This window comes from Mytilus galloprovincialis, chromosome 13, assembly GCF_965363235.1.
Source record: "Mytilus galloprovincialis chromosome 13, xbMytGall1.hap1.1, whole genome shotgun sequence".
NCBI classification, from domain to species: domain Eukaryota; kingdom Metazoa; phylum Mollusca; class Bivalvia; order Mytilida; family Mytilidae; genus Mytilus; species Mytilus galloprovincialis.
Window position 1 is genome coordinate 7800760 of NC_134850.1, and position 104042 is coordinate 7904801.

At 32.4% G+C, this 104042-nt stretch overlaps 2 protein-coding genes and 1 long non-coding RNA gene across 7 annotated transcripts; 1 reads left to right on the forward strand and 2 right to left on the reverse strand.

Moving 5' to 3' along the window:
- Positions 1 to 29414: 29414 nt before the first annotated feature.
- On the forward strand, positions 29415 to 32461 carry LOC143056572 (uncharacterized). Its single transcript, XR_012972408.1, has 2 exons — positions 29415 to 29536; positions 31791 to 32461. It is a non-coding gene; the product is annotated as an uncharacterized LOC143056572 (long non-coding RNA).
- A 10027-nt stretch (positions 32462 to 42488) lies between these two features.
- Positions 42489 to 58310, reverse strand: LOC143057631 (endoglucanase G-like). Its single transcript, XM_076230975.1, has 12 exons — positions 58227 to 58310; positions 57197 to 57386; positions 56142 to 56343; positions 55309 to 55479; positions 54059 to 54243; positions 53186 to 53345; positions 51498 to 51609; positions 46898 to 47048; positions 45663 to 45819; positions 44070 to 44235; positions 43454 to 43644; positions 42489 to 42583 (listed from the first exon to the last, which is right to left on the reverse strand). The coding sequence occupies exons 2-12, from the start codon at positions 57380 to 57382 to the stop codon at positions 42543 to 42545; spliced, it is 1722 nt and encodes a 573-aa protein (XP_076087090.1). The 5' UTR covers positions 57383 to 57386; positions 58227 to 58310; the 3' UTR covers positions 42489 to 42542.
- A 4668-nt stretch (positions 58311 to 62978) lies between these two features.
- LOC143057831 (lisH domain-containing protein ARMC9-like) lies at positions 62979 to 101298 on the reverse strand. Of its 5 annotated transcripts, none has more exons than XR_012972828.1 (23): positions 101165 to 101298; positions 99294 to 99366; positions 96639 to 96764; positions 95379 to 95546; positions 93686 to 93835; positions 92659 to 92751; positions 92496 to 92523; positions 91418 to 91509; positions 88510 to 88584; positions 87581 to 87705; positions 84679 to 84726; positions 82535 to 82649; positions 81933 to 82028; positions 79711 to 79801; positions 79136 to 79259; positions 75728 to 76163; positions 73988 to 74125; positions 72276 to 72364; positions 71399 to 71511; positions 70794 to 70878; positions 68897 to 69108; positions 63664 to 63915; positions 62979 to 63593 (listed from the first exon to the last, which is right to left on the reverse strand). XR_012972828.1 is itself a non-coding variant. In XM_076231260.1 (23 exons), exons 2-22 carry the CDS (start codon positions 99351 to 99353, stop codon positions 66246 to 66248), a joined length of 2502 nt encoding a protein of 833 aa, XP_076087375.1. In that variant the 5' UTR covers positions 99354 to 99366; positions 101165 to 101298; the 3' UTR covers positions 62979 to 63915. The 5 variants fall into 5 exon arrangements, 4 of the variants coding, with proteins under 4 accessions (XP_076087375.1, XP_076087377.1, XP_076087374.1 ...); XM_076231260.1 differs by adding an exon at positions 66246 to 66283 and having other exon boundaries at positions 62979 to 63915; XM_076231262.1 differs by adding an exon at positions 66302 to 66314 and having other exon boundaries at positions 62979 to 63915.
- Between the last annotated feature and the right edge of the window lie 2744 nt (positions 101299 to 104042).

Consider the following 104042-nt stretch of genomic DNA (forward strand, 5'->3'; position numbering starts at 1 on the left):
GGTGACTACCAAGAATTTTCACGATCTAATTTGCCTCCTTCAATAAATGTAACTTTGCATAATCCCAACAATTATGTTTACAGGGAAACAGGTACAACCAAATTTGGAATACCTTTTTAAAAAGGTCGTTATGTACATCACATACAATTCGATATAATAACTGTCACCCTATCGTTTAATATTATTCCGTGAATCCTCGCAATACCGTTTACTATTGTATATGTACAAACGTTAAAGACTGATATTTGGAAATTTCTTACATTTGGAAATATCGGATATGTTCCTTACGTCGTAACTACAATCCCCTGAGATCACCCCTAGTTTTTTGGTGGGGTTCGTGTTGTTTATTCTTTAGTTTTCTATGTTGTGTCGTGTGTGCTGTTGTTTATTTGTCCTTTTCATTTTTAGCCATGGCGTTGTCAGTTTGTTTTAGATTTATGAGTTTGACTGTCCCTTTGGTATCTTTCGTCCCTCTTTTACACCCTCTCATCAATAACTATGGGATGTAAAACTCACTTATTTATTTAAAAAGTATAGAGCTTGCGTCAATCTGACGATTTTTAGTGTTATTTTGCCAATAAAATAATACTGATTTCATAATGAATTGCACCCAAATCGTATTTGTTGTTTCTGATTTTTTTCCTTACCTAAAACAGCCAAGTAACAGCTTTTACGTGCTTTCTGTACATATGTTTACTCATTTTTACAGAATTCATTCAGCAATATGTCCGAATATAAAAGAGATAAACATGATAAATGCATCATTGTTTTTAATTTCTACTCAAATTTAGAATACCACACACAAAGTTAATTTTGACCAAAATCTTTGACATCACCGATTTATGGTAAATAAAGGCAACAGTAGTATACCGCTGTTCAAAACTCATAAATACAGGGACAAAAAACAAAATCGGGGTAACAAACTAAAACCGAGGGAAACGCATTAAATATAAGAGGAGAACAACGACATAACACCGAAACGTAACACACACAGAAACGTAACACACACAGAAACGGACCAAGCATCAGACAAAACACCACGAGAACAACAAATATAACATGAAAACCAAATACATGAATTAGGGATAGACAAGTACCGTGCCACGTCTGATCTCAATATCTCAAAAATAAGAGAAAACACAAACGACTCAACGTTAAAATGCAACACACACAGAAACGAACAATAATATAACTATGGCCATCTTCCTGACTTGGTACAGGACACTTTTAAAGGGGAATAAAAGTGGTGGGTTGAACCTGGTTTTGTGGCATGCCAAACCTCGAACTTTAATGGCAAAGTTAAATATAACATTGAAATGACAACATAATATTACAGGACTACAATACAAATAAATAGGAGAACATATTAGACAAAGAAAAACATGATTAATAGATAACAAAAAGCATCAGGTTTAAAATTCAATACGCCAAAAACGTGTGACCTAAAGACTTGTATCATATCTAACAAAACTATGGTTGTTAAATTGTACAGATAAAAAAAGATAAAATGTCTTGTTTTAGCGTATAAAAGATAAAAAGAAATGTGTTCAGTAGATAAAAGAAAGATAATTAAATGATTTTATATCGAAAAGACAAATATGAAATACACAAGTAAGACAAGCGTTGTCACAAGGGAATTCAAAGTTCGAATAAAAGGATACACACTTCGCCCTTTTTTGTGTTTTTTTTTAGGTAAGATTAAATTTAATTCAGATAGAAATGGTCAAGATACGGAAGTTTATTGCACAATAAAGTCTGATCAGACCTTGTTTTAAAAGAGTGAAATAAATTATGTTAGGAGTGAAGGGGCGGTTTCAAATCGAGTGTCTCGATATTAGAGAGGCTGTACATATTTATTTTAAAAAAACTTACTTGAATCAAAGTGATTTTTCATTTCTAATATAGATCTGTTTTGCCTGGAACGTCTACAAGAATTAATAATTATAATATTTTACGTTAATTAACCAATGGTTATCTGTTCGAAAACGCCTGTCGTAAATTTGTCACAAATTTAGAGATATTTTTTGAAACAAGACTAAGACTTTTATCGATAAAAGAGTCTTTTGAAAACAACTAGCCATAAAACAAGATATATTAGATGAGAAATTACGGATGGTAAATATAACAGCAGTTTCGACAAACAATTAAGGCTAGATCTCTTAACCACATGATGCAAACATAAACTTTAAAATAAAATTGAGACTACATGAATTTTTTAATACTATGTTAATGGTATAGTATACAACAACGGTTTAATATTTGCATAGTAATGTTACGTTTTTGAACGTGTTTCCAATATACTATCGGCATTTTTATAAGAACCAACTTTATTCATATGAGACATACTTCATATCGTAGTTATTCAGAAAGAATGAAAAACTAGCATTATCTTTGAACTTCAAAGTCATATAAAACGGTGATAAATAATGTTTATCCAATTCTTGAACCAATGCATGTATATATTATAAACTTAGTCTCCTGTCCATGATTTTATCATTTTTTACGCAAAAATATCGTATAATGGTCATTTTTTCTCTCTGTCTGTTGTTTTAACATATAAGGCAGCTCAATAAATGCCGTTTTTTGAAGCCGAAGTTTACGGATTGTCACCTTATAGTAAACAATCAACAAAAACATGGGTATTGAGCACGTGGTTAACATGTACAATAAGATATTTGTTTATTTTATGACAGATCCATGCGTATTGCGATCAACGGATTTTTACAAAGAGGGTCACGCTAAGGTCACAATGCATAAGGAAAATATATGTCGGCGAATTACTTCCTAGAAGCAAGCAATAAAAAAAGTAAACTCCTTCTAAATATGGAAAAATTTAAGAATGTTCTTCGGAAAAAGTATATGTACATAAGCTATATAATGAAAACAACCCATCTTTCTAAATCAATAAGTGTGGTGACAATTTTTAAAGAATTTATTGATCCCATACTGACAGTTAAATCTGTCTTATATCTTGACTAAATCCTAGAAATTGATAAAAAAAAAGAATCGGTTGAGAACGAAACAAAAGCAATGATTTCAGCTTCTTAATTATGCACAATCCATCTATATTTTGCAACAAACCAGTAGTTCTTGAAATTTTATCGTAATTTTCTCAATTCGACTTATTGGTATTGGATATCTCTGTCGCAGACGACTACGGTTATGTTCATTTGGTCGTAATTACAATTCTATCATGTTCTCCTAAATTTTGGCATAATCGAAGTAAACATATTCCCAAATCTGAACTTTTCCGATGATCTTGGAGTGCAAATTACACAATTGAAACTTTGGTGGGCATATTATTTCTGAAACGACGCACATCGTCAACGTTCTTTGTGAAGGAAAACGTCGGCATGATCATGAGCATAGTATATCGTAAAAAACATATTTAGCTGATGTATGAAAGTACTGGTACAATGTCTCAGTATAGTTATTCATCTATCAATATTTGTGTCTAGTTGAGTACATTATTTGCAGTCACTTTATATTGTTTTCTGATCTTTTAATTGAATAGTTTTCATGTCAATAATGTATTTGTCAATTGATTTGATGATCTCCGTATTGCAGCACACAATGACATGGAGAAAACCTGTTACAGTGTATAATGCAAGTAACACTTATGTACTTGCAAGAATGTCATCAGATAGTATCACAGAGAATCACAGAAAAATTGCTCTTGGAAAATTTTGTAAAGACACAATGGACAAATTTGACCAAAGTACAAAGACTGGGTTTTCAGTCGTACAAAGGTTTTCTCGGGTAGAATTTTTACCCGAAAAAGCTAAAGACATAGCATATGTTTCCATAAAGCCTAATGATACCGGTAAAGGCAAGTATATGTACTTGTGCCAAGACCATCCAGTTAAAAATGAAGGAGGTGGTGTAATAGTAACAAAAAACTTTTATATACGAAACGCTAAAGATGAATGGAAAGATATTGATGGAATCGATCACAAGCCACCAAAAAATGCAAGTAAAACAGGACCGGAACCGACAGGACTAAATTTTTTGGCAACAAATAATAACGACCTTGAAATCACTTGTTCTACTACTGCAAATGGAAATGATAATACGGGAAATGAGGAAAATTCTTCCGCAGAATAGAAAATGAAAATAACATTTCTATAATTGTAGATTAGATGTTCTAAATCTTAGAAATTGAAAAATGAAACTGACATTCTCGCAAGGATTTACCAACTATTGGAACATAACTAATATGTTGTTCTTTCTATGAAATAATAAATATTGCTTTGATAACACACTTTATTTTATATATTTCACATGTATTGAAAACTTCTACGTATTCCAACGTAAATTTTCTATAAAGAGGAGGTATAAGTAGGGAAATACATTAAACACAATTGAGAAAGCCACGAAGCGTGATCAGGTGCAAATATAATTGGTACCCGTCTCCTGCTATAGATATAGGAAGATGTGGTGTGAGTGCCAACTCCCCATCCAAATAACAATTTATAAAAGTAAACCATTATAGGCAAGGTACAGCCTTCAACACGGAGCCTTGGCTCAAACCAAACAGCAAGCTATGAAGGGCCCCAAAATTACTAGTGTAAAACCATTCAAACGGGAAAACCAACGTTCTTATCTCTATAAAAAACTAGAAACACGTAAACATTACATAAACAAACGACAACTACTAAACATCAGATTCCTGATTTAGGACAGGTGCAAACATTTGCATGCATCACCCCGTAATGCAAAACTTAATCAAACTTCACAGTCAAGATTTGAACACACAATTGGTAAATTTACAGATATAACGAATATTCTTGTATCTTAACATTCAGAACCGCGAATGTATGACACTAGTAAGTTGAGAAACAGACACAGGCTGGAACACAAACATGTTAATACAGTATGTATAATATGAACATGCAAAGCATAATGTATAATTTGAGTAATGCAAATGATTAGGCAGAGGGTGAGTCACTCTCTGTTGATAAAAGTATATGGTACATAAAAACGTAAAACCGGTACATTTGTCATACATTAAGTTGAAAAGTCGTCTGTATATGTCCATACCGAGAGAAAGATCAAGGTATGAAGCAGAAGTAAGAGTTTCGATAATATCTTTCAACTTAAGTTCACTGAGATGTGTATCAGGTACAAACACTTACTGAAATGTTGTTTATTTGTATGGAAAACTTACGAACTTTACAAGATGTGTGTTCTTTGTGTTCTTTATGAGAAGGATTGGAATATTAGTAAAAATGGTAGGAAAATAAAAGATTTGTTATCAATGAAAAATTGTTAAGCTTTGGATTAAAGATCTTCAGAAGTTTTAAGAGTCTATCACTGGATGCATATATGCATACATCATCACAATATTTTCGATGTCCATATTTTTATTTAAGAAGAATGTCAGTGAGAAATAATTTGTTTTCATAATGATCGTGTCACACAATCTGCTTGTGTAAATACACAAAAACGTGTCTACGCTGTAAGCTGTGTGCTGTTTGAGTCTCAGTTAGACCTGTACCTTCAAAAGATCTCTTATAAGCTTTTTCGAGAATCTTTTTCAAATGTTTGGCTTTGAGCGTTCCTAATGAAGTTAAATCCAGAAAAGCGCTTCGGACGCAAGTATTATTAAATGTGTTGTTTTCAAATTTTTTCCTATGACTAAAGCTTTTCTGGTCAATTAAGATGGGCTCGTCAACCCTGCTGAGTAAACTGATAGCTTTAAAATGTCATTCTAACATTGTAAGACATAAAAGAATAGACTATCATACCACAACTTTTATAAATATAAAACCAGTTCTCGATTTTTTCAGATTAGAAGTTCGATAATTTGAACCAATTCGCCGTTTCAGAATCTAATGCATAATGGGTAATATTCTTTGATCTTTGGTGTACGCTACGACGCCATGTTGTTTCTAAAGACGCCGTAACGTTTACCGTAGCTGGTGCACAAAAAAAACGTCAATAATAATGGGTCGAACATGTGCCTTGTGCACAAATACATCTAGAAACACACAAAAATTTAGCTTTTTCAGAATTCAAAAAAACAATTTATGGAAAAAGTGGTTACATGCCTTAAACGTAGATGATGAAGACATAAAGAAAGGCAACAGTAGTATACCGATGTTCAAAACTCATAAATCGAAAAACGGGAACAAGATTTTGTTATGAAAATTTTTCGCTGGTGAAAAGGTTCTGAGTAACGTTATCCCCGACCTTTCAATTGGCAAGCAAATAGGTAAAAAATGTGAACGCAAAACTCAAAAGACAGAAAAGAAATCAAGAGTAAATCTAAATAGCCTAGTAGCAGAAGAAATTCAACTTACTTTGACAATGAAGCTCGGACCCAATTACCTTCAATGCCTTCTGGTGACGCTTGTCAACCAAAATCCATGGCCACGGAAAATGAAATAGAACATTATAAACTAAAAGAGAAAATCCGAGATATAGAAAAGGCGCTAGAACAAGAAAAGAACATAAATACTAACTTATTAAATGACAAAAATATGCTCCGTAATAAACTTTTCAGATACATTAATTTCAAGAACAGTGATACAAAGATACAAGGTTTAACCGGATTACCTGATAACCACACATTTGAGATTCTGTTTACATTATTCGACAAACCTAAACAATACTGGTCTTATGACAAGAAGATTTTAGATGGAAATTTTGGTAGACACAGAGCTTTATCAGCACAAGACGAGTTGTTTTTATGTATTTATTGAGGCTACGGCAAGACATTAGCGAAACCGTTTTTGCCTCTAAATGCTTCAAGTTAAATGTTTCAATATTTACTGTTTCATGTATTTTGTCAACATGGGCCTGTCCATCAAATCAATATTTTTAAAAATTAATATGATGGACGAATTACAGAGATTATGTTCCCCTGATATACTTTAAAAATTCCCAAACTGTGTTATGATTTTGGACTGTCGAGGTCGATGAGCCCAGTGAGCTTGATAAACAGTCAGTATTTTGGTCCGAATATTGGGGTCGTCATACAGCAAAGGTATTAGTTGGTTGCACTTTATGGGGATCATTATCTTACATCTCCGACTTGTTCCCTGCAGTACAACAGATGTTGAAATGTGCAAAAAGTCAGGTTTATTGGATAACATTAAAAAAGGCGAGGTAAACATGGACGACAAAGGTTTCACTCTTCAGAGGCAGTTTCAAGAAAAGGGTGCACAACTTCTTGAAACACACAAAACTTGAGTTTTTTTCAAGAATTTTTTATGATTATGTTTTCGCTGGTGAAAAAGTCCTGAGCAACGGTATCCCCGACCTCTCAATTGGCAAGCAAATTGGTAAAAAATGTGAACGCAAAACTCAAAAAATTGAAAAGAAATCTAAAGTAAAGCTTAATTGCATATATTAGTAGAAGAAACTCAACTTACTTTGACAATGAAGCTCGGTCCCAATTACCTTCAATGCCTTCTGGTGACGCTTGTCAACCAAAATCCACAGACACGGAAAATGAAATAGAACATAATAAACCGAAAGAGAAAATCCGAGATCTAGAAAAAGCGCTAAAACAAGAAAAGAATTAAATACTAACTTATTAAATGACAAAAATATGCTCAGTAATAAACTCTTCAGTTATAACAATTTCAAGAACAGTGATACAAAGATACAAGATTTAACCGGATTACCTGATAACCACACATTTGAGATTCTGTTTACATTATTTGACAATCTAAACAATACTGGTCTGATGACAAGAAGATGTTAGATGGAAATTTTGGTAGACACAGAGCTTTATCAGCACAAGACGAGTTGTTTTTATGTATTTATTGAGGCTACGACAAGACATTAGCGAAACCGTTCTTGCCTCTATGTTCAATGTTTCAATAGTTACTGTTTCATGTATTTTGTCAACATGGGCCTGTCACATCAAATCAATATTTTCAAAAATTAATATGAACCCTACAATGGACGAATTACAGACATTATGTCCCCCTGATATATTAAAAAATTCCAAAACTGCGTTATGATTTTGGACTGTACAAAATTTGAGGTCAATGAGCCCAGTGAGCTTGATAAACAGTCAGTATTTTGGTTCGAATATTGGAGTCGTCATACAGCAAAGGTATTAGTTGGTTGCACTTTATGGGGATCATTATCTTTCATCTCCGACTTGTTCCCTGGCAGTACAACAGATGTTGAAATGTGCAAAAAGTCAGGTTTATTGGATAACATTAAAAAAGTCGAGGTAAACATGGACGACAAAGGTTTCACTCTTCAGAGGCAGTTTCAAGAAAAGGATGCGCAACTTCTTGTTCCTCATTTTGCCAATAAAAATAAGAAACAATTCAATCCACAGCAACTCGAAAAAACAAAACACATAGCCGCTATCCGCATATTTGTAGAATATGCGATAGGTAGAATAAAATCGTATAGATTCTTAACTAGGAGAATTCCTATTTCATCTTTTCAATTGGCTTAAATACACATACAAAACATCGCTTCATTAGTCACTGCTGCAGATCCAATACTTGTCTCTCGCCGTAAAGTGTTCATTAAAAAAATTTGCAAACAGCTTTTACTACTAGATGAAAGCAAAGAAAACACAGAAAAAAACATAGTGTAATTCTACATTGCGTAACTCATTGCAAAACAAAACGTCGGTGACGGTGACCCTGACATTCCTGATATTGACGTCGGAGAATATGACGAAGAGCTGGTGCTTGGGTTGGTCGAATTGTTAATTGAAGGGGAGATTGAAACCGAGGAAGTGTACAGCATTTGTTAGTCTGCAGATCTAAAATCCAAAACATTAAAAAGATATATAGCTCTAAATCTTTGTCTATAATTAGCTAATATTAAGAATGCAGTATATAAACGTTGGTCATAAGAAATAATAACTTGCAATACAGTTAAAGTAAAACCTGAATAGCAAATAATATATCAAGGTCAAATAAACAACAACAAACAAATAAATAAACCACATACATACAAACACTAACGAAAATATATAAACAAAAACAAGAATCCCTCCCAAGTACACGGATGCCCCACTCGCACGATCATTTTCTGTGTTCAGTGGACCGTGAAATTGGTTTAAAAATTTTAATTTGGCATAAAAAAACTACCTTGACCAAAAACATCAACCTGAAGCGGGACAAACGAACGAACGAACGGACGAAAGGACGAACGAACAGACCCACAGACCAGAAAACATAATGCCTTTTACTGTCGTAGGTTGGGCATAAAAATCAGAAAAGAAAAATAAAGAAACAGATACGAAGCAAAACAATACATATATTATAGCAATCAGCAACAGCAAAAGAAAATAATGGAACAGATAAGTTTGCATTCGATTAAAGAATATCTTTAGTCATTTACCGGATGATTTAATTTAGAACTTGAGTGAAATTTAATTATAGACTGTACTATGCATGATACCGAGTCAACGGTCCGCATTAGCATCATTTGAAAGCATGTTTTTCTCTTTATAAATATTTGATATATAAAATCAGTCTCTTGTGTTTCCATTAAAGGGATTAGGAGTGAAAAAAAATATTGCAATACATGTAAGGAAAAAAAGATCAGAACCCTCCCTACATTATACACAAGCATTGGTTGGTCAGAATAAATATCTGTTTCTTGGTTAGCAGGAGAACATATTTATAGTCACATGCAATTAAAATACACAAAAACATAATGTGAAACAGAATCGTGTTGTTAAAAATAAATTTATTCCTTCTTGGCATATTTAAGCTGCAATATTGTTTGTACACGGCAAACTCTGTCTGACAGTTGTAATTTATTAATTGCATTCTGTACACGACTTGTTATTTTGTCTTCAGTTAATGAAGGGTCTAAATTGAATGTTTTGTTATCCCGCTTTTGTCTGCGTTTTGTTGGATGTTCCTCCCATATAGATTTTATAAAATGTGTAGTGACTAAGTCAGCTATACATGATTTAGGCAACAGCGATTTCTTTTTGTGTGGTTTCTATGTGTTTTATTTTGAAGTGCAAGGAGTATTGTCATCGATATCAATCTTCTTTTCACAACGTAATGAGTTGTCTTTCTGTTTGTACCTCTGAGACCATTCTATAAGTTGATGCAGGACAGCGGATACATGACCGCATGTACCAGACAACCTGAAAGCAAACCAAAACATCATCAGGGACTCTGAGCATATCTTTTTGAAACATTAGGCGGATGTCGGTAAGAAACCCTATAAATGCATTGACATTTTTCAAGTTTAACTCCAAAAGTCGACTCCCACATAAAATTTTCAAAATCCTTGGTGCTATGTTAATTGTTTTGGTAAAAGTCAGCAGAAGGGGTAATACAGTTATTTTCCCCTATATCTGATTCATAGAATGTGTCTATTTGTCTGATATATATAAGCAGTTTTGTGCATTACTAGAAAGAAAAAAATATATGTCACCGGGACGTGTCCCTGCTATCAGAAGGGTTATATATCGGACATGAAGAAAAAGATGCGGATCCAGTCTTTTGAAAAAAGAGGACCCAAACTAGGAAACGTCAATAGTTTGTCCTCTACCTTAAATATGACTTTGGTCATATATGCGATGAACCGTGCTGTCTACGTACAGTTTTTTTCACCTAGAGTGAGAACAGTTTGATAGCAATGTTCCTCATAAAATTCCGCGACGAGTGAAAAAAACATAACATTAATTCATATACGTTTGCCACTTTGTGAGTTTTCAAGTTGTCTTACTTCAAGATCATAAATTCGTTGTAATTTTGTTCACGATGCTTTTGTTGGTAAATTAATTTATCCGACATGTCTGCTTGACATTATTTTGAAAACTTTAATAAACACCTTCTAATATGTAGACTCGTCCAAAGAGCTTTTGTAGGATAGTATAGAAATAATTGATGTTCCGTAAGTACATTATCGTGATTGCCGTATTATTGAGGGATGATGACCATCCTTTTAGATTTTAATTTCCCAAATATTTTGTGCAGTATAAAATAAAACATTTTCACTCGTTTGCTCAACATGTATTGGAAATTTCTATGCATACATTTTTGTCACGTGGTGATGGAAGTCACATGACAGATTCATCTGAAAACCGTATCCCGTAACTGGCCTATTACACTTACCCTGCATTGCACAAGCAAACAGAAAATATAATCTTGACTTTGTTTTGATTATGCGGGTCATATTTCTTTATCTGAATGCGGACCTCATGTGTTTCTTTTCTCATGGAGGCATATACAAAAGCTTTAATATGAAGTCCGTGGATGACACAGCTTGTTGTAGGTGGAGCATTTTGAAGAGAAATGACAATGTATTTTAAAAGGCTGCGTGGAATATTTTGGCACCACGACTCTAAGTTCTGAAACTCAGTTCTGTTCCTCAATTTTTCGCCATTATTTCAAAATATTTGTACAGTTCAGAGGATGTAAAATGACTAAGAAATTCATTTATTTCGTCCGTTAAATTTTCTAATTGTTTCCAGTCGTTAACAGGAAAGACAGGAGGTTTTTTAAATGAAAAGTAGGAAATTTCTCTATTATTTCGTCAGTTAGTTTAGATGTCGTTAACTGCTGATTTTTTTTGTCAGTATAGTATGGGTAGTCTGGTTGACTTCGTTTGGACTGGCAGTATACTTTGCACTGTTGAAACCAACTGTGACTTATTGAGTCCCGCAACTGAAATACCATGACAGCGTAGCCAAAACTGCAAATCGGGAACATTCAACAAATGTGGCAATTTTTCTTGCAGTGATGCTCCCGGTATATCATCTTCCATGAGCACCCACGGGAAATGGTCTGGGTTATCTAGTACCGGGAGTGGCGCATCAAACTTAAGTTCTTGCTCAACAACTACCACTAACTCATTATCATTCATAATGATTAAAACTAACGCGATCAATTTTTAACTTTCGTGGCTTTAAATTCAAGATAGCGTCAAAGTGTACACCAAGAATATTACCCATGATGCATTAGATTCTAAAACGACGAATTCATGATAGCGTCAGTAAAATAGACAGGTTGAAATGCAATCAGATATCAAATGAAAAACCATCTATAAAATTTGTGAATCTGACGTGCTTTTATTTCATTAACCATTGGCATGAATGCAATCACTTTATTATCAAAATCATATTATAGAAGTTCTCGGCCTGAAACTACATTGCAAGAAACTCTCTTCTTAGTGTGCAGGATGTATAAAGTTGCAGTCATATGCATTTATAATGGTGACATTACATTAGTTGCCTGTGCATGAAAGTCATGCGGTCTAACCACAGATAACCCTATCATATTATCACGGAACACAAGATTAACATATTTTTGATCTCTAATGACGCACAACTTTATTCAACAGAGCTATTTGGGGGAGAGATTAAAAGGGACACTCCGTAATTTTAAATTAAACTATCATAAATTGGTTGATCTATAATGTGTCCGTGTTTCGTGCCTTACTCAAATATGAATGGTTTGCCGAATTCCCTAACGACGTGTCTCTGTATTAACATAGATGTAATACCCATGGTACTAATAATTCTAACATTCATTTATTTAGTTATGATGTGTCTTTTGTAAGTCCGGTAGTATATTTTGTTTTGTCTCCTGTTCGATGTGTGAGACGACTAATTTCAGTATATATAACTCGCATTCGGACATTTAAGGTGGCTCGGGCCTATTCGAACACAATAGAACCAGTCTACGATTGAGAAAGGGAAGTAATTTGTTTAAAAGTGTGTAAAAACAGAATCAAATTGGTAATTGGCAAATGGACTATTTAGATTGAAAATAAGTACACACATAGCTTAATACTTCCGGGTCACACAAGGTAATTTCTGGTTTGGATTTTCAATGTCATACGGCTTGCAACATAATGCTAATAGTTCCATGGCTCGATCATGCATAAGCATCAAGTCAAAGCAAATGTAAATATCTAGAACTCCAAATTTACCTTTTGCCTTGACCTAAATTAAATATCAAGTAAATAAAGAAAGGACCTTATACCAAATGATTTCAGGTCTCTACTACTCATAGTTAATGAATTATATCACCTTACAGCCTTACCAAATTCATGTAACGGACATTTAACTGGTCTGGTTTTAAATGAAATTAGATAACTGTCAATCTTGGTTTAACTGTTTATTCATCATATTAAAGGAGGATTAATGCAAGCAAATGCTTTTCCCCTACTTTTAAAATATTTTATCAGGTCTTGAGTAATCACCTGTCTAAAATTCTCACTGGGATAGTTTGTGAGGACGTTTTTTAATGTCAATATTAACTTATTTTTGAACTTTCGCTATTACTAACAAAATATTCATTCGTTGTAAGATCTAAAACGTCGGGTAACAAAATAAGTATTTAGATAAAACTATTGATTTCCAATAATGTTTTATCAAAAGACGCATATGAAACGTACCAATATTAAAGAACGGGGTAACAAAATAATTCAAAATTAAAAGAGAAGTAGGTGAAGAAGATTTTTCTTTGTTTTCACGTGTATATTAAGGTAAGTTTTTATGTAATTTAAAACGCAAACTGAACAGTTAAACAAGTGAACAATACTGTATAATGATTGAATGATTTGTAGTTTTTATGACTTTCTCAACACTGTTTGCCATTTCATGGCGGTTAGTTTTTATTGGTGGATGAAGCGAGATGCACGGAGACCACCTTCGAAAGCAAAACTAACAATTCTTGTTATTAAGATTAGGATTTAAGGAAACCATCTATACATGTATACAAATTTTCCTTTGATAGAAGTAAAAATATGAAATAAGGAATGATGCCCGTTTATTTAATTTGAGGAGTATTAGATTTGACACGATGCAATACATGTATGTCCTAACGTCATTTGAATATAAACTGTACAAAATAAATTAGGCAGGTTAATATACAGCTGTTATTAGCTAGGCATGTTTATTTGTTGTTTATAAAGACGTTTTAATTTCCTAGTTACCTTTTTCAAGTCAGGCTAGGGTTAAATATCAAATTAATGAGTTTTAACGAGTTATAGGTGGCAATTGCATTGTCAGTTTTGTAAATCTAAAAAATAATTCATTTAGAAATGCCTCGCCCAAGAAAGGGCTTTATTAAAATCATCTTGTACATTCATGTGTTAGGCCGTCCGTTTGTCTACAGATAATTTACTCACACTTCACTAAGAAGGCACTTAATTTCAGATTCAGATTGGCAGTGATGAGATGAAAAATGTATTTGTGCTTCTCTTGTATTTAGAGAAAACACTAAAACATTGATAGGTCTATGATTGTTTTATTTAATCAGGATTGATGTAAATATTCTAAGTAAAAAATGACCCTGAAATGATCACAAATATAATTCTTATACAATTCAACCAGTAGTAATTATCAATTACTGGAAAGTCAATATCTCTATATGCATACAAGAAAACTAGAAATCTTGTCCCATGTTGATCTGTCAATTACTCCATGATTGGTTTAAGAGTGTTAGTTTCAAGAAGGAATGGTATATGAGTGTTATAGTTGCTATCCAGTATCACTAACAGCAAGCATGGATAAGCGTTGTTCTGATGTGGTAGTGTAATTTCAGTTTCTAGATATCCTTCGTATGGTAATTGTTTTCCAACAGCCCATTTAATATCAAGTAGCTCGGTGATATGTAAGGTATATCTGTAAGGTTGCTGTGGTAATATGAATGACTGATAGTAGACAACATATAGCTCAACATGCAGACTTCTTATACGTTCAGGTATTTCAAATCCAAATTTTTATGGAAATATTTGTCATAAAGCATAAAAATGTCAGTATTTACCTCATAAACTAACAAAACATTTAAATAGACTTATTAAGAAGGGATATAGTTACGATACTGTTGTCGGGTCATTAAAGATCGCATATTTTGGCGTTAATATTGATTCACTTATAGGGTATTTGCATCGGAACTAAACACATTTATTTAAAAACCAGTTGTTGGCATGACATGGGTTATGTTCTTCTCATATATGTTATGATGGTATGATACTAAACCCCTAACGGGACGGATTGTGCCTGATATTTATATGATGAAATCATAATCATTCAATCAGTTAAATTGAAGTCTGGAGCTGGCATGTCAGTTAATTGCTAATAGTGTGTTGTTATTTATGTATTATTGTCATTTTGTTTATTTTCTTTGGTTACATCTTCTGACATCAGACTCGGACTACTCTTGAACTGAATTTTAAATGTGCGTATTGTTATGCGTTTACTTTTCTACATTGGTTAGAGGTATAGGGGGAGGGTTGAGATCTCATAAACATGTTTAACCCCGCCGCAATTTTGCGCCTGTCCCAAGTCAGGAGCCTCTGGCCTTTGTTAGTCTTGTATTATTTTAATTTTAGTTTCTTGTGTACTATTTGAAAATACGTATGGCGTTCATTATCACTGAACTAGTATATATTTGTTTAGAGGCCAGCTGAAGGACGCCCTTGGGTGCGGGAATTCTCGCTACATTGAAGACCTGTTGGTGACCTTCTGCTGTTGTTTTTTCTATGGTCAGGTTGTTGTCTCTTTGACACATTTACCATTTCCATTCTCAATTTTACTGTAAATCCTGTGTCAAGTATAAAGTCTTCACTGTTTTTTCATAAATTACAACTTCAGTTTCTGTTGGCTTTTCATACAAACCTGGTGGTAAACTATGTTCCTGATGTACATTATAGTCTATTGCGGCTTACTTCCTTTTCTCTAAGTGTGATGGATCGAAAAATCAAGTACTAAGGTGTTGTTAAGTTGTATGACTGTAAAGTTTGGTCAGTTATATATATTGAACATATCTATGTCGTCAAGCATGCTACCATTGATACAGTTTCGTCTACTCAAATCAAGACTTAAATTAAGCAATGTGCACACATTGTCGTTGTGAACAGACCTTTCTGACTTAAGAGATAATCTAAAGTTTCCGAATTACATAATTAAATTTCTATATATGTAGCAACGTAACAGTAGAACATTATACGGAGTATATATCTTCCAGCTTTTGCTACGATGTTCCAAAGGTTGTGTTTTCTATATTCTTTTGCTTGATAGAACATTTCCTATAATAAGAAGGCTATTAAAAAAGGGGCGAAAGATACCAGAGGAACAGTCAAACTCATAAATCGAAGATAAACTGACAGAGCCATGGCTTAAATTGAAAAAGACAAATAATAGTACACAAGAAATAACATAAAAAACTTAAGACTGAGCAACACGAAACCCACCAAAAACTGGGGGTGATCTCAAGTGCTTCGAAAGGGGAAGCATGTCATGCTCTGCATGTGGCACCCGTCGTGTTGCTCATGTTATTACAAAACTGGTAAATAGCCTGATTCGATAGATCACATTCATGAAAAGGAAAAGGGATTGTATTTACGACGTCAGAAACATATCCGATATCATCTGTGAAACGGTTATTCCATCTAGTGATGGCGACCGTAACGTTCATGAGGGGGTAATTTCAACTTCACCATTTAGAACTCTTGGTTTAATAGCTTCCTTGTGGGCAGACACCCTCTATCAAGGAAATCATTAAAGGAAATACAAACACGGAAATATCGTGTCAATTGGGAGATATTACTCCGTATTCTGGCAGTGCTAGAATGTTACTACATGGAAATGAAAAGTTCACAATTTGGAAGCTGAAATCATCTCGTTTGTCGAAAAGTTTAGTTTGCAACCAACCCTAAATGATAATGTTTAGATTTAAGTCAAGATATGAGGCAGACTTAACTGTATCTGGTGTATCCTTTACCTAAAATTACCTTAAAATAAAGTTAAAGGATATTGCTTACTTCTTATTTTTCATTCTAAGAAGTTCTTGTATCAAGTCAGTCTCATAATAATAAAGAAACAAGTCAACAAGAAGAGGGGCACACTTGCCTCCCATTGGAATGTCGATAGTCTGTTGAAAAACACGTCATCCAAACGTAACAAACATATTGTCAATGAAGAAATCAAGCATCTTGATTATGTCAGTTTCAGAATTTTTTGCTTGAATCAGTGTGATCACAAAGTAGGATTTATCCATCACTAAGACAAGATACTTGTATCTACGTTGGTCATTCGTTTTTATGAAACAAAGCAATACCAACTCTTTCAATTTGTCTTTTATGTATATCTATTATATAGTCATTTTATAAAATTTACTGTTTGCAAAACTATGTATTATTCTTGATAATAATGTTTTGTCCCAGGCGGATAACCTTGGCCTCACAACTTTTTTGAACTTTGTGTCCTCAGCGATCTTCAACTTGGTAGTTGTTATGGCTTTCAAACTTTTTACATCCGAGCATAGTTTTGTGTGGTGGATAAAAATATTTTTTAACCTGTTACCTTTGGATGGCTTTTATTCGTTTGTTTCTCTGTCCTATATTTTCTCCCATTTATCTGTTTATTTATTTTAACGTTGTTATTTTAATGGTATAATTAACACTGCCATTAAAGCAGGAGGTTTGGCATGCCACAAAACCAGGTTCAACCCACCATTTTTTTATAAAATGCCCTGTACCAAGTCAGGAAAATGGCCATTGTTACATTATAGTTCGTTTCTCTGTGTGTTACGTTTCGGTGTTGTGTCTCTGTTGTGTCGTAGCTCTCTTATATTTGATACGTTTCCCTCAGCTTTAGTTTATAATCCGGATTTTTTTTTTCTCCATCAATTTTTGAATTTAGAACAGCGGTATACTACTGTTGCCTTTATTTAGATTGGAATACTTGTGTCAAGTGTAGAAAAATCAAATGTTTTGATACTATTGCAAGATGAAAGAGAGTTAGATTGTATGTACTCTAAAAGATCTTCGGAATGTTTTAGTATACACAACTGATTCGCGCCACCTCTAGAATAGGCAGTTTCACAATAACTTTGAAGCCCGGCTTTGATTGCAGATAAAATAGATGCTAATAATTTAGACAGAGGTTTCGTGGAGCACTTGGAAAACCCAGCAATATACCGTTGTTGGTAAGGACACTTATGTAGTTTAGGTTTCTAATACAGTGATGGAAGATCCAGTTCTTCATATTTGGTTAAAATTCCAAAGTAACATAGAACAGACCTATGATTCTCAAGCATTTCCTCTTTTGTAAGTGTCGTGTGGGTTGATGTCGTATTTCCAAGTGAATGGCCAATACCTAATCCATTTATGAAGGATTTTATGTAATGAGTTTTGCCACGTAAATTACCCCAGTTTTTTATAACGAGCTGTTCGTTTTGTTCAAGCATCGTTGTCAATATAATTGAATTTTGATGCGACTGTCATACAAATGAGAGGATAAGCTAGCTATAAACCCAGTTTCAATCCACCATTGTCAACAAAAGAAAAATCAGAAATATGACAGTTGTTATCTATACGTTTGATGTGTTTGAGCTTTTGATTTTGCCATTTGATAAGGAACTTTTCGTCTTGATTTTTTCCTCAAAGCTCTGTATTTTTGTGATTTTACTTTTTGCTGGGATTTAGTTTTGTAAATAGTGGGTATTTTTAACTTGTTTGTTCTTTCTTTTGTTTATGATGAAATCTTCCATTTGTTCAACTCATTTGTTTTAAACCGACCCTAATGGCAAGTTCTTTTTTTAGTTTCTTGAAGCTTAAGTTTTATAAACATCTTTTAATAGTATTTTTATTCTTATAAGTGTATCAAAAACTTCCTCTAGACAATAGCAAATGTCCAACTTGTAAAACCTTAAAAGACGAAAATTACTTTCTCCTCTACTGTCAAATTAATAATGGTTTACGTATAAAACTTTTTAATGACACGGTAATAGATAATCCTATGTTTCCAAATCTATCTGATACTGAAAAACTAGTAGTCCTACTAAATCCTTCTGATATAAACCAAGTGAAAAAACAGGTTCCTTTATAAAACAGTCTTTAGAGCTGAGGACAGGAGACTCTTAGTTAGTTTTACTTGTATATATATAGATATGTGTGTGTTCAACTCAATCATTTTATTGTTGTTGTTACTTTTGTTTATGTCACAAGTATAATGTTACTTATATGACAAATAAGGATTATTATTATTATAAGTTTAAAGATTTAGTGATACTTTTATCTAAAAATATTTTTCTGATCTTAAAATTTTAATTGAATATTTCTAATACCACAATATATATTTCACTTGGTTTAACGATGCACTTTTTGTCCTTGTTGTAGTACACCATGGCCATGGCATGGAGGAAACCTGTAACAGTATATAATGCAAGTAATATTGACGTTCTTGCAAGAGTTTCATCATATAGTGTCACAGAGTTGTTTAGAGATATTGCCCTGGGTAATTTTTCTAAACAATTTGCGGATAGTTTTGAGCAAATTTCAAAGTCTGGCTTTTCAGTTGTAGAAAAGAATTCTCGGGTTGATTTTTTTTCTGAAAAAGCGAAAGAAACGGCATATGTGTCCATTAAAACTAGTCATAATGGTAAAGGCAAGTATATGTACTTGTGTCAAGACCATCCAGTCCAAAGTCAAGGATATGGTTTGATAGTAACTGCAAATTTTTATATACGAAACGCTAAAGATGAATGGAAAGATATTGACGGGATTAATCATAAGCCACTACCAAATCCAAATAGACCAGGACCGAAACTAACAGGACTTATATTTTTGGAAACAAATAACAACAACATTACTTGTACTACGGAAAATGATGAAAATTCTTCAGTAGAATGATAGAGGCATTTTCCCTTCATGTTCCTGTATTGTCTTTTGATGTAGATTTAATGTTCTAAATTTTAGAAATAGGGAATTGTTCGAGACTGTGCTTCAATTGCATTATAGCATAAACACACTGGCGTTATCGCATGGATTTACAAAACATTTGAATATAGCTAGATTGTAGCTCTTTTTATAAAATAATAAAGATTGCTTTAATTACATGCTCATGTATTGCAAACTCCTGTAGGGTTTTTACTTATTTCAACATAAAATGTTCTATAAAGAGGATGCATAAGTAGGGAACTGATCTCTTAAATACATTATACATAATTGAGGTGCATATATAATTGATAAAAAGTAAAACAACAAAAATAGCGAACTCCGTGAATATTCCAAACGGAAAGTCCGTACTCAAATGGCAAAATCCAAAGCTCAACCATCAAACGAATAGATAGCAATTCCTGACTTACTACAGGCAATGTCTTTTGCAGACAATAGTTGATTAAACCTGGCCATGCAAAACAACACTTTAAATTTTGCAGTCAAGATTTGGACACGATAGGTAAATTTTCAAATATAACGTATACCCTAGTATCTAAACATTAAAAACCGCGAATGTGTGCCACTAGTGAGTTGATACAGACAATTACACAACGTATCAATCAACTGTAATGCTGATTAATGTCAGTCGTTCTTCCTTGTATCTATTTTGAGACTGGAGCACAATCCTGTTCATACACAATCTATTTGTAAAATGTACTGTAATGTTTCCTTGGAAGCAGTTTTTTCTTAATAAAGTATTGATCAGATGTGAAATGCCCGTAAAATCTTATTTAAGATAGTTTGTTTAGTTAAATAAATAAATGTAATAATTGTAAAATGACAATATAATAGCAACTAAGAGATATAATTCTAAAATAAAAGTATGCTTTCAGTGCCTAAAACACATTTCTGTACTTTTACTATCAATTCAGCTCAAATCAGAAATACTAAGTATTGGAAACACAGACTGTTTTTTTTAAAAGCAGTTCTTCTTTTAATTTTAACTAGCCGCCTGGAATATGGTCACACTTTCCGACTTGAAAATATTTGAATAGGAGGAGATAACTGTAAAAACAATATATGGTAAGGTACATATAAATAGATGTTACGGTTGTGATTTTATCCACAAATTCTCCTATTTTGACACTTCACCAGCACAACACCCACTTAACCCAACCAATTGGTTAAGGTTACATTTTTACCTACGCAATATATGGAAATTTATACATTTTTAGAATTTGAATTGTGGAGAGAATAGGGTACAGAACCCCAGCGATACCCCTATCAATTAGGTATTGATGTGCCCCCAAGATAATACCTAGTAATCGAAATGCAGTATCTCAGAGATAATGTAATGGTTGAGCACAAACTAACTTTAAATCCTTGTTAATTAACTTACTATTAACATAATAAAGGTTAGATACATTACGTGGAAAATCTCAGAAACAAAAATGGCAAAAATACATATATATATATATATATACATATATAACTCGCCTAAACATCAACCCAACAATGTTAGATCTGTAAATTTGCTTTCGCAAATTTTTGGTTCTTCCCTCACCGGGATTCGAACCCATGCTACTGTCATATCGTGACACCAAATCGCCTGCACTGCAGCCGTCCCGCTAGACCACACGACCACCTGGGCTCTCAATAAAAGAGCTTTCGCTGGCCGTGTGTTACCTTTCCTCGTCAGTTTTAATCTAGCGGCGTACTACAGTACATGATATATAAGGCATATATATAAATATAAATCGAATAGTCATAAATCACACATTTGAATTGAATAATACGCATGGTAATTGTTAAAATTTGTAAGACAAAATTAATTCATAATAAGTACAGTATCGTAAATTCTTGTAATAATGCGTTCTTGTAGTCTTCTTAAACACAAAGGTTCCAACTTCCATTACAAACAAAGCTCCAGATGATTTTGATTTTAAACAAATTACTTTTCATTGTAGTATTGATAGGCCCAATTTTTATTAAAAAAAAAGCTTAATTCAATCACATTTGAAGGTTTTTACATTTCTTATAGCTCCGTTTGCCCTGAATGTCCACAAGAATTAAACTCATAATAATTTACGCCACTTGACCAATGGTTTATCTGTTCGAAAACGCCAGTCGTAAAATTGTCACATATTTAGAAATATTTGTTTAAACAGGCCTTACACTACAATTGATATGCAATTTTTTTGACATATATAATAGTCTATAGAAACAACCTGCCAGCAAACAAATAGCTTTTGCTTGTCTTTAAAACATATCAGATGAGAAATTACTGACGGTTAATATATACATGTATCAGTTTCTATAAACAATTAAAGCTTGGATCTCTAAACCACATCTTGCTTACATAAACTTTGAAATAGAGTGAATGGTACAGTATTCAACAACGGTTTAATGATTGCATGGTAATGTAACTTTTTACGTGGTTTTCGATAAATTATCGGCATCTTTATAAAAATTAACTTTATTCATAAAAAGTAAAAACACAAAAATACTGAACTCCGCGGAAAATTCAAAAAGGAAAATCCAAAATCAAAAGGCAAAATCAAAAGTCCAATCACATCAAACGAAGGGATAACAACTGTCATATTCCTGACTTGGTACAGGCATTCTCTAATGTGGAAAATGGTGGATTGAACCTGGTTTTATAGCTAGCTAAACCTCTCACTTGTATGACAGTCGTATCAAATTCCATTACATTGTCAACGATGCATGAACAAAACAAACATACTCAAAGAGTAAAAAATGTCAAAAATAGGGGTACAGCAGTCAATATTGTGTTATCATCTTAATATCACTATAAAAACAACATATGAGACATACTTCATATAGTAGTTATTCAGAAAGGATGAAAAGAAGCTAGCATTATCTTTGAAATTTAAGTTTCGTTATATGAATGTCATTTTTCTAACTCATAAGATTTGTGACAATTTTTAAAAAATTCATTGATACCGTATATATATTGACAGTTAAATCTGTCTTATACCTTGAGTAAATCCTAGAAATTGATACAAAGATCGGTTGAGAACAATCCATTTATATTTTGCAACATACCTTCCTATCGTGATTTCCTCAAAATTCGATATCATGGATGCTACTTACAAGAAAGCTTTCGAACCAGTAAGTCCAAGTTGTGAAGTTTAGTCATCATTTCAAAAAATCTATGAGCTCTTTCTCTAGAAGGGTGATTGATATTGAATATCTCTGTCGATGACGACTACGGTTATGTACATATGGTAGTAACTACAATTCTATCATCTTCTCCTCAATTGTGACTTAATCGAAGGAAATAAATCCCAAAATCTGATCTTTCCAGATGATCATGTTTACTTGTGCACTGTTTACTTGTCGATCTAATACAAAGTGTGGGTTTATATTGAGTTCATATCATGTTCTCGTCCTGAATAGACATTTAATCTTGTGTCTGTGTGTGCGTTTGTGTATCTTGTGTGATTGTAATAGGGTGTCACATCATACATGTATTTGTCTTTTAAGAATCAAGTAATGCAACAATATTAAGGCAATTTGTCAAAATCATATACACCTTATTAAACAATACATGTTTTTATAAGAAGCAGGAGCAATGCTGTTGTAGGTTAGATGATGTGGACAAACTTTTAAACAGTGTATCCTTGACAGCCAAATGACTACAGGGTCTATGTTCACCTGAATGTTTTACCGTACATTATTAACAGACAGTAAGCTGTATCTGTCTGAGACAAATGCATTGTAACAGTAAATTCCCTTACTTAACAAAGCATGTTGTGCGTGAGGGGATTAAGAAGGACCTATGCACGTCTTGCATGAAAGGTGTTATAATTTATGGAGACGGAAGGGTTTAAGGACTTTCACTGGCTAAACAGCCCTTGTACGATCTGCTCGATGCTCGACGACATTGGAGAGCATTTTAAATGTATTTTTATTTTGCTGGATTCATTCGGGTTTTTAATATTTATGTTTGGTTGATTTGTGGTCTACTTCCTTCTCACCGGCTGCTTTCAGTGCCAGATTAGTCAGCTGTGCAGTCTGCTAAGCACCATGATGGATTACTGGTTGATGTCAATAAGCATTATCAGGACCAAAGTCGTGTGCCAGTGAAATGGCGGTCCATTATCTAACACCTAGGATACAGACCCTCGGACATCATTCGGCATAACAATCCCCCATCCATAATGGGTTTTTGATTGTATGCTGACGCGGGTATTTACAAAGACAATAATATAGGTTTTACAACATTAGATTGGTTTCTGTCATGGAACGTAGTAAGTCGTTGATCCATCTATTAGTAAACCAACATCGTAGATAGCGGGTAAAGAGGATCTGACCCAGCACTTCCTTTTAGTTGTTATTACTTATACGTTCCTTACGTCGTAACTACAATCCCCTTTCCTTTCATAAATGTGACCTACAGAATTAGACTATTTACCGGATTTGTTATCACATAAGCAACACGACGGGTGCCACTTGTGGAGCAGGATCTGCTTACCCTTCCGGAGCACCTGAGATCACCCCTAGTTTTTGGTGGGGTTTCGTGTTGTTTATTCTTTAGGTGTAAAACCACTAATTCGGGCCCGGCCAGAAAGCACATACCAGAAAGTAGTACATATTTAACACAAAATATTTCCTACACATGAGTGTAACTTTCAAATAAGTAGGATATTTAGGTATTTTTGGCATCGAATGAAAGCTGAAGGACAGGTGATCATTGTAGAACACTTTTGGACTTTTAATTTAAATATAAAAAAAACTGCACCAAATTTTAAAAATAGGGTACATTTTGTGTGTTTGTCAGATCTGAAGTACCTGTTTTGGTTCATCCGAAGTTCCGGGAACCAGTTCTTTCGTATATGCCATTAAAGGTATGCTGATTTTTTCAGTACAAGACACCATAAAATGCTGCTTTGAGATGCAATGATTGCCACTTTATTTGAACTTAAAATGAAAGAGGTGTGCCTGCTTGAAATGGAGGAATTTAACATAGAAAGCAATGGGACCATGAATTAGTGGTGTACTGGAATGAATTGTTGATTATAATTCTTATTAACTGATTAATCTTTATTTTTAATATGAAAGTTTTTTTATATTGGTATTTAATTACTTTTCAAAATAAATTGATAAAACTATATTTATTCATTAATGTTTTTAATAAACAAATAACATAAACTGATTCAATAGAACTTATAAAGTTTGTAATTATTTAAAGTTAAAACAAATAACTATACGTAAACATACAGTATTGAATCTTGTTGAAGGGAGAACATACTTGCATACTTCAACTGTATTTTACGAAGTTGAACATAGTACTACAAATAAATGTCAGTCTTGCATAAAAATGACACACCAATGGAAGTATTTAACAGCACATACTTGCTCCACCTTTAATGATGTTTATAAATTATCAATTCAACCAAACGTTGTGAATCTAAGAGACAGTGACGACTTAGGAATGCTACCCGCAGTAAAGAATATTTGTTTAAATTTTTTGAAAACTTACTCAGAAAGATTCTCTTGACTTTCATTGTTATTACTTAACGTGTTTACACATAAATATAATATAGCAGTGAAATAGTATTTGCCTCTCATAGTATAAGACGCAATATAGATCGTATGCTTGCACCAATTTACCTAAATACAGATTTAATGAAAGCCTAACCATTTTGACATGGTTTTTTTTATTATTATCTGTGTTGGTTTTATAATATCATCACAAGTACATGTGAAGGGCAGACTAAATTGTGATGTTGATATCAATCCTTCGTAATTTTTACGGACGCCATCACATGTTGGTTGACCGTTATGGATAACCGTTTCATAGACGATATCGGATATGTTCCTTATGTCGTCTTTAAAATCACCTTTCCTTTTCACGAATGTGACCGACCGAATTAGACAATTTACTGGGTTTGTGATAACATGAGCAATACGACGGGTGCTACATGTGGAGCAGGACCATTCTGGAGCACCTGAGATCAGTCCAAGTTTTTGGTAGGGTTCGTGTTGCTAAGTCTTTAGTTTTCTATGTTGTGTCTAGTGTCGAGTGTACTATTATTTGTCTGTGTATCTTTTACGTTTTTAGATATTGCGTTGTCAGTTTATTATATACCGTCTACTATGTAAATTCAATTATCGTATAAATTTCATACCTGAAATTATCAGGTTTATTTTCACTGTGAAATCACTACATTTCATTGCAACTAATACAATAAAAGGATATTATAAAAACCCACTTAGTTTGAACTTGACATCTTCAAGTGTTAAGTAAAAACCACATGGTACTTTCTATATACTAGTTATCCTTAATTTTAAATAGAATCATCTTTATTTTTCGAAAACATGAAGTTAGGGAAATGAAACTTAAAAGTGAAAAAAAAGGATATCAGATATAGAATTGGCGTTATAGAAGAGTCATTAGTGTATTGTTTATAAAAACTCAAGAATTGTTTATATTTGAAAATCTGAAGTTAGGATTGAAAAGCAGAAACTGACCAAATGAGATTAGAGGATGGAACATATCTATAGAGAATGTGAAAGGCAACAACCTTAAATGTGCTGTAGAGGGAAAATTGAAGTTTCGTTTGTGACAAAATATCTGTGTCACAGATCACCACTGCAATGTTCCAATTATCGGAACCAATTTGCGGTCAACTTTTTTCGATTGTGACTTGACCGAATGAGGGTTTTTTTAAATGACTATTGTGTAGCAGGATCTGATTATGGACCTTCCGATTATATTTTCCTCTTGAGTTCAGTATTTTTGTGATTTTACTTTTTACCCTTTGAGAGCACCTGAGGTCGTCCTCAGCTTTAGATCTTGTTGCTCTTTCGTTAGTTTTCTATGATGGGTTTTGTGTACTATGAGCACAAGGATTTCTTACCCTTTCAAGAATCCGGAGGTTGTTGGTGCTTTATCCTCCAACATTTATGTACTTAGTTAAGATTTTGTATTTGTAATTATGATCAGATATTGTTAAATATCTTATCGTTTCCAGTTGTAATTCAATTGGTGTTTTTTTTCTATTCGTATGTAAAAGTAAAAAAATTACTTTAAAGAAACTGTACAATTTATTTGTTTTACAGTTTGATATAGAAGAAATACCGACATAGCTAGATAATACAATTAATTATCTAATCAAGAACACTCTATTATTAGGTCTTTCCACTTTTCTGTGGAAAGACCTATTGTTTTTTCTTCCGCCTAATTTTGTTCTTGCGATAAACATTTGTTTCGCAATATGTCGCTTAGATATTTGGTATATGATATCGAACAGTTTATGCGCTTTTGAAATTTACCCTGCGTAAACGAATACTTTTCTTTGTAGGAGTTATCTCCCCAAACACTGTTTTCCTTGTTAGCGCATCTCCTTCGCAACCGTAAAAGATTATGACAAATTTATTTTACAAAATTGCTCGTTATATCCTTCGCATGATTTGTCCTATTTTGACCGAAGCGATATGACCACTCCATATGAGAGTTATTTCTCCTTATGCATCTGATATAAGTGATATGAATTTTTATCTTATAAATCATAAGTGATAGAGACCTAGGATCTTTTGATTTGAGGTCCTTGGTCCCAAAAAATGAAAATTAGGTCAAGGTCAAAGGTCAAGGTCATATTCTAATATTTGAATTTGGCTTATTTTCACTTATATCCAAAGAATGTATAAGATATCAACAAATTATTTTTACTAAATTGTTAGTTGCGACATGTCGTAAGATGTAAATTTTGATTGCAAGCGTACGTTGAATGTAAAAGGTAGTTTTCTCCCCTCTTGTATTTAAAAATACGCGTTTGGTGATATAACTCATTAACTAAATATAATAAAGAACTATGGTCTTTTGATTTGAGGTCCTTGGTTTATGACCTTGAAATTGATCTCAAGGTCATAGCTTAATTTGACGTTCTAGATTTTGACCTTTGCTTTTATTCTATATGTATACATGATAAAGATATACAACTTTTAGAAAAAGGTATCAAACCATTTAACCTTGTAAAAAACAACCGGAAGTGACCTTTTGTAAACCGGAAATAGCTATTTTTTTGTACTTTATTAATATAAAAGTATATAGAACCAGATATTTTTGGAATCAGTGTCACGTAAATATTCAAATATAATCGGAAGTAACATTTTTCAAACCGGAAGTAACAAATTATCTCCCTTATTTAAAAAAAATGTATGGAAACAATATATTTTTGGAATCAGCTTACTAGGAGCTATCATTTGACGATTGAAATGATATTTTAAACTTAGTTTCACAACTTTTCATATCAAAATACATTGTTTTGATGGAAAGACCTTCAATTGTTCTCTGAACAATTGGTTTTTAATTATTCTTATAATTGTTATAAAATACATCAAATGACATAGCTACAAATCTGATCATGAACGGTATGAAATATAAAACCAGGTTCAACCCACCATTTTTTCTTAAAATGTCCTGTACTAAGTCAGGAATATTGCAGTTGTTATTTTATAGTCCGTTTCTGTGTGTGTTGTATTGTCCTTTTTTTCTTCACTTCAGTTTTTTTGTTGTTTCGTTGTTTTCCTCTTATAGTTGATGTGTTTCCCATGGTTTTAGTTTTTAACCCGGATTTGTTTTCTCCAAATCGATTTATGACCTTCGAGCAGCGGCATACTACTGATTCCTTTATTGTGTACTATTGTTTGCCTTTTTCATTTTAGCCCTAGCGTCATCAGTTTAGTTTCGAGTTTTGAATGGTATCTTTTGCCTTTCTCTTATTTTAAAAGAGTGAACCTTTGTGAAGAAAGCACATAAAATCAGAGAAAAGTGTACTTAACATGTATTTAAAATCAACAAATATTTGATTACAAATCTACAGATTTTCTTTATGTTGTGGATGTCACCGACATGTTTTTTGTGGAATACGTCGTTGAACGTGTTATCTGTGAAAAAAAAAACCAAACACTATATGCCCTGTATTACAGAATTGATTCATACACATTTTTATTTTTCAAAATTATCAGTCAAAACATGTTCAACAAGGATAACTAGCCAAAATATATTCTTCATTAATTTATATTTACACTTACATGACTTATGCGTAGGAACTGTTTGTTTAAAATATGAACCACATTCCAGCATTTTTTTTAAACTGGTCATATTCGGTGGTGTTAATTCTAACAAAGTCTATTCGAATTATTTTCCAAAGAATTCCGCTCAAACCGGTGCTAGGTAGGTACCTATAGAATGCCCAATGTGATAGGATAAAGAACTGCTATGAACGCGCTGTTCCTTGGCTTTTTTGTTTTTGTTGTGCATGTACCTATTTTGTGTCATGGATAGATAACCCATATCCTTTGGATTTTGTATCACAAAACGTGGACCTTTGAAGGTTCCTCGACCTTGAATTAATATGTATTCAAAACATAAAATTCAATTAGTCAGAGTTGTGTTTTATGTTTTTCACTACTTGATAATACATTAAACGAAGTCGGTGATTCTATGGTTATACCAAGTTTATGTGGTAACAACATAATTATTATTGTTTTTGAAAAATCTATACATTGGTTCTTAGACCAATTTAAAAACTATTCGCTTAATATTCATGTGTTTTCTATACAAGTGTTCCCCTAGTTTGAAATAATTAATTCAGTTGCAATTCATAAAATAAAAATAAATACTTTCTGTTTTCACTTTTAATTCATAACATTTACCGCAGTTGCAACAAAATTTAAAGTAACTTGGCCTAAGCATTTTATTGTTTCTAATAAAAACATGCTTTTTAAAAGTTGTAAAGATAAAAGGTATAAAAAAGATCGATATTCAACATACTTAAATCGATAGAGGCAGATAAAACACACGAGTACGTACAATAGTCGTCACATAGGAATTCAAAATATAAAGAAGACAGACTGTACTTCATTTTTTTCACTTGTGTTTCAGGTAAGATTAAAAAAAATTTCCAAACAGGAATTTACTAGTTAAGGTTATAAATTGGATTTTCTTTAAAATATTAAAATAAATAATAAAATGATGAGAGGTCGGGAGGTCGAGATGGAATCAAATTGAAAAGATTGGTTATCAAAGGTTCTGCAAATTAAAGATTATTTAACTTAAAATGACATTGATTTCTTTTCTTATAACTCTGTATTAACAGATATAGATAATTTTATTCACCAATCAAGGTGCCCAATATAGAGCAGATTACTCACAATGTAGTTATTCTTATAACGATGAACAAACTAAACAATAAGCTAAAAAGACAACTGGAGTAATTATTATATTGTTTGTAAAAAATAGAGAGAGATTAAAATGTCAACATTATCGTATATATTTTTTATGTTGAAGATATCCAGCGACATTCGGACATGGAGAAAAAAACTCCGTCATTCTAATATTATATATATATATGGGTTTGATTAATGCAGGGTTCACACTTTGCCGATTATTGCTCCCGTTTGAGATCTGACAGCGATACGAAACGAAAAGTGAAAAAGTCGGATTACTATCCTCAATTATCTGGAACATGTGGAATGTCCTATCATTGTCTGATCGTAGTCGTTAAAGTTCGTAACAGATTCCTACGGGTCGGGAAGGGTCCGAATAGTTCGGCGAAGCACCCCGAAAGTTAGGTGCGTCCCGTAACATTCGGGGAAACTCAGCCAATTTAGAATAGTCGGATAACAATCGTGCCTATGTCGTGACAGATTCTGCTGTATCGGATCACAATCCTAACAATGTTCTGTGTATTCTGGACGGTGTCCTGTGGAACGGGAATGATCTGGAGGAATTTTTCATTGCTGTTTTTCTGCCGTTTGAGTCCAGATTGCATCCAGATCTTGTCGATTGCGAACCGTTTTTGCCGAAACCGTTCCGGAACAGTCCCGTTATTAATACGAAATTCGCCAATAATACCCACGTCAGAGTCCCAATTACAGAATACAATACGACTGAAACCAGACAAAGCCGTTTGCAATGCGATAGAGCGGACCGTGATAGGATTACGATCCGACAGTACCTGCTGATCTCGATTATGCCGACAGTTTTCGAACGGATAACTTCCGTCAGCGTCGGTTATCTGTCTGGTCACTGTCTGATCTCTGTCGGATTACATTCTGTAGAATCGGGACGCAGTCGTAACAGATTCGGTCGAAATTAACATGGCGAAAGATACAAATTGGATTAGAAGCGGATTGAGAACGGGATTATCGGGATAAATTCGCTTGGAAACGGTTGAATATCGACGCTTCCTGAACAATATCTGATTGTTGTCGTGCTTAAATTATTTGTTTTACAAATTTTAATTAAAGTTTGAATTTCCATCCACGATTCACAGGATCTTGACAGACTTTTGACAAATTTTAATCGGGAATAGTCTTGTCAAGGACGGCAGTAAAAATCGTGAATGTGTGACCCCAGCTTAAGTAATTTATCCCGACTTTCTGTAAGTTCAGATCTCATATAAAAGTATAATTTTTAAGACATAACTTTCATCATTAGTCAATTACCATAAGAATGTATTCTATAAAGAAATCTTAATAAAAATATATATCTATATATATAAACGAGTCTAAATTGAAAACTACGTTCAAACCTATGATTGCTTTGGATAAAAACCGCTATTTTTATACGTGTGCATGTAAAACAAATTTCGTTGTAGAAGGGACTAAAAACAGCACAAACGACATTTTCCAAAAGACCAAAAAAGTGAAAAAGTATATTTAAACAAAACGCATTTGACTTACAGGTCGAAAATTAATAGGTTTTTTTTGTCAGTATTGCCCTAATGCGTCCAGATATCAAAATTGGACTATTTTGGCAGTTTTTACAGTTTTGCACTTCATGTATGAATTTTAAAGCCATGATGATTAATGTATGACATAATTTAAAACTATAAATAGTATTTGCCAAGAAGACTTAAGCACATCAAAAGGATATGATTTGTTAGATCTTTACATTTTTTAGCTTCCGAATTTAAAAGGCCAAAGAAAGGGGATTATTTTTCATTCTTTAGTGTATACAATACAATCCAATAAATTGAATAACTCCAGTTATCTATATATTATATGGATTGTGATTATTTTAAGTTCAGCCAACTTAGTTCGTTTATTATTTTCTTACCTTTAATTCAAATTGATAATTTAGCATGCCAAAAAATCATTTATCAGTTTATTTTTAAAATGGTATTCTTTTGTAGTTCAAAATGAACTGGTGGGACCCTGTTACAATTTATAATGCAAGTAATATTAACGTACTTGCCAGAGTAACATCTGATAGTATTACAGATCAACAAAGAAACATAGCACTGGGATCAGCGACAATCGATACGTTAAAAAGTTATGAACAAACAACCAAGACTGGTTATTCAGTTGTACAAAGGTTCTCTCGGGTTGATTTTTATCCTGAAAAATCTAAGGCTACGGCATATGTGTCCATAAAGCCTCAGGATGTTGGTAAAGGCAAGTATATGCACTTGTGTGAAGATCATCCAGTCAAAAGGGATGGATATGGTGTGATAATAACTGAAAAATTCTATATAAGAAACGCCAAAAAGGATTGGGTCGATACTGAAGGGATTTCCTACAAACCACCACTTCAAATTCCAAGTAGAGATGGACCAGAACCGACTGGATTAACTTATTTGAAAACGCAAAAAAGCAACCTTGAGGACACCAGAAGTAATACTCTGGAAGACGGCAATGCAAATACGGGAAATTAAATCGAATAGAATGTATACGTTTGACGTTGATTCACTTTAATTATAACATAAATACAAAACCAGGGGTACTGCAAGATGTTTCGATTTGTATTAAAGAACAAAGCTTCTTTCTTTATGTTACATTTACAAATTAAAAATGTTTGGTTCAAGTTATTGATTTATAATTAAGTGTCGAAGGACTCAAACTTAGAGACCGATTTATTGATGATTTGATGTTGAACGTCCATTTTCATTTATTTTTATTTTTTTGGCGATGGCGTCAGTTTTATTTGTCATCAATTTTCTAAGTTTAAATATCATTTTGGTATCTTCAGTCCCTCTTGCACATGCACACAAGAAAGGAAGGGAACATGACATATGATTTGTTCTAGATCAATACGCTGAATCGAATATCTAAGGTGCTCTTGTTTACAACCCATAAGAGACATGTTTACGTATCCGGAAATTTCCTATAGTCTACGTCATTTCTGTTACATTTAAATGTCGCTTGCTGAACGGAGAAGCAGTTAATTTTTTTTAAAGCCTTTTATTTGAAATGGGATTTTAATGACTTCAGGCAAAAAAAGAACATAATAGTATAAATGAATTTGGTGTATTTACTGTCTTCTGATTGGTTAAAGTATTAGTTTTATTTTCAATGTTGTCAATTTTTATGGCGACACGCCCACTCTGACGTTGTGTATTCATACGCCAACATGTGTGTACGTTGTTATTGTTACTCTAAAGAATATAAAAAGTTCTTTGAGCCTTATTTTTTATAGAAATATATTTATAATGAATGGCAATAATTTATTTTGAATTTATTGACCCATAAAATTAATTTTTGACTCTTCGCAGATTATTCAATGTGAAGAGTCAAAAATTAATTTTATGGGTCAATAAATTCAAAATAAATAATAGCCATTCATCAAATAAAGAAAAATAAAGGGAAAACTGTAACGTTGAAAAAATTATTTAGAAAGTCGGCAAATGAAGTCTATAACTAGATAGCATCCTGTTGTATTTGTAAAGTAAACACTCAAAATATACAAGAAAAAATCAGATATGTATATATTCCAATGAACTTTTTAAGAAAAGTACGAGACGTTTTTTGACAAAACCATGCTTTTGTCCAGATACCAATAAAATTCATAGAGTACAACAAGCATAGTTTGAGTAATGGCTCCAAGTTCTTGTATTAGATGAGATAGGTTTACTCCATACCCAGAGTAAATTGGAGTGCTGGTTACGAAAATTTATGTTTTCATGCGTTTAAATTCAAGTTCAGGAATATCGTCTCATTTACTATCTTCTTATTTATTAATGTCTTAAAATATCAACTATAAATTAAATAATTTTCCGACTTAATGATTACTAGTATCATTAAAAGTGAAAGCGATGTTAAACTGATAACCATTTCGATAGATTGATCTGAATTTGCAGCATATCAATCTCATCATCAGGTTCAATACATTTTCTACATTTAAAAATGCCTGTACCAAATAAAGGCAACAGTCGTATACCGATGTTGAAAACTCGTAAATCTATGGACAAAAAACAGAATTGGGGTAACAAACTAAAACTGAGGGAAACGCATTAAATATAAGAGGAGAACAACGACACATCATTAAAATGTAAAATACACAGAAACGGACTTAGCATTATACAAAGTCAGGAATATGACAGTTGTTATCCATTCGTTTGATGCGTTCTATTATTTGAGTGTGCAATTTAATTAGGGACTTTCCGTTCTGATTTTTTCCTTGGAGTTCAGTATTTTTGTGATTTTACTTTTTTTTTAACATTGTAAAATTTCCAATATATTGTTGTATATACAAAATAATCTTATCATCAGTAACTGCTTTAAATAATTTTTATTCGTTTTTATTTTTAAAAACTTCATGATTTATCAAATATACAGTTTGTTGAAATTCAAAACATCATCACAATCACAGGAACAATCTAGTTGTAAGACATAGCCACTGTGCAAAAACGTTACAGGAACATCACCGTCTAGGTTATTTATGTTCGTATGTGAAGAGGTTTTTTTCTGAAAAGTTTTAAACATGATTGTGATTTCAGAACACTTGATGCTTGAAAGCAATTCAACTGTCTCGAGTTGATAAATATCGTACCAAACTTGATACATTGTATGTATCGTGCATACCTGCTTATTTCTCAATCAACTCACGGTAAGACCATTGGAATTAAAACATAGCGTGGTCTGGTTTCTGTCTCCGAATAAGTAATGGAATAATCAAACATATTTAATATAGTCAGTCTCTCCTTCGTACAAATATGTATATAAATATGTCTAGCGCGTCAGACATAGGGCAAGACGATATGGTGCCACGATATATCAGTAGTATAAGTACAAATCCCGGCGAGGGAAAAACAAACAAATTTGTGAAAGCAAATTTACAGATGTAACATTGTCGGGCTGGTGTTTAAACGAATTACATATATTTGTCTCATCATTTGCAGAATTATATGTACTCTATCATGTATAGACATGCTTTTAATGGGTTGTTTTTAAAAGATAAAAGATTTCGTCGTCTTAATATAACTAATAACTAATATAACTGCCAAATAAACATACATTTCTAACAGGCTATTTTTTTAATACCTTAATAAAAGAAAGTGTGACCATTCGGGTGCTAACAATAACATTACATGGAAATGTTACTGAGTGCAAAAAAGGTTAAACGACCACAATTATGTATCGGTCTCCTTTTAGTTTGGGTTCGTAGCTGCTAATAAAATGCAGATACCATTTGTAGGTTTTTTTTCATTTATGTAGCAACATATTTTCTGTCACTACTTTTTTCAAACGATCAGGAATAGCAATTCAATCATTATGTTTATAATCTAATAAATCTAATTTTGTTTTATAAAGATCTCTTTTTTATTTATTTCACAATTTGACAGGAAAATACATAATGTCTCAATGAGCAAATGCTGCGATATTTTGTATCATTTTAATACAGAGTAGGTACGTGCATATTTAACGTATATTTTCGATATTCTTTAAATTTATTGCCAAATATCTATCAATACACTGTTATTATTTAAGAACTAAAACGTTTGATATGATATTTTTGTGACACATTGTCTTCTTCGGATATATATTGAGATAAAGATCTTACCCACAGGGCTTAAAATACATATGTCATCGTGTGTCAAAATTCCTAAGTAAATATTTCATTAAAAAGTATCGACAGGAAAATCAGCTTTAATCCTTATGACAGTGAACTTATTGATTTTCCTTATTCAGCAAATTTTAAATCAGTGAATTGATGAAATACGATAACATGTGTGAATTCCAAAATTAAGAGGCCCTGTCGAACACATTTTATAAGTTCTTTATATAAACATTTATACAAGTAACCTTGAACAGCTTGGCTGATAATACAGTTAAATCATATATCTGAACTACTTAATCTACGTATTATGCACAATCTCCTACTTTTGGTTTTACTGCTGTTGTTATATGATGTGTGGAAGGGGGTAACAATAATGGTAAAAAAGAGAATGACTGCTTGAAACCCTAAAAATAAAGTATTGGCCCTATAATAGAACATATTAAAAGATGAATCAATTAAAAACTGAAAAAAATCAAGTGTAAGACTTTTTCAACCAGCAGAACTAATTGAAAACAGCTGACATATGTATATTCCTGTCTTAGTGCAGGAATTTTCAAACAAAACTGGTGGTTTAAACAGAGGTTTAAAGCTAATGCATGTCAGTAAGTTGTTTATGTATCAGATTTATTGACAAATTAGTGTTAGCAACCAAAGCGGATATAAATAAATCAATAGTAGTATACCGCTGTTCAATTCTAATAAATCAATTCAACAGAAACCAATCCGGGTCACAAAACAAAACTGAGCGAAACACATCAACTATAGAAAAAAACGACATATATACTGTACTACTACAAAAACAAAACCTCCAACATACATAGAAACGGGATACCAACTGCCTTGGTAAACTCTGGTTGAGAGTGGGCAGTTTTTTTAATTATTATATAATCTTTTTTTTACAATAATTTGGTTCCAGAAGTACAAACTATGTAAACATTCATCACAGACATACAACACAACTGTCTATAACATTCATCAAAACAAAAATACCTACAGTGAGTTGACTGTTAGTGTTGCACTCCACCAATTGCAACTCATTCAAAATTTTGACCAAATTGCAATTTGTTTTATTAAACCAAATTGTTCAACTGGTCAGAAAATTGAACAAATTGTTCAGTCAAAATGTGAAAGTGCAAGGTGATAAAATAAAATATACTTACAATCCTATAAGACTTTAACTCAACTTTAATGATGTTGTGACAAAAATTAGTTTATCAGTTTGTATAGTTATATTATATTCATTTCCATGCTGAAGGGGAACTGTTTATTTTGAATTGCTATTAAATTGTCCAAACTAAGCTTTCATATAGTTTTTCTTTCTAAAAGTATTCTATATTTATAAGAATCAGATATCATTTTAAATAAAACATCATATATTCAGTAAAATATGTGTGAAATAACAATATGCTATTGATAAATTTTCAGGGGAGATAACCTAAAATATTATTCTTTTGAATAAAGACTTTTTGAAAGAAAAGTTATTATCTACCCCATGGAAACTTCCTACAAACATATATTGCAATTTTACACATATTTTACTGAATATGAATTGTTTTAATTCACATAATGTCTGATTCTTATAAATATAGAATACTTTTTTGAATTGCTATTAAATTGTCCAAACTAAGCTTTCATATAGTTTTTCTTTCTAAAAGTATTCTATCTATAATACTAAAATTACGAGGTTCAATTTGTCAGCCGTCATCACGTAAAAACGACGAATAAAAAAATTCAACTTTATATATAACTAATATAGTACAAAGGTGTAGATTAAAAATTACACCACTCCAGGCCCTTTTGTTTTTAACGTAATTAATATTGCCAATAATTAAGAAGTTCCGGGTCGAGTCCAATACCGATAACAATAGTATATTCACCTGTTATCGATTACCTTATCTGTACGTTCCGCATCTGACAGGCGCACCACCAAACAGTGTATTCAGGATTAATATGTTATATAGTATTACACGGGTCATAATCACAGGGTTGACACTAACAATTGTTACCTATTGTAGTATTTTAATCAGTTAGACTTTCTAAGATAACAATACGAATACTAAAAATCTGGACTAAAATAAGGCGTATAGGTACAGTTTTCAATTTGTTAGCGGGCATGACGTAAAACAGCGAATCAAAGAATTCAATTTTATTTATGACTAATATAGGACAATGCTGTTGATTAAAAAGTACTCCATTCCAGGACCTTTTGTTTTCCAAATAATTAATATTATCAATAATTGATAAGTTCCAGTTCGACGGGTTCAAACAGACCCCAGGCCCTTTTGTTTTTAACGTAATTAATATTGCCAATAATTAAGAAGTTCCGGGTCGAGTCCAATACCGATACCAATAGTATATTCACCTGTTATCGATTACCTTATCTGTACGTTCCGCATCTGACAGACGCACCACCAAACAGTGTATTCAGGATTAATATGTTATATAGTATTACACGGGTCATAATCACAGGGTTGACACTATCAATTGTTACCTATTGTAGTATTTTAATTAGCTAGACTTTCTAAGATAACAATACGAATACTAAAAATCTGGACTAAAATAAGGCGTATAGGTACAGTTTTCAATTTGTTAGCGGGCATGACGTAAAACAGCGAATCAAAGAATTCAATTTTATTTATGACTAATATAGGACAATGCTGTTGATTAAAAAGTACTCCATTCCAGGACCTTTTGTTTTCCAAATAATTAATATTATCAATAATTGATAAGTTCCAGTTCGACGGGTTCAAACAGAAAGATTTGAAAGCGGAGAAAACTGTGTATCTTATAATCGGCATGACTTTATCAAATGACAATACTAATACTAATATAAGGCTTGCGCATAGTTATATACTTTAATTCAGTCACGGACCTGCGATATCACGGGTGTGTTCTAGTATTTATAAGAATCAGACATTATATGAATTAAAACATTCGTATTTGGCACAACTTTTTGGAATTTTGGATCCTCAATGCTCTTCAACTTTGTACTTGTTTGGGTTTATAAATATTTTTGATTTGAGCGTCACTGATGAGTCTTATGTAGACGAAACGCGCGTCTGGCGTACTAAATTATAATCCTGGTACCTTTGATAACTATTTACACCACTGGGTCGATGCCACTGCTGGTGGACGTTTCGTCCCCGAGGGTATCACCAGCCCAGTAGTCAACACTTCGGTGTTGACATGAATATCAATAATGTGGTCATTTTATAAATTTCCTGTATACAAAACTTTGAACTTTTTGAAAAACTAAGGATTTTCTTATCCCAGGCATAGATTACCTTAGCCGTATTTGGCACAACTTTTTGGAATTTTGGATCCTCAATGCTCTTCAACTTTGTACTTGTTTGGGTTTATAAATATTTTTGATTTGAGCGTCACTGATGAGTCTTATGTAGACGAAACGCGCGTCTGGCGTACTAAATTATAATCCTGGTACCTTTGATAACTATAATCATATTCAGTAAAATATGTGTAAAATTGCAATATATGTTTGTAGGAAGTTTCCATGGGGGAGATAATAACTTTTCTTTCAAAAAGTCTTTATTCAAAAGAATAATATTTTAGGTTATATCCCCTGAAAATTTATCAATAGCATATTGTTATTTCACACATAGTTTACTGAATATATGATGTTTTATTTAAAATGATATCTGATTCTTATAAATATAGAATACTTTTAGAAAGAAAAACTATATGAAAGCTTAGTTTGGACAATTTAATAGCAATTCAAAATAAACAGTTCCCCTTCAGCATGGAAATGAATATAATATAACTATAAAAACTGATAAACTAATTTTGTCACAAAATCATTAAAGGATTGCAAGTATGTTTTATTTTATCACCTTGCACTTTCATGACTTGGCTGTGGTTTTCTACAGCAGTTGGTTCAAATTTATGAACATTTGAACAATTTGATTTTAAAAAACAAATTGCAATTTGGTCAAAATTTTGAATGAGTTGCAATTGGTGGAGAGCAACACTAACAGTCAACTCAATGTAACAAAAACTGTGTTTGTAGTTCATAGTACATACAGTCTATATTTTACCCTTTCTAGATCAAGAACAACAACACTGTACACTTCTTGCGTCCGAATTGCACCTCTGGACCAACCCGCACCAGAAGCACTTAGTTCAAAAAGCTTGTTTGTTCGATGCATAAATACTGTTCAAGCTACAGCCATACGACCAAATTGAACAAAAAAAGATTGATTAAATTCAAATAAAAGAGAAAACTGAAAACTTATAATTTATAAAGGAGACCATAAGGAATAGAGAAAATTGGCTTTATTATTAGAGAAAACTGAAATAAATCATTATTGAACTTGCAGACATTTTGAAAAGAGACATAGAAAAGCAAGCAATACTACTGTACAGAAACAACAATCCACAATCTTCAAACCTCTTTCAAAATTACGAGATATATCAGGCACAATGAGTACATGAAATTACACTTTATGAGTTAGGTTCGTTCGAATCGCTAAAATGGATTATTCTTCATCTTGAATTTGAAACCTGAGATTTAATCTCAGGTTTGTCTATAAACTGTTGTTGATATTCATTTGTTGTGATTTATAATTTAGTGTGTGTATTCGTCTCTTTACTGTTGCATGATCTTAATGTTAAACTATAAAACATTAAAACAATGGTTTTTCTCTTGCATTTTTATATAACCATAGAATAATTTGAAAACCGGTCTTTTTTCAAAAATGAGAATTTTTTATAAATTGTTTAATATTTCACAGTGATATCTTACCATAGCTTTGTTTAAACTTCTTTATTTTCTTTTTATCCCTAATAACTTTATTAACTATGTATATGCATCGCATCTCAAATTTATTCGTTCATAATGTGTTGATCTACGTTTTTTGATTGAGTTAAGCCTTCCAATTGATATTATAACGTGTGTTTTTCTATATTGTGATATTATACTATTGTCTCAGTAAAAGGGAGAAGGTTTGGTACCATTAAAACGTTTAATCCCGCTGCAAATGTTTATATATGTTTTTATATAGATTACCGTTGGTTTTCCCGTTTGAATGGTTTTACACTTGTAATTTTGGGGCCCTTTATAGCTTGTTGTTCGGTGTGGTCCAAGACTCCGTGTTGAAGGCCTATAATTGCTTACTTTCATAAATTGTTATTTGGATGGAGAGTTGTTTCATTGGCACTCATACCACATCTTCCTATACCTATATAGTTTGAATACAAATCAAAATCATGTGTCACTGTTTTGAGTACCATGTCGTCTATTTATTGATCCAAATATGTTATATTGGGGTTGATAGAAATGCTATTACTTCCTTTAAACAAGACAAAATATACCAGCTATAACATTTCACTGTCCAATAAATCATTTAATCAACCAATTGTCGATAACAGTATATGCTATCTCAGCTAGCATATCTTTCAATAGCTTCTTCTCTTTTTATATTGTGATTCAGTTATATGTTTTACTCTTAATATCATCACGTAGATATCTTGATGTTGAAAACTAAATGTGCAAACAGAAGCCAAACTTGTTTCTTTCATACATTCTTGTTCTAAGAGAAAAAATGTAGGTTCTGATATTTTCTGATGTTTTTACTGTTTGACTCTGATTCATCACCCTCAGGCATTGATGACCAAACTCATGTATCATTTCGGAGTTTTGATCTTTCGTCGATTCTTTTGTTTCGTCCTAAGATCAAACTATAATAATTAGTTGGAAAAGTATTAGCTCATTAAATGGATACAAATAGAAATACATATACCAAAATCAAAGTGGGCGTGAACTGGTACTTATACATCTTTTATACAAAAATACCTTTAGTACAGATCTAAGAGTACCCGCAATTACTGACAGCTAGTTGAAAACAAGAAAACTGATGAAAATCATATTTCAGTCAGGAATACAATAGTTGCTTTACCTTTCGTAAGATCTGTTACAGCTTTCGAATTTGCCATTTTATTAAGTACTTTCGGTTTGAATTTCAGTTAAAATTGTCAGTAAAGTTCCCCTAACTTCTTCGTCTGCAGTGGCGTATCCAGGGGAGGGGGTTTTGGAGGTTGAAACCCACCTTTTTTGGGTGATCAATGTATGTGACTGGCGACATATGGTTGAAATCTCCTCTTTATTTTTGGTTGGGAACCCCCTTTTAAAAATGTCTGGATACGCCCAATGTCTTTTTTAGATGTTAACGGCAGTGTTTCTCTCTTTTGACACTTTGGTATTCAACTCTTACATTGCACAACATATGAAATCCAGACAAAATGGGAAATTTTACATTTTTACATACGCAATATATGGAATGGTATACATCTAAAAATCTATATGATATATTATTTTTATTTATCATGTCTGAACTAGTGTGTTAAAATATTCATCTGTCTGTATATGTTAAAAGATAACAACGACACAGCATTTCATCTATAAAATCGTTACCAGTACATTCGAGAAAAGTTTTAATAAATTAAATGCAAAATACCAAATTAAGTTTGCGTCCCCAAACTATCAACGATTTTTCATCACAACATATTTCACTATATGACCAAACCATTACGATATAACTAAATACAATTACGGACATGTTTTTATTTTATTTTGAATAGGCACATAAAAATATGATTTTGAACCAACAATCATTTACTCTATCTCGAAAAAAGATAACTGATATTGTCTTTTAATTTCCTGTCCTGTACCAATCTAATATCATGACATTTTTTTTGTCAAATAGTCCGTTGATATTTTTGTTGACGTTTGTTTTTGTTGCAGTTCAGTGTTTTTGTAGTACCGTTGATTTGCTCTGATAGTTGATGTGTTTCCCTCGGTTTAAGATTGCAACCAGGATTTGTTTTGTTCTTAATCGGATTATGACTTTTGAAAAGCCGTATACTACTGTTGTCTTTATTAATCGCAATATTAAGATACAATCTTCCTACTTTGCTCCATGTTAAACAATATTTATTTTATAACAAAGAACATGGAAGTAAAGTTGCATTATTAATTTCATATACTTATAATGAAGATAATTAATAAATTTATGTTTCGTATGCAAACAATAAAACAATAACGTGTTCCTTAATCTTTTATTTTTATAGTTTATAAAGGTTGGATATTGAAAGGCTACCTGTCCAAAATATGACGAAGATGCAGTGACTTCAAACCTGAAAACAGAGTTTTTGAATTACTAGTATAGTATAAGAGAATAACGAACACAAAAAAGAACAAATAAACTTCAATTCAGCGATGACAAACTCATGTATCATAACAAACGAGATGAGTTTAAGATCGAACTTGTAACGTGTAGTTTCAATCATTTTCCTATTGTTTTAAGCTCTGGCAGATAGCTATCCAATAAAAAAATCTTTTCAAATATCTTATTTTTATTTGTAAATTTTTAGTATTATCGTGTTGAAACGTTGTTTTATTTCCATATATGATTTTGTTATGAACAAGAATTTTTTACGGTGGAGGGGATATGTCTTTGATAATGATGGGCTAAATCCCTGTAGAATGAATGAATTATGTCAATTTTTATCTGTCTCCGAACTACCTTTCTTCAAAAAATGAAACCAACACGTTGAATTATTTAATCCGTTCGATGCTCTTTTCTGGATTTATCTTCATCAAGAACGCTCAAAACCGAATATTTAAAAGGCAAGAATGTAAAGGTACCGTTACAATTAAAGTAATGATAATAAAAAAAATTGTTTTGTTATTTTGCACAAAGTTATGCTTCAATAGTTATCAAAGGTACCAGGATTATAATTGTAATACGCCAGACGCGCGTTTCGTCTACATAAGACTCATCAGTGACGCTCAGATCAAAATAGTTATTAGGCCAAACAAGTACAAAGTTGAAGATCATTGAGGACCCAAAATTCCAAACAGTTGTGTCAAATACGGCTAAGGTAATCTATTCCTATGTCATTGCTATATCATTGCAACATGTATAAGTATATTTAACTAATACGTTTATCAATGACAGTCTCTATTCCTATACTATAATGACATTAGTTTGTTAGTATACATACCTGCTACTGCACTTTGGAATCCAGCATTATAGTCACACGCCACTTCGTTATTTATGTAATTATTTCTATCATCTGTGTATTGGTCATTTTGTCCAGGACCACCAACCAAGGCACCAAATAATGTGTGAGGATTCGGGGCATCTGCTTGCTTGTTTAGGTCAGAACATGGCCCGGGAATCATTGGACATGAGCTTCAGATATATATACAATGGATTCTTTTAAGATATGTTAATGTTCTTACACATATGGCAAATTAGTATAGAAATGTCAAAACTTCATCAAATTGTATTCTTTATTTTTCAGGAGTGAATGTGTCTTTTCATATTTACATCGACTAATAAAACACATGTTAAAGGAACACTCGTATGCTATACTTAAACGATTTATTTTAGACGTTTTAGAGGAAATGGACGGGTTATAAGAGACTATGTGTTTCTTTTATTTCACAAAAAAGCAATTAAATCTGAAATACAAAACTGACTATTTCTTTTTCTTAAACGGGAAACATGTTAATTTAAAGCTAGGTTGGTCTCTCCAAAAAATTTGTTTTAAAATCAAGAACGAACACAGAGTAAAAACAACAACATCAAAGTAAAATATACATGTATGTGCCTACCTTCCTCTATGATGAGGCCTTGATGGAGGGTTAACACCAAAGCCTACTACAAAACTTCTTCCTGTGTCTCCGAGAGCGTATCCGATCTGACTTTTAGCCCACTTCCGGTATTCCGTAGGATGCATGCCAACTTCAGCAGCAAGTAACGCCATAAATGCCATATTTGCTGTAAACACCATAAGGTTTACATTAAAATATGTATACATTAATATGATCATTTGCAGAATTTTGTTATAATATTTAGTCTATACTATAGTGCCTAACAAGATTTTGTGAGGTAGACGAAATTGACTTTAAAACGATCGTATTGACTTTTGATGTCCAAAAATAGGCAGATCGGACATATTTTGACTTCATATACCTACTACTTAAGTTTGGGAGTTATTGTAATTAACATATTCCAATGAGACTGAATAATGCTTTTTTTTTTGTTATGATAAATAATAACTTAAGTCTTTACCTGCCGTAGCTGTGCGTAAAATGTATTTCGGCATTTCTCTTAAGAAAATGACTTGTTTAATAGAACAAAACGTCTTATTTGTAAACTTTCTCTTTTATCTCCACAATAGGCTTTTAAAAAATAATCTATCAACTGTGTAGTCGGAAAATTTTGTGAAAATAGAAGAAGTGGCAATTCTTACCTTTCATACCTTAACTTTCATTGATAAAACATAATATTGACTCGTCCAGTGTCCAGTTTGAAGGTCATTTTAGTTACCGTACACATGCATGCACGTTCTTATTATCAATAGTCATGTATGAAAAGCATAAACAAGTTTGAAGGTAAACTAATTACAAGTTAATCCAATCAAATTGCGTACGAATTAATAACAATGACCAGTCCACATCATAAAAAATATTAGGGGTAAACTGGGTAGGGAGAAAATGTCAGATATTTTAAGTTCATTATTTTGCAATAACGAATAAAAATTTGTAAACCAAAAGATTTGCTATAATTCCATAAACATGTCGTTCTGTATTGGTATAGTTTTTGGATCTTTTATTTGCGTATTTAAGGCTGTAGAAAGTTTGGGCTTCAAAAGTCAACATAATTATTGACTTTATACAGAAAATTCGCCTTTTTAAAACATTGAATGTTTCAAAAAAAATACGCGACAACAAAGTAAAATCATTTTTTAAAACACTGCAAAAATAATCATACAGATTGATGCTGTGGTATTGTCATAAATTGCGTTGGAGTGAACAGTGGTACAGCAAACGTCGAATTCCCTCACACAATGTTATCACACACTATAAATATAGCACCTTTAATGGTTTACTTTTATAAATTGTGACTTAGATGGAGAGTTGTCTCGTTGGCCCTTATACCAAATCTTTCTATATCTAGTATATTATCTGTAGTCTTATCTAGTAGATCATTTAAAATTCTCTATACATTGTGTGTTGTAAGATAAGTCAGAAAACTAATGTGCATGTTATCAAACTAAAACAAATATCTATCAACTATTGCACTCTTTGGCCAAAAAAAATGAAAAATACAAAATAATGTGAGAGATGATCTTAGTGCATTAAAAGATAACAAAGGGGTCCTTATTTCTTTACATATAGAAGCAGAGCACATAATAAACCTACAAGCATATCTAAGTGATCCCCACTGTAGCCTGAAAGCCAGTCCTTTTGGTGTGTAAGGTAAAGCATCACCGCCGGTACCACCCGGCATCCAGTTCTTGAAAGTCTGCTCTAGGTCCTGTTTGTAGATGTCTTTCTTTGTTATGTTATACAGTAAAATCTGGAATGATGTCAACAAACAATTAGAAGCCTACATGCATCAACTTATCTTGATAAAAATCTACAAAAAGACTTAAGGATGTACTGCTGTGAGGAGCCAAAAATTTAAAGAATTTAACTTTTTTTCTTAACCTGATTTTATATGACTGTAAAAAGATAATTGGAAAAGAAAAAATCACATGGAGGTTCACTTCTTTTTTGCTATGGCCCTTTGAAAGTACACAATTTTGATGATTTTCCCATTTTTCATCCATTTTATCAATTTTTGTGCTATTATCGTGAAAAAAAAATCACAGTTCCACAATTAAACTTTTTTTCATACTTTTAGTAAAGATGAAGTGGACCAATCTGAATAAATTTAACTTAAGATAGTTTGATTATAACATTTTTTAAAATTCATTGATATTTTCCACTTGTATCACATATTTTTAAAAATAATTCCAAAACGAAATTTCAACGAGACTGAAACGTCAAAATTATATATCTTTAAGGAACAAATTCGTAAAACAACACCACACGAACGGTTACTAGTATAGAACTCTACAATCTAGAACTGCTGGTTATTGCAAATACGGGAACGTGTCAGTGTTACTTTCCAAAATTAGGTAGATAAAAAATCATAGAAATATTAACGTACAAATTTATACTCTGAAGATTCAACAACTCATACTCATGCTCAAAATATCAATCTTTTTTAAGTACTATCCTAGCACATCAGAAGATTCAAAGCCTAGCAAAGTAATTTGATAAATTATTAAGATTTAAATGAAAACGGGAAACGTTTCATAAAGACAACAACCCGATCAAAGAGCAGAAAAAACAATCGAATGCCACCAATGGGTCTTCAATACATCGAGTAAACCCCGCATTTGGAGGAGGGCTTTAGCTGGCCCCTAAAAAATGATTTATACAGGTTCACAGAAAAAAAGACGCCACAATAATCTACGAAACATATAAATGAAACCTCAAATATTAAAAAAAAAACAAAAAAAAAACACACACACACAAGACAGGCCAGCAGTTCCTGTATGCATCTGATTAAGTTATGTTGGACAAATAAGATACTCTCCACATCATACCATATTTCCTGTATTTTTATCATCCCACGATTGTCCCCAAGCCGCTCCTGTCTGGTAATTTTTCTCTGCATCGTCCAGGTATTGTGAGTCATTGGTTGCCATGTACAACCAGGCTCCGCCCCATGATAGTTCATCTTCATACATAACAGATCTAAAATATAAGTTTATCTTCATACATAACAGATCTAAAATATCAGTTTATCGTCATACATAACAGATCTGAAATATCAGTTTATCTTCATACATAACAGATCTAAAATATAAGTTCACCTACATACATAACAGATCTAAAATATTAGTTTATCTTTATACATAACAGATCTAAAATATCAGTTCATCTACATACATAACAAATCTGAAATATCAGTTTATCTTCATACATAACAAATCTGAAATATCAGTTTATCTTCATACATAACAGATCTAAAATACAAGTTCACCTACATACATAACAGATCTAAAATATAAGTTCATCTTCATACATAACAAATCTGAAATATCAGTTTATCTTTATACATAACAGATCTAAAATACAAGTTCACCTACATACATAACGGATCTAAAATATTAGTTTATCTTTATACATAACAGATCTAAAATACAAGTTCACCCACATACATAACAGATCTAAAATATCAGTTTATCTTTATACATAACAGATCTGAAATATCAGTTTATCTTTATACATAACAGATCTAAAATACAAGTTCATCTACATACATAACAAATCTGAAATATTAGTTTATCTTTATACATAACAGATCTAAAATACAAGTTCACCCACATACATAACAGATCTAAAATATAAGTTCATCTTCATACATAACAGATCTAAACTATATGAAGGCCGTACATTGACCTATATAGTTTACTTTTATAAATTGTTATTTGGATGAAGAGTTGTCTCATTGGCACTCACACCACATCTTCCTATATCTATAAACTTATAATATTCCAATGCAAATGTTTATTTTTCTTATCGTCTGTAAACTATTATTGTGAAGTCTATTGAATTACAGTGAGATGCTTATAGGTGTTACTGTAAAATTTTACCTATAGCTCAACCTGTTTTTAAAATTGTCAACACAATAGGGACATTTAAATTGACCAGTTGGTATTGTTAGATTTAAAATATACCTTGATTCTACCTGTACAGATTTTTATTCACCTAACCCAAAGTTTCAGCATGCTTTTTTCCTGAAGATTTTCTTACCTAGGATTATTCTATTAAAAATTGATAGGGAAGAAAATAGTTTTGGTTTTCATTGTTTTAAATCCCTGATATATATGATTTATCTATTTTTTACCTAAAATTCTAAATCAGTAAAAGATTAAAATAAATATGTATTAATTTGTTTGAAAATTTAAACTGTTTTTACACCAAAATGCTTCTTTAAAATTCTAACCCTTATACATAGTATTGTCCAGCTGCCAGTGAAACAAGAAATAGCTGCTCAGGTGTTTACAGTTTAAATTTTCAGAGGGATATGTTGTTCTTTTCTTCACATGACCCTTCAAGATTCTCATTTTGGATTATTATTTGCAATATTTTAAATCTTTTGGTGTCATTGTGTGTACAAAATTGGATTTATTTTATTTGAATTCACTACTCAGACTTTTTATAGCAATTTTGCTTCTTAAAATGTGATGTGTTTCTTTCAAGATTTTATTGTCATGAAGGACATCAAGGAGGAAATAATTCATTCAAACCGTTTTGTGGGGCTTACATATGATGTTGTACATATAAAATTCAAAATAATTTTGGAGTATACCTTGATGTGTTTTTTATTTGAAATCTATTATAATATTAGTGGGAGTTTTGTGCATAAAATGCGGTGTTCACTAAAGGAAATTCAATTTTTCATACGATGGGATTTAGTTTTAAAATTTCAAAACTGGAATTCAAGTAGGAGATATAGTGTGTGTTCATCCAACATGTTTCTGTGGCTTTAAATGTGATTTTTGAAATATTCATTATTAATTTTGGGATCTATTACAAATTTATGATGATTCCCTATTTAAATGGGATCTTGGAAATGAAATAAAATGTTGAAGTAATGCAGTGGATATAGTCTAATCTAGTGATAAAGTGAAAAATGAAAGTAAAATATTCTAAAATATTCCTAACATACGGAAATGTTTTAAGTGAATGTGAAATTGTTAATAGTCATTTTAAAATTCTGAATCAAATATTGTTTGATTTGGAAATTTATTATAGGAAATGAAATAAAATGTTTACTGTGGATATATTAAAATCAGGTGATATACAGTAAAAATATAAATAAAATTTTACAAAATATAAGTGAGGATAACTATTTGGAATATAGTAATGGAAATGATTCTGAATTATGTATTATAAGATTCTGCACCTGTTAAATTAGGATGTATATCATTGGAAGTTAATCAGAATTCATACTATGGATTTAGAAAAAAATCTAGTGAAGTAGTGAAAAATGAATAAAATTGGGAATTATTTAAAATCTTTGGAATTCTGGATGAGATGTCAAATAATAGTGTAAAAAAATGCATGAAATTGTTTATTCAAATATGATTTTGAGGTTTCATTAAAGTGAGTGAAATATTACGACTGGATTATTCGGGGTATTAAACACTGCTAGTAGTGGCTATGCAAACATTTAAATGAAATGTAGTGCATTTTAGGTCATGCAATTTTTAATTAACTGCAAGAAAATAAAATATATGATAAAGTCATTCTTGTTTGGCTTGATCACTCATAAGATTTTGAATGACAGTAAAATAAAAATCTCTCAATAGAATAATCCTAGGTAAAATAAAGTTCAGGAAAAAAGCATGCTGAAACTTTTGGTTAGGTGAATAAATTTTTTTACAGGTAGCATCAAGGTAGATTTAAATCTAACAATACCAACTGGTCAATTTAAATGTCCCTATTGTGTTGACAATTTTAAAAACAGGTTGAGCTATAGGTAAAATTTTACAGTAACACCTATAAGCATCTCACTGTAAGGTAGTTTGTTGTATTTTTGCTAATCTATTATGAAAAGACGAAGGAAAATACGAGTAAATGTTGATTTTGTTTTAACATTTTTAAATATATTTGTGCCCCTCTTCTTTCAGACTTATTATTATGAGGCTGACTTCATACAGGAACTTCTTAGGAGGAAAGATGAGAAGTTAGCAATATCCTTTAATTCTACTTTCCGCTATATAAGTATTCTTTAGAGGCTTTGTGAACTAACTTATATTGATTAGAATCTACATAAGGACTTAAGGAACAGATTCGTAAACCGAGTTTTATACTAGTAATCATTTGTACGGTACAAATGGTTATACGGTACAAATGGTTATACGGTACAAATGGTTATACGGTACAAATGGTTATTTGTATAAAACTTTACAAGCTGCTAGAACTGATGATTACTGCAAAACATGATAAAATTAACTGTTACCTTCAAAATGAATCAGATTAAAAATCATAGAATTATAAACGTCCAAATTTATACTCTGTAGATTCAACAATGCATACTCCTGCTCAAAAGATTTCTTTAGTTATATTTAAAAAACGAATATTCATTTACACCTTTTGAACTATATTCACGTATATATGAAGTACTTTCACTAAATAGTTCAAAAGTTGGTGACTATGTGGAACGAATCTGTCCCATCGAACAAGAGATAAAGGATACTACAGATACAGTTATGTCGGCCTCAAATATATGTTGACTTACATCTAGAAATTGACAATGAGGGTCGGTCGAAAACAAAACTTTACGACAAAAGAGATGATTTCAGCTTTCCAATTTTGAACTTTCCTTTTTTAAGTAGCAACATTCCAGCAGCACCTGCATACGGGGTATATATCTCCCAATTGATACGATATTTACGTGCTTGCATTTCCTTTCATGATTTTCTTGATAGATGATTGCTGCTCACAAGGAAGCTATTAAACCAAGAGTTCCAAATGGTGAAGTTGAAATCATCCCTTCGTAAATTTTACGGACGCCATCACAAGTTGGTTGACCGTTTTGGAATAACCGTTTCACAAATGATATCGGATATGTTCCTTACGTCGTAACTATGATCCCCTCCCCTTCATTAATGTGACCTACCGAATTAGACTATTTACCGGATTTTTTATCACATAAGCAACACGACGGGTGCCACATGTAGAGCAGGATCTGTTTACCCTTCCGGAGCAATTGAGATCACCCCTAGTTTTTCGTGAGTTCGTGTTGCTAATTCTTAAGTTTTCTATGTTGTGTCATGTGTACTGTTGTTTGTCTGTTTGTCTTTTTCATTTTTAGCCATGGCGTTGTCAGTATATTCTCGATGTATGAGTTTGACTCTCCCTCTGGTATCTTTTGTCCCTCTTTTTTAAAAGTACCGCTTTACAAAGTTCATGCGTCAGGAGCGCTTTTCTAGATACCGTTCATTAATTATGAACGTTAGATCGGCATAGGGTCTGCATTAATACACAATCTAACAATAGTTTAAGTTATACACTGGCGTTATCAAAAATTATATCCAATAAATAAATAAACAAACTTTTCATTAAAGCAAAGAATAAATCACTACAGTAAAAACGACAACAAAGGTAGACGTTTCTGTACAGCAAACGTACCTGTAATAAGCGGCTGCCTCGGGAACACTGGTACTGTAGACACCTTTATAGGTCCTTGCAAAATCGTATAACTGTTTGGCATGAGTCAATAGCTTAGATGAAAATGCTGGGTCTACAATAACATACATGCAAAAAGTAAAATCACAAAAATACTGAACTTCGAAGAAAATTCAAAACGGAAAGTCCCTAATCAAATGACAAAATCAAATGACAGAACACATCAAACGAATGGACAACAATTGTCATATTCCGGACTTAGTACAGGTATTTTCAAATGTAGAAAATGGTGGATTGAGCCTGGTTTTATAGCCCTTATCTCTCACATGTAGGACAGTCGTGTAGAATTTCATTATATTGACAACAATCCGTGAACATTATGTCACAAATAGGGGTCATCTCAATGTGTCTTATAAACAAGGATCTACCATATTACATGAAATATTATCGAAATAATTATCTAAGTTTTATATTTTTTAAAGCATGATCGAAGGATAGTTGACTGAAAATGTAAAAATTCGAAAAAAAAAATTGGTTTTTAGATATAGTTCTACAATGGAGTACGTGTTATGAAAACTATCATCTGCTGCACATACAATTGAGTCATTGTACGGCATGAAAAATAAACAATATCTGTACCGTAAAGTCATTTTTAATAAGAGCCCAATATGACAAACGAGGTCGGCATAAATTACAACGATAAACTCAACGTTCTGCCAACACCACAGACTACAGTGGTCGATTTCATATTCTGGTTTTTATTATATTTCCCATACATTTCAAACAATTTTGATAATAAAGTACTGTAAGTGTCTTTAAGTAAAACAAAGAATATGCAAAGCTATGCAAACAACTATTTGTAATTAATAAGAAACATGGCTAAACATATATCTTATCTGATCTTATCTACCCTTTTCTATAAACACCATTGATCCCATAGCCATTGTAGCAATATACTCAGAACATATATCTTATCTGATCTTATCTGACTTTTTCTTTAAACACCATATATTCCACAACCATTGCATCGGCATAGTCAGAACATATATCTTATGTGATCTTATCCACCCTTATCTTTAAACACCATATTTCAGAAAGCCATTGCAGCGGCATACTCAATATATCGTATCTGATCTTATATACCCTTTTCTTTAAACGTCATAGATCCCAAAACCATTGAAGCGGCATGCTCAATATATCTTATCTGATCTTAACTATCCTTTTCTTTAAACACCATAGATCCCAAAGCCATTGCAGCAATATACTCAGAACATATATCTTATCTGATCTTATCTACCCTTTTCTTTAAACACTATTGATCCCACGGCCATTGCAGCAGTATACGTAGAACATATATCTTATCTGATCTTATTTACCTTTTAATTAAACACCATAGATCGATCCCATAGCCATTGCAGCAATATACTCAGAACATATATCTTATCTGATCTTATCTACCCTTTTCCTTAAACACTATTGATCCCACGGTCATTGCAGCGGTATACGTAGAACATATATCTTATCTGATCTTATCTAACCTTTTCTTTGAACCCCATAGATTCCACAGCCATTGCAACGGCACACTCAATTTATCTTATCTAATATTATCTACCCTTTTCTTTTAACACCATATATCCCACAGCCATAGCAGCGGCATACTTAGAACATATATCTTATCTGATCCTACCTACCCTTTTCTTTAAACACCATAGATCCAACAGCCATTGCAGCGGCATACTCAGCTGCAACGTCACTTCCAGGATTAGTGGCAGTTATTTTGAATGCGGGTCTATCCATTTTCATGTCTTCCGGTCTCCCCCAAAATGCATGATCTTTTCCACCATCACCAACCTATGTATTTAATTAATTACTGAACTCATGAGTTGATAAACAAACAAATAACACGGACAGAATATTTCAATTGAGAAAAAAAATATTTGAAAAATAAAAAGAAACTAGATGTGTCAAAGCGACACGAATGGCCCGTCCCAAAGAGTTGAAAAATCTGCAATTGGAATAACACATTCGGACACAAACATGATGGGAGTCTCACATATCAAAAATCAGCTCAAAATCTGGAGGCGTATAGAATAAAAGTCCGTATAACTGTGATTTTCAACAATTTATCCAAGTCCAAAGCCCATAATTTCGGCAAAAATTATTGGAGCGGAACAAAACTTAAACTTGATCTGTAACTCAACATGGTTAACTCACATATCAAAAATCAGCTCAATATCTGAAGGTATTTAGAAAAAAAAGTCCGTATAACTGTGATTTTCGACTTCGTTGCGGGGCCATAAAAAGTAGATATCTATTATTTATCGCTATTTTGCGCATTTTTCTTTTGATATTTTTTTTGTGTTAATTTTTCATATCATGGCACTCGCTTGAGATGGGAAATTCTCGCTAGAAACTAAGGAAGCACGTGGCGTTGCTAATGAAATTGACATGACATTGACAACGTCGTCACCGTACCGGCTCAAGCGAGAAACTCAATCTTGTTAAGATGATCAAACGAAAATCTATAAATGGTACAAAATATCGGAATTGAAATACAATTTTACCTGGACATACAGCTCGTTTTTCCCTGTGTGACATTTGAGCATCCATTCTAATGGCCACCTAATACAGTCGTACATCTCCCCTAACTCCTCACTAGCGAAATAAGCGTCCTTGAACTCCAGAAGTCCCCATGCAAGTATTGTTACAGTAGCAGACATTGGGAACCCAAATTTTACATTGTCTCCAGCTGAAAAACAATGGGGAATAAAACACATGTGTATCAGGGGTCCATGAAAAGTAAAACAAACACCTGGAATTTACGCAATAGAAATTCTGAATAACTTCTACATGTTAATTTATAACAGAAATGATCAAAATCCCTATAAAATGCGTGGTTTTAGATCTTTCAGTGTGCCATTGTCCTCTTGTGTATAGTTCTGACAAGCTTTGGCCATTATTCATAGCTGAGAAAATGCATAAAAGGTATTTTGAAATTAAAAAAAAAAATAGAATATGAAAAGCATAGTCAAGTATACATATTTAAAACAAAACAGTATGTAACAACTGATTTTTACAATTTGTAATTATATTGTTCTGTTGCGTCTTTATACATGTTTAACCAAGCAATGTTCCTTGTGTGCCTTTTCAAACTCCGGTGCCGACAAAACAGTGGCTCCCATCTGCTTGTGGCTGCCATAATTGTTTTTCGTTCTCAGTTTATATGATAAATCGCCCGTTGGTTTTCTTATTTGAAAAAGATAAGGTTTGAATTTCACTTTCCAGCTAACGAACATACTTAGCCTCTGGCCTTTGTTAGTCTTGTACTATTTTAATTTTAGTTTCTTGTGTACAATTTGGAAATTAGTATGGCGTTCATTATCACTGAACTAGTATATATTTGTTTAGGGGCCAGCTGAAGGACGACTCCGGGTGCGGGAATTTTTCGCTACATTGGTGACCTTCTGTTGTTGTTTTTTTCTATGGTCGGTTTGTTGTCTCTTTGGAACATTCCCCATTTCCATTCTCAATTTTATTTGTGTTATATTTGGAGGTAACAAATATCTATATAATAAGTACTCTTCAGAGGTGAAAATTGTGGGTTTATTGTTTAAACGGAAAGAGACAATAATCAGAAATTATAACCCTAAGATGAACATAGCCAATACAAAAGAGACAAAAGACATACAATATTGAAAGTCTTGAAACAGTATCGTGAATTCATATTCAACAAAATTTTATATATGCACGTAAAAAAACAAATGGCCTTCTAAAATCAATTAAGAATCGTAATTAGCAAACAAAAAGAACATACCATCGTACCAACCACCAGTTAAATCTTCACCATTTTGTCCTTTATCAAGCACAGCGGAGTCATTTCGCCATGGTATAGGGTTATCTGCAGGAAGTTTCCCAGATCTTTGTGCCGCGTAAAACAATATGGACTTTTCGAGGACTTCATCATAATTATACTTTGTACCATCACCTTGAGAGAAAAACAGATGGTTCATATCGGAATAGCATGTGTGTTAAAATGATAACGACTCTGGAATGTTTTGAAATGATACAATTTCAACCATTGTAATATATCGTTTTTCAAAGAATCTTTTTGGGGAATTAAAAGAAACCAAATAATCAGATTCACGAAAATATGTGGACGTATTTATTTATTTCAAATGACGTGATGAAAAATGCATTACCATATTTCAGCGATTCAACGACAATTTTCAATAAATGGACTATTGTTCTCACTAAAATGAATAATTACTGTATGAACCATTTTTTTAAAGAAAAAAAACGCGTTTAATCGGTGGTAATTTAGGATAACACTTTACATAATTGTTCCGTCCGAAAGGCTTTTATTAATTAACTTTCATCGTGAACGATCAATAACATAACGTTAAAAGCCAAAAGGATGTTTGCCTGTTAAAAAAATCTATGGTACCAAAAGGGGCGTGAAAAGAATAGACAATTAAATGTAACTGCATGGTTTGAAATGTAAATGCACTTTCAAATGAATATGGCAGATAAGATCAGTCTTAAAGCACCAAATTTCATACTAGATGACAATAATTCATTTCTTAATATGTATATTGAAGTCAATGTCACGCGGTGGTGGGTTTATGAATTTAAAAGTACCGTACATACTATTTGGTAATGGCGGAACGGTGAATGTATCCACTCCTAGATTTTTCAGGACTGCTGTTCCGGTTGGTTTTGTTCCACTGTATTCCAGCTGGACGGTTATATCCAGCGTGTCCCCTATCTTTTTCACACCAGTATGTCTTCGATTAACCAGTATATGAACCGTGTTATCAGTCGAATGTTCAATCTCGTCACCCATCCATTGCTGCAATAGTATGATTCTAAATGAAATTTCAAAATGAACATAAATGACATACCGGTAGTAGAGATTGTTTTTTCTGTGTTTGCAAATATTAAAAATCTTGGCGTTTGAAGATTAATGTTATTCACATGTCATTAATTAGCTTACTGGTTTTCCTGTACCAAGTCTGGAAAATGGCAATTGTTATCTTATAGCTCGTTTCTGTGTTTGTTGCATTGTCGTTTTTTTTATTTGTTGCACTTTTAAAGTGTTTCTGTTGGTTCGTTGTATTCCTCTCGTAGTTGATGTGTTTCACTCAGTTTTAGTTTGTAACCCGGATTTGTTCTCTCTCAATCGATTTATATAGTTATCAAATGTACCAGGATTATAATTTAATACACCAGACGCGCGATTCGTCTACATATGACTCATCAGTGACGCTCAGATCAAAAAAGTTAAAAAGCCAAACAAATACAAAGTTGAATAGCATTAAGGACCCAAAATTCCAAAAAGTTGTGTCAAATACGGCTAAGGTAATCTACTCCTGCGATAAGAAAATCCTTAGCTTTTCGAAAAATTCAAAGTTTTGTAATAGGAAATTTATGAAAATGACCATATAACTGATATTCATGTCAACACCGAAGTGCTGACTACTGGACTGGTGATACCCTCGGGGACGAAACGTCCACTAGCAGTGGCATCGACCCAGTGGTGTAAATAGTTATCATGACTTTCAAACAGCGGTATTGCCTTTATTTTGTCCTATTTTAATACACTTGGTTGTTGTTATGTTTTAAATAATTAGCGAGAAACAAATAAACACAATTTAGAGGTATCATTTTGGAATTGAGAAAAGTGAAGTAATTTGAGCATTTACAGTTAGCTTTGCAATTGGACTGGAGAACGTTATGAAGCATTCCCATCCATTAAGTTCCTCTGTAATTTGGAACCGGAAATGAGCTTGCATCCTACCACCCCAGTCATTTACACTAGTCATGGTTGTTGTCATGTCTGCATGTGTCAAAACCGGAAGTACCAGCAATAGTACCAACATGGCTGTCATATTCCTACAGACAGAAATAGAAACATTGGAAGATTGGAAGATACAAATAGAAAACAATAGTGTCCTTCTGTTGACAAATTTTCAATATGTTAATTGCCGAAACCTATGTTTATTTTTTCTATATTTTATTGCTAAAAAAGGACAGCTCATCAAATATCACTTGTATTATTACAGATAGGCAGGCAATCATTAGACTTAAACAAACTATTTGGTAGCTCGCGACATAGGTTTTGGTGAAGACGTTACTAACTGAAATTTAAATTAATCCTACGCCAAATGGTTCGGTTTGCATGTGTGCATGTACTAATAGTGCAATCCATAACTCCATTTATACTTGGATTGAGACCAGCTTGATATATTGCATACGAAATGTTGACCACTAGACGTCTTTGATTATTTGAGTCATCAGTTTGCTGTCTTGATCTCCTTTTATCCACATGATAACAAACATCGTAAGTACTTTTGGTAAATTGAATAATTGGTTAGTTAACACAATAGGATATTTAATTCCCGATGGTTTTATTCTCTATTTTTTAATATTACTGAGTTTTTATTTTATACAAATTCGATCAAAGAGTTGAAGACAAGCTTGAGTAAAATGGAACGACATAGTTGAAAGACCGATATTGATTCTACGAATAGACTTGTTCTTAAAAAAAACCTGTCAGAACTAAAATGGCATAATATGGGATAATATGGATGTCCTTATGACGATAACGTGGTGTGGTATGATTCCAAAAGAGACAACTACTAACCAAAGTTCAAATGAAGTGTTCGGCAACCGTACAACCTTCAACAATGAGAAAACTTACACTGTATAGTAAGCTATAAAAGATTGACTTACCTGAAGACACACAACTTACAAATGCCTTATCTTTAGACCTTCTTGTAGACAAATTCAGTGACTATATTTATATAATAAGAATATGTAACAGCTTAGTTACTGAACTTTCAATGATAATTTGATATGTCGAACACGTTGACTAAGAATAGGCGTACCAAAACAAACTTAATCACCCATTCTGTCATACTGTGGTAATAATACTAACAATATAAAAAAAGGAGATGTTAGAAAAGTACACCATTGATTTGCCACTATGCATCATCTACAGTGTTATATAAATAAAGGCAACAGTAGTATACCGCTGTTCAAAACTCATAAGTCCATGGACAAACGGGGTAACAAACTAAAACTGAGGGAAACTCATTAAATATAAGAGGAGAACAAGGACACAACATTAAAATGTATATATAAAGTCGACGGGGAAAGGCATTACATAGACAACCGAGAGCTATACTTTTATGTATCGTAGGTGGTCGAATGGTCTAGGGCGCTGGACATGATGTTGACGGTATTGCCAAGATGTTTCTGAAGCAATGGTTCAATTCCCTCTGAGAGAAGAACACAAATTGTAATGCTTTATTATTTAGAAACTGCTGTTTTATAATTTTTTAAGATGTTTTTGCACCACCCATTTTGATAATCTATAAAGCATTTCAATTCCCACAAGTGATTAGAAGCCTTGTAAGATCTACAAAAACAGACATGAATTTTTCATTTATTCTTAAGAACATTCATTTAAAATAAAATAAATTAAATTAAAATTTTAAGGATAGGCACACGATCTACAATTACCTCTTTGACATATTCCCCATTTCCATTCTCAGTTTTATAAGTTATAACTTTTACGCTTTATGTTCCAAATGAAGAATCGTTTGTGTTGTCATAGGTTTGAATCTAAAAGAATGTTTAAAAAATCTAAATTACTCAACGCTTGTCATACATACAAAGTCGATTGAAAAATAAAAGACTCCTGTTAAGAACATAAATGAAAACCAAATACAAACTAGAATGGCCTGGTTGACAAATGACTTGAATTCACAATATTTCGTGTTTTGAGCACATGCACTATTGTTGTAGTATCAAGCAGATGTTTAAATTAGCAAAACAATCAGGTTAAATTCAGTGTATTTTCGTTATGAAAGTACGTACACATAGGATTTATATTTTTACAATGACTAAATCTGGTCCCACAGCCAGCTATACCTCTCACTTGTATGATCTTGTATGACAGTCGTTCAAAATTCCATTATATTGACAACGATTTCTGAAAATATCAAACTGCCATTTCTATAGAAATATGCTATTTTGACTGCTTGAATTAAGCTAGTTTAATCAGAGCAAGAAAAATAGCCACTGCCTACATAACAATGGGAGGATGAAGGACAACATCATGTTAACTTGTTGAGCTAATCTTTACAATATAATTTAAAAATATTCAGTAAAAAGTAAAATATCAAAAATACCGAACTCGATGGAAAATTCTAAACAGAAAGTCCCTAAGCAAATGGCAAAATCGAAGGCTCAAACACATCAACCGAATGGATAACAAATGTTATATTCTTGAATTGGTACAGGCATTTTCTTAAGTATAGAATGGTGAATTAAACCAGGCATTTTCTTAAGTATAGAATGGTGAATTAAACCAGGCATTTTCTTAAGTATAGAATGGTTAATTAAACCAGGCATTTTCTTAAGTATAGAATGGTGAATTAAACCTGGTTTTATAGCTGGCTTAACGTCTCACTTGTATGACAGTCGCATAAAATTTCATGATATTGACCACAATCTGCGAACAAAACACACAGAAATAATAGGTAAAAATGTCGAAAAAATGGGTACAGCAGACAACATTGTGTTATAATCTTAATTATCAATGATATAAAGAAAGAAATATTCGCTTGACCAAATAGGTACCAAATAGGTCAAATTTACGAAATTTTCTGTCCAGGTAGAACATTTCATTGGCCGTTGCAGACGACTCAAATTTCCATTTTACACCCTCCAATTTAAGAATCGAATAAGGCTTGCATCATTGTATTTATATCAATAATGTGGTCATTTTTATAAATTTCCTGTTTACAAAACTTTTAATTTTTCGAAAAAAAAAAACTAAGGATTTTTTTATCCCAAGCATCGATTACATTAGCCGCATTTGGCACAAATTGGATCCTCGATGCTCTTCAACTTTGTACTCATATTTTGATATGAGCGTCACTGATGAGTCTTATGTAGACGAAACGCGCGTCTGGTGTATTAAATTATAATCCTGGTACCTTTGATAACTATTTAAATAGACTTTTTACCTTTATTTTTAACATTTTTACCTAATGTGTCTGTTTGTTTTGTTCAAGCATCATTATCAATATTATTTAAATGTATGCGACTGTCGTACAAATGAGAGCGTTAGCGATATTCAACTAGGTTCAATACACCATTTTCTACATTTGAAAACGCCTGGACCAAGTCAGGAATATGACAACTGTTGTCCTTCCTTTTTTTATGTGTTTTGTCATTTGATTTTGCCATGTGATTAGGGACTTTCCGATTTAATTTTCCTTTGAGTTCAGTATTTTTGTGATTTTACTTTTTATACTTATTCATTAAATCTCCATCAGGGTATTTATACTAAAAACATGCTTTAAAAAAATAGTTTTCTCTACACTTCCGTGAAACGTATCATTTGATTTCTTATGTGATTTTTGTATTTTTTTCTGAATACCCCTTCACCATCGATTTGACTAGTCTGCATATAATGTGACAAACTAGCCGTTCGAAAGTGTGAAGAGGTCACACTGTGTAAACCTATACGAAATGCATGTACCAAAGTGACCTGGTAATTGCTGAACAAGGTGTGTTTACTTGCATATTCCTTATTTTTTATTTATGTTCAATATTCTTCATAACTGTAACTGTTAGCTGTTATAATGGTAATTAATAAATTATGGTCGAGTTTTACTGTAGGTATTGCTGTGTGTTTGTTTCTTCTCCATTGGCTAGAGGTACAGGGGGGGCTGGGTCTCAAAAACATGTTAGACCCTGCTGTATTTTTGCGCCTGTCACAAGGCAGGAGCCTCTGGTCTTTGTTAGTCTTGTATGATTTTTAAATTTAGTTCATTTATATATTTCAGAGTTTAGTATAACGTCCATTATCATTGAACTAGTACCGGTACACATTTTTTTTTAGGGGCCAGCTGAAGCACACCTCCAGGTGCAGGATTTTCTCGCTGTATTGAAGACCAATTAGTGGCCTTTGGCTATTTTCTGCTCTTTAGACAGGTTGTTGTTTCTCAATTTTATATACACCTAACAATCCTTCAATACAACAATATTGTTGACCTATTACTTATAGTTTAAGGATAACAGACCAAAATGCCAAAAACATAACCCTTAGCAAATGATATCACAGTCAAATACAACCTGAGAGACTGTACATCATTATATATTTCGATACACCAAATATAGTTCACCAATTGCATATAGTAATAGAAAATTAGACAAAAACTTAAAAACTTAACTTTGACCACTGAACTATGAAAATGAGGTCAAGGTCAGATGACAGCTGCCAGTTGGACATGTACACCTTACAATCATTCCATACACCAAATATAGAAGACTATTGCTTATAATATCTGATATATGGACTTGACCACATAAACTTAACCTTGTTCACTGATTCATGAAATTAAATCAGGGTCAAATGAAAACTGGTGGACGAGCATGAGGACATTTCAAGGTACTCACATACAAAATATTATTATCCTATTACTCATAACAAGAATGAAATTAACATTACAAAAAAAGTTTAAAAAAAAAGGTTAACTTATTTTTAAGTAGTCACTGAACCATGAACATGAGGATAAGGACAGTAGACATAGAAACTTCGTAAAATAAGGCATCTATATACAAAGTAAGAATCATCCAGGTCTTCCACCTTTTAAAATATAAAGTTTCTAAGAAGTTAGCTAACTGCGGCAGCCGTTGCTGGTTCACTATCCCTTTGTCAAGCTTTCTGGGACAGAAGTTGCAGGCTTTGCACCCTGTTTTGTAGGTCCAATTTTCGATAACAAAACCGCTATACAAGCCTTTATTTGGTATCTATTACAGTAACAAGATAAAAGGCAAAAAAGGATGAAAGGAGTAGGTCCAGAAAGGGCCCATTTTGGCCTCAAATTTCAGGTTCATATGACGAAGATTTTTGACACTTTTTAAACACTAAAATGTCTATTTTAGTTGACCCAATTAGTTTATGTGAAAGATTCTAACCGATTTACTCATCAAAAACGCTCAAATATGCAAAAAAAATCACTTTTTAGATACTTTTTGTTAATAATGAAAGTAGCCGCATCCGTGTTCATCCTCAACATTTGTAAATGTTAGGTATAATCATTGAATACAACTTACATTTCAATATTAAGAATAAACACCAATGCGGCCACTTTCATTTAAGATGGAAACCGTCTAAAATTTAACTAAAATGCTAAAATTGTGAGGATTTCAGTAATTTAGCATGACTTTATGATGCAAGTACCCGATATATGTGCATTGTATTGTCAAAAACAGCCCATATTTATGTAGCATTCTTTCCAATAGATAACTAAAAGTTTACATTTTAACAATTTTGTAAAAAGGGGTTTTACTGGACCTTCTCCTTTGTCATAAATGGTTATTACTCAATCAAAAACTGTCCGTTAAAAATGCCCCTTTTTTCCATAAAAAGGAGGAATTTTTTTGGGTGTAAAGAAGAGACACATACAAAAAGTTACTCTTTTATTTGAAATTTAAAGAATTAAAATTTCCTCTTGAAATAAAGAAGGTTAGCAAAATTTCAAAGATCAAATTTAAGTTATTTCAAACCAATTTATGTTAATACAATATGTATGACATACCAAATACAAAATGTAACAATACAAATGTAAATAAAGACAACAGTAGTATACGGTACCGCTGTTCAAAACTCTGAAATTCCAATTTTATCATAACAAAGAGCTCAAAAATACGATTTCAAAACAAGATAAACTTAACAATATTGTGAGTACAGGAAGTACTCATATGAAATGCTTTGATTCTAACAAATATAAGTACAGTACAACCTGACTTTTGTAACTATGAACAGGTACAGTGCAACCTTACTTTTATAACTATGAATAAGTACAGTACAACCTTACTTTTATAACTATGAACAGGTACAGTACAACCTTACTTTTATAACTATGAATAAGTACAGTACAACCTTACTTTTATAACTAAGAATAAGTACAGTACAACCTTACTTTTATAACTATATAAGTACAGTTCAACCTCTCTTTTACAACTATGAACCGGTACAGTACAATCTGACTTTTATAACTATGAACAAGTACAGTAAACCTAACTTTTATAACTATGAACAGGTACAGTACAACCTTACTTTCATAACTATGAACAAGTACAGTACAACCTGACTTTTATAACTATGAACAAATTTAAACAGATGAAACATATTTTGGGAAGAATAAATGCACATATTTCAAAATTACTGCAATAAAAATTCATTAAAACATTTATAAATAGCACTAAAATATAACTAAGGCATATAAAACTGGAATGTTCTATGAACTATCACAAGTCAGAGTAATCTCCCTTGTCTATGCATCCTGGTTATGTGTGCTTCCTGTAGACAGCTTCCTTGATCCACCAGAAATAGATCCACCTAAAGTATATAAAAATATATTCATCAATAACTAGCATTTATAGAATAACTAAACAAAGCATTCAAATATAGGAAGATTTCAACATAAACAACATATTTATTCTTGATTTCTCAATTTGAATATCTTTCCATATTTGAAACTTTTTATTAGTTAAACTTTTTATTGTATTAACATTTAAAGTTCATAGGAATTATATACTGTTTTGCAAAGGAGAAAGCAAACTTGTTTTCCTTATGGTATGATATCAACCATATCTCTTTAGGAGATCATCATTCGTTTATTGGTGTATAACCCAAATCTTTTCATATTTTACAGCTTTTCTATAAAAGCATGCAAAGCAACCCTTTGGTCAATTTGCTTGTTATGTTTATTTGGGTGTTTGTAAACAACAGGTTGGTAGTCTGTTTCAGTCTGTTTACAATATACTGGAATTTGATTGGACAATAAACATTAACTTGTAAATCAATTTGTATTGTCCAATCAAATACCAGTATATATTATACAGACTAAAACTACGCCTTCCTATTGTTTGCAAACATCCAAGCAAACATAGCAAGCAAGTTGATCAAAGTTTTGTTTTGCATGCTTTTATAGAAAAGCTGTAATATATTCTCTGTGATTGTCTGTGAATGTTTATACGTGCTTACTCAGAAATGTGCTAATGTTCTCTTATTTTGATATCATTATTTCTATTTTATGTAATTGATCCCATGTATATTTTATACCCAGTTGATTTTGTATTTTTCTAAATCCTCTAGTTGTCATTGGTGAATTTGGGTGGTCAATTAGTCACACCCACGGTACCTGCTACTTTTCCCTGATTAGTAAACTTTAAGTAAGGAACTTCTATATAAAGTTTTCATAGAAAACATAGAAAAGTAACTTCTACAAATAGGAACAGAATCAGCCCACATAAAAATAATGCATGAATACTGAATGCATGTAGAAAATAAAGCTTAACTCAACTGTAAATGCATTGTATATTAAAGAAATCTGTCTGTATTAAAGGGGCCTGCTTATAGAGAATGTAGGACAGAAAGTCACAGGACAAAAAGTCACAGACAAAAAGTCACGGACAAAAGGTCACAGGACAAAAAGTCACAATTCATTTTTTTATACTTTTTTCTTTGAATAAAAAATGCTTATCTCTAAAAAATATGTTTGTATTTCTCTTGAACTATTGTATAAAATCTAACTTTGAAAACAAAATTTATCCAAAAAATATCAAAGTAAATCAAATAATTGTTAAGAAAACAAAATGTCAAAGTGGCTCAGCACTTAAATGGCTTCATAATGCCAAGAAATCTGTCTTTTGCATGATTAAAATTAAATAAATCTTCATTTTTCAAGTATAAAGACACATTTTCTAAACTTTAATATGTATATATGTATTAAAAAGTAAATATTTCAAGATATTTCTCTTATATTATTCAAACAATTGTCAACATATTATTTGTGACTTTTTGTCCTGTGACTTTTTGTCCTTCCAAATTTGTGACTTTATGTCCTGTGACTTTTTGTCCTGTGACTTTCTGTCCGTTTACCCTTATAGATTATAATCAATTTGAAATGTTGGTTTAATTGATGTGCTCTGATTATTTTGTTGCATGTAGTAATTATTATTAGTTTTTAAACATTTATTTATAGATAATATAATGTGAAGTTAAAACAAAGAAGGTTTGGAATGCAGTAATCACATATTCAATACCTTGCAGATATGAAAATGAAGAAATATATAGCATTTTAGGTCTAGCATACTGTGATGTTATTCCAGACAAACATATCTTTTGGTCTGCTATTAGTCTTAGATTTATAAAATATTGTGTTTCTGATATACAAGTGAAGACAAAAACAAGTAAATAGTAATCATTCAGAAAATTTAAAAAAAAGAACAACTTCAAAATTATAAACCAAAAATTAAAAGTGAACTTTAAACTGTTACACTGAGCACCATTCTATTCAGTTTTACCTTAAAATAACTGAAAAAAGTTAAAGATGTGATTTCTAATGCTGACTTATTTTGTTTCAATGCTGGTAAATGTAAAAGATGATATTTTGCCAGGGGATGAGTTAAAAAGGGTTATGAAACAAAATAGGTTTCAAAATAGTGTCAGTCTTTTCACCTTTTTATTATTATAAAGAACTTTTGGCAGTTTCGTTTTTGTAACTAAAAAGATAAACATCTATTATTTGGGATGTTTTTAAGTTTGGTTTGTAAATAAATTTTGGAAATGTTACCCATGATGCATTATCTTATTATTTTTTATAAAGTTTTGAAGAGGAAAAAAGGTCTCTTAACAAAATGATGCTCAATATTAATAGATATTACCTAAGAAGTGATAGGATTAAAACACCATATACATAAACCTACAACAACACACTTACCAACATTACGGTCCTGACAAATAAATACACTAGTTAGGCAATAACAAAAACTTATCAAAATTAAGGTCTAACAAATAAATACACCAGTTAGGCAAAAAACAAAAACTTATCAAAATTAGGGTCTGACAAATAAATACACCAGTTAGGCAAAAAACAAAAAACTTATCAAAATTAGGGTCTGACAAATAAATACACTAGTTAGGCAATAACAAAAACTTCTTAAAATTAGGACCTCACAAATAAATACACCAGTTAGACAATAATAAAAACTTCTTAAAATTAGGGACCTGAAAAATAAATACACCAGGTAGAGTGTGGCGCTCATATTCGCCGTGGACACAATTTCGCCGTTTTATGATTTTGAGGTGTAAAAACTTCAAAGGATGGTTGAAATGGAAGAAATATGCCGTTAAATTATATTTTTATAACAAATATGATTATTTTTGAAAATGAGACTAAATTTCGGCACTTACGGCAAAGGACCAAAAAATGGACAACGATTTTCAGTCAATTTCCTGAATGAAAAGAACGATTTCAAAGAAGCATTCCTTAGTAATTCTTTGACTGATTGCCCTAAATTTCAGTTTTTTACACCTTTCAAATGTCTGCTATTCGTCTATAATGAAATTTATTTGTTAAATATTGTTTAAAGCTGCAGTTATTTGGTTTTAAATAGATATGTCAAAACGGCGAATATGTGTCCCCCATTGACAAAAAAATAGGAAATTTCATACACCCTTTAATCCAACTTTTCAGATGATTTTACTCAAAACAAACACGTTTTCAAGCTAAGAATATTTTGCATTTGAAGTTATCTTCATATAGAAATATCTGTATACTTCAAAAACATAAAGACCTAAACATAAACTGAAGAAAACATGGAAAGATATGGCGAAAATGATCACCCCACTCTAGGCAATAATAAAAAAATTATTACAATAAGGACCTGACAAATAAATACACCAGTTAGGCAATAACAAAAACTTATTAAAATTACAACCCTGACAAATAAATTCCCCAGATAGGCAATTACAAAAACTTATTAAAGTTTGGGCCTAACAAAATGAATAGACCAGTACAACTGTCAATGTATATTTGTCTAACATAAGTTCCCCTGGAAAATTTGTTATAAATAGGAACAAACATTCAATAACCTTTAATCTGTACTGTAATATTAATCAAGTTGCTCATCCTGACTTTTATTAACTCAAAACTCCTGTCCTGCCTTTCCTTTTTTACAAAGGAGTAGGTTCAGTAAGACCCCATTTTGGCCCCAAAATTAAGCATGTAATCTTTTAGCTATTTTTTGGAAAGTAGAATGCTTCTGCTACATAAATATGTGCTGTTTTTGACAATACAATGCACATATTTTGTGTACTAGCATCATAAAGTCATGCTAAATTACTGAAATCTTTAGAATTATAGCATTTTAGTTAAATTTTAGACGGTTTCCGTCTTAAATGAAAGTGGCCGCATTCGTGTTCATACATAATATTGAAATGTAAGTTGTATTTGATGATAATACATAACATATATAAAGGTTGAGGATGAACATGGATGCGGCCACTTTCATTTTTGACGAAAACCATCTGAAAAGTGACGTTTTTTGGCATATTTGATAGATTTTTCATATTTAAGCTTCAATCGGAGCGTTTTTAATGGCTGAATCAGTTAAAATCTTTAACATAAACTAATCGAATCAATTGAAATAGACACTTAAGTGTTTAAAAAGTGTCCTAAATATCTCGTTAGATGAAACTGAAATTTGGAGCCAAAATCGGCCCTTACCAGACCTACTCCTTTCATCCTACCCCCAATTTAAAAAGAAATTAATTATAATTTTGTAAATTTTATGTAAAGTTGCATCCTTCTATGAGAGAAAAAGACGGCATTTTGATTGTAAATTGACACATGCTTGAATTCTAACTCAAACTAAATGGATAGTGAGAAATCAAAAATAAAGCAATCAAATCTATCACTAGAAAAAAAAATATTCATAGGATAAAAGTATATATAGTAAAAGCTTTATAAAACAAACCCATATGGTATGACAATTTTCTCTGTGCTAAACTAGAGTTCAGAAACTAACAAAGATTAGTTTGCCCATGATGTTCACTGAATGATCTATATTCATCAGTTTAACAAAGTTAACAAATGAAAGGAACTATCTTAGACTTGTTTCAAAGAGGTCTGATTGTGAATGTTCAAAGTTTTCTCAGGGTGAGATATAGACTTGTTTCCAGGTTTCAAAGGGTCTGGTTGTGACTTGTTTCCAGGTTTCAAAGGGTCTGATTGTGACTTGTTTCCAGGTTTCAAAGGGTCTGATTGTGACTTGTTTCCAGGTTTCAAAGGGTCTGATTGTGACTTGTTTCCAGGTTTCAAAGGGTCTGATTGTGACTTGTTTCCAGGTTTCAAAGGGTCTGATTGTGACTTGTTCAAAGTTTTCACAGGGAGAGATATAAGCTTGTTTCCAATATACAAAAGGGTTAAATTGAAAACTGGTTTGAATATTTATAATGGCTGATTGTGACTGGTTTCCAGTTAACAAAGGGTCTGATTTTGATAGGTTTCTCTGTATTTATGTAATTTCCTTACCAGACTTTCCAGCAGAACTTGGTCTTGGTCCAGACTCTGAGAATTGTGGCTGTGGAGGTAGACTACCAACTGACCCTCTACTGGTGGGCCTCCTTGAACTATCTGGGGTCCTCAGATGTGGTGTTCCTGGATTAGATGGTGTACCTTCCCTTCCATGTGGAGTTCTAAGTATCCTTGGCTTAGATCCAAAGGCTTGTTTGTATTCTGGGAGTCTAAAAAGAGATAAATCAATGTACAAAACTTGAAAATGAATAAATAGTATTTACCAAGTGAGAGAACAGATGAGGGGGGTTAGGAGGGGTCCTGATCCCGAAATCCCGGGCTTAAAAACACGATATCCCGAAATCCCGGGCTAAAAAACACGAAATCCTGAGGTCCCGAAATTCTAAAAATAGAATTCCCGGATCCCGAAAGGGTCAATCCCGAAATCCTGAGCTTAAAAAAACCCGATCCCGGAGACCCGATAAAGGTCCTATCCCCCCTCACAGATTGATGCATGAAAGTGGAGAATACCATATCCTTCACTGGTCAATGTGTCTGCAAGGCTTTAATATAGACCTTATTGCTATCCCACATGACCCAATAATCTGCACCTCTTGAACTGTTGACGTCAAACAACAATCACTTTTCCATTGTGGCATCAGATGTTTTCTATTAAGAGGTCAAAACTTTACAGGAACCTTTGTTATGTCCAGTAATGGCGGACAAATAGTGATCAGGTGTATTGATATCTGTATTGATTATTAACAGTTGACAATTATACTAAACGTCAGAATGCACTTTAATAGATGTTAGAAGATGTGTTATGAGTGCAGAGAGACAACTTTCCATCCAAGTCACAATTTGTTAAAGTAAACCATTATACTGTGGATTCATTATTATTCTTTGGATATCAATTTTCGTGGAACTATGAAATTAAATGTTCAACGAATACAAAAAAATTTAAAGACTTGAATGCAGACTTCGACAAAACCATGAAATTAAATATCCATGAACATGTAAGTTTTCCTTAATCAATGAAAATTGGTACCCATGAAAATAAATGAAACCACAGTAAGTCAAAGTCCAGTCTTCATCCTTTATATATTTTTTTTAAGTCCTTTGAATGACCAGAGGAATTAAAAGCAATATTCATAAATTCAAAGATAAGGAAAACATAGATGACTTTCCAATTTTTATTTTATGAATTAACTACCCCATTGACCATTGGTCATACAGGAAAAACATGTCATAGGATATTGTGACATGAAGATATTTGCTTTGTGACAGAAATAAGAATGTGTCCATAGTACACGGATGCCCCACTGGCACTATCATTTTCTATGTTCAGTGGACCCTAGAAATGGGGTCAAAACTGTAATTTGACATTAAAATTAGACAGATCATATCATAGGGAACATGTATACTAAGTTTCAAGTTGATTGGATTTCAACTTCATCAAAAACTACCTTGACCAAAAACTTTAACATGGAGCGGGACAGACAGATGAACGAATTAACAAACAAACGGACAGACTCACAGACCAGAAAACATAATGCTCATAAATGGGGCATAAAAAGCACCAACTGGAAAATCTTGTATAAGACTGATTTAAAAATTCATTATGGAGGATCTCTACACTTAACTTAAAATATTTGTAATGATTTCTCCCAGATAATTCTCTAAATACCTGGATGACACTTAGTACCATTAATATAATAGAATTCACCTTTTCAGAATCTAAAGGCCTATGGGAAATCTCATTGTTCATACACCAAAATTAATATAACTTTAAGCCATTGGTTGAATTTCAATTGATTATCATGTTTTAAACCAATCACAAGGTTTTGGTGTATGCTTTTGGAAATATTACCCAGAATGCATTAGATTCTAAAACGGTGAATTGCAATGAACTTACTCTGCAATACTTGGTGCTTTCAAAGAACTTTTACTTCCTGTTGACCTTTGACTGCTCTTACTAGAAGGCCTGCCATCTTCTGTTCCTATAAATGTTCAAAAGTTTATCAGTTATATACATTAAATGACACTACTGTAATACTCAAGGCTAAACTATTGTCTTTTAAATATGCAATTGCATTTTATACTGTAAAATACAAAAGTGACTCTAGCTATTTTAGACCATGTAATATAAGCCCATTGTGAATAATCAAGCAATTGATGTGACCCTCACCATAGGAGGAAGTTACAAAAAGATGAAGAAGAGATTGTCTACAAATATAGTGTATAGTGTGGACAGTGTATTACTTGATCCTTCATTTTCATACACCTTCCTTATTCATTTCGTAAAATTTTATGCAGAAAATAGCAAGAAGTGGTATGATTTAAAATGTTAAAAAAATTGGTTCAAGAAGAAATGCAATACAAAATAGCTGTGCTCTGATACCTAATGTCATATCATATTAAATTAAACCTAGTACCTAATTCATTAATTACTATGAGTATGCTCATATATTACTAAGTAATACTTCTTGGTAGAAAACCAGAAATTTAAGTAAATCTTACTAGCTGTGTCTCTTTGACTATCTTGTGTATTTGGTCGACTTCCACTTCTTGTTGGTGGTCTCATAACACTGCTCTGAGATGGAGGTCGACTGGTCACCACAGGGGTCATTGGCCTAAATAGTTTATATTAACAATAACAAATGGAACTCAATAAGAGATAAAAAAGTGATTAATTTTACAAAAAAGAACAAGAAACAAAAATCAAATTTGGTAAGTTGCATTCTGCTATGAAATAAACCCATATTCAGACAAAAAAGGGGCACCTGAATTTAATCATATTATCAAACACAATATCCTGAATAGCCATGAATGCAAAATTCAACTTATGATGGCTACTAACAAAATGGCAAAAACAAGTCTTTTAAAAATTGTATGCAAGTTTCTCATTAAGATGAAAATCGTTGTCTTTCAGCTATGATTTTTATATCAGCTTTAAATCTAGTAACTGCTTTAAATTTCAGTTATACCATACATGAAATGGCGGAGACTTTTAGTGTTTGTATGTGAAGTTGAGGGAGACACCAGATAAAACAATAAATCTTCTACTGTAAACCAACTTATAATGGATACTTTATTTCGCGTTTTAAAATTTGAAGTCCACTTCGCGGCTATTTAATTTTGCGATTTTCTTATCTACTTGATGTAGTTTGATAAGTGAATCCTAGATATACATATTCACGACGATTTATATTCGCGATTTTCTTATCTACTTGATGTAGTTTGATAAGTGAAATTCCTAGCTATACATATTCATGGCGATTTATATTCGCATTATTTTTCTACTCGCAAATGTCGCAAAAATAAATCGCTCGCGAAAAAAAGTTGGTTTCCAGTAATATAGGAAAAGGTTGATTAAATCAGATGTTAATATACTAACTGTGTTCCTGATGGCTGATTCTCAGCTCTTCTTTGACTAGGTGTGACAGGTCTTTGTAATAACTCATTGGCCATAACTAAATCTGTATGCTAAAACAAAGTGAAAATAGTCAAATAAGTGAGAGAAAAAATTGTAAGGGTTCTGCAGAACCCAGTGTCTAACCTACTTTTGCTGTAATCACAGGCTCAACAAAATTGAGGGAAAAAATTAATAAAAGTATTCCTCTTGATACTATCTTTTGATTGTAAGAAGCTTCTGTCCAAGTTTGGTAAAAATCCAGGATATTTTATAAATCTAATAAATGTTTTAAAAACTTTAACTGCAGATTGTATGTAATGTTAACATGTTAACTGGAAGAATAAGTAAGTCCATTTATAAGTAAAATACAGAAAAACAGGTTCAAAATTTTTACAAAATTTCTTTCTAGATACTATTTTGATCATAAACAAGATTCTGTCCAAGTTTGGTACAAATCCAGGGTTGTTTGAGAAAGTTATTAAAACTTTAAAAACTTTAACCACATAGTGAATGATTTGTACCCTGGAAGAAAAAGTAAGCCCATTTAAAAGTAAAATACTGAAAAAAACGATATTTTTTTTTACTAAATTTATTTCTGGAAACTATCTTTTGATCATAATTTAGGTTCTGTCAAAGTTTGGTATGTACAAATCCAGGATAGTCTAAGAAAGTTATTAAAATTTCAAAAACCTAAACCACAGAGTAGGATCGCTATGCCTCGCTTTTTTCGACAAAGTCAAAGGCTCGACAAAAAGGAGTAGAAATTGTGAAAAAAATTACTTTCACAATCCTAAAACTAAAAATAGCTTTCCTAAGGGCAGTGTTTTAACTGTATAGAATTAATGGACTTCAAAAATATACTGACACAAAGGATGTCACAAGTCCAAAAATATTAAATAATAATGCTAATTCTTTTGAAGGATTTTAAACTACCGGTATCAAAATAAAAGCACAACATTTTAAACTCAAAGAACATTTTTTTTATATAGATTCAATATCATGTAAAAAAACAAAAATTTATTTCCAACAAACCAACTTTTTAATGACCCTCAAACTGCAACCCTAGAATAAAGCCTACTTGATGAAGGTTATTTTAGAATTGTGTTTTATACTTGTTTTATAATTGTATAATATACTACTAAAAAACATAATTCTTAATATATAAATATGAAAACAAGAATTTGTGTCCATAGGAAATCATGCTGTAATCTGAATCACATTCAAATGTTCAGTAGAATGACTCCGAGTCTGAACCCTAAATTGACCTAATGGGCCAATGAAGGGACAGATGGGAAAACATAATGGCCATCTACTATCATAGACAGAGCCAAATTAACACATTACCCAATTTCCCGAATTTCTATATACAGGATTATTGCAGATATGGAACAAGCTGGTGCAAACACATTTGTCAACAACCTATAGCGGGTTATTTTCACCAGGTGTAAATTTTTGCTTATTTTCGCAGCTAGAACAAAAGTGCCAAAATTAATTCCGCCAATTTAAAAGTGCACATGTAACAGTATTAATCAAAGTTTTGAATCTGCCAAAAAAATAACCGCCAAAATATTTTGTATACCTAATTCAATGTAAATCGCAAAATTTTTACACCTGCGAAACACTAGATTAGATGCTATTAATTTTCTTGTGTCTTATTGATCCTGTTTGGTTGTTTTATAAACTATTAGTTTTACCTTTTTCTTGTGTCTGACTGGTCCCGTTTTTGTTGCTAGATATTCTGTGGTCAGTAGTTTTTCTCCGGACATTTCGTTATCTTCAGGTTTAAATGATTCATCTTTGTCTATGTCCAGTTCCATGGCATCTTGATCTTCCTATAAATGATTAAATGTCAAATGATATACCGGTATATAACACAACAAGATACAATCTGAAGCCAGTACAATGTAGTGAGAAAAAGCAATGTTGGTATATGTATATAAAAGAGCATCCTAAAAACATAAGAAATCTTTTTAATTTTATTTTGTCTTTAGGTTACGGTCTCATTAACATGCACTACATATCATTCACATACAAGATCTGCCACATCAATTAACACATATCATTTAAATATAAACCACTACAACAATATATTAACAATTACAAGGTTACTGACTTGGTAAATCAACATGTAGTTAGATTGAAATTGTTTGAAAGCAACCCCTCCCTCTTTTAAAGTCATATGAAACGAGTGACTGGTGAAAAATAATGTTTATCCAATTCTTAAATTCGAACCAATGCATGTATATATCATAAACTTAATCTTCTGTGCACGATTTTATCATTTTTTACGCAAACCTATCGTATAATCAACAATTTTTTTTCTCTCTGTCTGTTATGATGTGAAAATATGGCAGCACATTTATTGTCGTGTTTTGAAGCTGTAGTTTGCCAATTGTTACCTTATAGTAAACAATCAACAAAGAAGCAACATGTACAATCAAATAATATTTATTTCAGTGACAGATGCATGCGTATTGCAATCACCGGATTTTTACAAGAAGCATCAAGCTAAGGCTGATTGCATACGGAAAATATGTCGGCAAATTGCTTCCTGGAAGCAAGGAATTAAAAAAAAGTAAACTTCTTCTAAATGTAGACAAATTAAAGAATTTTCTTCAGAAAAAAGTATATGTACATAAGTTTAATAATGAAAACTATCCATTTTGTTATAAAAACATATGCATTATTTTTTTTTAATTTGAGGTTTCAAATGAGATACATGTATGACTTTAAATGGAATAGGCTATTTGACAATTCCTGTAATTGGCCCTGTAATTAGAGATCCCTTTTTAGTTAATTAATTGTAATTTACAATGGAGAGCTACCAGAAAGAGAAAATCTACCTGTGCGTAATGTGAGTAATCTATAAGGTTTTCAAATCTTTTAAATACATTATTTTGTTGTTTAACTAAATACTTTTAACATCAGGAATTATTTTTCATGAAAAATTATTTAAAATTAGAAAGATCATATTATAGGGAACATGTATACTAAGTTTCAAGTTGATTGGACTTCAACTTCATCAAAAACTACCTTGACCAAAAACTTTAACCTGAAATTTGCACTATCATTTTCTATGTTCAGTGAACCGTGAAATTGGGGTCAAAACACTAATTTGGCACTAAAATTAGAAAGATCATATCATAGGGCACATGTGTACTGAGTTTCAAGTTGATTGAACCTTCAACTTCATCAAAAACTACCTTGACCAAAAACTTTAACCTGAAGCGGGACGAACGGACGGAAGGACAGACGGAGGGACAAACGAATGGACGCACAGACCAGAAAACATAATGCCCCTCTTCTATTGTAGGTGGAGCATAAAAATTGGAAAGATTTATATTCAAAGGAGTACTGCTCATAATCACTAAAACAAACCAGGAAAAGCCATCTGAAAATAACACAGCTGATAAAACTTTGACCTTTGACCTTACCTCTTCTTCTTCCTCCTCCTCATCATCAGAATCATATTCATCCACGGTCTCTATCGAGTTCAGCTGCTTGATTATAAATTCTATCTGTCTATTCATATCAGGCTGGTCCTCTTTTATAAAACAGCGCAGAATTTCTTCCATTCCCATGGCCTTAGCTTCATCTCTGATGGACGGGACAGCTAAAATGCTGTATAAGGCACCATTGACATATGGACGGATTTCTTGATTTTCATGCCCTAATAAATCACTAAGGACTTTCAAAGTCTGGTCAGCGTTTTGGACGCATCGTTTTTTCCCCGATGTTCTGAGACAGAGATTCATTAACAAAGCAACAGAGTATTCCAGCGTGTAGTCGGATAAAGAATCGTTGTCTTCAAGAACCTTGACCAGCCATTCTATTAATCCAGCTTCTATCATGGCTGTCTGTAAGTTTCTCCTATAATGTCAAAATGAATAACTCATGTTGAAAGAGGTATATCGTAAGATCCTTACTAACAGTGTGTCAAAACATGCATCATAAACATTTCATTTCTTTTTATTTCTAATAACAGTAAATTTTGAATTTTTTTGTATAGATTTGTAGCAGGATTATTAATTTCAAAAATCATGGCATACTTTAACCTATAATGGTTTACTTTTTAAATTGTTATTTGGATGGAGAATTGTCTCATTGGCACTCACACCACATCTTCCTTTATCTATATACAAAGTATGTATTTAGAGTTTAAAATGTTTGTTTGAATTATGGTCATGTCATTTTCAACAATTAAAATCAAATACAAATTTTGAATTTACAAGATAGAATAGTTACGCCAGATAATGCACTAATGCACTGTCTCTTACCTTAAAGAGAGTTTCTGTAAAGCTCCAGATAATGCACTAAGACTGTCTCCTACCTTAAAGAGAGTTTCTGTAAAGCTCCAGATAATGCACTAAGACTGTCTCCTACCTTAAAGAGAGTTTCTGTAAAGCTCCAGATAATGCACTAAGACTGTCTCCTACCTTAAAGAGAGTTTCTGTAAAGCTCCAGATAATGCACTAAGACTGTCTCCTACCTTAAAGAGAGTTTCTGTAAAGCTCCAGATAATGCACTAAGACTGTCTCCTACCTTAAAGAGAGTTTCTGTAAAGCTCCAGATAATGCACTAAGACTGTCTCCTACCTTAAAGAGAGTTTCTGTAAAGCTCCAGATAATGTACTAAGACTGTCTCCTACCTTAAAGAGAGTTTCTGTAAAGCTCCAGATAATGCACTAAGACTGTCTCCTACCTTAAAGAGAGTTTCTGTAAAGCTCCAGATAATGCACTAAGACTGTCTCCTACCTTAAAGAGAGTTTCTGTAAAGCTCCAGATAATGCACTAAGACTGTCTCCTACCTTAAAGAGAGTTTCTGTAAAGCTCCAGATAATGTACTAAGACTGTCTCCTACCTTAAAGAGAGTTTCTGTAAAGCTCCAGATAATGCACTAAGACTGTCTCCTACCTTAAAGAGAGTTTCTGTAAAGCTCCAGATAATGCACTAAGAGCTCCAGATAATGCACTAAGACTGTCTCCTACCTTAAAGAGAGTTTCTGTAAAGCTCCAGATAATGCACTAAGACTGTCTCCTACCTTAAAGAGAGTTTCTGTAAAGCTCCAGATAATGTACTAAGACTGTCTCCTACCTTAAAGAGAGTTTCTGTAAAGCTCCAGATAATGCACTAAGACTGTCTCCTACCTTAAAGAGAGTTTCTGTAAAGCTCCAGATAATGCACTAAGACTGTCTCCTACCTTAAAGAGAGTTTCTGTAAAGCTCCAGATAATGCACTAAGACTGTCTCCTACCTTAAAGAGAGTTTCTGTAAAGCTCCAGATAATGCACTAAGACTGTCTCCTACCTTAAAGAGAGTTTCTGTAAAGCTCCAGACAATGCACTAAGACTGTCTCCTACCTTAAAGAGAGTTTCTGTAAAGCTCCAGATAATGCACTAAGACTGTCTCCTACCTTAAAGAGAGTTTCTGTAAAGCTCCAGATAATGCACTAAGACTGTCTCCTACCTTAAAGAGAGTTTCTGTAAAGCTCCAGATAATGCACTAAGACTGTCTCCTACCTTAAAGAGAGTTTCTGTAAAGCTCCAGATAATGCACTAAGACTGTCTCCTACCTTAAAGAGAGTTTCTGTAAAGCTCCAGATAATGCACTAAGACTGTCTCCTACCTTAAAGAGAGTTTCTGTAAAGCTCCAGATAATGCACTTAGACTGTCTCCTACCTTAAAGAGAGTTTCTGTAAAGCTCCAGATAATGCACTAAGACTTTCTCCTACCTTAAAGAGAGTTTCTGTAAAGCTCCAGATAATGCACTAAGACTGTCTCCTACCTTAAAGAGAGTTTCTGTAAAGCTCCAGATAATGCACTAAGACTGTCTCCTACCTTAAAGAGAGTTTCTGTAAAGCTCCAGATAATGCACTAAGACTGTCTCCTACCTTAAAGAGAGTTTCTGTAAAGCTCCAGATAATGCACTAAGACTGTCTCCTACCTTAAAGAGAGTTTCTGTAAAGCTCCAGATAATGCACTAAGACTGTCTCCTACCTTAAAGAGAGTTTCTGTAAAGCTCCAGATAATGCACTAAGACTGTATCCTACCTTAAAGAGAGTTTCTGTAAAGCTCCAGATAATGCACTAAGACTGTATCCTACCTTAAAGAGAGTTTCTGTAAAGCTCCAGATAATGCACTAAGACTGTCTCCTACCTTAAAGAGAGTTTCTGTAAAGCTCCAGATAATGCACTAAGACTGTCTCCTACCTTAAAGAGAGTTTCTGTAAAGCTCCAGATAATGCACTAAGACTGTCTCCTACCTTAAAGAGAGTTTCTGTAAAGCTCCAGATAATGCACTAAGACTGTCTCCTACCTTAAAGAGAGTTTCTGTAAAGCTCCAGATAATGCACTAAGACTGTATCCTACCTTAAAGAGAGTTTCTGTAAAGCTCCAGATAATGCACTAAGACTGTCTCCTACCTTAAAGAGAGTTTCTGTAAAGCTCCAGATAATGCACTAAGACTGTCTCCTACCTTAAAGAGAGTTTCTGTAAAGCTCCAGATAATGCACTAAGACTGTCTCCTACCTTAAAGAGAGTTTCTGTAAAGCTCCAGATAATGCACTAAGACTGTCTCCTACCTTAAAGAGAGTTTCTGTAAAGCTCCAGATAATGCACTAAGACTGTATCCTACCTTAAAGAGAGTTTCTGTAAAGCTCCAGATAATGCACTAAGACTGTCTCCTACCTTAAAGAGAGTTTCTGTAAAGCTCCAGATAATGCACTAAGACTGTCTCCTACCTTAAAGAGAGTTTCTGTAAAGCTCCAGATAATGCACTAAGACTGTCTCCTACCTTAAAGAGAGTTTCTGTAAAGCTCCAGATAATGCACTAAGACTGTCTCCTACCTTAAAGAGAGTTTCTGTAAAGCTCCAAGTACCATTTCTCTTGTGACTGATTCCTTTTCTTCACCTCGTAAGTTATCTAACAAAGTTTTAAATAAATCTTGGTTCTGGGCAAGATAGGTTCTACCTAAAGTATTCAAAAGAAAAATACAAGTTAAAGCAATACCATTCCTTAAAACATCTGGTAAATAATCTAATTCTGTAGGTCATATTTGTGAAAAGGGAAAAATATAATAGCTGGTTATTAAAATTCAAGACTTATCAGTGCAAAGAATTCCACCATGGACAGTTTGGGCAAATTAAAATCTTATAATTGACAATCAAAAATGCTGTCATTATGTAAATGTGATTAGATATCTACAGAACAAATATTATTTCTAGTTTAACCTGCACAATGACGATCGCTAAGATGCTTGATGAACTTTTATAGTGCATGGATGCAGGCGATCCCCTCTATCTGGTAAATGACGCCCTAAAGGGTGGGAATAATTGACAAGTTTTTTCTTTTCCTTTGAAGGACATAACTCTAAAGTGGTCTATTGTTGTTTACAATAGCTATAGACAATAGACCACATTACCTGCACAAAGAGAAGCAAAAGCATTAAATAATCTGGCTGCTCCTTCTTTTACCAGTTCATCACTAGAGGTCAATAAGGCAAGCACTGCATCCTATAAAAATAACATAATAAGTTGTACAGAAAGCAAATAAACATCATTAACTTAATTACAAAGTTGTAATTTTGTCTTACTGTAATTTATTATTATTTGTGGGATATCAATTTTAGTGGATTTCTCGATGGAGGTGAACCATGAATTTAAATCATCAACAAAATGCACATTTTCTATAGGCTTGTACTGTGGATTCACTATTATTTGTTGGATACCAATTTTCGTGGATACATGTGAACCATAAATTCAAATGTGACAAAATTTCTTTAGGTTGTGTGTGCAGATATTGGCAAAACAACGAAATCAAATACCAATGAAAATGCAAGTTTTCATCAATCCATGAAAATAAAAGAAGTTAGAACAAAAAATCAAATATCCATGATAAATATAGATTCCACCACTGCAACAAGTGTGTTACAATATTTTTCCTTCTTAAGATAGTTAAATTTTAATATTAAAAGCATGAGGGCTTGCTGAGCTTTTTTAATGAGTAAAATTTAACTGTTAAGAGTAGAGAAATATTGTAATACACCAGTTATAGTGTTGGAATCCATTTCTCTTATGATTTTAATCCTTCCTTTTCAAACATTTGCAGAAATTTGTGTTCTTTTAACGTGACGTCATTAGACATAGTCACCTTTTTTCATGACATCAGAATAGGAAATTTCAGAAGAAACCAAGCAAATTTAACGTCATAATTAAATTTCGACCAATCATTTGCTGAGAACAGGAATTTCACTAGTGAGGAGTGAAATTATTATCACACCAATCAGGAATTGTGAAAATAGCACAAGAAGTAGAGAATACCATTTTTCTTAAATCTACAAACTTATGTCCGACCAAAATAAATAAAACCACAGTATTATGGGAAGCTTTGTTGGCCACTTTTTTTTTTATCTGTGTTAGATATATGTTTTTTTTCTCATTAGTTGTTATGGACTTTGAACTAGCTGTCAGTAATCATCTCTTCGTAAATTTTACGGACGCCATCACAAGTTGGTTGACCGTTATGGAATAAACGTTTCACAAATGATATCGGATATGTTCCTTACGTCGTAACTACAATCCCCTTCCCTTTCATGAATGTGACCTACCGAATTAGACTATTTACCGGATTTGTAATCACATAAGCAACACGACGGGTGACACATGTGGAGCAGGATCTGCTTACCCTTCTGGAGCACCTGAGATCACCCCTAGTTTTTGGTGGGGTTCGTGTTGTTTATTCTTTAGTTTTCTATGTTGTGTCATGTGTACTATTGTTTTTCTGTTTGTCTTTTTCATTCTTAGCCATGGCGTTGACAGTTTGTTTTAGATTTATGAGTTTGACTGTCCCTTTGGTATCTTTCGTCCCTCTTTCATGTTTGCAATAATGTTTTGAACAAACTTTCTTTACAACTTTGTTGGCCACTTTTTTTTTATCTGTGTTAGATATATGTGTATTGTGTTTTTGATCTAAGTATAAGTACCCGTTCAAGTCCACTCTGTTTTTTATCTATGTATAAGTACCCGTTCAAGTCCACTCTCTGTTTTTAATCTATGTATAAGTACCCGTTCAAGTCCACTCTCTGTTTTTAATCTATGTAAAAGTACCCGTTCAAGTCCACTCTGTTTTTGATCTATGTATAAGTACCCGTTCAAGTCCACTCTGTTTTTGATCTATGTATAAGTACCCGTTCAAGTCCACTCTGTGTTTTTGATCTATGCATAAGTTCCCGTTCAAATCCACTCTGTGTTTTTGTTAGATGTATTTCAATTTGTATCCATCAGATGAGTTAGCCTTTTTCAACTGATTTTTATAGTTTGTTCTAATGTTATACTGTTACACCACTGTCCCAGGTTAGGAGGAGGGTTAAGGGCTCACAAACATGTTAACCCTGCCACATGTCAGGGCCTTTTATAGCTGAACATACGGTATGGGTTTTCTCATTGTTGAAGGCTGTACTGTTCCCTATAATTGCTAGTATCCACTTCTTTTGGACTCTAGAGGACAGTTGTCTCTTTGCAATCATACCACATCTTCCTATTAATATTTCTGTATCTCCTTCTGTGTTTTGGGGTTGAAGTGTTACAATTTCTCCCCAACCCTGTGTGCCTAGCAGTTACAATACCCTCCCACCTTAATACCTACCCTATGTGTTCCAGCCACAGAACAGCCAAGCAAGTCATTATCTCTGTATGTAGTCATAGAAGAGTCTCTCTGTTGTGGATTTGACTGTGTTAACCTCTACAAACAGGAAGATAGAAAATAAAAATGCATTCAGGAAAAAGAGTCTTATTAAATTGCTGTTTCTGGTAAAAAAGAATACTTGTCAGTTTTGACAAAACATATCTAGCTGGCAATATTTTCTCTGCATGTAATCTAAAGGCAAATTGGGTCAATGCGCCTCAAATTAAGGAACTCAAATATTGTGTGTAAACAAAAAATCTCATTGTGAGTAAACAAAAAATCTCTGTGTAGTGTATTTGACATGTTTCTATTTTAATTAGTGACTAAGCTTACCCATTTGTGTTAATTTGGAAAGTAGAGGAACATAGAATAAATTTGTAAAAACTACGGAGCTATTTTAAAAATGTGTTTGAAGTATTAAATTTTGAAGGAAAATTTAACCATGAGGAGCTGCATCACAAAAGGATTCGGGTTTGCTAATTAACAGAAAGAAAAAACTCACTTCAAAACCCTGAAAATTTAATATATCTACAAACGTAATGTGTCAGTAAATGTAACCATACCCATCTGATAGCCTGTAGAAGTAAAACCTTCCTTCTCACTTCAGCATTGGCCATTTCATATTTGATTTTTTCATAATCTAAGGCGGTATATGTCTCAGGCTCTTGTAAATTACTCCTAAAACAAAATGTCTTGTTTTACATTACACATTTATCTCCCTTGCATAAGGGTACATGAAGAATTATTCACCCCAAATATTCTGCATCTAAATGTTAATTAACTGCTAAATCTGAATGTTAACTGCAAAATAAACTATGTCCATTTAAAGGTTAAATGCAAAAACATGAATAAAATATTTTCTTAATTTTACTTTGAATACTGTCTTTGGGATTATATAAACGCTTCTCGCCAAGGTTCATAAAATTACATGATGGCTTGTCTAAAATAAACTTTAACCACAGACTAAACCTAAATGTTGATATTGCTAAAATAATGTTAGATTGCTAGGTCTTCCCTTCACATCATTTTAATACTGTGGATTCATTTATTTTCGTAGGTACAAATTTTCGTGGATTGAGGAAAACTTGCATATTAGTGGATATTTATATTCATGCTTTTTGCCAAGTCTGTATACATTATTTTAGAAAACTTGTATTTCGTTGAACATTCAAATTCGTATTTCCCACGAAATCCACTAAAATTGGTATCCAACGAAAAATTAATGAATCCACAGTAGTTTCTTAACAAAATGTCCCACATTCAACATAAAGACAAAATGTCCCACATTCAACATAAAGACAAAATGTCCCACATTCAACATAAAGACAAAATGTCCCACGTTCAACATAAAGACAAAATGTCCCACATTCAACATAAAGACAAAATGTCCCACGTTCAACATAAAGACAAAATGTCCCACGTTCAACATAAAGACAAAATGTCCCACGTTCAACATAAAGACAAAATGTCCCACATTCAACATACAGACAAAATGTCCCATATTCAACATAAAGACAAAATGTCCCACATTCAACGTAAAGACAAAATGTCCCACATTCAACATAAAGACAAAATGTCCCATATTCAACATACAGACAAAATGTCCCATATTCAACATAAAGACAAAATGTCCCACATTCAACATAAAGACAAAATGTCCCATATTCAACATACAGACAAAATGTCCCATATTCAACATAAAGACAAAATGTCCCACATTCAACATAAAGACAAAATGTCCCATATTCAACATAAAGACAAAATGTCCCACATTCAACATAAAGACAAAATGTCCCACATTCAACATACAGACAAAATGTCCCATATTCAACATAAAGACAAAATGTCCCACATTCAACATAAAGACAAAATGTCCCACATTCAACATAAAGACAAAATGTCCCACATTCAATGTAAAGACAAAATCGCAAGAGACCTATCTGGCCTAATGAAGACTGGAGTGGTCAAATATCTGTATCAGATCAAAATACAAATAAAAAAAATGAAGAATATTGTGCAAAATCTGTTTCCGCCAAAAGATGTGTCATGTGTATGGAGTAAAAGTACAGATTAATAGCAAGATACTAATTTCAAAGAGAGAATAATTTAAATATAAACGACTAATTATATCAATTATTTCATTGTAAAAAAATTGTGCTTTTATTTATGTAAATGTAAGTTTGAAAGGTCAATATGGATTTATGAAATATGTGTAAAATGTGTGTGGAGGTAACAGAGACAATGGATATCATCTTCATCTTTGACTTGCCACATATATCAATAATTAAATCATCATTTTTTAAATAATATTTATGTCCATGTATTACATAATGTATGTTAAACTTCAATATCTGCAATGTCATCTTAACATTTTTGTAAAAAAATATTATGACCAATAAAATTCCATTTCTTCAAAAAAAAATAACATCAGATAATATATTTTTAAAGGTGTTTGTTTCTTAATAGCATTGCAAAATTAATTTAATTTTGCAATTTGAGATAAATTTCAACCTAAAAAAATGCTTAATCTAAAATTGTTAATGAAAGAAAATTTATGTTTAATATATGTTAAAATTTCATCAAAAGAATTAGTTTTCTTCAAATCTAAAATTATAATTGAATCTGATAAAGATTATCACTGACTAAATGACATCCATCGTCTCTTAATGAAATCTTGGTTACTAAATATTACTCATGCAGAACTTACAACGCGCCAATTGATATGCGCAAGATTTGACTAACTGACATAGAATTCCTGTAAAATTAAGTAATTTGGATGTTTTTTAACGGTTTTTGTGACAAGCATATATATGTATATGTAGAAAAGTATTACTGTAACAGTTCTCTAGATACTTAAATGATAAGTACTCATAATAATATACTTTTAGCTATAAAAAAAAATGTTCCTGAAGTTTAAAAGGGAAATAACCCATTATCCATTTTAAACTTTCTCCTTGTAAAATTTGAATGAATGCTTCCGAAATCATTCTCTCTTTTGTTTTTGGTAGTACTTTAAGCTGACCATATGTTTTATGAACCTATAGGACCCAGTTGATGATAGTCATATCGGAACTCATATAAAAGGGAGGGATTCATCACATTGAGTTACCTCCCATGGAAACTTTCTGACATCACATATTCCAATTCAACATATATTTTCTAAATATTACAGGATTTATTTCAAAGTCTCCTTCTAATAATAATAAAGAAATTTTAAATGATCATTGTGAAAGCTTGATTTTGAATAATTTACAAATTGAAAAATGAATACTATACTTTTCAAAGACAAGGTATTCTTTGACAGTTAAGTCATAGAATATTTACAATAATATGAGGCAGGCATTACCTGTGAAAGGGGACGAAGTCTGTATGAATTTTTTTTTTAATTCAAACATATTTTAATTTCAAAACGGAAATACTGTAACATTTCTGATTTTTGGTTCTGTTGTTAGGGATTTTAGTTGTGACGTTATTTAAGTTATGACGTCATATGCAATGTAAACAAAGAAATGCTATCATCAGGTAACAGGTTTTTTTTTCATATCAAGGAATTATTAAAAATGAAATTGGTATTGTGTTCCTTCCTATATTATACTAGACTGATAAATATACATTTTACTCAAAGTTTCATGCAGACAAGACCGGAAAAGGAAGTAGATTTCTACGCAGATGCGGGAATTAAAAAAAGTGAGAAAAAAAAAGTTAACGATTTTGAGTTCATTTGTACAATGAAAAATTTCGGGAAATTTTCCCAATTTAAAAATTCGTAAGGGTTCCACAGAACCCAGTGTCTCGCCTACTTTTGCTGTTAATCACAGACTCAACAAAAATGATGAAAAACATCAATAAAAATTTCCCTCTCGATACTGTCTTTTGATTGAAAGAAGCTTCCAAGTTTGGTAAAAAAATCCAGGATAGTTTATGAATCTAATAAATGTTTTATAAACTTTAACTGCAGACTGTATGTAATGTTAACTGGAAGAAAAACTAAGTCCATTTATAAGTAAAATACGGAAAAAGTTAATTTTTTTTTTACAAAATTTACTTCTGAATAATATCTTATGATCAGAAACAAGCTTTTGTCTAAGTTTGGTAGAAATCCAGGATAGTTTAAGAACATTATTACAATTTTAAAAACTTAAACCACAGAGTGAATGTTTTGTTTCTGGCAAAAAAACTAAGTCCATTCATAAGTAAAATACGGAAAAGTGGAAATTTATTTTTACAAAATTTTCTTCTTGATACTATCTTATGATCATAAACAAGCTTCTGTCCAAGTTTGGTACAAATCAAGGATAGTTTATGAAAGTTATTAAAATTTTAAAAACTTTAACCACAGAGTGAATGTAATGTTTCCTCACAGAAAAACTAAGTCCATTTATAAGTAAAAATACGGAAAAGTGGAAATTTGTTTTCACAAAGTTTTCTTCTTGATACTATCTTATGATCATAAACAAGCTTCTGTCCATGTTTGGTACAAATCAAGGATAGTTTATGAAAGTTATTAAAATTTTAAAAACTTTAACTACAGAGTGAATGTAATGTTTCCTCGCAGAAAAACTAAGTCCATTTATAAGTAAAATACGGAAAAAATGGAATTTTATTTTTACAAAATTTACTTCTGGATACTTTCTTATGATCATAAACAAGCTTCGGTCCAAGTTTGGTAGAAATTCAGTATAGTTTAAGAAAGTTATTAAAATTTCAAAAACTTTAACCACAGAGTGAATATTTGTGGACGCCGCCGCCGACGACGGAATGTAGGATCGCTTAGTCTTGCTTTTTCGACTAAAGTCGAAGGCCTGACAAAAACAAGAATGTTTGATTGATTTTTCTGCTGTTATAGGGGACTTCGTCCCCTTAATAATCCTTCTATACTGCTGAGTGCATGTAACTTGTGTAACATTTTATCTGTGATCTTTGTATTGAACTGGTAGATATTTAAAGCAATCAAATAGTTTTATATAACTTCACTTTTTTGTTAATGATTATTTCCCTTTCACTGATGATCTTTTTTTACTATTTTATCAAGGGCAAGGGAACAGACAATGGACAATTTAATTAAAAACAAGAATGTGTCCCCAGTTCACGAATGCCCCACTCACACTATCATTTTCCATGTTAAGTGGACCGCGAAATTGGGGTAAACCCTCTAATTTTGCATTAAAATTAAAAAGATCATATCATAGGGAACATGTATACTAATTTTGAAGTCGATTGGACTTCAACGTCATCAAAAACTACCTCGACCAAAAACTTTAACCTGAAGCGGGACAGACGGACGAATGAACGGACGGACGAATGAACAGACAGACGAATGGACGAACGAACGGACGAACGGACGCACAGACCAGAAAACATAATGCCCCTCTACTATCGTAGGTGGGGCATAAAAAAAACACATTTATCATGATCATTATACAACCATTTCATTAAAACCAGCAATATATATAAATATGATCCTTTGCAATAACTGTGTATAAGATTTGAAGGTTACAGGTATTATATTTTTTATAAACTTTTGATACTAAATATCACAGACTGAAAAAGAAAATTTACAAAAAGTTTAGACGAGGCTTATCACATTAGCCTTAATAAAATAAACTTACATGGTTGGAGCCATTGACTGGCGAAGCATTTGACTAGCTGTACCAGGTCGTGTGAAATCCACAGAATTCTGCATATGTCCACTAAACAGTCGAGAACAAATCTCTTGGAGATAATCAGGAGAAATCTGCAATGAAATTACGGGTATTTTTGCTTTTAAAAAAATGAATAAATGAAGTTACGGGTATTTTTGCTTTTAAAAAAATGAATAAATGAAGTTACGGGTATTTTTGCTTTTAAAAAAATGAATAAATGAAGTTACGGGTATTTTTGCTTTTAAAAAAATGAATAAATGAAGTTACGGGTATTTTTGCTTTTTAAAATAAGAACAAATGAAATTATGGGTATTTTTGCTTTTTAAAAAATGAATAAATGAAATTTACAATCTTTTCCTCTATATAATCTACAAAAGAAAATCTTTAAAATTATATTTTATTCATCTTTATATCCTTGTTTTCAAAATTCCAATAGGCAACATACTTTATATAATTGTATCAATAAACCAATTTATTGAGACATTTCGGTCATTGGCATTCTTCAGTTCTTTTTTTTTCCTCACAACTACATGGCTGACATTACATTTGTATTTTCTTTTTCAATCATTTAAATTTATATAATCTTTATACGACAAAAGGCAATTTGTAATTACATGAGCAACACGACGGGTGCCACATGTGGAGCAGGATCTGCTTACCCTTCCAGGGCACATGAGATCACCACCAGTGTTTGGTGGGGTTTGTGTTGCTTAGTCTTAACTCTTTAGTTTTCTATGTTGTGTCATGTGTACTATTATTTGTCTGTTTGTCTTTTTCTATTTAGCCATGGCGTGGTCAGTTTATTTTTGATTTATGAGTTTGACTGTCTCTTTGGTATCTTTTGACCCTATTTTACTGTTCTTTTACTAGAGTATGATTAATTTGTTTTGTCTTACAGGTTTTCCTTGGACTGTTGATTCCAAGGCTTCCACCAGATCTGCTGTTATCCCTATCAAATTGTGGTAGTCAGCCTGTAAACATATAGAATTAGAAAAATTTAGAAATCTATTTTATTCATCTAATTGATAATTGCAACAGGAAGCTAAAGAAAAAACAATCAAAAAATATTGTTTTAAATCATTATATCACTTCTAGTACTATTTCAATAAATCAAGAAATTAATGCAATATTATTATCAAAGTATGCATAAGATATTATGAAAATTATAATTGATCATTAAAACTGAAATTTTCAATATTGGTACATGTAGTTATACCCTCCACTTTTTTTGATAGATCAAATTGCTTTTCACACACCTTCATCATATATTATTTAATAAAATTTAATAGTTATGTAAAAAAAATCTAATTGATACGGCTTAAAAGTCACTAACTATCAATAACTCATCATCTGGTCTATAGCATGCAGAAACATTGTTCACTTTAAAGTCATATGAAACGAGTGAGTGGTGAAAAAAAAATGTTTATCCAATTCTTCTACCAATGCATGTATATATCATAAACTTAGTCCTCTATGCACGATTTTCTCATTTTTTACGCAAATATAACGTATAATCGTCAATTTTTTTTCTCTCTGTCTGTTATGATTTAACAAATATGGCTGCTCATTAAATGACGTGTTTTGAAGCCGAAGTTTACCGATTGTCACCTTATAGTAAACAAATAACAAAAAGCATGGGTATTGAGCACATGTTTAACATGTACAATCAGAGAATTGTTTATTTTAATGACTGATCCATGCGTATTGCGACCACCGGATTTTTACGAGGAGGGTTAAGCTCAGGTCACTATGCAGTATGCATACGGAAAATATGTCGGCGAATTGGAAGGAAGCAATTGAAAATGAGTAAACTTCTTCTAAATGTGGACAAATTAAAGAATTTTCCTCAGAAAAAAGTATATGTACATAAGTTGTATGATGAAAACTATCCATTTAGTTATAAAAAAACATATGCATATTTTTTTTTTAATTTGAGGTTTCTTATGACTCTACGTTCTAAGAACAATACTTTCTATAAAACATAATTGAATTCTGCATTCTTATCATCAGCTCAGTTCCAAATCCTGCTTATTTCGGATATTTGTTCCAACTTCCCACTCCACCCCCTTTCTTCACGGATCCCACTGTTTGCCCCTTATATCCTGTACGATAGCCATTTCCCCTCATTTATACCCCTACATCCCACAACCCAAAAGTGTGTTTTATTTATTGATGATAAAGAGTTGATATCAGATGTTTGGCGGATTTGATTTATCCATAATTTGTCTATACTTATGACATTTAGAGGCATGCATGTACATTGGAGATTGTCCACTCACTGAAGCCAATTAATTAGGTCTACGTGCCTCTGATGCATGACAACTGATTCATTGATGTTTATACCAAATCTCCTTTCAATCAGATTTATACACTTTGTGATAAAAGTTTTTTAGTTCAAATTCATATCAGATGGCAATAATTGAATTGAACATTTTTTTTAGACTACATTCAGCTCTTTTCTGACAAAATTATGTGAAATTCACATAGGCCTTGTTAAACAATTCATTACATTAATTCTCAATTAAGGTACATATAGCAATGTAGGTAAATAAACACTCAAGCTAATCTTAAAAAGTCAGAAGCAACATTTTTTTTCTTGCAGTTTCAAAGAAATAATTAAAATGATCTAAATGCTATAAATGGAAATACCCATCTAAAAATAACATGTTAGGTAATTTCATCTATAAAATTGAAAAGTAAATTTAACTCTATAAAAATATAATTGAAATATAATGCACAAATTAAATTAAACAGGTAAACTGAATTAAGGAAAATTTAATGATTATTTATTGTTGTCAGAGAAATTACCTGTTTTCAATTTTGTAAAAACAAACAATTAATTATTTGGTATGGTTTTTCTCATTGTTGAGTGTGTAACCTTCCATATGTATGAGCCTCGGTCTATATAAAGATTGACAGAGGACTGACAACATTATCGACCAGCATATATTTAGTTACAATACATAGATATCACTGAATTGTGTGTGAATCTGATACAATATTTTTCCACTTGAGACAGTCAATTCTTCAAATTTAAAAATGGGAGGCTCACTGAGCCTTATAAATATTTCAAATTCAACAGTCCAGAGTTGATAAATATTGTATTACACAAGATTTGGGTGTGGAATCTGTTTTTCTCATGATCTTTAAACAATACACAGGCAATCTTATTCCTTCTTTCTGAATGATCTACGTGACGTTATCAGACATGGTTGCCTTTTTTTCATGCCGTCACATTAGGAAATTCAGAGAAAGGCAAGAAAATTTGATGTGAAAATTGGATTTTAACCAATGAAGAACTGAGTTCAAACGAACCAGACGTTGATTATTTTTTTATGCAATGGGTGTAGAAAGGGATAAATTGACGAAGAATTAGAGAAACACACTACAAATACAGACATCTTTTTCCACACTTATCTGACACATTGCTATACCATAATTGTCCGTCGTCTTATAGATGTATATCCTACATCAGTATTTTCACATTGTATTTATATCATTTTTTCGGAAAAATAAGACAAAAACTACAAAAAGGCCAAATAAAACATTAACACAACAGATTGAAAAGACAACTTACCAGTGAAAACACTGAAAATACAGGCAAGAAAGTCAAATTATTTTTCCTTCTACCATGATATTTTACATGCATCCTTTATCATGCCCTGTCACATGTTTAAACTAAGAATACTAGTTTGATGAGCATGTTTATATTTGCGTCTTGTTCAAGTCCAAAATCTGCATGCAAAATAAATAATGAACAATGTCCATGCATGTTAGACCATCAGTGAGGAGTGCTAGAAGTACCTGTACACGGTTGTGTCGTTTAATGTACGACATTGTCTTTCGTTCTGAGTCAACTAACTGCTGCTGTAATCGGGATATCTGTTGAAATTGCTCTATTGAAAAATGTTAAAAACATAACATAACATAAAATCGTAAGAAAGTTTAAAGTTAAAAGTTTGAATAGGGATTCTTCAAAAGCTTAAAATATTATCATATTTAATTAACAGATTAGTTCATCTTCTTCATTTTACCTTGAAAACAAAAGAATTGTTTCCATTTTTTTTTTTTTTTGTGAGTAATACAATTTATTTTCTTCACATTATATTTGATCAACATTTAACAGCTCATAAACAAACTTCAGTCCATATCATTTAAAATATCAAGCAGAATTATTAGAAAGCTCAAAGTATTGCCAGAAAAAAATGATAAACATTGAATTATTTCAGAAATTAAAGGGTATCTGGTAGTGGCTGTTTCAGGATAAAAAGTTTCTCCAGGGGTGTCTTTAAGGTTTCTGCATACAGATTTGATTGGTTTCTGAGACCAGAAAATATTTTAGGTTAAGGTATATGGTAATAATTCAAGTAGAGATTCTGAAAAAAAGTACCTTTATCTATGAACACACTCATTCAGAACCCCAACTTGAATATTGTACCATATACTGTAAAAAGCAGAAATTATTGCATGCATTTATTATGGCATTTTTGTCATTTGAGACTAAAATGCAATTTCAATTTTTTATGATATTGAGAAAAACCCTCAATTAAAAAACTCATCAAATTGAAAGAATAATTAATGCGATTATAACCCTGTCGATTTTCCGCAATAATAAAAACTTCCCATTAATTTCTTAACTTACCTAACCTTACATTTTTTTGTCTTCTGAAACAACCCATTCTTCTTTAATATTAAACACCTAGTCAGAATTATCTCCTTGATGAAGTTGTTTACAATTTATTTCTAGTCATATTGCTCACATAAGATAATTCAGCTAGTGATTGTATTTGATTTATTCGGAAATTTATATCTGTACATGCTTAAGATATCAATTAAGAAGACACACAATTTCAGTAATTTTTTTACAACAAGAATATCTCACCATTTTCATCGCCAACTTTATTTCCTCTCTGATTGTAAGTTAAGGAAACATAGCAGCTGTAAATTGTTCTACATAATTTACAAAGTAGGATGTATGGTAGAAGCTATTATATAACTAAAACATAATGCTATTATCTTTTCTAAGACAAAATGTAAGAGGATACATAAAGATCAAACAATTTCGGCTGTGGTGTTGACTTCAGTGTTAATGTCAGGAACTTTTCCAATCTCAACTCTAAATCCTTTACCCATGTGTCCTGCAAAAAGATGTCAAAATATTAACTTTTAATACATGGATAAAATTGAGAATGGAAATGGGGAATGTGTCAAAGAGACAACAACCCGACCAAATAAAAAAACAACAGCAGAGGGTCACCAACATGCCTCAAACTCAGCGAGAAACCCCTGCACCCGGAGGCGTCCCCCAGCCGGCCCCCAAACAAACACACACCAGTCCAGCGATGACTGCTTAACATCCACTGGCTAATAAAATGCATATTGAGGCAAATAACATGATAACATGATTATATGATATGAATATAAACCCTGCTTTGCACCAGACCAACACAAAGAGCTGAATTTTTAATGTGCTAGTTTACAAGGTAACACTTCACAGGTAGACATGTAAATTTACATGGACATGCTGATATGAAGACAAACTGACCAGTCTTTGGTCTTACTCCTAAATGCAGCGAACTTAGCATAGAAGCAGAAAATATAAATTTTCAAGTCTTTCATTTGACTTGAACCCATGATCTCTTGCACTTGAGGCAAACATGCTAACATGAACTTACCCAGGCAGTACTTTCAATACATAGTAATTGCATTAATAATGGTGAAACCTTGTCCCTAGTAGAATATCATTATACATCAGCTTGTGTTTGTACATGTAACTACCACCAATGAATAACAACCACTAAACAACAGGTTCCTGTTTTTGTGTTTGCTGTTTGTATATGACTGCCCAGGAATTACGTTAAAGTATGATTATTGATTTACTTTGTTCTTTATTTGACTTCTGGATATCAATTTTTTATTTTTATGTTTGTCAAAGCTATAAACATTAGACATTTTTTGGATCTCTTTTACAATAGAGTCTGATATGCATCTATTTTTTAATAATCTTTTTTTTTATTTCCCTGAGGACTTAAAACTCTGTCTTGCCATGGTGAAAAGAATGTTTATACGTACAGTGAACAATTCTTTATAAGATGGATGACCCTTAGCATTGGGTACAAATGGTAAAGCATAGTATGGTAAAAATTCTGTGGTCTGACTCAGCGTAGCACCTCTGGTTTCTAAGTACTTCTTAAAATCTCCCATGGCTCTGTCAGCATCTCTCTACAAAGAAGCATCAACATGGCTATTAGCATCATATTGAAGATGAAATCCATTTCTTTTTATATTGTTATAGAAACCATAATAATAGAAAAGTTTATTTTGATTTTTCAATAAATGAGAATATGCACTTTATAAATTTAAATGACATAGATAAAATTACATATATGCTCAACCCAAGATCACACATTCAGGTAAATAAGTTGGGATCCTTTTTAAAACAGTCTATTGAACTGAGGACAGGGGACTCTTGAAATATTCACTTTTATTATGTATATCAATGATCTTGTTTTTATTTATTTTTTCATTTTGTTATGTTGTGTCACATACGATAAATATTTATGGCAATAAAGATTTAAATTGAGTTGAATCGATTTTACTATGGATTCATTATTGTTCATGGGGATACCATTATTGTTCATGGGGATACCATTATTGTTCATGGGGATACCATTTTTTGTGAACTTTAATTGTGGGTATAGGTGAACAATGAACTTACATTTATAATGGAAGTACAAAATTACTATCGGTTCCTATGATTTTTTAAATATCCTAGAAGCTACAAATTTTCTTTGATCCATGAAAAGAAATGTATCCACTGTATTATAAAACAGCAAAAATTAAAAATATCTGACCACCATTTTAATTTTGGTCCAGATAATATATACATTTTTGTACTTCTGTACAACAACAATGAAATAATAACATGGTTTCATACAATAGACAACTTTCAAGTTCAATGCATTTCAGTCAAAAACTTTGGTTTTAGTGAATATCATTTGTGCGTTTAGAGGCATTGTTACTTCCATTCCAATGGGCCATTCCAGTTAATTTCTGACAGGTGGGGATGGATGGGGAGATTTTTTTTCATACCTATCAGAAAAAAACATCATGAAAAACTACCTATCAGATCTATAAATTAAGACCTATCAGATGTAGAGTTTCTGTTCATAATGGGTGGATGGGCTTTCATTTTTTACTGCAAGGATTGTACCCATCAGAATTTTAAATACAATACCAGATAATGCATGATACGAAACTGTCTACATTTCAAAGCACCCCTAAGATCTGAAATAGGTATTTTTTATAACCCCTTAGATGTAATTATTTTTAATAATTTACTGCTGCAAGACCCTCAGAAATTTTTGCGTATAAGTGTCAGATGAAAAACACCCAAAATTTCACCCCTCAGAAAGGACCATCCATCCCCCTTTAGCAGATATTAACTGGAATGGCCCAATGCTGAGCGAATGGTTGGAAAATTATTATGCTATATTTTACGAATTATTCGGTAAATTGAATTCTCTTAATTGACAATCAGCACTGCTGTCACTAGGGAATTGTGATTAAGTACATGTACCTACAGAACAAACATTATTTCCAGTTTATCCTGCACAATGACGATCACTAAGACGCTTGATGAACATTTATAGTGCAGGGATACAGGTGATCCCCTTTATCTGGTAAATGATGTCATAAAGGCAATCATAATTGACAAGTTTTTTTCCAGTGACTGACAAACTGGAAAGTGGTCTATTGATCTTACCTGACCTCTGGCAAACTTTATTGGATACACAGCAAAATATATATTGACATAAAATTCTAGTTTCTTGGCTACTGGGTCCTGGTCTTTCACAGATGCTGCCAGATTTTCACTCCATAACTTCAGAAATCTATCTCTTTTCCCTTTATGGAAATTTTGCATCAATTCATTCTGAAAATAAAAGTTCATATAAAACATGAAAATACAAAATAAAAGATGACAGTTTAAAAACTTTATGATATGGAATCTTTTATATATAATTAAACAAATAATTATCGAGTATGTTTTTTTGTTTTTGTTACCATATATAGTAACAACTACTCCAGCTGAATATTGAAAAACTATATGCCTCAATTTGACAAAGGATTTAAAATTTTGAATTTTGAGTTTCATTATGTTTCTAATTACATTTGGCTTTTTATGACAAGGTTGTAGAAGAGATAATTACTAATTGTGGTTACCTTGAATGACAGTGTATCCCTAAACAACAACATTTTTTTACTGTATTACCTCCTATATGTTGTTTTTGTTTTGTTTAGAAGGCCGTTACACTACTTATACTTACTCCATCAGGTAATCAACACTTCAAAAAATAAAATTAACATAGAGACCTAATGGGAAACTTTTTTAATTATTGACCAAAAATTATGAAATTAATAGTCAGAGTTCGTATATACCATATAATAATATACATCAAGGAAAAAATTATTAATTCATAAAAATGATTTTTTAAGAATTTTTTTTCTGCAAATATATAGAAGTCAAATGGACAATACATGTAGTGTGTTTAGTAATTAGTTGTTTCTATTAGAGATGTTTGCTTGTAATGTTTTGTAGTTTCTGTCAGATTTTCAGAATCCTTTGTTTTTTTCCATTTGAATGCCTTAAAAATTTTGCCCATTGACCCCCATTTTTGTTTTATAAATCTTTTACGTGTATAATTATAAGCCATCTGTAAAAGTCTTATAAAATCTTTGTTATATTTTAATAGTTTTTGAGAACTTAAAACTTGTCAATTATAAAGCTATGAAAAATCAAGAGACAACATTTTCCTGCCAAAATTTCAATGGATCTTTTTTTTGCTCTTTTGGTTCCTTTCACAATCCCCTATCAATATACACTAGTGTTTTGAAAAGCTTGTTATTTTAAAACTGAGTAACAGACCTCCTTAACAAGATAACCAATTAAATGCTTGCCAGTAATTTTTTATCTGAATCTGAGTACAAACTCTTCGTTATTAATATTACTTTGACAACTAAATACCTGAATAGCCAGCAATTTCTGGTTTGATTTTGACTTTATACTCTGTGTAGTGATAGGTTTCTGCTTTGTTTCACATTCTTTCTGGAAAGATACCAACGTCTTGTCAAATGTCACAAACTCCAGGTACTGAAAAATACAAAAGTCAATCAACTTCCATGGTCAACAAAGTATCATCTGATGAATAATAATGGAATTTACAAACTTGTCAATCTTACCATTTACCATTATTTACAAATGTATGGATAGGAAATGGTTCTTTTTGTTTGAAAGTTTACTGTAATACATATATAATGTACATTTGTACTACATTCTCTATGTCTGAGGATAGTTTAAGAAAGTTATTAAACTTTCAAAAACTTTAATAACTGAGGAACAGCCGCCAACGACTCCCAGGCTGGACAAAAACTATTTGAATCCTGCATACTAAAAATCAAAAGTGTGTATCTAAAAACCTAATTGCATTTGAAATTCAGTATATTTTGTCCACTTTCGTACAAAATCTTTGTTCCATCTAATTTGGGTGTAAACTTTAAAAGACATAAGTTTTGTAAGAAAATCTGGACAAAAATTGTCACGTTTCACTTTATCACACATACATGTACATATACATGTACATGAAAATGCCTGCAACTTAAACTTTTCATTTCAAAACAATGGACATGTCATAATACTGTAAAGGATTTCGGCCTCGTTGTTCAACAGTTTGTGTCCCCTCCCCCCTTTTCACTTTTTATAATGTTAAATCTCCGTTTAGCCGTATTGGATACTTATAAATTTTTGAATATGTTTCTTTTCATTAGAATAAGTTATCTTAAATACTTAATCACATTGTGTTATGAACAGTAACTTGAGTAAAGATAAAAATAACGTCAAGTCCCACCTGAAACTGAGTCGCCTTTCTATTTATTTTTGTACAGTGTAAATACAGAATTTCCTTATACTGGACCTACCTTTATATATTTGTTGATGATTGTATTATGTTGTTTTAATCTCTATATATAATTATATTGAGTGAATTAGTTAACCTGGTCAAGTTTCTAGAGACTCAGAGTCTCTCTTTTTTCTTGCAAGGTGCCATGTTTACTGGAGTCGCTTTACCGTAAACTGTCAAAGTGCACTGTCGTGAACAGCAATAATATGTTGAACTAGAGTCTTTCGAGTCGCTTTTGACGTCAATATGAAGTCTTTTAAGTCTTTTTGTTGTATATATATTGCACTACCATTATTTAAGCATGTTAGTCGTGATTGGACTACCGTTGCAAAAGGTTGCTTACAATCACAAGCCTAATAATAAATCCTTTCTTCACTGTAACTTACAATTTGAGTCTTGCACTTTTAAAAGGTTAGGAAATATTTTGTCAAAGTTTTACTTTATGTAAAACATAGATTTATAATTTTATATTATAAGAGACTCTAAAGATTAGAGATCCTTAGACGTACAAAAAGCTATATACTGAAAAGTACAGAAATATAAAATATTCCATATTTTATACAGAGACTCACCGACGCAGTCTCGAGTCTTAAAGTCGCTATTCAAATAAGCCGGAGACGTCGACATAACTTATATAATTATAGAGATTTCTATAATTACTTGTTAATAAGATTGTTTATTTAATACATGTGTATAATATATAGAACTTGACCAGAGTACTCACTAGCTTGCATACTATTTAAGCGTTATTTATTGTGTTGATCTGATGTAAAAAGAGATACAATATTGAAATTGTCTAAATTACATATCTATAACTGATCATAGTAACACTTCATTAAATCATTAACTTTAAACGAATTATTTATTTCTGTCTTCTGAAACAACGCATCTTTTATTATACCTATTGGATTATAGGGTTGAGTTAACCCAAGGGAGCAGTCATTTGAAACAGTATTTATTGCCGAGTATTAGTTTGTCTGACAGATTGTCTAGTTTTGTCAGTGGGTCAGAGTTTCACTTCAGGGTAACGAAAACGCTATAGCAACACTGAGCAAAAACGTTACAATACTTTGCTTTCAGGGCTAAAAGGGGCCTTTACTAAACCAAACATACTAATACATTTATACCCCTTTGAAATAGATCTTTAATATAACTTTGCATGTTATAACAATTATGTGAATGTGTATTCATACTTCACAGAAATAAGGTCTGCACATCAAACATTTTACATCTAGATAGAATAAGAAATTAAATGATGTTTTGGGGCCAGCTGAAGGATGCCTCCGGGTGCTGGAGTTTCTTGCTGCATTGAAGACCAATTGGTGGCCTTAGGCTGTTGTCTGTTCTATGGTCAGGTTGTTTTCTCTTTGACACATTCCCCATTTCCATTCTCAATTTTATTTTATTGTGTATAAGTTTCATAACATTTGGTTGAGGCAAACTAAAGTTAGAGAATAGAAACAAAATTTTTAGCAATTTTTCTATTTGTAAAGGGCCATAATTCTAGAACAGTAAAAATGATGTTACAACCAAAATTCATATTTGTGTTCTGTGGTAATAAGCATTGTGTATAAGTTTCATAACATTTGTTTGAGGCAAAATAAAGTTAGGGAATGGTAAACAATTTTGGGATGTACGTATAGACGGACAAGGCTAAAACTTAATGCCCCATCCACTACAGTGGGGGCATAAAAAAAATACTTGTCTAATTTTATATTACTAACCTCTTGTACAATGGCATTGAGTTCTCCCTCAAATGACACCACAGACAAAGATCCAGACATATCTTCTTTCTACCTAACAATTATAAAATTTGCATTATCAGACAAGAAAGAAATGGAGGATTTGCATTATTCGCTGCATACAAGTGTCTATATGTACAGTTATTACTCTAAGAATTCAGATCACAGTCATCATTGGTCTGTCTCCGATCTGTGGTTAGTATGAAGTTATTACTCTAAGAATTCAGATCACAGTCATCATTGGTCTGTCTCCGATCTGTGGTTAGTATGAAGTTATTACTCTAAGAATTCAGATCACAGTCATCATTGGTCTGTCTCAGATCTGTGGTTAGTATGAAGTTATTACTCTTAGAATTCAGATCACAGTCATCATTGGTCTGTCTCCGATCTGTGGTTAGTATGAAGTTATTACTCTAAGAATTCAGATCACAGTCATCATTGGTCTGTCTCCGATCTGTGGTTAGTATGAAGTTATTACTCTAAGAATTCAGATCACAGTCATCATTGGTCTGTCTCAGATCTGTGGTTAGTATGAAGTTATTACTCTAAGAATTCAGATCACAGTCATCATTGGTCTGTCTCCGATCTGTGGTTAGTATGAAGTTATTACTCTAAGAATTCAGATCACAGTCATCATTGGTCTGTCTTCGATCTGTGGTTAGTATGAAGTTATTACTCTAAGAATTCAGATCACAATCATCATTGGTCTGTCTTCGATCTGTGGTTAATATGAATTTCAATATTGGCCAATATGTGGTTGTGCTGAAATTTTTTAACTTGATCAATTTTTTTTCAAACTTAGTGTTTCATTAGTATATATATTTAGATTTAAAAATATGATCATAACAATCATTGCTTTCATTATTCAATAATTCTTAATTATATACTATAATTATTATTAAATAATGGGAAGCACATCTAAAACACAAGAAGTTCAATTAAGACTCAAAGGCATGAATACATGTACATTGTATCTTCATCTACATGTATAAGACATTATGATGAAACAAACATCTCTTAATATACAGTAATACATGTAGTTGGTCGCCTTGCTTCATTTTGGTCTCTTGGGGAAAGATGTGGTACATGTTTGAATTGCTTTTAATCCTCAGAGTTCGGAATTGTAATAATTGTGTTGAAATTTTTAAGTTCCGTAGATGCATTACATGTAATTTCTTCAAACATAGACTATTAGTGTTTCATCAGTTTATAAATATGAAGATTTTGTAATGTATGATTGCCAACTTTCCAATATGTTTGTTTCTGTCTTTTGGATGTAGACATGTTTATTTCTTCATTTATCTCACTGTCATTTCTCAAATTTAGACAGTTTTCAAAGTGGACTCCATGTTTATAATGGGCGTCGTTCAAAACAGTTCAATATTGTACGTTGTAGACCTGGAGATATAAAGGTAGTCTTACTTGTTGAGTTACTGTAGGGAAGACCTTCTTTGGCTCAATTGGTTAGAGCGCTGCCGTTAGAGTGCTGCCTTTAGATCGCTGCCTTTAGATCCTGAAATTGAGGGCTCCGATCCTGCTAGAATCCTGTTACCGTTACAATCCATGGATTTTCACATCAATACATTAAATGATTTGTTATACAAGGGGAGCTAATCAAACATCTTTCCTTCTTAATCTTAGCTTGTTTTAGCAAATAATGCAGGAACAAAAATAGATGCATTACAAAATTCAGATAAGTTTAAATATTCTGAAGCTCAAAATGCATAAATTTTATCATGTTTATACAGCCATATTTCATTATTTCAATTTTGTCAAAATGTTATGGTGAATGAATATAAATTTTAAAATTCAAAAAGAGGTAAATGAAGATGCATAAACATATTTCCATTTACCTTGATTATGTAGTTAATTTTTCTTTTATTCCATTTATTTCTGTATTCTTGGTATCAGAATATGCTATTTTTTGTTCATTGTCTTTATTTTTCTTTGATTTCTATGGTATGCGATGTAAACAATCTATGTCAAACAAACGCGTGGTCTTTGTTAAATAAACGCTTTATTTCATATGAAAATATAACAACTCGCCCCACATTTTCAAAACTTGTCCCATTTTTTAAATACTCGCCCTACTGTAGTACCCAAACTAGCCCCACTTTAATCAAAATTGCTTCACAGTGGTTAAACAACTCGCCCTAATTATGAAAATCCACCACTTATGAAAACTTATCTTTTGTATGCCATATTAATTTTGTGTATTGATGAATGATGTTTCATATCATGTAATTTCGTACCATTTCAGGCTTTAATATAGGGTAACACTAGTACTAAATTTTTAATTGTTATGCCCCATCTACGATCACGATATTGAGGGGCATTATGTTTTGTGGTCTGTGCGTCCATTCGTCTGTCTTTCCGTTGGTCCATCCGTTTGTTCGTTCGTCCGTCCGTCTGTCCCGCTTCGGGTTAAAGTTTTTGGTTAAGGTAGTTTTTGATGAACAATGATGAAGTTAAAGTCCAAACAACTTGAAACTTAGTGCACATGTTTCCTATGATATGACCTTTTAATCTAAATGCCAAATTGAAGTTTTGACCCCCAATTTCACGGTCCCCTGAACATGGAAAATGATAGTGCGAGTGGGGCATCCGTATAAAAGGGACACATTCTTGTTGTGACTACTTTCTTGTTCTTCAACTAAAACAGTACAATAAAGCCAACAATTTTTGTAGTCATCATGACTAATATGTATGTTATTCATGATAGAATTTATTAATTATTGTCTAGTGTTAAGACATTAAGATTATATTTTTGTTATCTTCTTTAAAAAGCTGATTGACCAGAGACCAATCTAATTAAAAATAGATCTCTGAGTTCGTTATGCTCATATATATATATAGCTCATATGTAGTATAAACGAAATCAGAGATCTATATTTTAATTAGATTGACCAGAGATATACAAATTGTATTATATATGTCAATGACTGCACTACTGTATTTTTTTTCTGTGAAAACTTGTGTAATATAACTGGTTTATCATTATGAATTATGTTTGTGAGCTAAGCCTAGAAAACATTGGGCTTGTTATGAACATGGCCCCGTTTGATTAGGGTAGGACTAGTATAATAGCCTAAGCTAGGGTAAGCTTTAGCTTGCTCAACAAATGTATACAAGGCAATGTAATGTCAATTAATATGTTTTCTGTATACCTTTGTTCAACTTAGGTGATACCAGAATAAAACTTAGTGAAATATATAGTAAAAATTTATAATTGTAAAAAAGTATATACCGATATATATAGTCAAATCATAGACGTACCGTAATAGTAACATACAAATTACTAACTCGGACCCACTCCAAAAGCAGATGATATTCACAGAAATGTTATTACACACTTTCTCCGAACATGTCATGATTGGCGCCTATTCGAGAGATAATAATTATTTCTGGTAAAATGTGTCCGAGTCAACCATTAATAGTTCGATAACTTAAAGCTTAATCAGTCTGTGTTGTATGTCCATGAAATGAAATATTAATCCACAATCAACATTAACAGTTCGTTAAGATGAAGCTTATATATATATACGGTATGTGTTGTGTGGGCCTCGGTGTGGGCATGTGTTGAAATTTTTACAGTCAACATTTACAGTTCGTTAACATGAAGCTTATTCGGCATGTGTTATGTTGGCATAGCTTGAAATATTCAGTCAAAATTAGTTGTTGGTTAATATGAAGCGTATACGGCGTGCGTTGTATGGGCATAGACTGAACTAGTGACATTCAACATTGGCAGTTACGGTTTACATAAAGCTTATACGGCATGTGTTGTGTGGTCATGGATAAGACTATTCACAGTCACAATGACATTGGCAGTGAGTTAATATAAAGCAAATACGGCATTTGTTATGTGGACATGGATTGAAATAGTGACATTCAACACTGGCAGTCCGTAAAAATGAACAGTGGCGGACCCAGAACTTTTCATAAGGGGGGCCCGCTGACTGACCTAAAAAGGAGGGGCACTCCAGTCATTCTTCAGTAATTTCCTTTATAATCAAACACATTTTTCCCACCTAAGGCCTGATGAAGCTTATACTGTATGTGTTGTGAAGGTATGTGTTGAAATATTCAGTCAACATTGGCAGTGCGTTAAACAGAAGCTTACACGACATGTGTTGTGAAGGTATGTGTTGAAATATTCAGTCAACATTGGCAGTGCGTTAACATGAAGCTTATACGGCATGCGTTGTGTGGGCGTGGATTGAAATATTCAGTCAAAATTAGTTGACAGTTGATATGAAGCTTACACGACATGTGTTGTGAAGGTATGTGTTGAAATATTCAGTCAACATCAGGGGCGTAGCTAGAAGAAAACGATGTGCAAGCAACTACCGCCGATCGGAGCGAGGCGAAAAAATTTTTGGGACCCTTTAATGCAGAATTATTTTTTTTTTCGGTTTTCGGTCATAGGAAGGTTTAAAGAGGAGCTACATGTAGATAGGACTTATAAACAAATTATGAACGTAAACTAATAATACTTGAATCTTCTGAATAGAGTAAATCATGGTTAATTAAATACATAAACAACACATTTTTGAATTACAGAATTTACTCAACATACACCAAAATCTGCTCTTCGGGTCTAAGCAGAAACGAACTTGCTCCCAGACTTTAAACTACAGACGTAATACACTGGTAGATCTGCATGGTAGCACTCGCGAGATTTTATAAAGCAGCGTACGTGTTCTCCGTCGAGCGGCCTCCCGATTGAAA

What these genes read in the sequence shown, in the direction of transcription:
- LOC143057831 (XM_076231259.1), bottom strand. Translation starts at nt 99,353, where the DNA reads ATGTCTGGATCTTTGTCTGTGGTGTCATTTGAGGGAGAACTCAATGCC. An exon ending in TTCTACAGGCTATCAGATGG is followed by an intron (nt 82,029 to 82,534) that starts GTATGGTTACAT and finishes TCCTGTTTGTAG; the next exon opens with AGGTTAACACAGTCAAATCC. An exon ending in TTTTGCTTCTCTTTGTGCAG is followed by an intron (nt 79,260 to 79,710) that starts GTAATGTGGTCT and finishes TGAATACTTTAG; the next exon opens with GTAGAACCTATCTTGCCCAG.
- LOC143057631 (XM_076230975.1), bottom strand. Translation starts at nt 57,382, where the DNA reads ATGACAGCCATGTTGGTACTATTGCTGGTACTTCCGGTTTTGACACAT. An exon ending in CGTTCCGCCATTACCAAATA is followed by an intron (nt 55,480 to 56,141) that starts GTATGTACGGTA and finishes TTTTCTCTCAAG; the next exon opens with GTGATGGTACAAAGTATAAT. An exon ending in GAGGCAGCCGCTTATTACAG is followed by an intron (nt 47,049 to 51,497) that starts GTACGTTTGCTG and finishes CTTATATTTTAG; the next exon opens with ATCTGTTATGTATGAAGATG.